The sequence below is a fragment of the Bufo gargarizans genome, chromosome 1 (genome assembly GCF_014858855.1).
Source record: "Bufo gargarizans isolate SCDJY-AF-19 chromosome 1, ASM1485885v1, whole genome shotgun sequence".
NCBI lineage: Eukaryota > Metazoa > Chordata > Amphibia > Anura > Bufonidae > Bufo > Bufo gargarizans.
In genome coordinates, this window is record NC_058080.1 from 506,998,479 (window position 1) to 507,142,657 (window position 144,179).

General features: G+C 43.3%; 2 protein-coding genes across 2 annotated transcripts; one reads left to right on the forward strand and one right to left on the reverse strand.

The window, feature by feature from the left end:
- The first annotated feature begins 38,350 nt into the window (after positions 1–38,350).
- On the forward strand, positions 38,351–87,163 carry P2RX2 (purinergic receptor P2X 2). The gene is made up of 12 exons (XM_044281327.1): positions 38,351–38,493; positions 38,625–38,775; positions 40,364–40,435; positions 54,757–54,832; positions 57,062–57,158; positions 59,665–59,745; positions 74,365–74,497; positions 76,027–76,154; positions 81,391–81,481; positions 82,640–82,705; positions 85,691–85,768; positions 86,972–87,163. The coding sequence occupies exons 1-12, from the start codon at positions 38,351–38,353 to the stop codon at positions 87,161–87,163; spliced, it is 1,308 nt and encodes a 435-aa protein (XP_044137262.1).
- Positions 87,164–95,865: 8,702 nt separating this feature from the next.
- On the reverse strand, positions 95,866–112,301 carry LOC122928475 (telomerase protein component 1-like). Its single transcript, XM_044281340.1, has 15 exons — positions 111,945–112,301; positions 109,087–109,260; positions 108,782–108,966; positions 106,572–106,896; positions 103,791–103,909; positions 103,372–103,612; positions 103,190–103,298; positions 102,305–102,441; positions 100,463–100,666; positions 98,793–99,005; positions 98,121–98,321; positions 97,472–97,693; positions 97,272–97,367; positions 96,339–96,427; positions 95,866–96,260 (listed from the first exon to the last, which is right to left on the reverse strand). Exons 1-15 carry the CDS (start codon positions 112,005–112,007, stop codon positions 96,140–96,142), a joined length of 2,499 nt encoding a protein of 832 aa, XP_044137275.1. The 5' UTR covers positions 112,008–112,301; the 3' UTR covers positions 95,866–96,139.
- Positions 112,302–144,179: the final 31,878 nt, after the last annotated feature.

Consider the following 144,179-nt stretch of genomic DNA (forward strand, 5'->3'; position numbering starts at 1 on the left):
ATTCAGCAGTGCAAGACAAATAAATTATTTTAAAATCGTACAATGTGATTTCCTGATTTATTTATTTTTATTCTGTCCCCCAGAGTGGGAATGCACCTACAATGTGAATTTCAGACCCCTGCATGATTTCTAAGTGGAAGAACTTACAAAATTGCAGGCTGTTCAAATACTTCTGTTCCTCACTGTAAGTCCATCAAGTTCAACCAAGGGATAGGTGGGGACGAGAATCCCAAAAGGAAGTGAGACTCAGATTTCTACATGTTTTCATAAGCATTAATGTAATTTACTTTTAAGAATTCATCTAAATCTTTTTAAAACTGTCCACTCTTCCTGTTGTGACCACGTCCAGAGGAAGTCTATTCCACAGATTCACAGTTCTTACAGAAAATAGTGGGTGAAATCCATATGGACCCAGAGCCTTGTTCACATTTACCTTATTTAAAGGGAGTCTGTCACCTCCATATGGCCATATACAGTGCTTACATGGCTCTGTAGCACACACACCTATACAGGATTGTAACCTTTGTCTTTGTCTTTAGACTTGCACCAGCAGGAAAAACTGAGTTTAATTCATATGCAAATGAGCACTCGCAAGTGCCCAGGGGCGGCGTTCAGTGTGTAAGTGCCCAGGCTGCTCTGCCTTCTTTTCACTTTACTCCTCCCAAATGAGCACTCGCAAGTGCCCAGGGGCGGCGTTCAGTGTGTAAGTGCCCAGTCTCTGCCTTTGCCCGCCCTCCAAGTCTCTTGCCTCATCGATAGGTCTGGACTTGAGGGCGGGCAAAGGCAGAGGCTGGGGAGGAGTAAAGTGAAAAGAAGGCAGAGCAGCCTGGGCTCCTACACACTGAACGCCGCCCCTGGGCACTTGCGAGTGCTCATTTGCATATGAATTAAACTCAGTTTTTCCTGCTGGTGCAAGTCTAAAGAAAAAGACAAAGGTACCGTTACAATCCTGTATAGGTGTGCTGCAGAGCCATGTAAGCACTGTATACGGCCATATGGAGGTGACAGACTCCCTTTAACATAGCTTGGACCATATCTCAGCCAATTGAGTATATTACCTGATGTACTAACAGCCGCAGCACCATAGATATCAGCTCCTTTCTCTTCTTTTGTATATACAGAGCTAAAAAAAACATTTAGTAACTCTGCCTTTTCCTTATCTTCAGTTACTAAACCCCCATTACCATTATTTAGGGGTCCTACCTGCTCAGACCTTGTTTTTTTTTTTAGCATTTATATATTTAAAGAATTTTTGGGAATTTGTTTTGCTCTCTTTTGCCACCTGCTGTTCATTTTGTATTTTTGCTAATTTTATCTCCTTTTTACAGATTTTATTCAGCCCTTTGTAAACTTCAAACACTACAGCTGACCCCTCAGATTTGTATTTTCTCAATGCCCTTTTTTGTCATTTATTACCCTTTTTACAGTAGCTGTAAGCCATGGGGGGGGGGGGGGGGGGGTAATTTTAGCCGTTCATACTTGTTACCTAAACGAAAACATTTTTGAGTGCAATTACTCAATGTGGATTTAAAGCTCTCTCATTTATCCTCAATATTATTATGTTACAGTAGCTGCTCCTGGTCTGTGCCCTGAAATGATGCCCTCAACCCAGGGAAATTAGCCTTTTTAAAATTCACCAACCATGCGACGTTTCGACTCCTAAGAGTCTTTCTCAAGACTCTTAAGAGTTGAAACGTTGCACGGTTGTTGAATAAAGCTCTGCATATTGCTAAGACAGTACCGCGGTCTTCTCTCATCTCATAATCTCTTGGAACTCGACAGGCTAGGGTTCAACACTGTGGGCAATGCCACGGATTGGATCTACTATATTATATACTATAATAATTAGTTAGTGGTGCTGTCTCTTTGCAGTTGAGCCAGAACCATGACCCCAGTCAATGTCTGGGAAGTTAAAATGTCTCATTATGACCACTGTACCAGCCTGTGCAGCCCACTCTATTTGGTTATACAGTTAAGCGTCTATCTCCTCTGTGATGTTAGGGGGTTTATAGATTACACCAAGTATTATGTTTTCAGTGTTTATATCCCTTTTAAATTCCACCCATAATGTTTTAACATCCTAACCATCCGCACCCTTAATTACCTCTTTCACACTTGTTTTTAGATCACTCCTCACATACAGGCACACGCCACTACCTTTTCTATTGACCCTGTCTTTCCTAAATAGTGTAAAACCCTCAATATTATCAGCCCAGTCATGCGAAGAGTCCAACCATGTCTCAGCCACCCCAACTTCATCTAGGTGTTCTTCTAGTACAATAGCCTCCAGCTCCCCAATTTTGCTAGCTAGATTTCTGGCATTTGTGAAAATACATTTTAAATTACTATTACCTGTAAAGTGAATATCTGGGATTTCTTGATTACCTTGGTTGATGTTTGTATGTAACAGGTTACAAATATATTATATTATATTATATTATATTATATATATATATATATATATATACATATACAGTATATATATATAGTGAGGCAGTGACACAGTGACAGACCTCATAGCTGCTAGGGGAGATTTATGGCAGGAGTTTCCATGTCTTTCCCATCAGTCATCACGGCTGAGGCAGCACCAGGTGACACAATCAGTCTGGGATATAAGAGCCCAGCCTAGCCCAGACTGTCAGTCAAGGAGAGAGTCTTTGTGAAACAGAGTCCTGCTGTAGGCTCTGTACGAGGTAGGTCTCAGCTGGGTTGGCTGAGGGGCCACGGGGCTAAGTGCTAGCCGAGACGTTGGGGGACGCTGTGACGCCTGGGAACAAGGGTCACGAGACCAGAGACGGGAGGACTACTGGGCCACACTCCCCCAAAAGGTGTTGAAGGATCACCTGGACTGATTGGCTGGAAAAGCCGCATGTGATGACCGTGTGTGAACAGTGCTTTGGGTGAGTCAGGGATATGACTGTGTTTAGGTAGAGCCCAGACGGGCAAGGTGTTTATTTATTATTGTTTTGTTGTTCTATTTATGCTGGGGTGCCACAATAGATGCATTGTTTGGACCTTGAACCTTGTGTCCTGAAGATAACTGTGAGAATGACCCCCAAAACAAGAGCTAATCCCTCACAATTGGTGGAAAATGCGGGCACCATCAAGGGCAGGCGTCCGTGCTGAGAAGTAAAAAAGTAACGCAGTTGCTAGAGGCAACGACAACTCAGGAGCCTCTTTGTTCGTTGGAGCAAGTGCTGCTGGTGATAAGCTTGACTTTTTTTTTCTGTGGTGCAAACTGTGCGGCAATTTAAAGGGCCAGTAGCCCTACAGAGTTCCTATTTTACCTGCGACTGTGCACAGAGTCCTAAAGGGTGCGGCTGGAGTGACCATCTAGGAAAAGTCGGGACTCCAGGCCATGCTGTTTCCGGTGGCAACGGTTGCAGTAAGGAGTCTACCAGTGTTTGGGATACCAGGAACCAAGAGAAGGCTGAGGATCTTGGTAGAGATGTCCTGGGAATATCGTCGTCTCCCGAGACTACTGAATCCACGACGTCAGGCAGGAAGACTGTTGATAATTTTGTGGCAGTTCTAGTGACAGTGATCCGGCCGCAGTGGAAACCGGCTGTGCTGGGGAGTGATAAATCACTGAGGCGAGAAACTGTCTCGGAAGTGTGTGATATTGGGAAAAACGCAGTGTCTGAATAGGCGGGTAAGGAACCTGCAGGGGAGAAGGTCTCTGGGTCGCACAAAGAGCCTGTGATGAAGGCTAGATTTGGGCTGGTAAAAGTCAGTGATCCCATGCTAGCCCAGGTAAGATGTAGCATGATAGCCGTCCCAGAGACTGATAGAATTTTACATTTTCGGGACAATAGTGCGGATACTACGGACTATCAGGTGGTTCCCACTGAGGGGAGACTCCAATGAGAACTGGGTCTTGTGAACTTGATGTTGCAAATACGCTACTACGTGAGGGAATGTTGGTTAGAGGTTTTGTATAATGGAGATACTTCTGCAGAGAGTGACAAAACTCCTGCAGAATTGGTACCTGTCACTTTAAATGACAATGTGAAGGAGCTCCACATTGAAGACAAGGGTGCAGATAAGATGCAAAGTGAGTGTCAAGTTACTCGAACAGCATAATGACAATGTGGATTTTTGTAAAAGATGTGAGCATGAGATGCCTTTTCCATTTCAGGTCCTGGACAGGGGAGAAGCGCCCCCTGGTGGAAAACATAAATGATGCAGAAGTGCAGAAAAAAGTTGTGAACACAGAGTGGAGCAATCCTACTCTGATGAACGTGCAAGAAAGGATGGCAGTCCTAGAGGGTGTACCACACATACCAGAGGCGGATATGCGGATATACTGTGTTCTAGGGTCAATAAGCTAATGTGGCAGGTGGGGAATAGCTCATCGGTGCCCCTAGAGGTCAGGGTTAATAATGACCCCGAGCGGTATAGGTGAAGTGTGTGCTGTGACCATTAGCAACTCCGAGAGGGAAGCTACCATGTCGAGGTCTTGCGAAATTTAGGTGGTTACTGGTAGCGACCAGACAAGGGTTGCACCTGACATGACGTGAGTTAAGTGGGGAGACTGCACCCTAGTGTCTGAGACCCATACCCAGGCCGTGGTAGATGAGCTGCCATGTCGGCACAGCTGCAATCAGGAAGATGATTCCTCCCTCTCTGCACAGTCCCTAAATATGATAAAGAAAAGACAGAGGGGTCAAGGGAGGAGACCCCGAAAGAAATGAGTGAGCTGAAGGGTCTACGGACTGATATCCAGGTGAAGAGCAAAGGCTCCAAAGAAATGCAGAAAACTGCGCTGCCGACCGAGGCAGAGAAGACGGAAGATCTTTCTGTTGAACCCTTTGATGGATGCAGAGGCCAAGAGACTCATGGCAGTAGGTGCCAGGACCTGGTCCCGAAAGACGTCCCCTCCGCCTGCAAGGCCATCCAAGTAGCCAGCAGCCTGCTGAGGAAGGTATACGAGAAGATGGATGACCAATATGCAGATCCTGTCTACTACGGTGGGCTGGCTCTCCTGAATTCTTCCCGAAAGGAGAACAGTGTCCTAAGTGAGCCTCTAGAGAAAATGCCATAAGTCGACAAGTCTGGTAAAGACCCCAGTGTCCCCGGTACCTCCTACCGCGATGAAAAAGAGGAAAAGGACTTAAGAGGGCAAGTAGATGATGCCGGGTCCAAGAAAACCGAGGCTGAAGAATTTAAGGCCGATGTGTCGGAGGACGTGAAGTCCTCAGGTGCTCCACTGACCGAAGGAGCGGCTACCGAAGTGAAAAAAAAACACTAAAGAAGCAGAGGTCTCTGAAACCACTGCTGGAAAGAAGGAAGAAGTAAATCGAAGGCACGTAAAAGAAGCGAGCAGTGGTAAGCCTGCTCTGCTGAAGGAGCCCCGCAAAGCAAAGGAGAAAGGGTTGGGACACGACCATGACTGGGAACAGTTCGGTCAAGAGTTGCAGCAGTCCAAGAAAGGACATGAGGAGCATGTGAAGAAGCCAGAAAATCATCTTCTGAGAGAAGTTCCAGAGACCGAATGCCAAATCTGGAGAGGAACAAAAGAAAGATAAGAGAAAGACCACGGGTGTGAAAGCATATCATCCTCGCTCGTGAAAGAGAGTACCTGCTCATGAGATGGGCAAGAAAATCCCGTAGGTCTTATCTACTCTGGAAAAAATTAATGTTTGTGACAAACCAAGCGCTGTTGTCCTGGGTCTGGCAGAATAAGGGGAAGACTGTAGGCCAGGTCAATGCCCGCTCACAAGCATCTGGATTTGATGCTAGTGTTCACCCCTACGGGCTTGAACAAATGAGGGGGGGGGGGTATGTGAGGCAGTGACAGGCCTTATAGCTGCTAGGGGAGATTTATGGCAGGAGTTTCCATGTCTTCCCCGTCAGTCATCAAGTCTGAGGCAGCACCAGGTGACACAAGCAGTCTGGGATAAGAGCCCAGCCCAGACAGTCAGTCAAGAAGAGAGAGTCTTTGTGAAACAGAGTCCTGCTGTAACTTCCCAGACATTGACTATATGACTGTGTTTATGTAGAGCCCAGACGGGCAAGGTGTTTATTTATTATTGTTTTGTTCTATTTTTGCTGGGGTGCCACAATAAAGGCATTGTTTGGACCTTGAACCTGGTAATCTGAAGATAACTGTGAGAATGACCAACGAAACAAGAGCTAATCCCTCACAAGATATATATATATATATATATATATATATATATATATTATAAATATTGTGACAAAGTGAAAGGTCTGGTGTGGAGAGGAAGGTATTTTCCTCCCATTATGTGCTGCTGAACTGATTGACACCCAGGTGAGGTCAAGCACCAGACCGGATCTCATAGGCCGGCCCGGGCTTTGCTTACACCTAACTGCCTTAAAAGGCCCGATGGATGGCAGTAGGTTGTGTGAGGCATGTGGCTGGATGTTGGATTGCGGCCTGTCTGGGATGACAGGTCGGCAAACTCCTGGACTTGTCCCTCTTCTGCGGTACCCGCCGCATGGTGTGAATTAAACACCAGGACTGGACTATCTTAAGCGGTACCCACGGCACGGTGTAAATTGAGCACAAGGACTTAAAACCTAAGGTGACTTTTGTTTTTGTTAAACTGCCTTGTGTGAATAAATACTGAACTTGTGTTTAAGAACTGTTTTGTGCTTCTGTACTGCATCCACTTACCCTGCCTACCAGAGCGAATCTCCACAATATAAACTGTATATAAAGCTAGGTGACATGAAATTAAAGTTCTTGAGTGTATTCTTTCTAGCACTGTGGGTCCTGCTTTTGCCTACATTACGTGGCAGTGGTGGCATGCCATGTTAATGTGTCATTTAACACTGCTGCAGATAACTGGCCACTATGTTCTGATTGTTACAGACAGTGGATGTGCATCCACTGTGCCAACCAACCAGTTTGACTTTGAGATAGTCCTAACGGTGTAATCCTGGTGGTCCCCTGGTTTTCTCCCTTTAATTCCTATACAGGGATATGCAGTGGAGCTACCAGATGGCTACCTCTTGGAATAGTTCTAGTGTGGCTGGCTGCTGACCCATGTGAATCAGAGACTCCGGTGAGTGGCACTGAGGAAACAGGCAATACTCGAAGACAATAACAAGCCGAGGTCAGGGCACGCAGAGTTCATGTGAATCTATAAAACAATCTAAAGGTCAGGCAGGCGGAACAGGATCAGTACAGTGAATAGGCACAGGTCAGGTCCGCCTGCAGAGGATCAGGAAACAGGCAGCATTTGGTAGAGAGGCAGACAAATGAACTATAGATTTTTCACAGGCTCTAGCATGCTATAGAGACCTTATAGAGATTCCTACCATGATCTGTAGAGACCAATTGCTCAGGCAAGGAAGTGAGGTCAGCAACACAGCTATATAGCAGAAGCTGATTAGCACTTGGGAACAGCCTCCAAGCAGATAGCAGAGCAAGAGGAAGATAAGCCTTGCAGTACAGCAACATCGGAGATATACATGAATGATGGCCCAAATTTACAAACAGGAAGCTGGTGCCTGTAGGCAACAGACCTCCTGATGCCTGATCCTTTACAAATAAGACAAATCTGATTGAGCTGCATGGGCACAATAGTCAAGAAAAACATGCTAGGATCTATAGTAAGGGTCTATTGTGATCATTACCATTTGGAAGAATACTGGAACATTACATGCATCAGTAGCTGTCACATATAGGGTTGTCTTGAGGTTATACAGTAACTTGAAAATGTATTCATACCCCTTGAACTTTTCCACATTTTTCACATTACACCCACAAACTTAAATGTATTTTATTGGGATTTTATGTGATAGACCGACACAAAGTAGCAAGTATGTGTGAAGTGAAAAAAAAAAATGATACATGGTTTTCAAAATTTTTAATAAATAAAAATCTGAAAAGTGTGGCATCAATACTGAGTCAATACTTTATAGGACCACCTTTTGCTGCAAGTCTATTGAGTTATGTCTTTACCAGCTTTACACATGTAGAAGCTGATATTTTTGCCCATTCTTCTTTGCAAAATAGCTCAAGCTCAGTCAGATTGTATTGAGAACATTCTTGCTACAGATTCTCAATTGGATTTACAGTCAGGTCCATAAATATTGGGACATCGACACAGTTCTAACATTTTTGGCTCTATACACCACCACAATGGATTTGGAATGAATTGAACAAGATGTGCTTTAACTGCAGACTGTCAGCTTTAATTTGAGGGTATTTACATCCAAATCAGGTGAACGGTGAAGGAATTACAACAGTTTGCATATGTGCCTCCCACTTGTTAAGGAACCAAAAGTAATGGGACAGAATAATAATCATAAATCAAACTTTCATTTTTTAATACTTGGTTGCAAATCCTTTGCTGTCAATTACAGTCTGAAGTCTGGAATGCATAGATATCACCAGATGCTGGGTTTCATCCCTAGTGATGCTCTGCCAGGCCTCTACTGCAACTGTCTTCAGTTCAGGGGCGGACTGGGCCGGGGGGCAGGGGGGCAATTGCCCCCCGGGCCTCTCTGTTGCCTCACTGTCCCGGCCGGCCAGGCCGGAATCAGACTGTCACTAAGCGCACTGCCTCCGCCGCCGCTGTTACTAATTTACCTGCGGCTCCGGACTGCGGAGGGAGAAAGGGAGGTGTGCTGCCGGCAGCCTATCAGAGAGGCCGCCGGACCGGCGCAGGCGGCGCGATGACATCATCGCGCTGCCTGACTAAGCCGCTGCGCTGCCGTAAAGACATCAGCAGCACTGGAGGCGGGACGGGGGTGATTCAGTGAAGGTGCTCGAGGAGGTAAGTATAAGTCTAACTGACTCTATTTATTAATTTTTCTGTCACTGATAGGGCCCCTATCTGGCTACTGGCACATTATGGGGGGGTTCCTATCTGGCTACTGACACATTATAGGGGGGGTTCCTATCTGGCTACTGGCACATTATAGGGGGGGTTCCTATCTGGCTACTGGATCATTATAGGGGGGGTTCCTATCTGGCTACTGGCACATTATAGGGGGGGTTCCTATCTGGCTACTGGCACATTATAGGGGGGGTTCCTATCTGGCTACTGGCACATTATAGGGGGGGGGGGGGTTCCTATCTGGCTACTGGCACATTATAGGGGGGGTTCCTATCTGGCTACTGGCACATTATAGGGGGGGCCTATCTGGCTACTGGCACTTTATAGGGGTGCCCTATCTGGCTACTGGCACATTATAGGGGGGGGGGCTATGGCTACTGGCACATTATAGGGGGGCCTATGGCTACTGGCACATTATAGGGGGGCACTATCTGGCTACTGGCACATTATAGGGGGCCTATGGCTACTGGCACATTATAGGGGGGCACTATCTGACTACTGGCACATTATAGTGCTGGGCCTATGGCTACTGGCACATTATATGGGGGGCTATGGCTACTGGCACATTATAGGGGGGCCTATGGCTACTGGCACATTAAATGGGGGGCTATGGCTACTGGCACATTAAATGGGGGGCTATGGCTACTGGCACATTATAGGGGGGGCCTATGGCTACTGGCACATTATGGGGGGCCTATGGCTACTGGCACATTATAGGGGGGCACTATCTGGCTACTGGCACATTATATGGGGGCTATGGCTACTGGCACATTATATGGGGGGCCTATGGCTACTGGCACATTATATGGGGGGCCTATGGCTACTGGCACATTATATGGGGGGCCTATGGCTACTGGCACATTATAGGGGGGCCTATAGCTACTGGCACATTATAGGGGGGCTATTGGCTACTGGCACATTATAGGGGGCACTATGGGGACATTAGCTCAATTGGGGACATTACAAGGGGGCATTTTTTGCACTATTATAAGGAGAATTATTTCTACTGGGGGGGGCATTATGGTGGGCTTTATTACTCCCCCATGGTCTGAGCCCCCTAGTAGCAGCACCAGCCTCTCCCTGCTCTGCTATCCCTCTGCCTCTTCTCCAAATCCTTATTATGAAATTTTTCTCATTAGGATAAAACACATCAGCTCCGCCGAACCCCCGGCCAAAGTGTGGAGGTGTCTGAGATCCCCAAGGGTCAAGCCAAGTAATTGTAAGTTTTCATATGAAATATGTTTTTTATACACATGTAGCCTACACTGTGCCCCACAATATACAGTTTCTTCTGCAAAAGTCATCAAGTGTCATGGCGGGGGGGACACAGAGCAGCGCCCAGCGGGGAGGAGAGAATACACGGATGCAACACTGTATCAGCCAGAAAATGACACTTTCGGCATTATACCAAAAATTCAATTTTCGGCTGATATGTTTCGGCGACCGATATATCGGAGCATTCCTAGTTTATTTTGTTTTCCTGTGTTGGAATTTACATGGCTGACGAAAGTGGCAAGGGGGGGGGGGGGGGGGTCAGGAGGAGGCAGGGGAAATGGGAAAGCAGGAGGGGGGCTCAGTGGGCCTCTGGGTGTTACTTGCCCCCTGGGCCAAAAGTTGCCAGTCAGCCCCTGCTTCAGTTCCTGCTTGTTCTTGTGGCATTTTACCTTCAGTTTTGTCTTCAGCAAGTGAAATGCATGCTCAATCGGATTCAGGTCAGGTGATTGACTTGGCCATTGCATAACATGCCACTTCTTTCCCTTAAAAAACTCTTTGGTTGCTTTTGCAGTATGCTTTGGGTCATTGTCCATCTGCACTGTGAAGCGCCGTCCAATGAGATCTGAAGCATTTGGCTGAATATGAGCAGATAATATTGCCTGACACACTTCAGAATTCATCCTGCTGCTTTTGTCAGCAGTCACATCATCAATAAATACAAGAGAACTAGTTCCATTGGCAGCCATACATGCCCACGCCATGACACTACCACCACTATGCTTCACTAATCAGGTGGTATGCTTAGAATCATGAGCAGTTCCTTTCCTTCTCCATACTCTTCTCTTCCTATCACTCTGGTACAAGTTGATCTTGGTCTCATCTGTCCATAAGATGTTGTTCCAGAACTGTGAAGGCTTTTTTAGATGTCGTTTGGCAAACTCTAATCTGGCCTTCCTGTTTTTGAGGCTCACCAATGGTTTACATCTTGTGGTGAACCCTCTGTATTCACTCTGGTGAAGTCTTCTCTTGATTGTTGACTTTGACACACATACACCTACCTCCTGGAGAGTGTTCTTGATCTGGCCAACTGTTGTGAAGGGTGTTTTCTTCACCAGGGAAAGAATTCTTTGGTCATCCACCACAGTTGTTTTTCATGGTCTTCTGGGTCTTTTGGTGTTGCTGAGCTCACCGGTGCGTTCCTTCTTTTTAAGAATGTTCCAAACAGTTGTTTTGGCCACGCCTAATGTTTTTGCTATCTCTCTGATGGGTTCTCTTGTTTTTTCAGCCTAATTATGGCTTGCTTTCTGATAGTGACAGCTCTTTGGATCCCATCTTGAGAGTTGACAGCAACAGATTCCAAATGCAAATTGCACACTTGAAATTAACTCTGGACCTTTTATCTGCGCATTGTAATTGGGATAATGAGGGAATAACACACACCCGGCCATGGAACAGCTGAGAAGTCAATTGTCCCATTACTTTTGGTTCCTTAACAAGTGGGAGGCACATATGCAAATTGTTGTAATTCCTACACCGTTCGCCTGATTTGGATGTAAATACCCTCAAATTAAAGCTGATGGTCTGCAGTTAAAGCACATCTTGTTTGTTTCATTTCAAATCTATTGTGGTGGTGTATAGAGCCAAAAATGTTGCAATTGTGTCGATGTCCCAATATTTATGGACCAAACTGTAGGTCTTTAACACATGAATATGCTTTGATGTAAATCGAATCCACGAATCCCTCGAATTTTGCAGGATTCCTGGGATTCATAGACTTGAATCCCAACATAATTTACGAAATCGAATCTGACGAATCCCGCCACGACGTCACGTCCCCCACCCAAGACGCGTGCTATTTCCCTACCTGTGAACTGTGTTGACAAATACTTTGTTAAAAAAGTAAGGACTTGGGGCGTGGCTAGGCTAATGAGCGTGATGGCCGCTTGAGAGAAGAGCTCCTGCACCCAAGCGACTGAAATCTTGCCTGCCCGTCTCAATTTGTATCCGAGCAGTACCATACTGCACCCACAGATGCCTAATCCTTCCTCCAACACAATAGGGAAGACCAAAAAGCAACTACTGAAGCTACAGGATGGCAACTTGAAAAGCTACTTCGACAGGGGAAGATCCAAAGATGACGCTGATATCACAGATAAGGCCCTGCTAGTATCCCCTATTAGCTCCATGTCGCCTGCTCGCTCACCGTCTCCACCGGACGTATCTGCCAGCACTAACCTGCTGAATATGTCGCCTACGTCGCTTCCACCGACACCAGAGGAGGCCAGAGCTCCGGTGCATACTCCTCCTGGGATCCAAAATGGCGCCCGACCTCCTGCGCAGCGGGACCATCTACTTGGAAGCTCTCATCCTCAGATGACTACATCAGATGCCAGAGGCCAACCGAAGCTTTGTGAGTACTCATATACTTCTCACATTACAACGCCCTTGGACCCCTTCCAATTGATTCCTACCTCTGACAAACCTGTTACTGAGGACTCTCTCAAAGCCATGTTACTAGCTTTAAAATCCTCCCTGCAGGCGGACATTGCGGGACTGATTAACCCTCTCTCTGCCAGACTGCAGACAACTGCACCATGTGCATCCAAAATGCGATTAGAGATGCCTACATCATGCTATGCCCCCCCAACTAAATTGCCCCCCCAAGTGAGCCGCCGCCGGGCAGAGGGAGATGAGCGCTTTCATTGTGCTCATCTCCATTGCAATCTGCCTGTGCCAGCGGAGGTGTCCCTTCCCCTTCCTCTGATAGGCTGCAGGCACTAGGCCGGCAGCCTATCAGAGGCCGGCGCAGGCGGTGCGATTACGTCATCGCGCCGCCTGAGCCTTACAGCGTGGGACACAGGCCGGAAGAGGCCTGCATCGCATCGCTGACACTGAGGTAAGTATAATTTTTTTTTTTTTTTTTTTTTTTTTTTTACAATAGTGTTACTGGCACATTAGGGGGGGGGGCTTATTACAATACTGGCACATGATGGGGGGGACTTAATACTGGCACATGATGATGGGGGGGACTTAATACTGGCACATGATGATGGGGGGACTTAATACTGGCACATGATGATGGGGGGGACTTAATACTGGCGCATGATGATGGGGGGACTTAATACTGGCACATGGTGATGGGGGACTTAATACTGGCACATGATGGGGGGGACTTAATACTGGCACATGATGGGGGGGACTTAATATTGGCACATGATGGGGGGGCTTAATACTGGCACATGATGGGGGGCTTAATACTGGCACATGATGGGGGGCTTAATACTGGCACATGATGGGGGGCTTAATACTGGCACATGATGGGGGGCTTAATACTGGCACATGATGGGGGGCTTAATACTGGCACATGATGGGGGGCTTAATACTGGCACATGATGGGGGGGCTTAATACTGGCACATAATGGGGGGGCTTATTACTGGCACATAATGGGGGGTTTATTACTGGCACGTAATGGGGGGCTTATTACTGGCATGTAATGGGGGGCTTATTACTAGCACGTAATGGGGGCTTATTACTGGCACGTAATGGGGGGCTTGTTACTAGCACGTAATGGGGGGCTTATTACTGGCACGTGATGGGGACTTATTACTGGCACGTGATGGGGGCTTATTACTGGCACGTGATGGGGGGCTTATTACTGGCACGTGATGGGGGCTTATTACTGGCACGTGATGGGGGCTTATTACTGGCACGTGATGGGGGGCTTATTACTGGCACGTGATGGGGGGCTTATTACTGGCACGTGATGGGGGGCTTATTACTGGCACGTGATGGGGGGCTTATTTCTGGCACGTGATGGGGGGCTTATTTCTGGCACGTGATGGGGGAGCGCTCATCCCCCTCTGCCCGGCGGCTTATTACTGGCACGTGATGGGGGGCTTATTACTGGCACGTGATGGGGGCTCTTGTTACTGGCACGTGATAGGGGCTTATTACTGGCACATTGGGGGGCTCTTGTTACTGGCACATGATGGGGGGCTCTTGTTACTGGCAGTGGCATGTGATGGGGGCTTATTACTGGCACATTGGGGGGCTCTTGTTACTGGCACGTGATGGGGGGCTCTTGTTACTGGCAGTGGCACGTTATTGAGGGCACTTATTACTGGCACATTATTGGTGGGCACTATAGGGGCATCTACTGAGGCCAAAAAGAAGGGGTGTTTTATATGGGGGGCTCTGTACAGTAGCATTTTATACTGGGACACATTATGGTGGGTACTATGGAGAAGGGGAGAGAGGAGTACTATGGAGTCATCTACGGGGGGCACTAAGAAGGGGTATTTTATACTTGCAAATTATGGGGGACACTGAGGGCATCTACTGGGGCACGATATATGGGGCATTTTATACTGGTACATTATGGGGGGCACTAGCAGGAAGGGGGGAGAGGAGCACTATGGAGGCATTTACTAGGGGCACTATATAGGGGTATTTTATACTGGCACATTATGGGGAACGTTAGCTCAACTGGGGGCATAAGGGAGTATGTTTTGCACATTATAAGGAGAATTATTTCTACTGGGGGGCATTATGGTGGGGTTTATTAATCCCCCACGGTATGACCCCCTAGTAGCAGCACCAGCCTCTCCCTGCTCTGCTATCCCTCTGCCCCTTCTCCAAATCCTTATTATGAAATCTTTCTCATTAGGATAAAACACAACATCAGCTCCGCCGAGTCCCCGGCCAAAGTATTGAAGTGGTGCCCGAGATCCCCAAGGGCCAAGCCAAGTAATTGTAAGTGTTCATGTGAAATATGTTTATGTTATATATGTACACACCTGTGAGAGGCGGGGAGGGAGATCTGTGGATGACACTGTTATAGGGAGGGAGATCTGTGGATGACACTGTTATGGAGGGGGAAATGGGGATGACACTGTCATGGGGTAGATCTGTGAATTACACATATAGCATAAGATGCTATATACGGTATGTGGCATCCACAGATCCCCCCATAGCAGTGTCATCCACAGATCCCCCTCTCTATAAAAGTGTAATCCACAGACAGCTGTACTTTTCTTCCCTGTTGTGGTTTTAGGCATTGGGTAAAGTATTGCAGCATTTCTAAGCGTACTTGTGTAAATGTATCGTTGTTATAGCTACCCCCCCCCCTACTTTTGTCCTGGCCCCCAGTGTGCCCCCCCAAAATTTGAAAGCTAGAGACGCCACTGCCCACAATGATATGGCTGATGAGCTGGAAGCCATTAAGCTAAAGATGGCGGACCTGGAGGATCACTCCAGGCGAAATAAAGCGAAATTTAGGGGTATTCCTGAAGACGTTGCTCCCCAGGAACTGCAAGCATACCTAAAAGGGCTAATGAGAGCGCTTCTACCGCAGATCCCAGCCCCTGATATGATTATTGATAGGGCCCACAGGATCCCTAAACCTCCACACATAGGCCCTAATATCCCGCGTGACACCCTTACGCGCATTCATTTGTTCCACACCAAGGAGGCACTCATAGCTGCGGCAAGAAAGAGATCCCACTCCCAGCTCTCTATCAAAAAGTTAAGCTTTTTACTGATCTATCTATGGTCACCCTCCGCCAACGCAGAGCATTGCTGCCAATCACAACAACCCTTCGTGATCAAGATGTCCCCTATAAGTGGGGTTACCCCTTGAAGATTCTCATCCGCAGAAACGGACAGACCCACGCCATCAAAACGCTTGAGGAAGGGAAACAACTCCTCCAACTATGGCAGATCCCACTGTCGCCAGGAAACACGGAAGTTAATCCCACCTCAATGGCTCCTTCAACCCCATTCACATCAAGGGACTGACGCCCTGGAATTGTCTCCTATGGATGATACTCCAAAAATCATAACCCCCACAGTTGCGTTATACTGCTTATTCCTACCTGTGTTGGGACTCTCTACTGTGTCTCATTTGGGCATTTTGATAATACCTTACTCAAATTTGGTGCAGGCCCTCTGATACCAACTACTTACCTTCCCTGGTCCTTCTAGCCCTAGCACTGAACTTTCGCCCTACCAGAATTTAGACGGTCATTACCGTCCTGTTTATTGCCTACCAGGTTTTAGACGGTTGTTTCCGTCTCATTTGTTGCCATTACTTATCTTTTCCCTTTCTCTTCCGTCCCCCCTCTTTCCTTCCCTTTCCCACCCACCCCATAGCCTTAACTGTACGCAGTGTCATCACCTTGATATAGTACATCAGTATTGTCTTCTTATTGTTTCTCTAAAGTCTAGATAGCTACCTTCCATTCAACATCATGGGTCTTAAGATCATGTCCCTCAATATTAAAAGTCTCAACTCAGAAAAGGTTTTACATGTGGAAAGAAGCATTAACCACCAATGTTGATGTTTTGTGTATACAGGAAACTCACTTACTACAAGCAGACGCTAATAGAGTGCATCACCGTTTATTCCTCAATATCTTTCATTCACATTTTAACAGGAAAAAGAGAGGTACCCTAATTGCTGTCAAGAACACTGTTGCCTACACCCCCAATAAGACCAAAATTGACCCAAATGGTTGCTACATTATCCTAGTATCCTCCATCAATAAGATTACATACACGCTAGTTAACCTTTATGCACCCAACTCACACCAGCTAGCTTTCCTACATAAGCTTATGCGCAATGTGAACAAACTCAAACAAGGGAAAGTGATCCTCTGCGGTGACTTCAATACCGTCTTACAACCCTCTCTAGATTCTACGTCCCTCACACGAAGAACTGATACAGGGGTTGCCACTTTCTTGCACTCTGAAGGTCTTACAGACTTGTGGAGAGCCCAGCATAGCCTGAAAAAGGACTTTACCTTTTTCTCCTCAGCGCATGTATCGTACTCACGTATAGACATGTTTATAATTGACCATTGCTCCCTACTCCATACCCTCTCCACTGACATTGGCCTCATTAAATGGTCAGATCACGCCCCGATTACCATTACCCTTGAAGAGCAATTTTAATCGCAAAGAGCTCCAGTTGGAGGAATAATACATTTCTTTTTAATAATCCGAAACATATAGCGGAACTTTCAACACACTTAAAAGAGTACTTTCACTTTAATGACGGATCAGTCTCAAACAAATTTGTTCCGTGGCAAGCTCATAAAGCGTACATAAGAGGCTCTTTGATCAAGCTGAGTGTTACAGTAAAGAAACTTAGAGAGCGAGACATTACAGAAACTTTAGAGCAAATAGCTGGCTTAGAGAACATAAACAAAACCACTCCCACACCCCAGTGCTCCAACGAACTCAGATAAGCACGAAACAAACTTAGTAGCTTACTGCTCCAAAATTACCACAAATCTCTCCTCAGACTTAAATCTATATATTACTCCCAGGGAAACAAGGCGGGTCGACTCCCGGCGCAACAACTTAAAACTCAACAATCCAAGTCCAAAATACCACATTTATTGCACTCTACGACTAAGGCAAAATTAATAGATCCCCAAAACATCGCTAACCAATTTAAATTGTATTATCAAGCACTTTATAACCTAAAAGACAGCACCCCACTACCAGAAAATTACTCTACCCTGGTTGAAGAATTCCTCTCACATGCATCCCTCCCTACCCATTCGCAACTACAATCTCTTAATGTCCCATTCTCAATCTCAGAAATCATTAAGATAATTGCATTGCTCCCTTTGGGAAAATCCCCAGGACCCGATGGGCTCTCTAATGAATATTTCCACCAATTCCAACCCATTCTTACACCTTACATGCTAGACATGTTCAATGGGGTACAAGAGGGACATCCCTTTCCCCCAGACATGCTGGAAGCACTAATAGTCACTATTCCAAAACCCGGCAAAACACCAGACACACCCCAGAATTTTCGGCCTATTTCATTGCTCAACTCTGATATTAAAATGTTTGCTAAAATTATTGCTAATAGGTTATCCCCATTACTCCCTTCTCTGATCCACCCTGACCAAACGGGTTTTGTGGCTGGGCGGCAAGCATCCGATAACAACAGACGGATTGTAGACCTGTTTAACTATGTTGAATTGCAGAACCTCCCAATGCTTGCGATCACATTGGATGCAGAAAAAGCATTTGATCGCTTGCATTGGGATTATGCATTCTCCATCCTTCGCCAAATGGGCTTCTCGGGACAAATATTACGGGCTATTCGCAGCCTCTATTCCTTTCCCTCAGCGAAAGTCTGGGTTAACAGAGAAGTTTCAGATCCATTTGGTATAACTAAGGGATCTAGACAGGGGTGCCCCCTGTCACCTTTATTATTTATCCTTGCACTAGAACCTCTAGCACAAATGATCAGGGACTCAACCTCTATCTCCGGGTAGAAGTGGGGAAAAAATCCCATAAAATCATACTCTACGCAGATGATATCATCCTCACATTAACTGACCCTATCAACTCACTTGACAACGCCCTCAGGGTGATTTCCCATTACGGATCCCTTTCATACTATAAGATTAACAACACTAAATCTCAATCTCTTCCCATTAACATCCCTTCAGCAGAATTAACCTCACTAAAATCCTTCCATAATCTAGATTGGCAATCATCTGAACTTTCGCCTTGCTCCCTATTATATACTAGGAACTATGACCCCCTACTTACCACCATGTTAAACGACTTCAAAAGCTTTTCAATGAAAGCAGTATCATGGGTGGGTAGAGTGGCATCCTTTCAAATGATGACCCTTCCCAAGCTCATTTATATATTTCGGGCCCTCCCAATCCCGGGCCCTGTTACATTTTTCAAGAAAGCTCAGGCTATTCTAGGTGGGTACATCTGGGGACCATCCAAACCCAGAGTAGCTCGGGCATTAATGTCCAAGAAAAAACATGCCGGTGGACTAGGCCTCCCTAATATCAAGGACTATTTCACAGCGATAGACCTTTCATTTGCTCGGGAATGGTGGTCCTCAGATGACATGAAAGCCTGGCTCCAGATTGAATTACACGTCATAAAACACGCTACTCTAAAAGACTACTTAATCCATTTGTTATGGAACCCGACCCTGCCAAAAAACAACCTACTAACGATAACACATGTTAGCAACCTCTGGTCTAAAATCCATAAAGCACATAAAGCAAAGTGACTCGAACTCATCCCTCCTTCAACACGTCACTATACGCACATTAGAACTAAATATCCCTGATATTAACATAACAGTGTGGCGAGGAAAAGGGATCATTACCATATCCCAAATTATACCAGATGGCTCACTTCTTCCCTTTGATTCACTCCAACGCTCATTCACATTGCCACACGGAATTCTACATATTCACCTGAGAATTCGCCATTTTCTTACAAAAATTACGCAATCTCCGCCTCCAATAAACTCAGACATTATGAGACTGTTCCAGTTTCCAGCCCTTTTTAAAAGACACACCACAAGATATGTATACGACATATTAGGAGATAAAGCCACTTTCACTAAATCCTTACCCATCAAAAAAATGGGAACTGGAGTTGGGAAAGTCCTTTCTTGATGAAACCTGGGCCTTAGCTATTAGATTCCTAGTCTCTAACTTTAAATGCGTCACTCATTATGAAGCGGGGCTGAAAACCCTACTACACTGGTATTTCACTCCACAAAGACTACACACAATCTACCCTTCATCCTCCCCTTATTGCTGGAGAGGTTGCGGTAACATGGGCTCCTTGCTCCACATCTTATGGTCATGCCCCATACTCGCTCCTTACTGGCAAAGTGTCTTTGACTTACTATCTGGTCTAACAGCTCAACTTATGGAACCACTCCCAGAACTAGCTCTACTGTTCTTAGGTATACATAACATAGTCCCCCCATACAGAAACATAGTAGGACATATTAGATAGCGCTAAGTTGATAATCACTCGCCACTGGAACTGGCTCCACCGACCATCTCAGAAGTTATACAAGAGGTTAATGCATCATGTAGATATGAACACTCACTACTGTCCACGATTATCGTTCGATATATTTGAGAACCTTTTCGGATTTGGATTCGAAAAAATTGGATTCGTCCCACCTCTAACCTCTAATGAAAACCATTCCATTGTAGCCCTGGCTGTATGTTTAGGGCTGTTGTCCTGCTGGAAGGTGATCCTCCGCCCCAGTATCAAGTCTTCTGCAGCCTCTACCAGGTTTTCTTCGAGGATTGCCCTGTATTTAGCTCCATCCATCTTCCCATAAACTCTGGCCAGCTTCACTGTCCCTGCTAAAGAAAAGCATCCCCACAGCATGATGCTGCCACCACCATGTTTAACTGTGGGGATGGTGTGTTCAGGATGAGGGGCAGTGTTAGTTTTCCACCACACATAGCGTTTTGCATTTAGCCCAAAAGTTCATCTTTGGTCTCATCTGACCAGAGCACCTTCTTCCACATATTTGCTGTGTCCCCTACATGGCTTGTGGCCACTGGCGGATCCAGGGGGGGGGCAACGGGGCAATTGTAGAAGCGCTCATCTCCATAGTCATGTGTATCGCCGTCCTCAGGACAGCGATACAGATGGCTGTGCTGCGGCAGGGCAGGGAAGGGAGAGGCGTGTCCCTTCCCTGTTCTTCTGATAGGCTGCCGGCACTAGGTCGGCAGCCTATCAGAGGCCGGCGCAGGTGGCGTGATGATGTCATCGCGCCGCCTGAGCCGTACAGCGCGGTACACAGACAGATGAGTGCTGCATCGCATCGCTGACATGGAGGTAAGTATAAGTGTTTTTTTTTTAAATATATATATGTACAATACTTTTACTGGCACATGATGGGGGGCGCCTATTACTGGCACATGATTGGGGCGCCTATTACTGGCACATGATTGGGGGGGCTCTTATTACTGGCACATGATTGGGGGGCTCTTGTTAATTGCACATGATGGGGGGGCTCTTATTACTGGCACAAGATGGGGGGCTCTTATTACTGGCACATGATGGGGCGGCTCTTATTACTAGCACATGATGGGGGCTTTTATTACTGGCACATTATGGGGGGCTCTTATTACTGGCACATGATAGGGGGGCTGTTATTACTGGCACATGATTGCGGGGACTCTTATTACTGGCACATGATTGGGGGGGCTCTTATTACTGGCACATGAAGGGGGGCTCTTATTATTGGCACATGATTGGTGGGGCTCTTTTTTACTGGCACATGATGGGGGGCTGTTATTACTGGCACATGATGTGGGGGCTCTTATTACTGGCACATGATGGGGGGCTCTTGTTACTGGCACATGATGAGGGGCTCTTATTACTGGCACATAATGGGGGGGCTTTTATTACTGGCACATGATTGGGAGGGGAGCTCTTGTTATTGGCACATGATGGGGGGGCTTTTATTACTGGCACATGATTGGGAGGGGAGCTCTTGTTACTGGCACATGATGGGGGGCTCTTATTACTGGCACATGATGAGGGTGCTCTTGTTACTGGCACATGATTGGGGGCATCTATGGGGGCCCATTTTACTGGCACATGATTGGGGGCACTTATTACTGGCACATTATTGGTGGGCACTATAGGGACATCTACTAAGGCCACAAAGAAGGGGTATTTTATATGGGGGCTCTGTACAGTAGCATTTTATACTGGGATACATTATGGTGGGTACTATGGGGAAGGGGGGAGAGGAGTACTATGGGGTCATCTACGGGGGGCACTAAGAAGGGGTATTTTATACTTGCAAATTATGGGGGACACTGAGGGCATCTATTGGGGCACTATATATGGGGCATTTTATCCTGGTACATTATGGGGGCACTAGGAGGAAGGGGGAGAGGAGCACTATGGGGGAATTTACTGGGGGGCGCTATATAGGGGGATTTTATACTGGCACATTATGGGGGCACTATGGGGACATTAGCTCAACTGGGGGCTTTACAGGAGAATTACATTATAAGAATAATTATTTCTACTGGGGAGGGCATCATAGTAGGCTTTATTACTCCCCCGTGGTATGAGCCCCATAGTAGCAGCACCAGCCTGCTCTGCTATCCCTCTGCCCCTTCTCAAAATCCTTATTATGAAATCTTTCTGCTCCAACATCAGCTCCACCGAGCCCCCCAGCCAAACTATTGAAGTGGTGTCCGAGATCCCCAAGGACCAAGCCAAGTAATTGTAAGTTTTCATGTAAAATATGTTTATGTTATACACATATAGCATACACTGTGCCACACAATATACAGTATAACTCTACACTGTGTAGTCTGTTCTATAAGCACCATTGTTTTGTGGCGGCAGACAGAAAATAATCTGAAAGTGCCCCTCCTGAGACCAGGCTCTGGATCCACCACTGCTTGTGGCAAACTGCAAACAGGACTTCTTATGGCTTGCATTCAAAAATGTCTTTCTTCTTGTCACTCTTCCTTAAAGGCCAGATTTGTAAAAGTGCACGGCTAATAGTAGTCTTGTGGCTAGATCCTCCCACTTGAGCTATGCATCTCTGCAGCTCCTCCAGAGTGACCATGGGCTTATTGGCTGCTTCTCTAATTAGTGACTTCCTTGCCTAGGCTGTCAGTTTTTGGTGGACAGTCATGTCTTGGTAGGTTTGCAGTTGTGCCATACTCCTTCCATTTTAAGATGATGGATTGAACAGTGCTCTATGAGATTTTCAGAGCGTGTAATATTATTTTTTATAACCTAATCCTGCTTTACAATTCTCCACAACTTTATCCCTGACCTGTCTGGTGTGTTCCTTGGTTTTCATGATGCTGTTTGATCACTAATGTTCACTAACAAATCTCTGAGGCCTTCACAGAACAGTTGTAGTTACACTGAGAATAAATTACACAGTGGTGTACTCTATTTACTTATTAGGTAACTTCTGAAGGAAATTGGTCACACTGGATTTTATTTAGGGGTATCAGAGTACAGGGGGCTGAATACAAATACACACCCCACTTTTCAGATTTTTATTTCTAATTTTTTTTATAAACCATGTATTATTTTCTTTTCATGTCACACATACTTGCTACTTTGTGTTGGTCTATCACATAAAATCCCAATAAAATACATTTAATTTTATGGGTATAATATGAAAAATGATAATTACTTACCGATAATTTGATTTTCTGTAGTTCATGACAGCACCAGGAGAGTGGGTTCGCCTCCCAGGACAGGAAACCCACAGATATAAAAAAATAAGACGGAGCCTCTCTCTCATTTAGTAGTTTCCAGAGATGAGAGACCACCTTTCATTGATCCATATCTTCCACTGGTTCAACCAGTCCTTCCTCTTGTTCATAAGTTTAACACCTTTTCCTATTTCCCTTTCTTCTTTTATTTTTTGGGCACACCCAGTGAAATTTAAACTAAAGTCCATCACCAAGATCACAGTTAAAGGAGAAGAAGAGGCAATTAGAAGGGTGCTGTCAAGGACTCTGGAAAATCAAATTACCGGTAAGTAATTATCATTTTTCCCTGCATCCTATGACAGCACCATGAGATTTCCTGGAGAAGTAAAATTAGGGAGGGACCACAGCCTGAAGGAACTTACGTCCAAAAGAAAGGTCAGACTCCACAGAAAAATCTAATCTATAGTGTCTATATTGTCTATAGAATGTCACAGCAGATGTCCAAGTGGTCGCCTTGCATATGTCTTGGATGGAAGATTATGCACTTTCTGCCCATAAGTTGGAAAGAATAAGCTGTCCACCTCAAAGGAATGGGTTTCTGCATGAAAAGATAAGCTAGAGAAATAGCCTGTTTAGTCCATCTGGCTAAAGTCCCTTTGCTCTGACTTCTCCTTCCTTGTTCTGAAATGAAAACAGTACAAACAATGAAGAATATTTTCTCTAGTACTTAGTAGCCTCAAGATACACTAAAATATATCTTCTAACATCTAAACAGTGAAATTCTGCCTCCTTCTGATTTTTCAGGGCAGCAAAGAAGAAAGAAGGAAGGGAGGATTTATTGAGCTCTATGGAAATCAGAAACCACTTTCAGGAGAAAGGCCAGATCAGACCTCAAGGAAATTCTATCCTCCTGAATAGTAGTATTGGGGGGACTAATGGACTGCACCCAAAGCTCCTCTATTTTCCTTGCTGAGGTAATAGCTATCAAAAAGATACACTTAAATTTCAGCATCTTTATTCAGAGGAAATCTAGAGGTTCAATCAGAACCTGTAAATACACTTTAAGGTCCCAAGGAGGGGTTTTAGGAATTCTGAAAGGTAACCCCCTGGATACAGACTTGCAGAATCTAATGATCCAAGGATGATATGCTAACCTGGAATCAAACAAAACACTTTGATGCCGCAATCTGTACTTTTAGAGCGTTCAATGCCAATCCCTTATCTACCCCCTTCTGGAGGAAGTCCAAAACTTTTGGGAGGTCAAGCCTATAATGTCTCTGTAGGATAGTGGTAATTGTGTCAACTGTGTCTCATACCTGGGTACAGCTGGACTCCTGGATCCTGGCTCACTTGCAATAAATTTAAGTGTAGTGATAGTAGGAGTAATAGAGGAATTTAGCAGAGTAAATGATGTCCAGACCTTTAGATGAAGTTCAAACATTTCTTTACTAAAGATAACTTTCATCCAAGCAGTATACAGCTTTGGTCTCTGGCCCCAGCAAATTTTAGCAATGATTGGCAGGAAACGAATGCTTTTGCTTTAAACTTGGAGATGCAGGATAAGTCGTCTACTTTGTAGCTCTGTAATTGTGATAGGAATTAATCTTCTGCACTTTTCTGTAACTTCTGCTGTATGGGGACAGACTAGCTTAGGAGGAATGGCTTCTCCTAGGTCTCTGGACTTAACTCTCAGATGATTTCTCAGGGGATGCTTTCTTCCTGGAAGTCTGGAGGTTGTCTGTAGTTTTCTGCTTCTTCATCTAGCTGAGGCTGAAGGAGCTCAGACTGGGAATCTGATCAAGTCTCAGCCGAGACAAGATCCTTGCTGTCTTCCCTATGCAGGGGAACTCTTCACACACACACCCTACCCCTAGCAGGGGGTGGGCTACACTAACTTTAACTTCCTTCTCCACCCATGCTGCAGGATGTGGGAACAGCCCACTTCTCTCACAGAGGGGAAGCTAAACTGGAATAATCCATTCCAGCCTAGATATACTAAACTAGGACTAGAACCTGGCCAATGCGTTGCTGCCACCTGCTGGTGAACCTGGAAAATTACAAAAACAATGGAATTTAACATGGTTTTAGATGCAGATTTGTGAAGACATAATATAAATTACATAAGATGACAATATACAGGCTCTTAGAAGATAGTAGTGGGGTAGAGGCGTGTATTAACACAACTCTGGGGTGTTAAATTCCCTCTTACTTTGAGTTAAGCCACCCTCGGCTTATGTTTAGGGTGAGAGGATTGAGCTCTGGGGTACCCAAATTAATACAAAGTGCTGCATGAAATACACATAAAGACATACAAATACAAACACATAACGGCTTCCCTAAGGTTCAGGCTCCTATGCAAGGGAGGTGGTTGCCACAGTAAAAATTGCTGACAAACTCTCCTTTAAACAGGCTCAGGAGACCAGGAAGGTCGTTAGTCGGAACACGGATGTGTTCTCGGACCTCCCTGGATGCACTTTCTCAATCCAGCATGACATTGTCACTGAGCCTCGGGCAAAAGTCCGGTTAAAGCCATACCGGGTACCCGAGGCTTAGCAACAAGCCATCTCGGAGGAAGTGCAGCTCATGCTGCGGCTAGATGTCATCGAGGAGTATAAAATTGAGTGGGCCAGTCCTATACTCTTAATACCCAAGCCGGACGGAACGTTAAGGTTTTGTAATGATTTTTGTAAGCTAAACGAAATATCTAAATTCGATGCATATCCCATTCCTCGGGTGGATGAGCTTATTGAAAGGTTAGGCCAAGCCCGGTATTTTTGTGTTTTGGACCTCACCAAAGGGTACTGGCAAGTACCCTTGATGGAGGCTGCCAAAGAGAAAACTGCCTTCATTACACCAGAGGGGCTGTACCAATATAAGGTGTTACCCTTCGGTCTGCATGACGCCCCTGCCACTTTTCAACATCTAATGGACATTGTGCTTGGTCCAAATCGGCGATACGCCTTGGCTTATTTGGATGATATTGTCATTCACAGCACCGTTTGGGAAAGTCACCTGCCCAAAGTACAGGCCGTAGTGGACGCCCTTCGAAAGGCTGGTCTAACAGCTAACCCCAAAAAATGGGCGATAGGGTTAGAGAAGACTAAATACCTAGGGTATGTCATTGGGCGCGGAGTCATAAAACCCCAAGTAAACAAAATAGAGGCGATAAGGAATTGGCCCCGACCTGTCACCTCTTGGCAAGTAATTCCTGGGAATGGTGGGCTATTATATGAGGTTCTTTCCCCATTTTGCCACTTTAGCAGCTTTATTGACAGGGCTCTTGAAGGGACAGAAGTCCATTGTGGTCCACTGGAATGACCAGGCGGAAAAGGCTTTCTCCGTTTTGAAGTCGGCCCTGGGTGGGTTCCCGGTTTTGGTGACGCCTGACTTCAAAAGGGAGTTTATAGTACAGACCGATGCCTCCGAAGTAGGCTTTGGTGTTGTACTGTCTCGGGAAGTCAACGGGGAGGAGCATCCCGTTGTCTTCCTCAGCCGTAAGCTCACTCCAGCCGAGACCCAGTACAATATAGTGGAGAGAGAGTGCCTGGCCATCAAGTGGGCACTCGAGTCTCTGCGCTATTATCTGTTGGGGAGAAAGTTCCGTCTGGTGACCGACCACTCCCCTCTCAAGTGGATGAGAGGAATGCTCGGGTCACCAGGTGGTTCTTGTCTTTACAAAACGTAAAGTTTTTCATGGAACATAGGGCAAGCAGGTTACAGGGAAACGCGGATGCCCTGTCCCACGTACACTATCTGGCAAGTGTTCACCCCCTCAGGGTTGAACAAAGGGGGGAGGTATGTAGGAAGACGCAAGGGTCCGTCATTGACGGAAGGTATGTGTCACCGAGATTCCTGGCCTCGGTGAGGTAAGAGCCTGTAATTTTAAGTGACAGTGGCAGTTAGTGCTATTTGTTAGTATGGCTGTAGAACTGATTTGGGCCGGGCTCTTATTGGGAGCAGCCAAAGTGCAGGGTGGGTGGCTTCTCCCCACTCTCCAGGCCGGTTTTTGGCTGGGATATAAAAACCCAGCCAGCAGTCTCAGCTGAGTGGATTATCCTCCACTTCACAGTGGAGACGCTGTGGTTTTGGGAGCTCTCTGTGCTGACGTCTGAAGGCCGTGTGTCAGGCAAGCAAGCCGCTTAAAAACAGCCTGCAAGTGGACTTTATGAGGCTGAGCATTCAGCCGGTTGTGAACTGACACCCATGATACCAGGTGAATGTTATTTTATTTTTTCTGTGTGTGAACAAGCACCAAGCCTAAAAAGGGACTGTTGTGTTATATTATGAGTGTGAATAAACACTGAAGATTGATTTAAAACCTGTTCCATTGCCTCTATATTGCATCCGCTAACCTGCCTACCAGAGCAAATCCCCACAAAAGTTATACAGTCAGGTCCAAAAATATTGGGACATCGACACAATTCTAACATTTATGGCTCTATACACCACCACAATGGATTTGAAATGAAACAAACAAGATGTGCTTTAACTGCAGACTGTCAGCTTTAATTTGAGGGTATTTACATTCAAATCAGGCGAACGGTGTAGGAATTACAACAGTTTGCATATGTGCCTCCAGGGCTGGCCTTAGGTTTTCAGGCGCCCTGTGCGAGCTAATCCCCCTAGTTCACCTAAACATACACAAAGAGGAAAACAATCTTTGTAACAAATAGTTTTTGCCGGCCTGCTGTAAGAGACCGACTGCGAGCTGTGTCCAGTGGCGGATCCAGAGCCATAAACATATTTCACATGAAAACTTACAATTACTTGGCTTGGCCCTTGGGGATCTCGGACACCACTTCAACACTTGGCTGGGGGGCTCAGTGGAGCTGATGTTGTGTTTTATCCTAATGAGAAAGATTTCATAATAAGGATTTGGAGGGGCAGAGGGATAGCAGAGCAGGGAGAGGCTGGTGCTGCTACTGGGGGGTCATACTATGGGGGAGTAATAAAGCCCACCATCATGCCCCCCAGTAGAAATAATTATTCTTATAATGTAGCAGTGCAAAAAATACCCCCTTGTAATGCCCCCAGTTGAGCTAATGTTCCCATAGTGCCCCCATAATGTGCCAGTATATAATACCCCTATACAGTGCCTCCATAGTGCTCCTCTCCCCCTTCCTTCTAGTGCCCCCCATAATGTACCAGTGTAAAATTCCCCAGTAGATGCCCTCAGTGTCCCCCTTAATTTGCAAGTATAAAATACCCCTTCTTAGTGCGCCCATAGATGACCCCATAGTACTCCTCTCCCCCCTTTCCCATAGTGCCCACCATAATGTGTCCCAGTATAAAATTCTACTGTACAGAGCCCCCATATAAAATACCCCTTCTTTGTAGCGTCAGTAGATGCCACTATAGTGCCCCCAATAATGTGCCAGTAACAAGAGCAACCCCTCTAATCATGTGCCAGTAATAATGGCCCCCCCATCATGTGCCAGTAATAAGAGCCCCCCCATCATGTGCCAGTAATAACAGCCCCCCCATCATGTGCCAGTAATAACAGCCCCCCTAATGTGCCAGTAATAACAGCCCTCCATCATGTGCCATACATGCCCATGCCATGACACTACCACCACAATGCTTCACTAATTAGGTGGTATGCTTAGGATCGTGAGCAGTTCCTTTCCTTCTCCATACTCTTCTCTTCCCATCACTCTGGTACAAGTTAATATTGGTCTCATCTGTCCATAGGATGTTGTTCCAGAACTGTGAAGGCTTTTTTAGAGGTCGTTTGGCAAACTCTAATCTGGCCTTCCTGTTTTTGAGGCTCACCAATGGTTTACACCTTGTGGTGAACCCTCTGTATTCACTCTGGTGAAGTCTTCTCTTGATTGTTGACTTTGACACACATACACCTACCTCCTGGAGAGTGTTCTTGATCTGGCCAACTGTTGTGGAGGGTGTTTTCTTCACCAGGGAAATAATTATTCGGTCATCCACTATTCTGTCTCAGCATCGGTTGTACCTGCGACAAGCTTCTTGTAGACCCAGTCTGTAAGGATGTGTGCGGCAGGTTGAATGATCACTTTAACAGATAGCTTACTCAATGAATAAAGACTCCAGAGGTGATTTTCAATGCTTCTTTATGCTTCAAGGTAGCAAGGATATGAACATAGAGGCTTTTTCATAGGTACATTTCTAATGAAGTTACTCAGCTCCCTCACTCTGCAGTCTCTTCACAACAACTATACAAAATGGAGTTACAGCAGGAAATTGAGGGTGGGAACAACCAACTAGCCAGAAACAGCAGGGGTGTAAGGATCATACCAAATAATATAGTAAAATAACATGTAATAACAACTGCTAGACAGTAAAAGCTGCGTGGCAGCACATCGACCACAGTTGTTTTCCGTGGTCTTCCGGGTCTTTTGGTGTTGCTGAGCTCACCGGTGCTTTCCTTCTTTTTAACCCCTTCCCGACCTATGACGTGTATACTCGTCATAAAACACTGCTAGTTAGTGCTCCATGACGAGTATATTCGTCATGGCATTAAACTGTCACCATGTCTGCAGACATGGTGACAGCGCTGAGTGCCGGCTGTTACACACAGCCAGGCACCCAGTGTCAATGCCGAGGGGGGTCCTGTGACCCCCCCCCTATCGGCGATTGCTTCAAACCGCAGGTCAATTCAGACCTGCGGTTTTTAGCGCTTTATGCCGTTTCTGATCCCTGCGGTCCCTGACCGCAGGGATCAGAAACTTTAAAATTGCCAAAATCAAGTTTTTTTACCCCCCCCTGCACCCCTGAATAGTATTATGTGGGCGGGTGGTGCAGGGGGAGGGTTGCGGGCGGTGCGGGCCGTGCGGGAGGCGGGCGGTGCGGCAGGCGGGATCGCGATCCCCCGCCCGCCTCCCCTTCAATAATCGTTGGTGTACAGTGGGTATACCAGGGTGCCAGCACATTGCTGGCACCCTGGTATAAACGGCTGACATCGTTGATGCGATGTCAGCCGTTTAACCCTTTCCATACAGCGGTCCGTACGGACCGCTGTATGGAAAAGGTTAACAGTAAGAGAGAGCTCCCTCCCTCTCCGATCGGGGGGCTGCTGTGCCTTTGCAGCCCCCGATGGGAGAGGGAGAGAGCCCCCAGAGAGCCCCCCGCCAGCCCCGTCCTCACCCTTCCCCGTCTGCGCAGTTGTGACAGACGGGGAAGGTTCCCATGGCAACAGGATGCCTTCTCAGGCATCCTGCTGTCCATGGTACTGAACAGATCTATGCTGAAAGCATAGGTCTGTTCAGGCAAACTGTAAGTAAAATACAGTGCAGTACTGTATAGTATATTGTACTGTACTGTATTATACAGACATCAGACCCACTGGATCTTCAAGAACCAAGTGGGTCTGGGTCAAAAAAAATGTTAAAAAAAGTGAAAAAAGTAAAAGATAAAAAAAAAACATTTATCACTGAATAAAAATAAAATAAATAAAAAACGCTACACATATTAGGTATCGCCGCGTCCGTAACGACCTGATCTATAAAACAATCATGTTAATTTCCCCGCACGGTGAACGCCATAAAAATAAAAAAATAAAAACTATGAGGAAATAGAAATTTTGCCCACCTTACTTCCCAAAAAAGATAATAAAAGTGATCAAAAAAGTCACATGTACGCCAAAATAGTGCCAATCCAACCGTCACCTCATCCCGCAAAAAATGAGCCCCTACATGAGACAATCGCCTAAAAACTGAAAAAACTATGGCTCTCAGACTATGGAGACACTAAAACATGATTTTTTTTTGTTTCAAAAATGATATTATTGTGTAAAACCTAGATAAATTAAAAAAAGGTAGACATATTAGGTATTGCCACGTCCGTAAGAACCTGCTCTATAAAAATACCACATGACCTAACCCCTCAGGTGAACACTGTAAAAAAAATTAAATAAAAACGGTGTCAAAAAAACCATTTTTTTGTTACCTTACATCACAAAAAGTGAAATAGCAAGCGATCAAAAAGTCATATGCACCCCAAAATAGTACCAATCTAACCGTCATCTCATCCCGCAAAAATGATACCCAACCTGAGACAATCGACTAAAAACTGAAAAAACTATGGCTCTCAGACTATGGAGACACTAAAACATGATTTCTTTTTGTTTCAAAAATGATATTATTGTGTAAAACCTAGATAAATTAAAAAAAGGTAGACATATTAGGTATTGCCACGTCCGTAAGAACCTGCTCTATAAAAATACCACATGACCTAACCCCTCAGGTGAACACTGTAAAAAAAATTAAATAAAAACGGTGTCAAAAAAGCCATTTTTTTGTTACCTTACATCACAAAAAGTGTAATAGCAAGCGATCAAAAAGTCATATGCACCCCAAAATAGTACCAATCTAACCGTCATCTCATCCCGCAAAAATGATACCCAACCTGAGACAATCGACTAAAAACTGAAAAAACTATGGCTCTCAGACTATGGAGACACTAAAACATGATTTCTTTTTGTTTCAAAAATGATATTATTGTGTAAAACCTAGATAAATTAAAAAAAGGTAGACATATTAGGTATTGCCACGTCCGTAAGAACCTGCTCTATAAAAATACCACATGACCTAACCCCTCAGGTGAACACTGTAAAAAAAATTAAATAAAAACGGTGTCAAAAAAGCCATTTTTTTGTTACCTTACATCACAAAAAGTGTAATAGCAAGCGATCGAAAAGTCATATGCACCCCAAAATAGTACCAATCTAACCGTCATCTCATCCCGCAAAAATGATACCCAACCTGAGACAATCGACTAAAAACTGAAAAAACTATGGCTCTCAGACTATAGAGACACTAAAACATGATTTTTTTTGTTTCAAAAATGATTTTATTGTGTAAAACCTAGATAAATTAAAAAAGGTAGACATATTAGGTATTGCCACGTCCGTAGGAACTTGCTCTATAACAATAGCACATAATCGTACCTGTCAGATGAACGTTGCAAATAATAAAAAATAAAAACAGTGCCAAAACACCTATTTTTTGGGAAATTTTCCATTTTAATCAATTTTTTCCCGTAACAAAGCAAGGGTTAACAGCCAAATAAAACTCAATATTTATTGGCCTGATTCTGTAGTTTATATAAATGCCCCATATGTGGTCGTAAACTGCTGTATGGCCACACGGCAGGGCACAGAAGGAAAGGAATGCCATATGGTTTTTGGAAGGCAGTTTTTGCTGGACTGGAATTTTTGACACCATGTCCCATTTGAAGCCCCCTGATGCACCCCTAGAGTAGAAACTCCAAAAAGTGACCCCATTTTGGAAACTACACCCCTCAAGATATTCAAAACTGATTTTACAAACTGTGTTAACCCTTTAAGTGTTCCACAAGAGTTAGTGGCAAATGGAGATGAAATTTCAGAATTTCTATTTTTTGTTACTTTGCCTCACAAAAAGTGTAATATAGAGCAACCAAAAATCATATATACCCTAAAATAGTACCAACAAAACTGCCACCTTATCCCATAGTTTCCAAAATGGGGTCACTCTTTTGGAGTTTCTAACCTAGGGGTGCATCAGGGGGGCTTCAAATGGGACATAGTGCCCAAAAAAACTGTCTAGCAAAATCTGCCTTCCAAAAACCATATGGCATCCCTTTCCTTCTGCGCCCTGCAGTGTGCCCATACAGCGGTTTGCGACCACATATGGGGTGTTTCTGTAAACTACAGAATCAGGGCCATAAATAATGAGTTTTGTTTGGCTGTTAAACTTTGCTTTGTAACTGGAAAAAAAAAAGTAAAATGGAAAATTTGCCCAAAAATTGAAATTCTGAAATTTCATCTCTATTTGCCAATAACTCTTGTGGAACACCTAAAGGGTTAACAACGTTTGTAAAATCAGTTTTGAATACCTTGAGGGGTGTAGTTTCTTAGATAGGGTCACTTTTATGTAGTTTCTACTCTAGGGGTGCATCAGGGGGCTTCAAATGGGACATGGTGTCAAAAAAACTGTCCAGCAAAATCTGGCTTCCAAAAACCATACGGCGCACCTTTCACTCTACGCCCCGCTGTGTGGCCGTACAGTAGTTTACGGCCACATATGGGGTGTTTCTGTAAACGGCAGAGTCAGGGCAATAAAGATGCAGTCTTGTTTGGCTGTTAACCCTTGCTTTGTTAGTGGAAAAAATGGGTTAAAATGGAAAATTAGGCAAAAAAATGAAATTCTCAAATTTTATCTCTATTTGCCAATAACTCTTGTGCAACACCTAAAGGGTTAACGAAGTTTGTAAAATCAGTTTTGAATACCTTGAGGGGTGTAGTTTCTTAGATGGGGTCACTTTTATAGAGTTTCTACTCTAGGGGTGCATCAGGGGGCTTCAAATGGGACATGGTGTCAAAAAAACTGTCCAGCAAAATCTGGCTTCCAAAAACCATACGGCGCACCTTTCACTCTACGCCCCGCTGTGTGGCCGTACAGTAGTTTACGGCCACATATGGGGTGTTTCTGTAAACGGCAGAGTCAGAGCAAAAAAGATACAGTCTTGTTTGGCTGTTAACCCTTGCTTTGTTAGTGGAAAAAATGGGTTAAAATGGAAAATTAGGCAAAAAAATGAAATTCTCAAATTTTATCTCTATTTGCCAATAACTCTTGTGCAACACCTAAAGGGTTAACCAAGTTTGTAAAATCAGTTTTGAATACCTTGAGGGGTGTAGTTTATAGAATGGGGTCATTTTTGGGTGGTTTCAATTATGTAAGCCTCACAAAGTGACTTCAGAGCTGTAGTGGTCCCTAAAAATTGGGTTTTGGAAATTTTCCGAAAAATGCTTCTAAACTTCTAAGCCTTGTAACGTCCCCAAAAAATAAAATGTAATTCCCAAAATGATCCAAACATGAAGTAGACATATGGGGAATGTAAAGTCATCACAATTTTTAGGGGTATTACTATGTATTACAGAAGTAGAGAAACTGAAACTTTGAAATTTGCTAATTTTTCCAAATTTTGGGTAAATTTGGTATTTTTTTGTGCAAAAAAAAATTTTTTTTTGACTTAATTTTACCAGTGTCATGAAGTACAATATGGGACGAAAAAACAATCTCAGAACGGCCTGGATAAGTAAAAGTGTTTTAAAGTTATTCACACATAAACTGACACTGGTCAGATTTGCAAAAAATAGCCTGGTCCTTAAGGTAAAAAATGGCTTGGTCCTGAAAGGGTTAAGAATGTTCCAAACAGTTGTTTTGGCCACGCCTAATGTTTTTGCTATCTCTCTGATTGGTTTGTTTTGTTCTTTCAGCCTAATGATGGCTTGCTTCACTGATAGTGACAGCTCTTTGGATCTCATCTTGAGAGTTGACAGCAACAGATTCCAAATGCAAATAGCACACTTGAAATGAACTCTGGACCTTTTATCTGCTCATTGTAATTTAATTGGGATAATGAGGGAATAACACACACCTGGCCATGGAACAGCTGAGAAGCCAATTGTCCCATTACTTTTGGTCTCTTAACAAGTGGGAGGCACATATGCAAACTGTAATTCCTACACCGTTCACCTGATTGTGATGTAAATACCCTGAAATTAAAGCTGACAATCTGCAGTTAAAGCACATCTTGTTCATTACATTTCAAATCCATTGTGGTGGTGTATAGAGCCAAAAATGTAGAATTGTGTCGCTGTCCCAATATTTATGGACCTGACTGTATCCAACTCTGGCACGCCTTGAATGGCGTCCCTGAGGAGGTTTTTAAGTAGGGAGCTGAGTTCATCTGTGCCCACCGATTCAGGCACCTCTCTGAGGCGTACATTGTTGCGCCGATTGCGTTCTTCCATATTATGCAGGTTTGCTGATAGTTTCCCTACCTCCTCCTGTAGGGCTTTATTGGCGTCTATTTAGTGAGTTGTAGGAAGCAGTCAGTTCCACCATCTTGCCTTCTAGGTGGGACATGCGTTTCCCAAGTTGTGAAATTTATCTTTGCACTTCCCTGAGTATGCTGTGGATATCCTCTTTAAAGATGTGCGCAGCGACTCCAGCATGCTTCTCAGTATATCTTCTGTGAGCATGTGAGGGGCTCCAGATGTCTGTATTGCCTTTGCAGCAGTGCCCCTGGTGGAGGAAGCAGGTGAGGTCGAGCAAGATGGCGATGGCGTCAGTTTTGGGCTCCCGCTCTGTGACACAGATTTGTGAAAGAACTCAATGACTTGGCGCTTTCTTACTTGCCCCATCAGTGGACCTTTGTTGGGTACAATGTCCTTTATGAAATAAGGGTGCTAGGGTAGCCGAGGTTAGCCGTTTTTCGGTGCTGTAGACAGAGCTCACAAACTAGGCAGCGGCGCCATCAGCGTGCAGACCATAATTCCCTATTTTAATGGGTAAGGAGCTTTTAGGACTCAAACATATGTTTCCTGAGTTATCTATCACTCTTCTAACCAGCTTGAAAATTGAGTCACATTGTGGTTTAGCCACAGATTTTTTTTTATAACATACAATGAAGTTACATTTTAAAGTTTACTCTATTCAGGTGGTTAATCTCTACAGTCCTTGAAATGTAAACTCAGTACACCTTTTAGTTAACCGAGAGTCCTGATTGGCAGCTTTCTGTGAACACACATTGATACAGGGAGAGTCATCAATCATATTGTGTGGGCAGGGTAATCAGGACTCTCACTGTCACTCCTAGGAGTCTTGTTAGCATTTACTCTGCTTTTTACTCAAACATCCTGCTCCAAATCATATAAATCTATATTTGACAGAGCTCAGCTTCTCACCCTCTGTCCTATCTGCTGTCAGTAGCAGAAATCACCTGACAGGTTCCCTTTATTCCTTACATTCCTTAAATGGGACGGATCGTTCCCATACACTTGTATAGGAGCGATCCGTACTATTGAAATGAATGGGACGGTTAGGTGTAATTACACCTGTTCACCGCTGCAGATGCAACAGCGAGAAATTAAACAGTGAAGAAGAGGCAGCGCTGGCACGGTGCGCGCCTTCTCTTCAAACAGCTGATCGGCGGGGGTGCCGGGTGTCGGGTGTCGGACCCTAGCCGATCTGATATTGATGACCTATCCTAAGGATAGGTCATCAATAAATATAACTTGGACAACCCCTTTAAAATGTACATACTCTGGCCAGTGATATAGGAAACCAGTTAACCTATCAGTTGTTTTTGGAGTGTGTGAAGATACCCGAAAACCATAAGGGAACCCATGCTTACAAAGGGAGGACACAGTGGCGTGCTTAGGGTGTTTGGCACCAGGGATGGGTCCTTTCTCTGCTCCCCCCCTCTCCCCAATACTATAAAAATAATTGTCCCCATGTGTACTCTTCATTGCAATAATGCCCATTGTGCCACCTTAATAGTAGTAATGCCCACTGTGCTAGTAATGCCCTCTGTGGCCCCTCCATAGTAGAAATCCCCATTGTGCCCCCTTCACAGTAATAATGCCCACTGTGCCCCCTTCAACATAATAATGCCCTCTGTGCCCCCTTCATTGTAGTAATGCCCCCTGGCTCTGTGCCCCCTCCATAGTAGAAATGCCAATTGTGACCCCTTCACATTAGTAATGCCCTCTGTGCCCCCTCCATAGTAATAAAGTCCTCTGTGCCCCCTCCATAGTAATAAAGCCCTCTTCACCTCCTCTGTATTTAAAAAAATAAAATAAAAAACACAGCAACTACTCACCTCGTCCCGTTCCTGAAGCTCACAGTCCTCTCTCCCCTAAAGACGCAGATCACTCTGCAGCACTGTGTGGGTGGAGCTTATGCAGATTTCTGGGTTTCAGGCTCCGCCCACACATGCCGGCAGCTCGATCTGTGCCTGCAGGAGGAGCAGGGAGAAGTCTTCCTGTTTCACCATTCTGTACGTCGCTGGCCTGAAGGAGGGGAGGAGCGCTGGGAGCTGAGCTGTAAGTGATAGGACCGCAGCTCCCAGCGCTCCAGCAATGAGCGCTTCCATCTGTATTGATGGAAGCGCTCATTGTTTCTGGCACCTCCCTGAGAGCTGGAACCTGGGGCGGACCGCCCCCCCCCCCCCCCCTTCCCCCTTATTACGCCACTGGGAGGACATACAAACACCATGCACCATGGATTTGAACTTAGGACCCCAGTTTTGCAAGGCAACAGTGCTAATCACTGAGCCTCCATTTGATGTGAGAAAAAGGATTATGAGCGCTCATAAAAGTATTTTGACATTGTCATAAAATTAGCAACTCATTTTTCATTGCTGCTCAGCAAAATGTCAGGGAGATGTGGGTTTAAAGCAAACTTGTCACGGCCAAAATGCAGTGTAAACTTCTTGCTGCATGTTATAGAGCAGGAGCTGAGCAGATTGATATGTAGTTTTATGGGAAAATATTCATCAGACTTTGTAATTTATTCATTCAAATCTCTGTTCTCTTTGTGTTGAGGAGTCCAGTGGGTGATCCTAATCAGTGATTGATAGTTATCCCTGTACACACATTCAAACAAAAAAAGGCTGTGGCCCCACAGCAAAGTTTTGTATGGGCCACCCCCCCCCCCCCCACACCTACCTCCAAATTTTCGATATTGAGCTGTTGACATCATATTAGTCTCCATGATCTAATTAAAAATCTACTATTTTTAACCTCACCTGTTCTTTTAATTTTGGATAAAAATCGTTTTATATGCAAATTAGCTTCCTAACGTGCCCAAGGGGCTGTCCCTCTGGCCATATGTGCCAAGCAGCGCTCATTATTGCCAAGCCCGGCCGTTGCTCCGTTCCGTGGCCCCGCAAAAAAAACTAGAACATGTACTATTCTTGTCCGTTTTGCAGACAAGAATAGGCATTTCTACAATGGGCCGCCCGTTCTGTTCCGCAAATTGCGGAAGGCACACGTGCGGCTTCCGTTTTTTGCGGATCCGCGGTTTGTGGACCACAAAAAACGAAACGGTCGTGTGCATGAGGCCTTATACTGATCCTTTCACCATAAAACTATATATCAATCTGCTCAGCATCTCCAGTTGTCTGAATATTGCGCTTTTAAATGTGACAGGCTAACTTTAGAGACCATTTTAAAGAGTAAAAAACGAGTTTTCTCATGAATAAAGCTGTCTAGAAAGACAATGTATTCTCCAACTGTACCACTAGAGGGCACCAGTGTATTAAATGTACTGATCAGATTGATTCCTGTGCCCCCTCTGTTCTGTGACAACCCTCCCCTAACTCTACTACATCAGCATTAATTACTTTACACGGAGAAGCAAGAGGATGATGCAGAAACGCCTGCCCTGCGGACCTGGATGCTGTATTTTCTGTTTTCCACTGTAGTTTCAAGATTCTGGCATTAGAGCTACAAAACAGGAGTATTGGGACCACGTGCCACTTTGTGCCCGTGGACAGGACATTGGCTGATGACTGGCTGCCGAATCCGCTCCCTGACATGGTTCGGGCAACTATGGGAGTACGAGACCCCCAAAGTGATTGTGGTCAAGAATTGTCATCTTGGAACCATATACAGACTACTGCAGCTTTTGATCATTGTGTACTTTGCTTGGTGAGTGCTGACCCAAAAGAGGCTTGGAGGACATAAACTGCTGAAAGGAAAATGTGTCCAGCACATATCCTAATATCTATATGTGTCACAACATTTCTATAGTATCAGTATCTTTTCTACTTTATTGACAGGTATGTGTTTGTGATACAAAAAGGATATCAGGCTCGAGAGACTGGTCCAGAAAGCGCAGTCATCACTAAAGTCAAAGGGGTCTCTATGTCCAAAGCTCCCAGAGGAACTAAGAAAATCTGGGATGTTGCTGAGTACGTGAAGCCTCCAGAGGTAAGCTGTGATGGTAGTTTAGGGTAGTAATGAGAAACTTAAAGAAAATTCTAAAATCCAGCTTCCCATATAAAAGATGATTTTTATTTACTTGCGGTAAAATGTAATGAGAAACTGTATAGGTTAAGATGTTACACTCATTAAGAACAAGTTTAACATGTCCGCCATGGTAATATATTTCATGTTGTGTGGACAAAAAGAAGAATATTTAATTGTAAAGAGATGAGACATGAAATAGTATAACACAAGTGAGTACTGAACGGTTGCTGAATGCAGGCTTCTGATATTATCAATTTAGCGGATGCCAGTGAGAAAGGACTTATATGAACAGATGAATAACAGATGAAATCAGAATTGCTGAAGACTTAGGGATGAATAATGTAAATGCAAAATGTTTAGATGGGCTAAACTTTGTTAAATTTTTAAATTGACTGGAAATATGAGAATAGGTCTTATCCAGGGTATTTCTGCAAGTAAGAGACGTAGATGTCAATGAAATAATTATTGCGTTACAGTTCTGGTGAAGGAAAGTAAAATGGCCATGACAATTGTGGCCAAAGGTGGGGTGATGAGCAGTTGTTGGGTGAAGGAAATGTCACAGTAGTGGGTGGCATAGGGAGTTGTCCTCTCCAGGTAATGATATGAGATGGTGGAAGGTGTGGAGGGGAAAATAAGTGGCTGTAAGGAATTTGTGGTTGTTAAGTGAACGAGAAAGAAGGGGTTAGTGAAGTTAAAATACAGTGACCCACATTTACTAATGTAATTCCACCTAGAATGTGGAGTAAAATGCCCCAAAATTTGGCATGTTTCTGGCACATAATATTGGATCAAGTTTTAAAAACATTATGAAGCTACTGTGGCAAAAGAGGGGGGGATTTATAATTTGTAGTTTTTTGGGTGGCAGTCTTAAGTCTGTCTTTGCTTTGTGAGTTTACTCCAAATTTATGAAATGGCACACAATAATATATTTGTCGCAAATGCGATGTGGTGTATGCCTATGTCTGTAAAAGTATTCTAGAGGTTGCCTGGCGTGGAGATTGCGCAACATAAATGATGTTGCGCAATCTTAAATCCTGAACTACTTTTCACTCCACTTCTAAAAGTGGCGAGGCTCACTAAATGTCGCATGTGGGAATCACTTATGAATTCTCTATGCCACAAAACTAACAGATTTGATAAATGAGCCCCAGAGTTCTGTCACAAACTAAGCCGACTCTTTAGGGGTACAAAGTTAGACAAGTGTCCAGCCATGCACCAAATTTATCATCCAGCCTGACCCCACTGTGATAAATTTGGCGCATCTTTAGTCTGCGTTTTAAACACATCAACATTTTGGGCAGGAGTAGTAAATCTGACCCATTCTTAGGCTCTCCAGCAATTAATGCCTAACGGTTGTCAATTAAGTTGGAAAAATGGAGAAAAATGTGTAACTGTGGTTGAAGGAAGGAAATTAAGACTACCGTTAAGTGTATTGTGTTGCAAAATTAATGCTCAAGAAAGGATGAGTAGTACACGGTTCAATCACAGAGCTAAGAAAATCACATGTTTCAAATAATAAAAACGTATTAATCACTTTCTTCTCCATCAGGGTGGTAGCATTTTTACGATCATAACCAGGACTGAAAGCACCAAACTCCAGACCCTGGGAACCTGTCCTGAGGTGAGAGCTCAGTTTACTTTGTGGATCCTTGTATTTTCTTTCTAGCTCACAAATGGCTGGTAATGCACAGTAGCACAGTACCTTCTATACAGCTGATAAAAGTGAGGGATGAGAGACCATGAGAGATCATGTAGGGTGGGCAGCAAATATATTCCACTGGTTAGAAGAGGTGTCCCACCTAGTTGATATTTAAACTGCCTACAGAAGATCCGTCCGAGCCTGGCAGGTTTTAGTTTGGTGATATGGCATTTACTATGCTGTTAAAAAATAAATAAAGTTTCTATGGCAAGTTAAGGAAGGCATTTCATTCCATTTTATGACATATCATTAATGATACACCATATACTTGGTGTGTGTTGCTTGGTATGAAGGAATGTCCACATACATATATTTCATGCTTACTAAAGCAATACTATTTTATAGCTTTGCATTTTACCAGTGACCTTTATTATATTGCCTGTGTCTTACACCTGAAAGATCTTTTCATCAAGTGTACATCAATATACCGTACAATATTTGTGACAAAAAAGTGTCTGTTGTGTGACACTCTTTGGAATATGATGAACATCTCAAAAAACATATAATTTACAAACATAGAAGATAATCATGTTTTAATGACTACATTGAATAATTAAAGAAATCCTGTAAATGTGCCTTAAAGACAGTCACTTTTTTAGGAAAGTTTCATGTCTGTTATCTAAGAACTAAGGTCACGTTCACAATGGTAAGATGCCACAGCCTCAGCTATGCATTCCATCATCTACAAATCTTAATGTCAAATAGCTGGAACAGTTGAAGAGTAGCTGGCAATTCTGGTAATTTTTACATTGCTTCCTGAGAGTAAGGTGTATGCATCTGGTGCATAGAATGCATTAGTTATACCATGCTACAGCAGCACATGCAAGTATCATTGAGGTCTTCACAGCCTGTGAAATTCAAACTTTCCAGCTCAAAGCAGAGTTCAAGCTTTACAAGGACAACTTTTGTGGGCCTATTCTGACTAGGAGGACCATCTTGTTTGATTTTCCAATTAAGAGAGTTGGCAGTCCAAAGAATACAATGCGCAGATTTACCTATTATGCTTTTAAAATCAGCAGTACTGATTAATACTATTAATAGAGCAACAATTTGTAGAAATCTTTTATTATTATACAGTGATGAGAAAAATAAAGTAGGCCTTCTTTGAATTCTATGGTTTTACATTTGAGGAAGTATTGAGAAAACATCTAGTCCTAAAACTCAGTAAATGCAACCTTAGATGAAGAACACAACAGATTCCACTGTATCATTAATTACTTAACATAAATTATGCCAAAATGGAAAAGCCAAAAACGAAGTACACCCCATAAATCAATAGCTTGTAGAACCACCTGTAGCAGCCAAGCATGTGAGCGGACGCACTGAGGAGAGCTCCCGCACAACAACCTTATAATATCCTCGGCATCCTGCCCTATTTCAGCCTTCTGACAAACTAAGACCTACCAGAGCGCCTCAGTTTGATCTCCGGTACCAGTATAACCAGCAAAAACAAAGAGGGAGCTCGGGGGAGAGAGAGCCCAGGGAGGAGAGCTTCGCTAGGCCTGTGCAGCCGCCCAGGAAGCATAGAGCAGAAAAAGCAGCTGAGGTAGCATCCAAACTGATGCGTTTTGCTAGGACAGCTAGCCAAGAACCCGGAGGTGAGGCTGCTACTGAGTATTGAGAGGTAGCAGCCCCGTAGAGGACTGGCAGTTACAACATGCAGACCCCAAGACCAAAATGGCCACTGATGCGGCAACCTCAAGCTCTCAACAGCCCACAAAACAACTAGGGGAAAGAGATAAGCGGACTCAGGATCATGTGACACAGGAGATCAGTACTGTTGCCTGCCGACCCCACTTTGAAAGATGTCTTTGCAGCGGTGAACCAGTGTAATACTGCCATCTCCTCTCTGAGTAACCTTATGGGGGGCCTTAAGCAAGATGTCAGTATAATTAGACAAGGCCCACAAAAAGTCTCTGAGCGCCTGACTGAAGTGGAAGGGAGAGTGAGCACTCTGAGGGACTGTGTACCTCCCATGAAAAGAGACATGAAAAGGTTATAACTAACATCGCCATGATTGAGGCGAAATAATATTAGACTGATTGGAGTACCTGAGAAGGTGGAAGGTTGTGACCCTAGTTTATTTTTGGAAAACTGCCTGCTGGTAACTTTTGGAAAGGAGTCGCTCACTCCCCTGTTTGCAGTGGAACGTGCTAACCGAGTACCCACGAGACAGCTACCTCCAGGCAGCCCCCGTGACCTGTCCTGATTCAGAATCTACATTATAGAGACCAGAACATTATTCTACGTAAAGCACGTGAAAAGGGCCAGATTGCTGTTGACGGCAAAAACATTTCCAGATTTTTTAGCAGAGGTCCATCACAGAAGGGCCCAGTATATGGATGTTAAAAAACGCCTACGAGCCCTACAAGTGCCCTATTCCATGTTTTATCCAGCAAGGCTCCGAGTGGGAGCTAAGGGCTCCACACATTTCTTTGACTCACCAGCAGAGGCAGTGTCTTGGCTAGACACTAATGAGGCCCAGCTACGGCAGGAGGCACAGTGAAGAATGACCCCCGACTGGGATGTCTGGAAAAGGATATCACCTGGAGAGTCAAGTAAAGAGGACTCAAGCCTGATTATGTTTCTGGTTTTGTTTAAGACGTAGATGTTATCTATATTTCATGTTCAGTGATGGGATGGCTACTGAATGTTTTGTAAAGTGCGGGGAGAAGTGAGGAAGCGAGTGATATTTTTCTAACAGGAAGCTGGACCATATTTTAGGTCTTATATAGTGATGAGCGGGAGGTGCCATATTCGATTTCGCGATATTTCGCGAATATTCGTATTATATTCGTCTAAATCGAATATTCGTAATTATTTCATTTATCGCGAATAATATGCGATTTAAATAATCGTGTATTGCGATTTTAACTTAAGGCTAGTACTTTCCTATTGGTTTGAAATCTAGAATTAGCGAAGATGACGAATGTATTCGTCATATTCCTCAAAACGAAGATAACGAAGTATTCTCCATCTTCGTTTTTAGCTACCTATTCATCAACTTCGCTAATTCTAGCAATCAAATAGGAAAGTTGACTATAGAGACAGCAACGTTTAATTCGCTATGCGATTATATTACTTAGCTTTTTTTTAAAAAAAAATTGAATAGTTAAATACTTGATTATTATAATGATTCTGTTTACAAAAAAAGCTAAATAAATAGAATATTTATAATACCTGATAATTATTATAATTATTCAATTTATAAAAAAGCAAAGTAATATAATCGCATAGCGAATTAAACTTAGCTGTCTCTATAGTAAACTTTCCTATATGATTGCTAGAATTAGCGAAGTTGATGAATAGGTAGCTAAAACGAAGATGGAGAATACTTCGTTATCTTCGTTTTGTGGAATATGACGAATACATTCGTCATATTCGCTAATTCTACCAAGCCAACCATAGTAAACCAGGTCCAAGTTGAAATCGCAATTCGATTATTATAACTTGAATTAATCGAATTGCGATTTCAACGTAATTCTCAAATCCGACAGTACATTCTAGTATATGGAGACGTTCCCATGGTGATGGGGACGCTCCATGAGCACGGAAGTCTGCAGAAGCGGCATTGGGCACTGACTGGAGCAGCCAGGAAGCCAGGAATCCAAAGGACAGGTAAGAACAACTTTAGGGAAGTGGGAAATAAATAAATATAACAATAAAAAAAAACAACGAATATTCGATTTCGCGAATATATAGAACTATATTCTAAATATTCGCGAAATCTCAAAGTTATGATATTCGAGAAAAAAATTAGCAATTCGAATATTTGCGCTCAACACTAGTCTTATATAAGCTCACGTTGCCCATGGTTACATAGTAACATAGTTTATAAGGCCGAAAAAAGACATCTGTCCATCCGGTTCGGTCTGTTATCCTGCAAGTTGATCCAGAGGAAGGGAAAAATAACAACTGTGAGGTAAAAGTGAATTTTCCCCACTTAAGGGTACTTTCACACTTGCAGCAGAGGATTCCGGCAGGCAGTTCCGTCGCCGGAACTGCCTACCGGATCCGGCAATCCGGACGCAAACGGATGGCATTTGTCAGAAATTTGTGAAATACCGGATCCGACTCTCCGGTGTCATCTGGAAAAATGGATCCGGTATTAACTTTTTTTGCATTTTTAAAGGTCTGCGCATGCGGCATTCTGGCAAGTGTCCAGTACCGGAATTTTTGGCCAGAGAGAGAACTGCAGCATGCTGCGGTATTTTCTCCATCCAAAAAACCGTAGGGGGGACTGAACTGATGCATCCTGAACGGAATGCTCTCCATTCAGAATGCATTAGGATAAAACTGATCAGTGACGGAACTCAATACCGGAAAAAAAAAGGCTAGTGTGAAAGTACCCTTAGGGGAAAAAAATTCCTTCCCGACTCCAATCAAGCAATAAGAATAATTCCCTGGATCAACAATCCACCTCTAGTAGCTATAGCCTGTAATAATATTATTACTAGGGTTGAGCGAACCCGTGGAAGTTCGGGTTCGCTGGGTTCGGCCGAACTTCAGGTCAAAGTTCGGGTTCGGGACCCGAACTTGACCCCGAACCCGGACCCCATTTAAGTCAATAGGGACCCGAACTTCACTTTATTATTTTCCATTATAACATGGTTATAGCATTCTTAAAACAGAATGCTAAATAAAAGGTCTATCGAGGGGTTAAAAAAAAAAACTCACCCCATCCACTTGATCGCGCATCGGTATCTTTCTTTTCTTCAGGACCTGCAAAAGTGACGTCACCACAGGTCCTCCTTAATGGTTATAATGGAAAATAATAAAATCACCCGAATGCCGAACCCGAACTTCAGTAAAAAAGTCCGGGTTGCAGTTTGGGTTCGCTCAACTCAAATTATTACACTCCATAAATACATCCAGCCCTCTTGGACGCTTTTAGTGAACTCACCATCATCATCTCCTCAGGCAGAGAGTTCCATAGTCTCACTGCTCTTACCGTAAAGAATCCTCTTCTATGTTTGTGTACAAACCTTCTTTCCTCCAGACGCAGAGGATGTCCCCTTGTCACAATCACAGTCCTGGGGATAAATAGATGATGGGAGAGATCTCTTTTCATTACCCCGATATATTTATACATAGTTATTAGATCTCCCCTCAGTAGTCTTTTTTCTAAGGTGAATAACCCTAATTTTCATAATCTTTCAGGGTACTGTAGTCCCCCATTTCAGTAATTACTTTAGTTGCCCTCCTCTGAACCCTCTCCAGCTCTGCTATGTCTGCCTTGTTCACAGGAGACCAGAACTGTACACAGTAGTCCATGGGTGGTCTGACTAGTGATTTGTAAAGTGGCAGGACTATGTTCTCATCACGGGCATCTATGCCCCTTTTGATGCAACCCATTATCTTATTGGCCTTGGCAGCAGCTGCCTGACACTGGTTTCTACAGCTTAGTTTGCTGTTTACTAAAAGTCCTTTTCCATGTCAGTGTTAGGGCTCGTTTACATGACCGTGTGAAGCCCGTGCCAGTGCTGTGGACCGCAAATTGCGATCCGCAATGCACTGGCACCGTCCATGGGGCAGGCGCATGGGAATCGTAGACCCCATCACTTGAATGGGTCCGCGATCCTTCCGTTACGCAAAAAGATAGAGCAAGTTCTATCTTTTTGCGGTGCGGAAGCACAGAACGGAACCATAGAAAGCACTCCATAGTGCTTCCGTAGTGTTCCGCATCTCCAGATTTGCGGACCCATTGAAATAAATGGGTCCGCATCCGTGATGCGTAATGGCCGCGGAACGGTGCCAGTGTATTGCAGGTCCGCAATACAGCAATGGGCAGAACATGTTCATGTGAACAAGCCCTTACCTAGTGTTTTACCATTTAGTATGTTCTGGTGACTTGCAATATTCCTTCCCATGTGCATAACCTTACATTTGTCAGTGTTAAACCTCATCTGCCACTTATCTGCCCAAACTCCAATCTATCCAGATCCATCTGTAGTAGTATACTGTCCTCTTCCGTGTTAAGTACTTTACACAGTTTAGTGTCATCTGCAAAAAATTATATTTTACTGTGCAAGCCTTCTACAAGATCATTAATAAATATACTGAAGAGAATAGGGCCCAATACTGACCCCTGAGGTAGCCCACTAGTGACAGTGACCCAATCTGAGTGTGTACCATTAATGGGAGAGGTCCTTGGGTACAGGAGACAGGAGACACTTCGGTCATGCCGTGCGGGAATAGGGTGCATTCACTGTGGAGCCGTGTAGATGGAGCACTGGAAAGAATCCTATATAGCCCTAACAAGGTGAAGGGGCTATTATGCCTCTACCTATCTACACGGAGCACTCGCCTTAGAAAAGGCGACCCCGTCCGGTAGCCTGTCCCTATGGTGGGCCTGGCCCTAAAACTACAGAAGTTGTGCCAGTGGTTAGAGTATAAACTGCTTCCAATGGTCCCCCGACGTGGCACGTTTCTGTCCGTAACTCTTCAGGGAGAGACTGCAGGAAGGTAAGATATGGAGCCGCAGGTAAATATCCTGGGGCTGAGTACACACTGGGAGGGAAACAAGCCAGAGGGCTTGTCCTCTGCTATCCTGGGGTGGGATGCAGAGATGCACAGGAGGGGTAGTCCTTAGCAAGACGGTCCGGGGGACACTGTGGTCCCTAGCAAATGAAACCCTTCTGGTTAGGGGTGACAGAGCAATAAACCAGCCGCTATTGCTCTGTCACCCCTAACCAGAAGGGTTTCATTTGCTAGGGACCACAGTGTCCCCCGGACCGTCTTGCTCAGGACTACCCCTCCTGTGCATCTCTGCATCCCACCCCAGGATAGCAGAGGACAAGCCCTCTGGCTTGTTTCCCTCCCAGTGTGTACTCAGCCCCAGGATATTTACCTGCGGCTCCATATCTTACCTTCCTTCAGTCTCTCCCTGAAGAGTTACGGACAGAAATGTGCCACGTCGGGGGACCATTGGAAGCAGTTTATACTCTAACCAGATCATGACTAAGAACAACCTTGTTCGAAACGCGTAGATCGTGGGGAGAAGTGGGTGCAGTGTCACTGTCGCTGGATGTATTTATATTGTGGTGACAAAATAAAGACCGGGATTTTTCACTACGTCCTTCTGGTGCCGGAGCCTTTTTCTACTTGTGTATCTACCTTGGACTGGCTTGGGTCCGCCCCGTGCACCGTCACACAGGATCGAGAGGTGAGCTGGCTACAAACCCTTTTTCTGTATACTCTAACCACTGGCACAACTTCTGTAGTTTTAGGGCCAGGCCCACCATAGGGACAGGCTACCGGACGGGGTCGCCTTTTCTAAGGCGAGTGCTCCGTGTAGATAGGTAGAGGCATAATAGCCCCTTCACCTTGTTAGGGCTATATAGGATTCTTTCCAGTGCTCCATCTACACGGCTCCACAGTGAATGCACCCTATTCCCGCACGGCATGACCGAAGTGTCTCCTGTCTCCTGTACTCAAGGACCTCTCCCACTACCTACAAAGGGTCTGGTAAGACTGTTCACGTCTCCCCAGACGGAACAGATTCTCTGTTTATACCAGCCTGGTACCATTATTTGGTCGCCTATATGTGTGTATGTTAAAATACATGTAGTGAGTTCTATTAGTCTGTTATCAGTGATCCTATTAAAAGTTATATTTTAAATTAGTATACTCCCCCCTCTTGCTTTAGGGGCCCATTGTCTACCTGTAAATTGGAGTGTCTTCATAGCCTGAATTGCCTCAGTGCTCTGGCCATTCTTGTGTGTACCATTAATAACCACCCTTTGTTTTCTATTACTGAGCCAGTTACTTACCCACTGTGAGGGATTAGCTCGCTTTCGGGGGTCACACTCACAGATATCTTTGCCGGACACCAAGTTTAAGGTCCTAACACTGTGCTTCATTGCAGCACATCCGCGTAAACATAAACAATTATACAAAATAAACACCTCACCCGTCTGGGCTCTACCTAAACAGAATAATATACCTGAGTCACCTACATAACGCAGTTCACACTTGGAATCAGATGCGGCTTTCTCAGCAAATCGCTCAGCAGCCTCCAGGCTGTAGCAAAACAGAATGTCTAGGGAACTAGGGCCCAGAAGTCCGCCTGACTCTGGCCGTGCAACCCTCTCACTGCAGGCGTTGCGTGGTCCCCCAAACTCCAGGCTATTCAAAGCCTTGTGGCCCCTCAGTCCTCCTGACTGTGACCACACACAGAGCCTACAGCAGAACTCTGCTTAACAAAACACTCTCCCCTGACTGACTCTTATCCCAGACTGATTGTGGCACCTGGTGCTGACTCAGACCTGATGATTGCCGTGGAAGACATGGAAACTCCCGCTATAAATCTCCCCTAGCAGCCATGAGGCCTGTCACTGCCTTACACCACATACAGACATTTTCTCCCAGTCCAAGCATTCTCATTTTATGTACTAACCTTTCATGCGGTACAGTGTCAAATGCTTTGGAGAAGTCCAGATATTCGACATCCATTGATTCGCCGCTGTCAAGTCTAGAACTTACCTCCTCATAGAAACTGATTAAATTAGTTTGACATGACCAATCCTTCATGAAGCCATGAAAATATGGCATTATTTACTTATTTTCATTGAGGTACTCCAAGATAGCATCTCTTTGAAAACCTTTATACAGTTTACCCCCGACAGATGCTAAACTTACTGGCCTATAGTTTCCAAGCTCTGTTTTTGGACCCTTTTTGAATATTGGCACCACATTTGCTATGCACCAATCCTGTGGAACACTCCCTGTCAGTATAGAGTCCTTAAATATCAGAAATAAGGATATGACATTACTTAATTCTCTTAGGATACGGGGGTGTATGCCATCTGGTCCTGGCGATTTATCTGTTTTAATCTTTTTAAGACGCCACTGTACTTCTTTCCGGGTCAGACGGGGCACTTTTAATGGTGATGTTTTTTTTTTTACATATTCTATTTTTTTCCTTATAGTTTTTCCGTGCTTCCTCGCTACCCTCCTGTTTTAGTGAATTAAATGCTGTCTTTGTCATTTATTGCTTTCTTTACAGTTCTATTCATCCACATTAGTTTTTTCTTGTTCCTTAACCTTTTATCCCCATAAGGTATGTACCTCTCAATTAGATTTTAGGATGCTTTTAAAAATATCCCATTTTGTGGCTGTATTTTTATTTTTGAGGATTTTGTCCCAGTTAGTTAGGCTTTTGGCCTCTCTTAGTTGGCTAAATTTAGCTTTTTTGAAGTTTGGTATTTTTGTTCCTCCCTGAAGAAACACTCTTTTGAATGACAATTGGAAGGTTATTACTTCATGGTCACTATTTCCCAGTTGTCCCCCGGCCTGGACATCTGTGATTCTGTCAGGTCTATTGGTTAATACTAAGTCCAGTATGGCTGTCCCTCTAGTCGGGTCCTGAACCAGTTGGGAAAGGTAATTATCTTTGGTTATTGGTTGCTGGGTATATTCTAGTTAAGTAGCCCTGATCCCCGTGTTACAGTAGGGAATGTGTTTTTTTTAATTATATTTTGTTTGCAAGTTTAGGGGAATGGCACCATAAATGCACCACTCTTTCTTTTTGTTATATTGGGGTATACCTCTGCTATATGTCAGAGCTGGGAAATGGTATATGGAGCTGGTAGTCTGTTATCCGGGGTCCGCAGATCTTATTTCTAGGTTTTGATGATGGGGGTTAATGTGTTAGCCTAGAACGTGAGGGGCCTTGGTGACGCATCCAAAAGATATGCTGTGTTTAATTTGCTGCGGCAATTCGAACTTGCCATTATTTGCTTGTCAGAAACACATCTGACGAGGGAATCTGTAGGCGCATTAAATCGCTCCTGGATGGGCCATGCGTACCATTCCACGTATTCTACACATGCCAGGGGGGTTAGTGTGCTTATACATAAGCAGATCCCTTTTCAGTGTTCTAAGGTCAGTATAGACCCTTATGGTCGGTATATATGTGTAAACTGCACTATATTTTAAACAGCGCTTATCATGGTAGCATTGTATATTCCTCCTCCATATACGGGTGAGGTATTGAAGCATGTACTAATCTTTATGGCTGCGTCACCGAGCGCCCCCACAATTATTGTTGGAGATTTCAACATGGTGCTTGACCATAACATAGATACATTCTGTGAGGCTGCTACTTCTGAGGAGGTATTGTTGTCAAGTATGGCGAAAGTTCTCATGGAAACAGCCCTGTGTGACATCGGGAGGGTTCGTAATCCTAATGTGAGACAATTCTCCTGCTATTCTAGTTCCTATAACACATTGTCCGTACAGTTCAGTATATGCCCAGAAGTATTTCTGATCATTCCCTTATCAGGGTCGAGCTAAGCTTGGACCCTAAATCAGTGAGAGGCTTGTGGAAGTTAGACCCTTTCTGGCTAACACTACTTCACGACTCCGGGGGTATACTGACAGAGAGGCAGGAATTTTTATGTCATTTAATATTGGATCTGCATCGCGGACACTAGTTTGGGATACCTTTAAAGCTTATGTTAGGGGGATATTTATCAAACATATTCAATGCCGCAAGTCTAAAAGTAGGGAACTATTGCAGGTGCTACAGTCCAGAGTCATTGACACTAAATGCAAATATGTAGAAAGCCCACAGAAGTGAACCGATATTTAGTGACTACTATAAGCAACTGTATTCCTCTAGGCTACAGCGTAGACAAGGAGAGATTCAGAGTTTTCTTGCCTCTGTTCAGCTGTCAGTACTGACGGCAGAGCAGAGAGCATGTCTTGAAGAACCTCTAAGCTTAGAAGAACTAGAAGAGGCTGTGAAGGAGCTCTCGATTGAGAAGGCTCCTGGGGCGGATGGCCTACCAGGGGAATTCCTAAAGAAATATAAGGACTCCTTACTACCCCAACTTTTGGCAGTCTTTGAAGAGGCGGAATCAGGGGCGTAGCTATAGGCTCATGGGCCCTGGTGTGAGAGTTCAGTTTGGGCCCCCCTACTCTTAATACTGTTTCCTAACACCACCAGACCCCTGCACGCCCACCATGCCAATGGCAGAACTAAAATCTCACAGAGAAAATGCATTTTAATCCAATAAGAGCATAATAATATTATTATTATTATTATTATTATTATTATTAAGGATGCCATCTATAAGTAGTAAAGTATTTTATTTTTTATTGAAAATAATAAATCTGAATGAGATAATAAAATGTAGTGGCCCAGTTACGCACAATGGCAGACCTAGGAGCAGGAAAAATGTGACTGGAGTGGTTGGGAGCAGGTAAGTATGTATTCTTAGCCTAGTAAAATGTCATTATTACTGGAGAACCCCTTTAAGTTCCTATACCTCACAGGAGATGCAATTTCATAAGTCTGTAATAGTAATAATTTTACCGCGAATAAAGAAAATTCCGTAAAATAAAAGGTAATGTCAAATATACTAACCTGGAAATCCGTATAGTACGTGAGATAATATAGCATAAATGTGAGCACAGACAGCCACTCAGATATCACCACAGACATATAACAGATCTACATAAGAGAAGTAGAAGACGTTACTGGGTATTTGTCGGCACGCCATTCTCTGCCCAGTATAAAACTGAAATGTAGCGTCAAGAGAGTCGCATGCAATACGTTCAGTCTTCCATCATTTACGTAAACGCATGAACTTCATCTCAGGTTAATTTGCATATGTATCAAATCGGGTTTTTTACACAATAAAAGCACACAGAGCTATGGGGACTGGGTATTGCGGATGTGCTAGCGGCCATCTAGCAACCCATTTCCCCAACTCTATACACAAAATCCCGGTGACAGGTTCCCTTTAAATGCTTTGAACAATTGAAGGCAGAGTTTGGCCTTCTGAATTCTCTCTTCTACCAGTGTTTCCAACTTCGGCATGCCCTAGCAGCACAGTGTAAGACAGCTGATCTTACCATACATACTTCTATGGTGGCGGAGCAGATTAAAAGTGGGGGTGCGACTAAGGGGGTAATAAAAAAATAAAAATAAACTATTGCTTTATCAGAAACATTTTCCATTGTTAGTATGAAAGAAGTGGTCTCGGGATATGGGTTAATTAACAGATACACACTGGTCGGAGGTGCTATCTATGGGACCTTCATTGTCCCTGTGCGAGGCACACAGACTTTCACAACTCTATTTGATACATAGGGTCTATAGGGCACCCCTGTTCCTTCAGAGATTGGGTATACATGACACGTCTAATTACCCTAAATGTTGTATCCCTGACGCACACCTCCTTCATATGTTCTGGGAATGTACCTATCTAGGCCCTTTCTGGCGAGCAATATTGGATGTTATTTTTGAGGTATATAGAATTAGACTCCCTGCTGAACCTTTAACATGTATATTGGCACTAATGCAAAATGATTCCACAGAGGGACCCAACATTAGAATAAGTAGATTTTTATATCAAGCCTGGAAACTAATAGCCAAATACTGGATCAGCGCCAATGTACCAACCAAAGATGAGTTCATTGCACGCATGAATGTGGTAATTGGGTTAGAGAGGGAAGTGTATTACAATAGAGGCACCGTTAAAAAGTGTGACTGTATTTGGGGACCATGGATGACAACACCGTGACTGCCCTCCAGGCGCCTATTATCACTTCAGTTGGGAAGAGGTATTACTCAGTAAAGACAGGGTGGGTTGGTTTCGTTTTGTTGGACCTTTAGGATCTGCATGTGATAGAAATGCATGATTATAGGTCAGGAAGAGAGAGAGTTATGGTCTAAGTGCGTTATGGTGCAGTTCAGGGGAGGGGGGGTTTGGTTAGGAAAATGGGTATGTTCTGTTTATGACTGTGGATGTACCCAATTTGGGTCTCTGTATATTTTTGCACATGGATCCGTGTCATCTTTGTTTCTGTATAAATGCTAAAGAAAATCAATAAAAAATTATTTGATTGAAGGTTAAAAAAAGAACCACCTGTAGCAATAACTTGAAGTAATTGTTTTCTGTGTGACTTTATCAGTCTCTCACATCGTTCTGGAAGAATTTTTTCCCACTGTTCTTTACAACGTTGCTTCAGTTCATTGAGATTTGTGGGCATACGTTTGTGCACAGCTCTCTTAAGGTCCTGTAACAGCAGTTGAGGTCTGGACTTTGACTGGGACACTGAAACACCTTGATTCTATATTTTTTTTTAGCCATTCCGTGGTAGAATTGCTGGTGTGCTTTAAATAATTTCTTGTTGAATGACCCAGTTTTGCCAAAACTTTAGCTGTTGGATAGATGGCCTCACATTTGACTTTAAAACACTTTTATAAACAGAGGAGTTCATAGTCCAAAGGTCCTGTGGCTGTAAAACAATCCCAAATCATCCCCTCTTCACCACTGTACTAGAACAGTAGGCATGAGGTGTTTGTGGAGATATGCTGTGTCTGACTTTTGCCACACGTGACGCTGTGCGTTATGGCCAGACATTTCCACTTTGGTCTCGTCTAGGCAAATAACTTTTTCCAGAAGTCTTGTGGTTGGTTCAGATGCAACTTTGCAAACATGAGCTGTGCTGCCATATTCTTTCTAGAAAGAAGAGGCTTTCTCCTGGCAGTCCTTCCAAACAAGCCATACTTGGTCAGTCTTTTTCTAATTGACCATTTAATTTGCTAACTGAGGCCTGTAGAGTCTTGAATGTAACTTCTGGATGTTTTGCAATTTCTCTAATCATTTCACAGTCTGACCTTGGGGTGAATTTGCTAAGGCATCCACTTTTGGGAAGATTGTCAATTGTCTTGTTTTCCACTTGTGAATATTCTTTCTCACTGTAGAATGATGGACTTCAAATAGTGTGGAAATGGCCTTATAATGGCCCATTCCATTAATCTCTGTGAAAATCGCAAAGTGCTGTAGTCAGTTGTCACCAGAACTCACGTACAGATGAGTGGAGCATCGGTGCACATGCCTGACCTGCTGCTCTGTTCCTTTCGAGTGGCCCCCAAAGGGCAAGAGGTCCTCATTCTTGTGATCTGTGGGGATCCCAAAAGGTAGGACACCTACTGATATAGTTATTACTTATCCTGTGGATAGAGGTAAACTTCTTGCTATCAGAATACCCCTTTAATTTTTCACACATGGCTTTTCCATTTTGGCATAGTTTTTGTTAAATGACTAATGACAAATTGTAATTTGTCATATACTGTTGTTCATCTGAGGTTGTATTCACATAATTTTAAGACCTTCTTAGGACCAGATGCTTTATATTATGTCCTGATACGTAAAACCATAGAATTTAGAGAGGTGTATTATTTTTCTCATGGCTGTATATACATATTTTTCTTTTTTCTTTTCCAGAGTAAGAGTGTAATTGACGCTCTCTGTGTTACAACTGAAGACTGTAAACATGGAGAGATGCATGTTCTTGGTCATGGTAAGTAACTTAATAATGTACTGCAATATTTAGCTTACTAGGGATCTGTCATCAACATCAGTTTTAAACTGCCCACAATGCCAGGTATTCTTCCCCTTTTTAAAATTTTACCTTTATGTGCAATCCAGTGAAAAATTCTCTTATGCAATATGCTTATTAGGCTACTTTCACACTTCCAATGTTGTTTTACGGTATTGAGATCCGGCAGAGGATCTCAATATCGGTAAAAACGTTTCTGTTTAGTCCTCATGCATTCTGAATGGAAAGAGATTCCTTCAGGATGCATCAGGATGTCTTCCGTTCCAACAGCATTCCGTTTTTGTGACTGGACACAAAACCGCTGCAAGCTGCGGTTTTGTGTCCGGTCATAAAAACGGAAAAAAACGGATCCAGCACTGAAAACAATGTAAGTCAATGGTGACAGATCCATTTGTATAGGAGCCTAAAAAAACGGATCCATCACCCATTGACTTTCAATGTATTTAGTGACTGATCTGTTTTTTTCTGTTTTGATTTTACACAACCGTATCCTAATGGTACAGATGCATCCTGATATATAAAAACAAAACGGATCAGTTTAATTCCGGTATTGAGATCCTATTAACAACTCAAGTGTGAAAGTAGCCTTAGCTGGTCACCAAGGGAGAGCCTGAGCCACTCAGTGCACCATAGCTCCAGCCCTTTCCTATCCCAGCCTCCCTTAGCTGCTTGACTGACACTGCTTCAGCAGCCGCATGGCACTTGGACTTATCTATCAAGCAGCAGAGGGAGGTGCTGAGAGGGAAAAGGGCTGGAGCTATGGTGCACTGAGCAGTCCAAACTTGGTGCACGTAACATCTAATTAGCATACTGCACAATGGATTGCAGCAGTGATCTTGATACATAAAGGTATGATAATAAAATGAGAAGGAAGCCCTGCCTGCTATTGTGGCCAATTTAAAACTCCATTTAACCCATAAACAATTGCAGTAGATCTTGCTACAAAGATTGTCAGCCTGATCCACTTGAAGTGATCATGTTGGCTCTCTGTCACAAAAAATGCTAAACACAGGTCTTAGAGTGAGCTGCATAGTCAGCAAGAACCCAAATGCAGGAAGCTTCCTTTCTGCGTTCATGTCATGGAGGCCTATGACATTGGAATTACATCACAGGCCTCCAACCGTCAGATGGAGGAGTGGTCCATGCTGGGAGGACATGATCTGCATTCCTCTGTATACGCAAATCATATCATCCCAGCTTGTTCCAGCCCCCCTCCCATCAAATAAAAATCTAACACTAAATAATCTCAGCCTCAACCCACCCACACCAACAAGGACCATCCACCATGTCAGGAGCCCATATAATAAGGCTTTATTCACACTGCTAGAATGTGAAAACCAGAGCCAAAACACATCATCCATGTTCTGTTGGTAGTTTTCATGGACCCATAGACGTCAATGTTCAGGATTGGTCTGCAGCACAGGACAAAGTGGTGCATGTCTCTCTTGTTTTCCACCGACCCATGGTCCTCAGAAAGCCACTGATGTTTAAATAGACCCATGATCCATGTGCTGTCTGTGGAGAACAGTCAGTGCACATCTGAGTAAGACCTGATGCATCCATTTCTTGAAATATATTCAATATCAAATGCACACAAGTTATTATTATCTGTGATTAGTTTTTGCCTCCTTAGCCCCACATCTCTTCTTATATTTTCAAGAAAAATGTCTTAATATATGGGTAGTTTTACAGATCACACATACCACCTGAAGGCAGAAGTCACGCTACAAAAATTGAGAACCTTTCTTCTTGAGTGTTATAGCAGTGATGTCAGTTGGGCAAAGTTCATGAATTTGGTATCACAGAAGGGAGCAAAGTTTATTTAGTGGCATTTGTTTGATTAAATGAATGGCAGTAATTTACAAAAAGATAACAAAGGAATTTACATCTTTACTGTTATCCCTGTGTAAATGCATGGAGAGGTACTGGTTTTACTTTGGTATCACATTAAAGTGGTAAAGAAGAAAAAACATTTTTGTCCCAAATATATTTTTTAAAAGATATATCAATATTCACCATTAAAATGTAGCATTGCGTTACCGTTGGCTGTGCAAGAATTGTGCAAATATTTTTTAAAACTATATAAATATTCACCATTAAAAACCTATGTGGCCTCACTCAAAAACTGTGATTAACAACCTGTGAACGTGGAAACTGAACTTATTGGTAACTTCTCCTGTGCTTCCGTAGGGGTGCAAACTGGGCGCTGTGTCAGTGCTACTCATGGATCACTTAAAACTTGTGAGATCCATGCATGGTGTCCGCTGGAAGATGAGACCGTCACCAGGTTAGTAACAGATGTTAGGAGGGCAGTACTTGTTTTCAGTTGTACTGTTTAGTAGACAAGGCAGGCTTGGTATTGCATACATACTGTAATACTAAGGATTGGAACTAAAATAGGCAATTTCCTAATATTGTAATATACAATGTACCAGAATTGCTTTCTATAATAACTGGGGCAGTCCAGTTTTTGAAATTTCCTGTGGTTGCCCTCTAGATCTGAAAATAGACATGCTTTTTACTTTTTGCATTCAGGGGTTCTGGAGCACCACACGGTGCTGTTATTTTTGGCTGATGATTTTAAATCTGCTTCAAAAGGGGAATGTTACTTCTTTGAAGTGGATTTTAGCTATGTTCACCACATAAGGCTAAAATATCTAAAACGTGGGCTCCAATAGGAACCAAACATGCTGCTCACAGAAGCAGATCATCCTACTGATGATTTTTGCCATGTGAACATGGCCTGACAGGGAGAGAGGTGCTGCACGAAGGACATGCCCCTGAGCAAGGACATTCTCCTGAGCTGCCTTGAAAATTCTTGAAATTCATCTAGTAGAGCAATTGGAGCAATGAATGAGGAGGATCCTTGGATCCATGTGAGGTACAGGGCTGGTTATAGCTATGTTAGAAAGCCACTGCCATGTACTATTTGATGTCTGATTTTCATTTTTTACATTTGTCATGGGATAACCCCTTTAAGCGGGTACAGCATATTCAACTAGTTCAAGATCCAGAAACCTATTAACTAAGAACTGGTATCTGCCAAAGAGACTACAAGAAGGCATCTCTGTTTGATGAGAAAGTTACCACCCTGGCATCACTGCCTCAGCTTAATAAACTCCTATATCTGTGACCACAAAATCTTTAATGTAATAGGCACAATCTGTGGTCATTGGCAGTGACAGTTGTATTTCCTATAATACCTGATAACAGTACTGCTTATTTATTAGGTGGTCTTTAGCTATGCATGACCTTGTCTGGTCTGAGGGCCAAACTGTTATATTGAACCTCTCCCAAGGTGGAGGCACTATCATCTGAGACATTCATGGCATCAAAAATCTATGCTATACATGTCTGATAAGTGCAGGTTCCACTTCCAGAACGCCTACCACTTGAGAGAATGAAGGTCTTCTTCTGCTTTCAGCATTCCAGGTAGGAGGAGACCCTACATGCATGTGACCGTCTCCATGATAGATGACGGGTGTTGTGGTAACAGGCTAGTATTTCACAACACCCATAAACTACAGTGGAGAGAACTCCATGCAAAGATGGACACCTCTCTGATGCATATACCACTTACAATAAGGGGTCAAAGAACCCAATTCTCCTGATATATGGGCAAACCAGAGATGGCTACAAAGTACACCATTAGAATTTGTCTGTCCCTGCTCCAGAGTTGTGTGCCACTCCTTTAGTTCTGACATCAAAACTACATGCAACTATGCAATTTTGTGAGTAGATAGTTGGCAGGTTGGTGTCTGCACAGAATGGCATCACAGGCTGCAGGTTGTGTACCTCTGCTGTTGACGATAGTTCTGTTCAGGTAACTGAAACTATGAGGAGAGCTCTAAATATCAGCTGATTTTTTTTGTGTGTCATGTTAGATTCTCCTATATTAGCATTGTGTTGGGAAATTGCCGTTCCATAGTATATTTTTAAATAAGTCTTCCAGGAATTATTTAAAATGGCCACCAGCAACCTGTCCTAGGAGGTGAGCAGGACTGGTTTCTTCCACTTGCCGAGCTGCCTAAAGGGTGAGGGGGCATGGCCTCAGTACACACTACACTGCTCTGCAATAGATGGTAATGATGCGATCCTGCCTATGATATTCCATCATGGCTGAGCAGCCTGACAGGAACAATCATCCATATCTAGTATATAGAAGTGCCAGAGCGTAGTTTGTAGTGAGGCCCCTGCACTGCAAGTGGAGGCAACCAGTCCTGCTCACATTCTAGGACAGGTTGGTGGCAGCCATTTTAAATAATTTGTGAAGACCCCTTTTATTAACTGGTCTCCATACAAACCCAGTGTTGCCATCATCCATATTATCCCTCCATTACGACTATAAAATTATATTGTTTTATTAAATGAATGCTACAAATAGAGTCCCACCTTGGGAGAAAATACATTAGCAAACTAAATTTATGACACCACAAGGGCCAAGAATAGATGGATCCAGAAGCTATTGTACATTTTACAGCCCACTAGCTCTATTTCTTCCTTGTAAGGAACCCCACCATTTTTGTAATCTTTCCTCCACATCTTCTGAATCTCCACCATTGGGAATTAGTAGATGAGCCTTGAAATAAATTGCACATTACCAAGAAATGCAATCCTGAATTTCCCCTGAGAAGAGGTCAGAAATATCATTAATATCCTAGAAACCTACCATTATCCTCAGAGGGGTTTTACTTGTTATTTCTCCGTTGCATTTTCTCTCTTCTTCCAATTTCACAATACCATAATAAAATCTTCTTTATCTTCGTTTCTCACCATTGTCTCTTTGGTTCTAGTGAGTCATTGCATGACTTTGTCCCGAGCTTCACCATCCTCATCAAGAACAACATCCACTTCCCTCAGTTTGGATTCTCCAAGTAAGATTATTAAATCGATAGCTCTGTCTCACCTCCTCCTGTACAAGAACCTTGTCCAAAAAGCATGTACAAATGGAGTCTAGACTACTTAGTTTGCTTAGTAAGGCGATTCCAATGCCTTTAATGTATTTAAAATAATTTTGTGGCTGAGCACAATGCATTTAGTGTTTACTTAGCGTTAAATCACTTTAGATGAGGTGTTGCTGGTCACTGCCAAAATTAGTCATGCATTATAAACAGTAACACATTACAAAGCAGAGGTGCTATAATAAATGGGGGATATTTCTAAAGATGTGTAAGGTATCTGTGGATCGCTACAACTAGACAATATGGAACAGGTGCTCTAGGTCTATGTGGCCCACCCAGCCACAGAAAGATATTCAGAAAGTAAAAAGAAAGACCTGGCACTCTAAATATGCAGCCAAAATCGAGATAAGATATTAAAATATTAGATTGTTTTATTTAAAATATATTTAAAAATAGAAATAAACACAGCAGCATATAGAATAAATAAATGGCAGCACTAGACTATACAATATAATAACAGTGAATGGCAGCAGTGAAAAATCAGCAATAATATTGATATAATAAAATGGTGTCAATGGTAAAATTCAACCATAGAGGATTCACAATCTATAGATGGATTAAAACATGAAATGTTCCTCTTATACCGCAATAGAAGGTGCAAAGTGCATTCAAATGGCAGCGATAATTAATATCCAGCAGACTTCAGACTATGTTCAAGTCTTCGCATGTAAAGTCATTATTCCGCGTTTATCCAGAATGGATAACTTTAGCTAATCACAATCCACAGTTGCTACTGACTTGCTATAACAGCGTGCGCATAAATCGCCAGTCTTTCAAATGACACAAGAGAGGCCAGAAGATACAATGCGGTAACTTCTCAAGGTGGCGTCCCACCCAGGTACAGTTACTATGTATCCTTGTTACCTTGGTCTGGTCGATGTGTGCATGTGGGCTTGATGGTTCGTAGTATAATGGATATCAGCTGTGCTTGTCCAAGCTACGTTCCCACGGCTGGTTTGTGCGCTTAATGAAAGTATATATCGTCAGAGCTTTTTGTCTTTCTTCCGGAGGCTTTAATTCATGTCCAGGGGAGATGCTTTACCAGCATGCCGGTGCAAGGTATGACCCATACGTGTTTCGAGGATATAGCAGTGACCCCTTCCTCAGTGGATAACCTTGCAGTATTACCCCTCTTCCTTATATACTCTAATCCAGGTGAGTATCAAAAGCCGATCCGGAATCCGACAGTCCCAGGGATACATGCTGTGGCGAAACCAACCTCGCCACTGGGTTTTGGAGAGGACTGTTTAAAAGCCTCTTGCCTCAGGATTATGGCCCATAGTAACTTTAAAGGAGAAGACAGACCGGCCGCACAGCTTAAATCTGTCTGTGGAATTGTATTTTATGTTATTATGCGTTCGGTTAAATTGTATGTTATGTGAGGGTACCCAGATAGCTAATATTATTGTATTCGTGTATTCTGAGTGCCATTCACCTAATGATATGCACTCAGACTTGAGCTATCTGGGGATATGTTAAATGTCTGTGTTTGCTGTGGGGGTGTGCCATTGTGTGTTTAAATGGCGATTCCTGTCCTGTTGTCTCCACATGTGTATTGGCGACTTCCCTTTGTCCTGAGAGATAATTGGATTGCCTTCGGTTGTCTCCGGGACAGAGAGGAGGAAACCAGGATGCATTGTGGGGATATGTTGTATCTGTCCTGTGTCCCAGTCTCCCTTCTGGTCCTCTGGGGGCGTGAACGATTGGTTGCTGTATTTACATTGTATGTGTTGTAAATTACTGATTGGTTGTATTTCAAAACCCTGTGGGCAGACCTGTATTTGCAACAACTGTAATAAAAACCAGGCTGGGTGTGCCAGCACGTCAGAGCACTGCTTGATCCTCAACACGGAGCCTTGTCTCTTTATTGGGGGGGATTCCCTGTATGCTGTTGGAGACTGATTGCCAGGAGTGTAAGCTGACTGAATGCTTTTCCTGTTCGTCTGCTGGCAGCTATTCGCGAGGTTCCAGTTTGGAGTGCTATTTTGTATCCAGTTCGGGAGGTTGGTGTTCTGCCTGCAGTAGCTGTGCCTGTCTCTCAGAAAGGGGCATATCGCCTAAACGGATTTTAACCCCTTGTCTGCTGAAACGGTCCGTTACATTGGTGGCAAGCAGCGGGATCGTTCCTACAGCCAGAAGGACAGCTACAGGAGACACAATTTCTGTGGATTCTACAATTTAAGGGCAACGCATGTCCCAGTACAGCGACCCTAAAAGTAACAGGATGGAACCAGCAGTGTTATACGAGGAGGAGGACCTGGATGGCCGGGATGCATTAAGGAAAGGCATCTGGTACCAGGCCCTGGATAATGTACAATACCAGCGGGGTGAGAGTCTCCCCAGTGAAGAGCAGCAGTTGCAGAAGCAAGTGGCCCTGCGGATGCCCTTCCTGGGAGAGCAGCCCCTGGAAGAATGGGTGAAGGAACTAGAGCACCGGGTATGGCAGGAGCTATGGCTGGAGGATGCCTACCAGGCGCTCTGGTGGTATATGGCACAGTTTATACCCTGGACAGCTGAGCATGACAAGCCAGAGGGAGAGGAGTTTGATAGTCCTGGCTTGTTATGGGAGTCCTTTGCAGAGCCTGACTTCGGGAGCCCTGCACAGTCCAGACTTCAGGACATTTTCTATGAGAGGGAGGCTAGGCATGAGTGGGATGACCCCCATGAGGTAGAGCAAGACCTGGCTCACCTAGCAACCCTGGAGTGGGAACTGGAGCAGGACTACCGAGATCTCTTCCACTCCATTGGGAAGGCTCAGCAGGACAGTAAGGTGACAGACCCAGATCCAGACCCATTCAGCTGGGCAGATATTGTAGAGCGTTACTGGGAAGGACCCCAGGTGGCCGGTAGAGATGGGACCGAGGTCTCTCCACCGGTCCTGCAGGGAATTGGGAGCCCAGTCTCCATTCCCCAGCAGCAGGCTGAGTTACAGGGGGCAGAGACGGTCGGTCCTGTCCCCCAGCAGCAGATTGAGTTGTTGGGAATTGGGAGCCCAGTCTCCATTCCACAGCAACAGAAGGATTTGTTGGGAACTGGGAGCCTAGTCTCCATTCCCCAGCGGCAGCTTAACACACCAGGGGGAGACAGTAAGCCCAACAACTGTGCAGATGGGACCGTGGTCTCTGCACTCACAGCACAGGGGGTAGGGACAGTCGGTCCTGTTCCCCAGCAACAGGGCTGTTTAGCCAAAGAGGAGACAGTTGGTCTCCCCCTCAAACAACCAGATCTCAAGCCATCTCCGCAGGGATACCAGGAGGAGGAGGTAAGCGAGCCCTCCCCTTCCCAGCTACTTCCCAACCGAGTTCTGGGGGCAGGGGATGAGCCTGCAATACCCACTGATCCCTTCCCAGCGGAAGAGCTGGCATCAGGGCAGAGAGCCGCTAGCCTCTGCTCCACCGACCCCCTTGTTACAGGACTGGCTTGTACCCCCCTCACGCCAGCAGAAGAGCTGGCATCAGGGCAGAGCCCAGTCGGCCTCTGCCCTCCCCTATCCTCTTGTCCAGAGACTGACTTCCCACAGGCATCCCCAGTGGAAGAGCTGGCATCTGGGCAGAGCGCAGTCGGACTCTGCCCACCAAGTACCTACAGCTCCAAGCTGGAGAACCACAAAGCAAGGAGTAGCAGATGCCCACTCAACAGCTGGGGACATACAGAACAGAGCCAGGCCCTAAGATTCAACAGGTCCAGTATTGGGTTGTGGGTGGGCTGCCAGACTATCTCAGGTACCGACCGGCGTGAGGTCAGGTATCTGGTTAGTCTTCCCTGGGGGGGATGTGTGGCGAAACCAACCTCGCCACTGGATTTTGGAGAGGGCTGTTTAAAAGCCTCTTGCCTCAGGATTATGGCCCATAGTAACTTTAAAGGAGAAGACAGACCGGCCGCACAGCTTAAATCTGTCTGTGGAATTGTATTTTATGTTATTATGCGTTCGGTTAAATTGTATGTTATGTGAGGGTACCCAGATAGCTAATATTATTGTATTTGTGTATTCTGAGTGCCATTCACCTAATGATATGCACTCAGACTTGAGCTATCTGGGGATATGTTAAATGTCTGTGTTTGCTGTGGGTGTGTGCCATTGTGTGTTTAAATGGTAATTCCTGTCCTGTTGTCTCCACATGTGTATTGGCGACTTCCCTTTGTCCTGAGAGATAATTGGATTGCCTTCGGTTGTCTCTGGGACAGAGAGGAGGAAACCAGGATGTATTGTGGGGATATGTTGTATCTGTCCTGTGTCGCAGTCTCCCTTCTGGTCCTCTGGGGGCGTGAACGATTGGTTGCTGTATTTACATTGTATGTGTTGTAAATTACTGATTGGTTGTATTTCAAAACCCTGTGGGCGGACCTGTATTTGCAACAACTGTAATAAAAACCAGCCTGGGTGTGCCAGCACGTCAGAGCACTGCTTGACCCTCAACACGGAGCCTTGTCTCGTTATTGGGGGGATTCCCTGTATGCTGTTGGAGACTGATTGCCAGGAGTGTAAGCTGACTGTACGCTTTTCCTGTTCGTCTGCCGGCAGCTATTCGCGAGGTTCCAGTTTGGAGTGCTATTTTGTATCCAGTTCGGGAGGTTGGTGTTCTGCAGTAGCTGTGCTTGTCTCTCAGAAAGGGGCATATCGCCTAAACGGATTTTAACCCCATGTCTGCTGAAACGGTCCGTTACACATGCAAAACCCGGATTTGCCATATTGCGGTTTTTATGCGTTAATTATGCGGTTTTTCTTCTGACATTGCCTTTTTTACGCCATGACTGCTTAAACATGTTATAAAACATAATAGCTATAAAAATAGATTTAAAATGTCAAATTACTATAAAAATACATAAAAAACATTATTTATTCCTCATAACAGCCATGGAAAATCGGTTTAATGGTTTACTCAATATGTAGCTTTTGTGGGGGTCATTAACACATATGGGGAACGTTTTTACATATCTCCCACTGTGCCAAGGACCAATACCTTCACAAAAATCCAAATAATTCCCAATCCGCATTCAACCCATTAGGTACCAATGAACCAAAATCAAATATCAATTTAGACTCCAATCTCGACATCTTCTTTATCAAATCACCCCCTCCAGTCTGGTTCCACTTTAGCAAGTGCCATATAGGTTAGACCAGTGGGGTCTTTATTATGACACATTTTAAAGTGTCTGGACACAGTGTGATTTTCATACCCCTTCCGTATGTTGGCCACATGTTCAAAGATCCTTGTTTTTAGGAGTCTCTTAGTGCAGCCAACATATTGTTTTTTACAGGGGCATGTCAATAAATAGATGACACTCTTACTGTTGCATGTTAAAAAGGTGCTTATTTTGTATGAGTAGCCATTACTATTCGAGATAGCCTTTGCCGTTTTTTTAGGAAATTTTTTTATCTTACAGTTAGGACAGGAGTTACATCGATAAAAACCCTCAAAGCAGAGCCAATGTTTTTCTTTCGATTGGTTTAACTTTTTTATTGTGGGGGCTATCTTTAAACCCAGATTGTCCGCGCGTGTATATACTATTTTAGGTTTTATAGATAGCATAGGTTCTATAACTTTGTCTTTTAATAAGAAGGGCCAATGTTTTGTAATGCTCTCCTCAACTTTTTTATATTGAATATTGAAGGGTAGCACAATCTGCACCTCTTTGTGTAATATCTGGTCCTTTTGGGGTTCTATAATCTTGTCCGCAAAAAATTCCCTTCGGTCAAGATTTTTAACTTTGTTAAAGGCTCCTTCAATACAGTCATTCGGGTAATTTTTATCTATGAACTGCTGTTTTAGGGTTTCGCCCTCCTTAACAAATGTATCATTATTCGTGCAATTTCTCTTAAGGCGTCTGAATTGACTTATTGGAACATTTAGCAGCCACCTAGGGAGGTGGCAGCTAGAATGTAGTATAAAATTATTCTTGGCTGTTGGTTTGTGGTACGTGCTGCAGATCAGTTTATCCATATTAATGTCAATCTTTAAATCTAAAAATTCAATATGAGTTTTGCTGATATTAGATGTAAAATGGAGGTTCAAGTTGTTGCAATTGATCTCAGCTAGAAATAAATTCAATGCTAGATCTGACCCCCTCCAAATAAAAACAATATCATCTATATACCGTTTCCAGAGCACCAGATCCGCCCCCAGTTTTGGCAGGATAACTTCATCCTCCCAATCCGACATAAATAAATATGTGTAACTGGGGGCGAATCTCGTGCCCATCGCGGTACTGGACTTCTGTAAAAAGAATTCTGTATTAAACACAAAATAGTTGTGCTTAAGAATAAAATTCACTGCCTCCAGTATAAAATCTATCTGTATAGATTTGAACCTGCCACTTTTATGCATTTGGGATGACAATGCCTGTAGTCCTTGCTCGTGTCTAATGGATGTATACAATGATTGAACATCCAACGTACCAATTGTACAATCATGGTCAACTGTGAGATTTTCTAAAATTTTAATCGTTTGTGTAGTATCTTTTTAGATACAAATGTAGTATCTTTGTAGACACAAAATGTTATTTAAAAGATACTACACAAATAATTAAAATTTTAGAAAATCTCACAGTTGACCATGATTGTACAATTGGTACGTTGGATGTTCAATCATTGTATACATCCATTAGACACGAGCAAGGACTACAGGCATTGTCATCCCAAATGCATAAAAGTGTATTGTAACAACTTGAACCTCCATTTTACATCTAATATCAGCAAAACTCATATTGAATTTTTAGATTTAAAGATTGACATTAATATGGATAAACTGATCTGCAGCACGTACCACAAACCAACAGCCAAGAATAATTTTTATACTACATTCTTGCTGCCACCTCCCTAGGTGGCTGCTAAATGTTCCAATAAGTCAATTCAGACGCCTTAAGAGAAATTGCACGAATAATGATACTGTCACGTACCGGCAGGACAGGTAGTGGATCCTCTGGACCAGAGAGGCCATGGCGCGGGTTGTACTAAAGGACCGGTTCTAAGCAGTTACTGGTCTTCACCAGAGCCCGCCGCAAAGCGGGATGGATGTGCTGCGGCGGTAACTACCAGGTCGTGTCCCCTAGTAACAACTCAACCTCTCTGGCAGCTGATAAGGCGTGGTACACAGGGAGAAGGCAAGAGCGTAGTCGGCCGTAGCAGAGGTCAGGGCAGGCGGCAAAGGTTCAAAGGCGAGTAGACGGTAGCAACGGGTTCGGCAACAGGCAAGGCAAACTAACACAGTAGGGAACGCTTTCTCTGAGGCACAAGGCACAAAGATCCGGCAGAAAGCTGTGGGAGGAGAAGGTATAAATGGGCAGTGCACAGGTGCAGCCTAATTAAGTCAGCACTGCCTCTCACAAACCTTAACCCTTAATAACCCCTTTGGACCAGGCACCAATCACTGGTGCACTGGCCCTTTGAATCTAAGAGTCCCGGCGCGCGCGCCCTAGAGAGCGAGGACGCACACACCGAGACGCTGGAGTGCTGCCTGGGGGCATACGCTGTGAGCTCTCCGAGGCCAGCAGGGGACCCGGAGCGCTCAGCGTAACAGATACATTTGTTAAGGAGGCCGAAACCCTAAAACAGCAGTTCATAGATAAAAATTACCCGAATGACTGTATTGAAGGAGCCTTTAACAAAGTTAAAAATCTTGACCGCAGGGAATTTTTTGCGGACAAGATTATAGAACCCCAAAAGGACCAGATATTACACAAAGAGGTGCAGATTGTGCTCTCCTTCAATATTCAATCTAAAAAAGTTGAGGAGAGCATTACAAAACATTGGCCCTTCTTATTAAAAGACAAAGTTATAGAACCTATGCTATCTATAAAACCTAAAATAGTATATACACGCGCGGACAATCTGGGTTTAAAGATAGCCCCCACAATAAAAAAGTTAAACCAATCGAAAGAAAAACATTGGCTCTGCTTTGAGGGTTTTTATCGATGTAACTCCTGTCCTAACTGTAAGATAACAAATTTTCCTAAAAAAACGTCATCTCGAATAGTAAAGCCCCTGTAAAAAACAATATGTTGGCTGCACTAAGAGACGCCTAAAAACAAGGATCTCTGAACATGTGGCCAACATACGGAAGGGGTATGAAAATCACACTGTGTCCAGACACTTTAAAATGTGTCATAATAAAGACCCCACTGGTCTGACCTATATGGCACTTGCTAAAGTGGAACCAGACTGGAGGGGGGGGGGGTGATTTGATAAAGAAGATGTCGAGATTGGAGTCTAAATTGATATTTGAATTTGGATCATTGGTACCTAATGGGTTGAATGCGGATTGGGAATTATTTGGATTTTTGTGAAGGTATTGGTCCTTGGCACAGTGGGAGATATGTATAAACGTTCCCCATATGTGTTAATGACCCCTACAAAAGATACATATTGAGTAAACCATTAAACCAATTTTCCATGGCTGTTATGAGGAATAAATAATGTTTTTATGTATTTTTATAGTAATTTGACATTTTAAATCTATTTTTATAGCTATTATGTTTTATAACATGTTTAAGCAGTCATGGCGTAAAAAAGGCAATGTCAGAAGAAAAAACGCATAATTAACGCATAAAAACCGCAATATGGCAAATCCGGGTTTTGCATGTATCCCTGGGACTGTCGGATTCCGGTTCGGCTTTCGATACTCACCTGGATTAGAGTATATAAGGAAGAGGGGTAATAAATACTGCAAGGTTATCCACTGAGGAAGGGGTCACTGCTATATCCCCGAAACGTGTATGGGTCATACCTTGCACCGGCATGCTGGTAAAGAATCTCCCCTGGACATGAATTAAAGCCTCCGGAAGAAAGACAAAAAGCTCTGACGATATATACTTTCATTAAGCGCACAAACCAGCCGTGGGAACGTAGCTTGGACAAGCACAGCTGATATCCATTATACTACGAACCATCAAGCCCACATGCACACATCGACCAGACCAAGGTAACAAGGATACATAGTAACTGTACCTGGGTGGGACGCCACCTTGAGAAGTTACCGTATTGTACCTTCTGGCCTCTCTTGTGTCATTTGAAAGACTGGCGATTTATGCCCACGCTGTTATAGCAAGTCAGTAGCAACTGTGGATTGTGATTAGCTAAAGTTATCCATTCTGGATAAACGTGGAATAATGACTTTACATGCGAAGACTTGAACATAGTCTGAAGTCTGCTGGATATTAATTATCGCTGCCATTTGAATGCACTTTGCACCTTCCATTGCGGTATAAGAGGAACATTTCATGTTTTAATCCATCTATAGATTGTGAATCCTCTATGGTTGAATTTTACCATTGACACCATTTTATTATATCAATATTATTGCAGATTTTTCACTGCTGCCATTCACTGTTATTATATTGTATAGTCTAGTGCTGCCATTTATTTATTCTATATGCTGCTGTGTTTATTTCTATTTTTTAAATATATTTAAAATAAAACAATCTAATATTTTAATATCTTATCTCGATTTTGGCTGCATATTTAGAGTGCCAGGTCTTTCTTTTTACTTTCTGAATATTTCTAAAGATATTTGTATTTGTCATCTTGCCTATATACCATGCTGGAATCCAGGATGACTTGAAATTGTCATTTTAGATTAAAAAAAATAATCCTTTGGTGACAATATTTGTATGATTTGACTGTGACAATTTTAGAAGACTGTACTGTGTACTGGTGAACATGGGCAGCACTGCGGTACACACATATTTCGGCTGCTGCGTAATGAATAATTAGGGAATCTGAAGGGCTCCATAGTGAATAATTCCAATAGGCCATTGACTATAATACTTAGCTATAGTAAAGATCCTGACTGTATAAAGAAATAGAAAGGACCTCAGGCGTCAGAGCCAACGTGGTGGAAAAGTGGCCTTGTTGACCATGGGACCAAAGGCTTATCTGTATTGTGCACTTGTAGACTCTGGTTGGCTGCTATGAGCAAGAAGGCCATTTTTCCTTAGAGAAAGTGTTGGTACATTATGAGGGTCATTTGTCAAGTTGAAAAACACCTAAATTAGGCGTATTTCAAGCACAAATTGCGTCAAAACGGTTAGTTGCGCCGCAATTTGCGACTTCTCCCCACTCACACCAGGTCTAAAAAAGTGGGCGTCGAGCGGGCGGAGTAAGGGTCGGGCCAACATGCCTGTCTCATTTACCCTTTTTTTATGCCGGTTTCAGACGTAGAAAAAAAAGGTCTAAATGTGAGACAGCTAGGAAGCGGTCTTTCATTTACACTGGCAGTGGATGTGCCTAAGTTATGAAGAGGCCTGTGCCTCTTCATAACTTTGGCAATCCACTGCCAGCGATGGGGCTTAATTAAGACTGACATCTAAAAACGCCAGTCTTAATAAATGTGCCCCTATGTCCATTAGATTTACTTGTACATCCACAATAAAGAGGACCTGTAACTCCTGGCATGATTGTTAAGTAACTACTTGTATTCCCCATGCAATAACAATTCTGGAGCATCTATTCTTAGGACTGTCGTGCCATTCCTTCATTATTCCCGATAGATTTTTATGATCCATCTGGTTGTTACTAGTTTGGGTTGTGTTCCTGTCTGACACTGTAAAAAAAAATATTTCCCGAACTCGGGTTCGGTTCTAAGTGGTACCTTGGAACTGAACCCAAGTTCGGGAAATGGTTTTCACGAAGTAAAAACTTAGGCTCATTGGAGCCATTACATTCTAATACTGTACGGAGCGCTTGCTCCGTTCAATATTGAAACAAAGTTTTATGCGAATCGACTCTTTCTCTACAGTGAAGCATGGTGGTGGCAATATCATGCTGTGAGAGTGTTTTCAGTGGCTGGGACAGAGAGACTAGTCAGAGCTGAGGCAAAGCTGAATGGAACAAAGTACAGAGATATTCTTAATGAAAATCTGATACAGAGTTCTCTGGCCCTCAGACTGGGCTGGAGGTTCAACTTCCAACAAGGCAATGGTCCTAAGCACACAGACAAGACGCAGGAATGGCTTAGTGACAACTCTGTAAATGTTCTTGAGAGGCCCAGCCAGAACCCTGACTTGACCCCAATTGAACATTTCTGGAGAGAACTGAAAATGGCTCATTTACCAACGGTCTCTATCCAACCTGAGAGAGCTTGAAAGGATCTGCAGAGAAGAATACCAGACAATCCCCAAATCCAGGTGTGGAAACCGTGTGGCATCATATCCAAGAAGACTGGAGGATGTAATTAGAGATAAGATATTTTGAAATTCATTCACGCTTCATTTACTGGTATAAGGTGAATTGCGTTTTTTGGAATCCGTTACCACAGACCATAATGCAATTCTATGATGGAATGCATAACGGAATGCCTTTAGAGGCATTCCGTTATTCATTCCGTCATAATATAAGTCTATGGGCTCCAAAACGGATCCGTACTGTTTCCATTATGCAGGGGAGTTCTCTTAAAGGGAATCTGTCACCTGCTTTTACCATTTTAAGCTGGCACCATCGCTATGTTGACTAAAGTACCTTATTTCCAGCAGTCTTCTTTTTACTTTATTTCGTTTTGTAGTTTTGATATAAAAGCACTTTTTATGTTATTCTAATAAGGCTCCAAGGTGCCCAGAGGGGCGTTTTTTTCACTCTCCGGTGCCCAGTGACGCCCCCCCTGCAGTGCCCAAGAACGCCTCCTGATCATCAAATAACCTCCCACAGCCCGGCAAACGGTTCCGCCCCCTCCCCACGTCATAGTCTACCTTATAGAAATGCCCCGTCCTTCTTCCTGTCTGCGGCCAGAAAACTCGCGCAGGCGCAGTACCGCCTGCGGCCTGCACCTGCGCGATCATCAACGTCCTGAGGGCAACAGCGCTCAGGTTACATCACTGGGCTCGGCGCATGCCCAGTGAGACTTTTGAGGCTGTTGCCCTCAGGAGGTTGATGATCGCGCAGGCCGCAGGCGGTACTGCGCCTGCGCCAGTTTGCTAGCTGCAGACAGGAAGAAGGACGGGGCATTTCTATAAGGTAGACTATGACGTGGGGAGGGGGCAGAACTGTTTGCCGGGCTGTGGGAGGTTATTTGATGATCAGGAGGCGTTCTTGGGCACTGCAGGGGGGCGTCACTGGGCACCGGAGAGTAAAAAAAACGCCCCTCTGGGCACCTTGGAGCCTTATTAGTAATTGGTCTGAATACGTATGTCATACGTCAATGCAATATTTTAGTTTTTCCTTTAAAAAAAAAAAAGATGGGATTTTTTATTTTTATTTTTACTTTAGCACAAGGCAGCAACATAAGATTTGCACATATCCATGTGCACATGAATGTGAATAATAATTTTTGAAAGGTCAATAATTTCTAAGGATATTAAAGAATGAATACAAATAAATGCACACTAAAGGGATTATTTAAGTTTTTTTCTGGTAGATCCTGTTTAAAATGTCATTGGTTTTGCACGAACTTTAGTTTATCACAAAGGCAATTCAAGGAATGGCACGTGGTTTTGAAAAGATGGTTGTTGAACCGACAAAATATAAAAATACTAAAGGTGCCTTCACATGCGGCAGATTTTGTGGCAGAAAATTCTGCGACTGAAAGTCATTTACATTTACCTTAATGGGGCTTGTAGAAATCCATGTGCTTGCCCCCGATTTAAATCAATGGAACAGATTTTCAGTTGCAGAATTTTCTGCCACAAAATCTGCCGTGTGAAGTCACCCTAATAGAGTGAAATTAGGAGAAGTGTATAAAGGGATACAAATGAAAACAAAATGGTTAGGGAAACTTTCTGATTCTCACTTAAAACAAGAATATGAAATGTTTTCGTACTGGAGGAGGGTATGAATAAGTCTTGTATAAAAAAAAAAAAAAAATTGGGAGAAAACTTGCAAGTCTCCTGAGCATATGGTAAGATGTCATACAGTCCTGATCAAAAGTTTAAGACCACTTGAAAAATGGCAAAAAATCATAGTCCTAGCATGGCTAGATCTTAACAAGGTTCCAAGTAGAGCTTCATCATGCAACAAGAAGAAATGGGAGTGAGACAAAACATTTTTGAGCATTCAATTTAATGAAAACAACGAATAAACTGAAACAGGCTGTTTTTTAGCTGATCAAAAGTTTAGGACCACACCTTCAGAAAAAAACTAAACCCCCCCCCCACTCCCCCAAAACAGAAATCTAACTTCCAAATATGAACTCAGTAATGAGTAGCTCCGCCGTTATTGTTTATCACTTCAAAAATTCGTTTCGGCATGCTTGATGCAAGCGTTTCCATGAGGTGAGTGGGAACATTTCTCCAAGTGGTAAAGACGGCCGCACGAAGGCCATCTACTGTCTGGAACTGTTGTCCATTTTTGTAAACTTCCCTTGCCATCCACCCCCAAAGGTTCTCAATTGTATTTAGATCAGGGGAACACGCAGGATGGGCAAGAAGAGTGATGTTATTCTCTTGGAAGAAGTCCCTTGTCCTGCGGGCATTGTGTACTGTAGCGTTGTCCTGTTGAAAAACCTAGTCGTTACCACACAGACGAGGGCCCTCAGTAATGAGGAATGTTCTCTGCAACATCTGGACATAGCCAGCGGCCATTTGACGCCCCTGCACTTCCTGAAGCTCCATTGTTCCACTGAAGGAAAAAGTACCCCAGACCATTATGGCCCCCCACTCCACTGTGGCGTGTAGAAAGCATCTCAGGTGGGATCTGCATGTCATGCCAGTAACGTTGGAAACCATCAGGACCATCAAGGTAAAAAAATTCTCATCAGAGAATAAAACTTTCTTCCACCTTTGAATGTCCCATGTTTGGTGCTCTCTTGCAAAGTCCAAACGAGCAGTTCTGTGGCGTTTAAGGAAACGAGGTCTTTGAAGACGTTTTTTGTTTTTTAAGCCCTCGAGTTTTAAAAGCCATCTGATGGTTATGGGGCTGCAGTCAGCACCAGTAGGGGCCTTAATTTGGGTCGAGGATCGTCCAGTGTCTTGACGGACAGCCAATTGGATCCTCCGGCTTAGTGCTGATTAAATTTTTTGGGGTCTTCCACTTGACTCTTTTGTTCCATGACCCTCAGGATCATTTAAGAAATTCTAAATGACTGTCTTACTGCGTCCCACCTCAGCAGCGATGGCGCGCTGTGAGAGACCCTGCTTATGCAGTTCAACAACCCGATCACGTTCAAAAAGGGAGAGTTTTTTTTGCCTTTCCCATTACAACGTGTGACTACCTGACAGAAAATGACAATGATTCGACATCTTTGCACAGATTTGGCCTTTTAAAGGCATGTGGTCCTAAAATTTCGATCAGCTGAAAAACAGCCTGTTTCAGTTTCATCGTTATTTTCAATTAATTGAATGCTCAAAAAATGTTTTGTCTCACTCTTATTTCTTCTTGTTGCATGTTGAAGCTCTACTTGGAACCTTGTTAAGATCCAGCCATGCTAAATAGGATTTTTTGCCATTTTTCAAGTGGTCTTAAACTTTTGATCAGGACTGTATAAGAGAACATAGTTGTAACAGTATTTATTTTAGTAACTTCTTATAATGAAATATGCAAATAAATAAATGATCCGCATTTTGAGTATGATCACTCTCTGACCTTCAGATCCATTTTGTGTCTCCTAGGAGTAACATCGAGGGAGACAATGCCTTGAAGAACTGTACTTACCACCCTGTCCGCTCTCCCTCATGCCCAATTTTCACCATGGACTTTATTGTAAAAGAAGCTGGTGTTAACTTCACCAAAATTGCCTATAAGGTCAGCTTGTATTTCAGGAACGACACTCATGGAGAATGGATACAAATTAAATAAAAAAGAGCGGAAAACAATTGTCTTTCAGCTGGTTACAGTCTGGGGCCACAAGGGACAACGGATTGCGGAAATATATTTTTTTTGTTGCCTCATGGAGTTGGCACTTTCTTTACTCAAAGCAGTGTAGTTAAAAATGTAAATTGTCTGAGCTAAGAATCTGAATACATATGGCCACTTTTGCTGGTCGTGTCCTAATGTGTTGTGAATGGCCATGTGTAGTCAGATGTGGAGCTTTATAAATGTAAGATCAGTGGGAGTCAGACTGTAGGACCCCAATCAATCTCTAGAACGGGAGACTACTTCATCCGATTCTTCTTCTTGTGAGCAGCCATGGTGAGGAGGCAGATGTGGGAGTACACTGTGCTATTTGCTTATCTTTCATAGACTTGCATCCAGAGGGTTGCCCACATACTTGGCTATTCTTCCATACAACTCCTCCCCACCATGGCTGTCCACAGAAGAAAGAAAGATGGAGAGGGGTCCCAACAGCTGAATCTAACAATTATCAACAATCCTTTAGACAGCTGATAAATATGGGAGAGAAAACCCTGAAGTACACTGCACTGAAAATTCCTAAAAAGCAAAACGCTTCAGTTACGAAAATACTACTGGCTGCATCCATTCAGAACGGAACCGGTTGTATTAAATTGGAAATAAAGAATCCATTTAACCATTAAAACCATTTTAAGTCATTGGGTGCAGAAGAATTTTTTTTTCTATTAGAAAAAAACGGATATGGCACCATTGACTTACATGTTTTTGGTGCTGGATCCGGTTTCTTCAGTTTCCCATGTCGCACACAAAAACACTGCTTACAGCGGTTTTGCGTCCGGAATGGGAACGCAACAAATCGGAATAGAATGTATTCTGGTGCACTCCAGTCCGGTTTGTTCAGTGTTGACCCCATTGACAATGAATGGGGACAACACTAAAGCGTTGTGCTACGGTTTTGAAACCCTGTGTCGGATCTCAAAACCGGACAGCAAAACACAGATGTGAAACTAGCCTTAGTTGCCCATAGAAACCAATCTTATGCCTCCGTTAATCTTCCCCACCACCTTTAATTTTCCCCAAAGTGCTCAAAAAAGGCTCAATCTGGTTGGTTGCTATGGACAACTAAGCCAGTTTATCTTTACACCAGATTTGATAAATCTCCCCCATGACTAAATGGTCTGTGGAGGATAACTAGTATATTAGTATTATATATCAACCGGATATGTGTTACCAACATAAGCCCAACAATTTATTAGCCAAATGTATTCCAAAAAAGTGTCTTTTTGGGATACATATGGCCACTGGTTGACTATTCTATTCAGTGTAGGTTGATTCCATAGAAAAACAGATATTGTGTGCTATACTGTTACATACATTTCTAGGGCATAGACATGTACGCCAAACATAATGTGAACAAAGTCATATAACTTTTAGCTTACAAGCTCGAGATTGCTAAACAACTCCTTCTTTCATTTTTAAAGGGAGGAATCATTGGTGTGATCATTAACTGGAACTGTAATTTGGATTTACATCCCTCAAAGTGTCGTCCACATTATTCATTCCGACGCCTTGACCTGCAGAACAATATTTCCGCTGGTTATAACTACAGGTTAGCGCTCGATTGTGTTACTGTGACAAGTATGTGGAGAGAAAGCACAGTGGGGCAGATTTAATAATCCTGTCTAATAGTAAAACAGGGTAAAAACAGACAGTCCTAACCCCTTCCACATATATGCATTTTGGGCCTTAACCACCCCAGCCCCCCTAGCTTAAACCCCTTAATGACCAGACCACTTTTTACAATTCTGCACTACACTTATTTCACGGTTTATTGCTCGGTCATACAACTTACCACCCAAATAAGATTTTACCTCCTTTTCTTCTCACTAATAGAGCTTTCATTTGGTGGTATTTCATTGCTGCTGACATTTTTCCTTTTTTTGATATTAATCAAAAATGACCAAAATTTTTGCAAAAAAATGAATTTTTTTACTTTCTGTTGTAAAATTTTTCTAATAAAACTACATTTCTATATACATTTTTCTCTAAATTTATTGTTCTACATATCTTTGATTTAAAAAAATGCAATAAGTGTATATTTATTGATTTGGGTAAAAGTTATAGCGTTTACAAACTATGGTGCAAAAAAATTTATTTACGCACTTTGACTTTCTGAGCACCTGTCATGTTTCCTGAGGTTCTACAATGCCCAGACAGTAGAAACACCCCACAAATGACCCCATTTCGGAAAGTGGACACCCTAAGGTATTCGCTGATGGGCATAGTGAGTTCATGGAAGTTTTTTTTTTTTGTCACAAGTCTCATATTCCACTAACTTGTGACAAAAAATAAAATTTTACATGTAGTGATTGTGCAGTGATAAAAAAATAAATAAAAATTTTGTCACTGCGGCGGGGCGGACGTAGGTGAACGCACGTGTGGGCGACCGATCAGGCCTGATCGTGCAAACACTGCGTTTTGGGTGGAGGGCGAGCTAAGGTGACACTAATACTATTATAGATCTGACTGTGATCAGTTCTGATCACTTAGGCCCACACGGGCGAGTATTCCGCACTGAATCCTGACCCATTCATTTCTATGGGGCTGTGCCCATGAGCTGTGGTTTTCACGTATCACTTGTGCATTGCGTGAAAATCGCAGAATGCTCTATATTCTGCGTTTTTTAAGCAACGCAGGCCCCATTGAAGTGAATGGGGCCGTGTGAAAATCACAAGCATCCGCAAGCAAGTGCGGATGCTGTTCGATTTTCACACATGGTTGCTAGGTGACGATCGGGCTGGGGACCCGATCTGTATTATTTTCCCTTATAACATGGTTATAATGGAAAATAATAGCATTCTGAATACAGAATGCAAAGTAAAATAGTGATGGAGGGGTTAAAAAGAAAAAAAATTAACTCACCGAGTCCACTTGATCGCGTAGTTGCGGATCTCTGTCTTCTTCTGTAATGTTGAGCTTCCGGCTAAGGACCTGTGGTGATGTCACATCACATGATCAAATCACATGGTCCCTCACCATGGTGATGAACCATGTGATTGGACCATAGTGACGTCACCACAGGTCTTTTGCCAGGTCCTGAAGATAGAACAGAGACTGACAGTTATGGAGCAGGTAAGTTAACTTTTTTTTTTTAACCCCTCCATCCCTAATTTACTTTGCATTCTGTATTAAGAATGCTATTATTTTCCCTTATAACCATGCTATAAGGGAAAATAATAAAATCTACACAACACCTAACCCAAACCTGAACTTCAGTGATGAAGTCCGGGTTTGGGTCTGGGTACCAAACATGGCGATTTTTCTCACGCGGGTGCAAAACGCATTGCACTCGCGCAGAAAAATCACGCATTTTACCGCAACGCACCCGCATCTTATCGGGCCCTCACACGCCACGCTCGTGTGAAAGAGGCCTTACAGATACTATAAAGTACCAATGCTGATTAGCGATACGCTAATCAGCGAATCAGTGACTGCGGTGCGGTGGGCTGGGCGCTAACTGAAGCCAACTACCTACCAAAGGGGCCTAAACTAACCTAAACCTAACAGTCAATACTGGTGAAAAAAAAAAAAGTGACAGTTTACACTGATCACTTTTTTCCCTTTCACTAGTGATTGACAGGGGTGATCAAGGGGTTAATTGGGGGTGATGGGGGTGATCTGGGGCTAAATATGTAGTGCTTGGTGTACTCACTGTGATCTGTACTCTCTGTTGGGACCAGCCAACGAAAAGGACCCAGCAGAGAGCACAGAAGCCATTTAACACATTATATTTATAAATATAATGTGTTATATGGCTGGTGGTTCGTTATTTTAAAAGTCACCAACCTGCCAGCGCTGGTCATTGGCTGGCAGGCTGGTGACCAACTCCTTGTGCGCCTTTTGCCGACCCGCACTGCACATGTGCGAGCCGCATATACGCGTTAGGCGGTCGGGAGGTGGTAGGGGCTGTGTCACTTCAGCAAGTATAATTTATCATGCAGACAAAGTTAGTAGAAGCCACTTACTATGGATTGTTATTATCCATATTGCTTCCTTTGCTGGCTGGATTCATTTTTCTATCATATTATACACTGCTTGTTTCCATGGTTACTACCACCCTGCAATCCATCAACAGTGGCCGTGCTTGCACACTATAGGAAAAAGTGGCAGTCTCTCTGGTGGCCTGGACCATGGGAGTGGCGTGGTGCTCGGGCTCAGACATGTCCTCCACAGTAGGCTATGTTGGCTAATCTCTAAATTTTAGTATGAGGGTTTAGTAAGACCACAGAGTGCACCTGTCCTTGCAAATGTTATTATATTGTTATACCAGGACCATGGAAGTTCACATAGGCTGGTGCTTTTTTTCTTTAATGTGCAACCAAACAAGCAGTGTATAATGTGATGGAAAAATTAATCCAGCCAGAAAAGGAACCAATATGGATAATAACAATACATTAGTAAGTTGTATGAGAGCTTGATTTTTGCAGGGCGACTTATACTTTTCATTGGCATCATTTTGGGGTACATAACACTTTTTGATAGCTTTTTATTTAGTTTTTTTTCTTTGCAGCAAATAAACCAAAAAACAACAATCCTGGCATAGTTCTTTGTTTACAGCATTCGCCATACGGGATAAATTACATGATATTTGTATAGTATAGGACGTTACTGATGCGGCAATACCAAATATGTGGAGGGGATTTTATTTTTTTCACTGAAAACCTTTTTTTTTTTACTTGAAAATGTTTTTATTTAATAAAACTTTTTAAAGATTTTTTTTTACCATTTACTAGTTTCACAGGGAGACTGAACCAGGTGATCTTTTCCTCACTTCTATAATGCATTATATAGCTTTTGCAATACAGTGTATTATACTGTCAGTGCTATACTGAGAGATACCATCAGGGTTCACCAGAGAGGCATAGCTGGATAGGAAACACTGCAGACAGGCCTGGGGCCTTCGTTAGGTCCCAGGCTACCATGAACAGACATCAGCTCCCCACGATCTAATTTGCGGGGTGCCAATGTGAGACAGAGTGAACTCCCTCCCTCTAAACCACTTGGATGTTGCGCCCCCAACTGACAGGACAACCATTGACATCCCTTGTTGCAGGGGTTAATGTTGTATGTTACAGCATCATTCACAGCACTCAGATGCATGGCATCTGGACATAGGAACTTCAACTGCCACTTATAAATGGTGCTAAAGAGATAAGAAGGGGCCACTATGGTGTTTAAAGTCATTGAGCAGTCCCCAAGTGGATAATGAAGAAATGTTGCAGTGACCCAATGGGGTCACTTTGACAACAAATTACAACTTTAACTCTTGACAAGCAGTTTATTTAGCAGTGACCCAGAGAATCTTCATCCCTGAGGCTGAAAACTGTCGGACATTAACTTAACTGAGGGAAAACCCCTGAGGGAAAGAAAACGGACATTCACAGAGGCCTTGCCTGGAAATACAGTAATGTACTGCACATTTATTTATTGCTTGTGGTTGGGGAAAGGCTATCTTGCTTTGGCGCCCAACACACTGACCATCTGGATCTAAGATCTGCACCCCACAGCCTAAGAATTGCAGAAAGAGTTAATAAGAATGGAATTGTATACCTGTGGTTATTTGGAAAATCTCAAAGCGCACTTAGAGGGAGACTTAGGGAGGATTATTACCATCATTGCTGCTGCCTATACACAGCTCTTGGAAAGAGCCTACACTGAAATATACTTTGAATCTGTGCCTATTGCTGCTATATGTACTACAAATCCCATCATCTATTCAATAAAGAGAGACTATTTATTGCAGGCTTGGTAATTGTATCCACCATCATCTGCCATCCCCCCTACTTACATCTGCCTTCCTGCCTTGCACTCATCCACCCAAAATCAATGGCACCCCACCTAACACCAGGCAGGAGACCAAAAAGGTCCAGGGTGTGCCCTAAGGGCATGGGCGGACTGGGAACTTAAAGTGGCATTGGAAAAAAAACTTAAAATTGGCCCCATGTTGTAGGCAGGTCCAAATTGTCAGAAGGCAGGGCAACAAAAGTAGGCAGGACAACATAGGTAGGTATGGTCTGCAATACTGTAGTGCACAGTATTCAACTTTACAACCGTCTTAAGGATGGTGATACAGTTGAAATCAGGAGGGTACATCCGGCTGCTGGCCAGGTGCATAAGTGGCTGATGTTCTTAGAATTAATTCTTAGAGCATCAGATTGTTAAGTACCCAGCCAGTGGCCGTGAGGAGGGCCCGGGCATCAGCCCACAGGGAAATTTCCCTGCAGGGTCTATGGCCAGTGAACCCCTGCCCAAGGAAAGAAAAGGTGCATCCCCCATTCACTGCATGGACTTAACTTAGGGAGCATTGGAGTAAGGACAGCCACTGTGAACCACCATCAATCCTATGTCAATGCCACAGCTACCACTCCGCTCCTCCTGGTTCCCCCCTGGGAGTTTCTGCAGTGTCACCACTCCTGACCTGTCTTTTTTAGTACTGTACATACTAGTATTCTCCATCAAACCACAAATACTATAGAGCATCATTTCTTAGAACTTTGCATTTAGTTATTCCTCCTAAAAATGTATAAATAAATTGAGAACTGGGACTTCAAAGGCACGTGTCACACAGAATGACACTGGTAACACTGATTGAACAATGTCAGACTGTGAAGGGTCCTAGTTGTCAATTCATTCATACATTTCCAGGAGGAATAACAGAGAAATGACAAAATCAGAATGTTTGTTTTATATAAATTACAATCATAATACATAAAAGTGAGTGAATTGTTTTCTACTTCACATCAATTTTTCTTTCAATCCTCACTTTCCTGGCATTCTATTCTCAGGTTTGCCAAGTATTACAATAAGAATGGTAGAGAGGCCCGCACGCTCATAAAAGTTTATGGGATCCGTATTGATGTCATTGTGCATGGACAGGTAATTTTACTTCCATTTTTCTATGTCTGTTCAGAGTCCAGCCTCCATCAGATACCCAACTTATTAGAGGACAGAGTAAAAGAAAAAAAAAAGAAAAAATCTGGTCAAACACAGAAATGGTGCCCACAGTGGTCATGTGGGCAAACCTGGGACCAAATTATACAGAATATGCAATGGATATGCAATTAAACAGTTGTCCCCTCTAAGTCATGGCCTATTCTCAGCTGTTCGGCAGTAGCTCCAGCGCTGGAAGTAGACCATTCCATCTGCTTTGTAGTGGACTAAGCTCATCACTGAAGTGCTGCCCCATTGACTATCCCATTGGCATATGCTTTAATGGAGTATTCCAGTTGTCAATAGTTATCCCCCTATCTACAGGACGGGGCATAACTATTAAATTGTTGGGAGTCATACTGCCAGGACCCCCATCATCTTTAGAACCCCTTGGCGCCCCCGGGAATGAACAGACCGGCAGGTCAAGCGCCCCTGTAATGTGCATGCTCGACCTGTCACTCCGTTCATTTTGGGGGGCTACGAGGGGTATGTGATACCCGTTCTAATGATTTAATAGTTTTTCGCTATGATTTGGATAGGGCATAACTTTTAACAACTTGAATACCCATTTTAACTCCAGCTCTAGACTTTGTCACACACTTATGACTTATTTGTGAAATAATCCTTTACCTCAATGGACAGATCTAATATAGCACTACAACCAGGCTTGGACTGGCCCACAGGGATACAGGGGAATCCCCCGGTGGGCCCCTGAGCAAGGTGGGCCCCTAGTCTCCCACCCCCTGCACAAGTGACACATAACACATTAGATTTACTGCACTACAAGCATATATTCAATCTACAGCCCCTCAACCAGCCTGTTCTCATATGTATAAAAAATCTTGTTTATTATATTTGAATGTATCCGTACGGTGGGCCCTAGGCACCCCAGTCGGACACTGACTACAACCACTACATATATAAATGAACGAATAACAAACGTAACCCACTAAATTAGCTGTTAATCTGTACAACCCAACTCTCAGGACTAACTTTTATGGCATGAAGACAGACGATGTATGGCACTCTCTTACGTTTAATGTCATTGACTATTTACTTTTTGTAATGAGAACTCAAAGAATAAAAGGTTTTCTCATCACACAGGCTGGAAAGTTTAGTCTTATCCCAACCATCATTAACTTGGCCACAGCCTTGACTTCAATTGGTGTTGTAAGTATCCATACATTTTTTTTTCAGTCATATGCATTTATAAAATATTACTGAATACGTATTGCTGATTTGCCAAGTGGTAAGAAAGCGGTCTCACTGGAAGAGGCTCCTGAGCAGTCAATGTTTGACTTGTCAACAAGCATTGGAACAAGACATAACCTCACAGTACGCCACTGCCTTCTCTCAACGACATGTGGTCTAGGCACAGCTCAGCCGCGTTGAAGTGAATGCCAAGCACAGCCACTACACAATGTACGGCACTGGGCTTGGTGAGCACAGAGAAGATCGCGGGTTCCCACGTGTCGGACCCCCACCAGTCAGATACCGATGACCTATCCAAGGGATACTTCATCAGTATTAAAGTCTTGGAAAACCCATTTAATATGTGCTGTTAGGGATCAATTTAGTGATTCACACTTTACTTTATTTATGAATCACTTTACAATCCCAACAATTACTATCCATTTTGTTCCTTGCATGGTTACTGGTAGAGAAAAACATTGCCTCCTCTTACTGCTCGGACTGAGACACTGAGGACTATGAAACTGGAAGGGCTGTATTACACCAACAGATTATCTGACAAATTTTTAAAGGCCGTTTACACAAATAGATCTTTTGTTTTACACACCAACATCTGTCTGATTGGAAAGATATTGGTCAGATAATCTGTTGGTGCAATACAGCCCCAACTTCAATATGATTTAGCCTAAAGCTGGCCATGTACATTACGATCGCCCACAGTACAAAAAAGTCCTCCTTTAACATGCCTGAAAAAACTGGCAGATCAGGGGTATGGTTTAAAACACATAGTTAAAAAAATGTGTTAAAAGCAGGGGTCAAGTCCTGGGAAAAAAAGGTGTGGGAACTCACCCAAGATCCACTGCAAACCCCCCCCCCCCCCCCACAAAAAAAAAAAATATATATATATATATTTCGCTGAAAATTCAGTGCAACATTTATTGTAAAGTGCCAGTTTACACAAACAACTGCAAAATTAATATGAAATAAACTAATATATATAGGGACCCGCACCTATCAGACAATGGGGGCATATCCTAGCGATATGCCCCCATTGTCTGAGATGGGAAAACCCCTTTAAAATACAATACATGTGAATGGGCTTTTGAAAGCTCCGTGTAGCGGGGAAAAAAAAAACACAGAAAATCTAGCATGCTGTAATTTGTGTCGCTGCGGACTGAGCCAAATGTACACATTGTGATCAAAACAAAACAAAAACTCCCCTTATATATAATTTACTTACAGTTCTGAAGACTCAGGGGTGCTGGCTGGCTTGGTCAAGCAGAAGGAGTGTTGGACTGTGAGGCCTTTTTTCTCCAAGCTGCTCCGGATCAGTGCTCTGGGCAGCTGGGCTCCGGGCTGGAAGTGGGCACAATAAGAAAAAAATATTTTTCATTACACCTCAGGTCAGACCACCAATCAGACCCCCAATGTTAATCAGACCTCAGCTAACAGCCCCAATAAGATCCCCAATGTTAATAAGACCTCAGATCACACCTCAGCTCAGACCCCAATATTAATGACCCCCAATCAGACCTCAGATAAGAGCCCCGATGCCTCTCATCAGCCCCCCAGTGCCTCTCATCAGCCAGTAATAACAGCCCCCCCAATCATGTGCCAGTAATAACAGCCCCCCCAATCATGTGCCAGTAATACCAGACCCCCCAATCATGTGCCAGTAATACCAGACCTCCCCCAATCATGTGCCAGTAATACCAGACCCCCCCAATCATGTGCCAGTAATACCAAACCCCCCCCTAATCATGTGCCAGTAATACCAGACCCCCCCAATCATGTGCCAGTAATACCAGACCCCCCAATCATGTGCCAGTAATACCAGACCCCCCCAATCATGTGCCAGTAATACCAGACCCCCCCAATCATGTGCCAGTAATACCAGACCCCCCCAATCATGTGCCAGTAATACCAGACCCCCCAATCATGTGCCAGTAATACCAGACCCCCGCAATCATGTGCCAGTAAAACCAGACCCCCCAATCATGTGCCAGTAATACCAGACCCCCCAAATTCCCCAATCATGTGCTAGTATAATACCAAACCCCCCAATCACGTGCCAGTATAATACCAGACCCCCCAATCATGTGCCAGTAATACCAGACCCCCCCCAATCATGTGCCAGTAATACCAGACCCCCCCAAATTCCCCAATCATGTGCCAGTATAATACCAGACCCCCCAATCACGTGCCAGTAATACCAGACTCCCCCAATCATGTGCCAGTAATGCCAGACCCCCCCAATCATGTGCCAGTAATGCCAAACCCCCCCAATCATGTGCCAGTAATACCAGACCCCCCAAATTCCGCCAATCATGTGCCAGTATAATACCAGACCCCCCAATCATGTGCCAGTAATACCAGACCCCCCCAATAATGTGCCAGTAATACCAGACCCCCCCAATCATGTGCCAATAATACCAGACCCCCCAAATTCCCCAATCATGTGCCAGTATAAAACCAGACCCCCCAATCATGTGCCAGTAATACCAGACCCCTCCCAATCATGTGCCAGTAATACCAGACCCCTCCCAATCATGTGTTAGTAATACCAGCCCCCCCAATCATGTGCCAGTAATACCAGACCCCCCCAATAATTCCGTTCCACGCCCCGCAAAAAGATAGAGCGTGTTGTATTCTTGCCCGCAGACAAGAATAGGCATTTTTATCATACTGCTGGCTGTGCGGAACCCCCAAGGCCGATGCCCGTGTTTTGCAGATGTGCAATTTGTGGACCACAAAATACTTACGGTCGTGTGAATGGACCCTAGTCCTGAGAGATGATTCTTTTTATTTATGTGCAATTAAGGTTTTTGATGTAGCATGTAGTGGTATTATTCTTTTTGGACAAAAACAAAAAGTAAGCATTGCTTCTAGGGGAGAATACCTCCATACATATAGCATCCCATTGACTTATAATATGGCCTTGTGTGTGCTTCTTTGTCCCTTTAGGGTTCTGTTTTCTGTGACTGGATACTACTGACCTTCATGAACAAAAACCACATATACAGTATGAGAAAATATGATAAGGTAAAGATATTACATCTGTACACTGGCTTATAAAACCTTCCAGCTTTATAAACCTGACATGTCAGAGAAATCATAGAGATAACTCAGAAATGGCATTCCCATTTTTTATCACACTGTTTGGTGAAATTTAAGGTGGATTTACACCTTGCAATAATCAGGCAGATTATCGGGAGCGAATGGTCCTACGAACGCTTGTTCCTGACAATCTGCTTGTGTAAAAGTGATGCTGATCAGCCAATGAACGAGCAAAACGGTGATCCTGTTGTTTCTGCAGGCACCTAAATTATTGTTTCTGGGCAGCAGATTGTGCTGTCTAAGGAGCTATCTCCTGCCCAGAAACAAGGCAGCGCTATGAGAATGCGCAATTGCAATAGATCCCTCATTCTCATACTGTGGAGGAGATCGCTGTATGTAAACACAGCTTTCTCCTCCACTGAGCGAGCAGTCGCTTCCTTCCCGATAATCTGCTGCTCATTGCACAGTGTAAATGTACCTTTAGGTCCTCTACTACTGATTTGTTAGGCAAATGTAGGCAAAATCATATCTAACAGGCCCACCAAGACAGATAAGGGCCAAATAATGGGTCAAGCCAATGAGTCAGTATCCGTTTAGATATTCAGATTGGACAAGACACAACTCCTTAACTCTTCAGCATCAGTGGACAGTATGCAAATTAACTCATACCAGTCAAACCAGAGACATTCATCTGTCTTCTGGCTTGGCTGATAAGAGTTTACTTGCATACTTGTTTTCTCATGAAGCATGTGGCTCCTCAATAACAGTACCACTCCCTGAATCACTACACAGCAATATTATCTTTCCATTTTGTAAAGGATCTGTATTATTTTTTCTATAAATAAGCTGATTTAAATATTTTATGTGTTTGTAATTTCCAACAAGGTACATGCAACTAGAAATTATTGGTCAATAAAATTACACTCCTCTAGAAGTTTATACTCCAGAACCCCCTTTTGCTGGTAAATTTACTGGACTATAGGCGAAGTAAAAACACCAGACCAGTAGGGTTTGATAGTTGGTATCAAGTTCCCTAATTCCGATACCAGTAGTCCCCAGTCCCATTAACTCAATAAATAATGGACTACTCTGTAAATATGTTATCACATATATATTGAAACTTTTTGGGATGTCAATATTTTAATCATATGTTTTCTAACTGTAGCTTTTATGGTTAATCTTTTCAAGGTTTGGAAATTGGAGGAGACAAATACTGCAACAGTTACCACGGTTTGCTCACCCGCTACCTCTGAATCCCTCTGCACCAATCATGATCCTCCATACAAAGACAGTAGTCCTTCGTCTGACAATGTCACACATAAGGAGGGGCAGCAAGACCATTCATGGAGTGAAGGAATAGAGCCTCCGCCAGGAAGCTGACATTTCATAGAGAGGTTCAAGCTCTCTCTAAAAGCCTTGTAATTTCATGGGACTCAAGAACATATACTATTAGTCATGGGAAAAATTACTGGCTCTGTCCATCTTATAAGTGTTTGGGTTAAATGACTAACAGGCTCTCAGCCTCACAGGAACTGAAAAGAAGTCAAGAAATCGAAGAATAGACCCTCAACATTGGACCACCAGCGCAAACTGATGTCACCCTCTTTAAACAATCCACAACCCCGCAGGTCTCTGTTTACTACTATGAGGCTGAACATGTGTTGTCTACCTACGTGCCCGATGCATCCAATCGATGGGCTCAGCTATCTCCTGCCATACATACAGGCAAGACTGCTGAGATAACTCCTTTAACTCTTTATCATACTTACTCTAACTTAATAACTCATGATTTATTTATGCATATATCTGAAATGGTATTTCCATTTCCACCTCTTTTGTGTATTTTCTGGTTAAAACTCCCTGACTATCATTGTCTGGGGATTTGTTAGCAGGGAAGTGATACGTAACGATTTTTCACAGTGGATAACAAGATATAACAGAAATTATAAAGATCAGGACCTGTGGTCTCCACTTTACCTCCATTACTTTGTAATTCACTTACTGCTCAACTCCTCCTTTCATCTCATTTTACATGAGAAATGGAAGCTTTGTATATTATCAGGAGATCGAGTAAGTGCTGAGAACTGTCTGTAAATCAATTATCAACTTGCTTGTGGTATTGAAGTGCCTATAATGAACTTCTAAGCATAAGTAACAACTTCAAGATGAAGCCTAGCTGTGCTCATTTCTAGAAAGAAGAATGTACCCCAATTATTCACAGAGCCCTAGTAGGATATATGCAAGAATCACTGTTTTTTAATTAAAAATAGCATCATGTTAAAAAGATGCTTCCCTCCACATATAGTACACATGATAATTGGGTTAAAAATTTAAGAGGTTGTTTGGGAATGTTATCAACATGGCCTCCAACAATCTATCCAAGAATGTAGCTAGTTTGCCTCCACTGCTACAACTGCTTAAGGGGATGAGGTGTCACTATACTGTGCTGTGGCATTGCAGTCGCATCACACTGATGAGATGTGCTGTCAGGCTGCTCAGCCTGACAGCAGATCTCACAAAAGATTGCTCTGGTACTACCTATTGTAGAACAGGAATTCTGCTTAAAGGGCTTCTGTCACCCCACTAAAGTAATTATTTTTTTTTGGGCTGGTGAAATTAGTTATATTGCGATATATCACAATATAATTGTGTCACTTACTTTGATCCAGCAGTTTCTTCCAAAAACGAAGTTTTATCATATGTAAATTCGGTCTCTAACAGCAAGTAGGGCGGCTACTTGCTGCTAGCTGCTGCAGAAATCCGCCCTCTCGTCGTGTTGATTGACAGGGCCAGCCGGGATCTCCTCCTCCGGCCAGCCCTGTCGGCATTTCAAAAATCGCGCGCCTCTGTGGATTCGGCGCAGGCGCTCTGAGATGAGGAGGCTCGTCTCCTCAGCACTCCCTCAGTGCGCCTGCGCCGATGACATCACCGAAATAGAAGACGTCATCGGCGCAGGCGCACTGAGGGAGTGCTGAGGAGACGAGCCTCCTCATCTCAGAGCGCCTGCGCCGAATCCACAGAGGCGCGCGATTTTTGAAATGCCGACAGGGCTGGCCGGAGGAGGAGATCCCGGCTGGCCCTGTCAATCAACACGATGAGAGGGCGGATTTCTGCAGCAGCTAGCAGCAAGTAGCCGCCCTACTTGCTGTTAGAGACCGAATTTACATATGATAAAACTTTGTTTTTTGAAGAAACTGCTGGATCAAAGTAAGTGACAGAATTATATTGTGATATATCGCAATATAACTAATTTCACTAGCCCAAAAAAAAAATATCACTTTAGTGGGGTGACAGAAGCCCTTTAACAGTAGATAGTAGAGGCTCAGCCATGACAGAGGATCACATCATTACTATCTATTGTAACTTCCAATAGGTAGTACTGGTGTGATTGTACATGAGATCTGCTGTCAGGCTGATAGCACATCTTATCATTGTGAAGTGACTGCAGTGTCGGAGTACAGTACAGCAATGCCCTGCCCTCTTATTCTCCTCAAGCAGCTGTTGAAGTGGAGGCAACCTGTCCTAGTCACATTCTAGGACTGGCTGTTGAAGGCCATATTTATAACATTCTGTGAGAATCCCTTTAAATGTCTCCTCCGCCACCTGTTAGAGCGGACAAAGAGCATATAAAAAAAGAAATGCTCTAAAGGATGATGTCTAAAGACAGCAGTTTCCTACGTGTATGGCCAGGTTCACTCAGGGCAGTTTTAGTGCGGTTTATGATTATTATGTTTTCAGACTAGGTATGAATGCAAAAATAAAAGACTAGTACTGCATCAAAACTGTATTGTGTGAACACAGCCTTGGGGTATATCCCAAATACATTTTGGTTATTTGCTTTTAGTTATGTAAAGAACCTGTACATGTTGTGTTGTAGTGGATAACGTTATAGTCATGTTACTGTCATCTTTTGCTATTGCTTGTGTAATATATATATATATATATATATATATATATATATTATACTTACCTGTGTTTATGTTGCAGTTTGTCTCTAAATTTGCTTATCATACTTATAACTGTTATTTAAAAGATAATTTGACCATCTTTTCGTCAAGATACCTAGATTCATGTTTCTCAGTGTTTCTAAGTCAAGGCCTTCTACTCAAGTAAATCACAGCAAAGTACCTCATGATTATGATCATCTTTTGTATCTCTATTAAAAGCTCAGGAGTAGGTGAGCCCGCTGTTGAGACATGTCATGTACCTCCTGGAGAATAGATGTGAAAGGTTCAGAACCTAGCATAGATGACCCATGTGTGTTTAGCACTAAATATACCTTAGTAACTTAGTATTGGTTTTTGGGCTATTATAAGACTGTGGCAATCGAAAGACTAATTTTTACTGGCATTTTAGATAAAAATTGAACTTTATTTGTGGTTCCGCAATCCTAATTCTTAGTAGGGAAGGGTGATCAAGCCCTGTACACAAAGCCTTAGCTATCTATATTTTTCATTGTCAACTCTATTTCCTGATCATGAAAAGCCCATTAAAAATGAATGGGTAATTCATCTTTTAAGAGGGAACATTTATAGAAAGCTAAGCTCTAGCATTGTGTTAGTTTAGTGGCCTAAAATCTAGTGACAGTTTCCTTTAATGTTATTGCTGAACAATCCTTATATATAGCGGATAATTCCGAAAAAGTGGCAACTCCGAAAACATGTACAAGCTTCTTCAGCTTCAAAAATATGAAGGATGCAGCAATTTGTGTTTTGCCTTCTTACAGACAATGAAAAAAGCTCCCTATACTTATGGATTTCCAGCACCTATAGGTAGAGGCAACAGCAGCTAGGAGCTGTTAGTATCTATATCAGAAGCAGGCCACAACTCGCTATGTAAAGGAGTTATATAGACACTACAACAACAAAATGGTAGGATATTTTTAATGAAGACTACTTAGAAAGCAAATTTACAAGAAAGAAATCAGTGCAAAGGGTTACAAAACCTTTGACATTAGCTCTCTTTAATGATGCTAGCTTGTATATTGTATATCACCAAAAAAGTGGGCAGGGTGTGGGCAGGAGGAGGTGGGTCCAAGCTTTGCGGCCTGACTTATTTAACAATATATGCACAAGAAAACTGGAGCACATTTAATCAGAATTTATTTTCCAGATCCTGGCTGAAGAAGAATAAAATTCCCCCATTTTAGTACACTGTAAGTGACACCTTCAACAACCTGAAAATCAAACCATATAATAAAGGCACATAACCTCCAAAACTATTTTTTTTAAAGTCTCAGTCTTTATTATAAATCATTATATGCAGAACAAAAACTTTAATTACATGACAAGGGGTATTAGGCAAAGACCTCCAGATACCAAAGGGCAGAAGCTTAGGTCTACAGTATATATTGCAGCAGGATGTTATTCCACATGTATGGGTCCATATTCAATCCTCATGCAGGGGCAGACTTGGAACTTAAAGTGGCCCTTGTAAAAACCTAAGTGGCCCTATGTTGTAGGTGGATCCAAACTGACAGAAGCTAGGAAAGCACAAGTAGACAGGGCCAATAGAAGTAGGCAGGTTCAGCAATACTGTACTGCAGAACAAAATATCTCTGCAACAGAACCAAATGCCACAGTACAGCACAAAATACTGCTGCCCGCTCCACAGTATGAAGCTCTATCATGATACTGAAGGCGCTGGCCAGGTGCATAAATTACCTGATACTCTTATATTAATTAATGCAGAGAGGATCAGATCTTTATCTACCTGGTGGCCATGAGGAGGCCTTGGGTGGCTCTTTGGGCATTAGCCCACTGGGAAGTATCTATATAGGGTCTATGGCCAGTCCGCCCCTTGTCCCTTGTCCCACGCCCCCCACTAATCACTTGTTCTGCAGTAGTTCCATTATGGCAGCACTGCTCCCATTAAAGTGAATAGATGGAGTGTAGTTTCAGAACGAGCTACTCAGAAACAACTGATAGGTGGAGATGCGGGGTGTTTCAAAGAACAGTCCATCAATAGTAAAATCCTGGCATACCCTTTTAAGGTGACCACCCAAAGCCACAATAAGCCAACCAATACAGTTGGATGTAAAAACAGAGATAGAGCATTACAGTATCCAACCTATTCACCATAAATAGATACACTCTTCGAAAGTCTAGGCTTCCAGGCCTCTGGGCAAACCAATATACAAACAAGAAGCAGCACTCCAAAAAGTCAAGTGAAATGATTGCTTTATTCAAAAGGCTTGCAAAGAAAACAAACATTTGACTTAACTTTTTGAAGTTCTGCTTTCCTTTGGATGTTGGATGTAGAGACATATGTACTATAGAGCCAGCCCATACAATAGGACCCTGATTTTCGATATGCTCAAATTTCATGCCGGCAGGATGAACCAAGAGGACCTGCTCTCCACATGTATCACAGCATTAATCAACAAGGGAGGGGAAACTTTTCTGCCATTCTTTCCATTGAATTATCCTCAGGGTGAACAAGGATAAACAGTTGTGGTAGTGCATGCCAGTAACATGAGAGGGCTCCATTTCTGAGGGCTCCAGATGTAAGTGGAGATGTCATTGTTACAAAGCTATATCTTGTAATCTCTCTTACTCATAAATGAGTCATCATAGTCATGACCTATTATTTTACTGTTCATTTTAAGTTTTCCTTTTCCTTCCTAATTTCATTTAACTAGTCAGTTTCCACATTTTCCTAGTGCTGTGCTTGATTTCTTTCTGATCGCTATAATCGCTTTTATTTGATTATACTCCTGTTACATAGACACAATGTTGCATCCAATATTAGGAGAGATCACTGAGCACCAGAGATTGTTCTGCATGTGATGGAGCAGGGAAGACAAATGAGAAAGAGATAAGAGAAGACAGATTATTCTCCGTAAAAGAAAGAAAGAAACCCAATTGACTTAAAATGGGATCTGTCTTGTTCTGCCGAGGTGTCTGTGGTTTTGATGGGATAAACAGTGTTAGTGCTAGTTTTCTCATAAAAAAAAAAAAAATATATATATAAAAGGGAAAAAAGGGCCACAATACTATTAGAAAAACACACTTTCTGGAGCTCTGCAGCATCGTCGTTAATAATTATCCAGGGGTAGCTGCTTGTCCATATGTACGGCTGTTCTTGGCATATCAGTTCTGCCACACTTCTTTGATTTACTGGAAAACGTCTTTAATAGACAATTTACTACGAGCACCTCACTGAGATTTTATTGGTCACTAGCCTATATCGATATGTTGAGATACTAAGACTCGATTCAGATTATGTGATCCTCCAGCAACCAATTGCCATTTATTTCCCAAGACATTGGGAGTCATGTACTAATGTTGTACACCAGTTTTTTTGACAAAGAAAAGCCATATTGAGACAAAATTTGCACCTCTTTGGCTTTTTTCCAACATCCTCGCCACATTTCAAATAAAGTAGGTAGGAGGCGTCAAGGCATGGGTGGGAGCTTTGCTACCGGACTCATCTAACAATATATGCACCAGAAAACCGGTACATGATACACCAGAAATCTACTCCAGCTGCTGGCTGGTGCAGATTTCTGTTCTGGTACATGAAAAAGCAGAAGATGCAACAAATTTATTAAGAGGTGTGCGCCTTTTAAGAAATTGGTCGGATCTTCTTACAGTGTAGCTTTTACTAAGACCGGCACGTGTAACATTGCATTAGGTTCCTACTGCAATCTAAAAACTGCTGCTGTTCTGGAACAATTCACCAGTGATCTGACATCTTCATATAATATGTCCTACTGATCAATTTAAACTGATCACAGCAGTGACCTTTACCTAGTTAAAGGTGTTGTCTCACTTCAGCAAATGGCATTTATCATGTATAGTAATGTCCCGAACTATTCGCCTGCGAACATAGCTTGTTCGCGTTCGCCGCGGTGGACGAACATATGCGATGTTCGGTCCGCCCCCTATACATCATCATTGAGCAAACATTGACCCTGTACCTCACAGTCAGCAGACACATTCCAGCCAATCAGCAGCAGACCCTCCCTCCCAGACCCTCCCACCTCCTGGACAGCATCCATTTTAGATTCATTCGGAAGCTGCATTCTCAGTGAGAGGAGGGACAGTGCTGCTGCTGCTGCTGATTCACTATGGAAAGCGTTAGCTAGGGCATTGTTCTGTGTCCACAGACTCATCTGCTGTAAGGACAGCGTCCTGACAGCACCCCCAAAAAGCCCTTTTTAGGGCTGGTACATCAGTCTGCTTTTTTATTTATTTTTTATATATATATATATATATATATATACATTGCAGTTGCCTGCCCGTGTGTGAGAGGCTACAGGCTCAGTCATAGACAGCACGTGCACACCATTGATACAGGGTGTGACAGAAAATACCCCGCAGATAAAAATAATTCAATTTATATTATTTCTCTGTGATATAATCGCATTTGCAATAAATGGACCCCAGATTGGGGACGTAACAGGGATTAAACTGATGAGAAGAGAGAACTACAGAAAATCCCACTCATATCGGGTGTGACAGTAAATTGCACGGCGCAGACACAGTGACCGTGGATTCAAACAAAGGGGAGGGAGCCAGCGTTTTTTTAACCATCTCCCCGTTCGAAAAATCAATTCAATAAGTGGACCCCAGATTGGGGACATAACAGGGATTAAACTGATGAGAATAGTACTACAGAAAATAGCATTCATATCGGGTGTGACAGTAAATTGCACGGCGCAGACACAGTGACCGTGGCGTGGATTCTAACAAAGGGGAGGGAGCCAGCGTTTTCTTAAGCATTTCCCCGTTCGAAAAATCTATTCAATTCACCTTTCGGGGACCCTTGGTGTTGTACGTGGCTGGGTGGAGGAAGAAATCTTCAATGACATCAATAGGACATGGCTAGCTTGGTATCCAACCTTGTGCAAATGGGAAGTTTGCGGTTGGGCAAATGGACTGTTTGCGGTTGTTTGCGGTGCATTAAAAGGGGAGTTTGGTCTGTCAATGTCTGTGAAGTGGGGGTAACCCTTACACTACCTGATCGATACAACATCATGCCTGATCGTATACACACACTGGATGTTTTAAACCACGTTGTTCAAAAAAATTTAGGATTGTTAGGTGATTTATGCCCTTTATGGATTAAAATCCATTAAAATCCAACTGTGCGTCAACTATGTAATTTTCCATGGGAGTTTTGCCATGGATCCCCCTCCGGCATGCCACAGTCCAGGTGTTAGTCCCCTTGAAACAACTTTTCCATCACTACTGTGGCTAGAAAGAGTCCCTGTGGGTTTTAAAGTTCGCCTGCCTATTGAAGTCAATGGCGGGTCACCTGTTTGCGAACATTTGCAAAAATTCGCGTTCGCGAACTGAAAATTTTATGTTCGCGACATCTCTAATCATGTACACACAATTAATACAAGGCACTTACTAATGTATCGTGATTGTCCATATTGTCTCCTTTGCTGGCTTGATTCATTTTTCCATCACATTATACACTGCTCGTTTCCATGGTTACAGACCACCCTGCAATCCAGCAGCAGTGGTCGTGCTTGCACACTATAGGAAAAGGTGCCGGCCTCTCTGATGGCTAGGACTGCGAGAATGCACATAGACTGGTGCCTTTTCTTTAGTGTGCAAGAACGGCCACTGCTGATGGATTGCAGGGTGGTTATATCCATGGAAAGGAGAAGCGTATAATGTGATGGAAAAATTAATCAAGCCAGCAAAGGAGACAATTATCTACATCAGGGATGCCCAACCTGCGGCCTTCAGCTGTTGCAAAACTACAACTCCCAGCATGCCTGAACAGCCTACAGCTATCAGCCTACAGCAGGGCATGGTGGGAGTTGTAGTTTTAAAACAGCTAGAGGGTCGAAGTTTGTATTTACAGTATATTGACTGACAGGGTAGAAATGACATTTCTCAGAGAATAGTGTTTGAAATTCAAAATAAAACAATACCCCCTAAAATAGACACATGATCAATTTAAATTTATGTCGATGGTATGATCTCGGCTGGTTAGAAGATAATATACTTTGAGCTATTAATAGCATGATGACATCATATTCTGTTAACAGAAAATGAAATGAGATCCAGCAAATTTGGTGATATCCTGGAAATACTGTACACGGGATTAGATAATTTAGTTATTATTGATATTCATCTATCTATCCACTACTGATGTGCTCCTGATGCAGACTACAGACTGCCAGTGTTCATTTACCGAAAGGCATTTAAATTCAAGAGTATTAATACTGTATTTATTTTTTTAATTACTATAAAGATCAGTTAAAGAGCAATCTAAATATGTGCATCCCAACTGGGAAATGATAATGGACATGGGACCTGAATGTTGTTTGAGAAACAGAGCAGAAGAGCCTACATGATACATAGATAGATAGATATGAGACAGATAGAGAGAAATTTAAATTTTTAAGGCTATACATGTTTCATGGAAGCCACACATGTGACACAGAAGAACGGGAGATGGCGGTGGATGCCCTAGAATACGTGATTTGCAGATTAGACATTCAGTTGTGCCGATCCTGGAAAAATAGAAGACAGGTAAGAATTTTAGATGAATGGGGAAAAAAAAAAGTTAATGCTGGCCTCTAATTAGGTACCTGTGATGTTGATGACACAAGAAAGCCTCTTTCCCCATGATGGCGACATGCACTCCACACAGGACGCAGCTCTGCTTATTCAGAAACAGCTGTTAGTGAAATAGAAGGAGATTTATGTAATATACACAGAGCAGAAACTGACAAACATACAGATAGAACTTCTTGGTATTTAAAGGCTACTGGACTTGAACAATTCTGTGGATTTGGTTTGTCCTTCAAAACCTTCTTGTTTCTTAAGCTGGCAACACAAACTGAAATGACGGATCAGGGACATAGGTAAAAAATAAAAAGATGATAAAAAATGTCTATAAATAATCAATTACTCTAATACAATAATGATCTTCTAAGGTAACTTGATATACAAAATTGCTCAAAATTTGCTATTTCATCAGACTTTCATCTTAGGTTTATAAGCAGCTTTAATTTTTGAAGCTAAACCATGGTGCAGTGATTTACAGTGTTTTGAGCGGTTTCAGAAGTATTTCAGTATACTTATTTTATATAATACTATGGTTCGGAATCAACTTAAAAAAAATTAACCTTAGGGTACATTCACACGACTGTATGTGTTTTGTGGTCCGCAAATTGCAGATTCACAAAACACGGAGACCCCCCATTTGCATTCTGCACTTTGTGGAACCGTGTGGCCAGCCCTATGATAGAACTGCCTCCTCTTGTCCGCAATTGTGGACAAGACTAGGACATGTTCTATATTTTTTGTGGGGTCGCAGTACATATGCGGACAGCACACGGTGACCTAATTGGATGGATATGAAAAAAATAGATTGTTAAAGATGGATAGATGATACATTTGAGTGATAACATTTTAGTGGATTTCAAACGTAAATCCCAGGATCAACAATAAGGAGGAAAAGAAAGATAGAAATCTAATTAAAAAATTACCAACATCTAGAAACTATATATTGTAGTCACCTGACCAAATGCTCCAGTTCTCATTGAACACATGCCGCAGAACATAGCTTGAGACCTGGGGAAGCCATCCCTGCATACGTAAGTGCAACGTAGATCCTACAAAACACAGCCAGAAGAATAAGCAACTAACCCATACCACTAGCTATAGATCTGGCCATCAAATAACGCAATCAAGATTGTCACTGCCTTCAGGTACTTACCTTTAGGTACTGTGCCCTAGTGTGAGCCTGTATAGAGCGAGCACGGGGATCCTTTCTCAGAAAGTTAACCAAGCGACTGTTCATCGTGGCTTCCTGAAGGAGTCTTGGCAGCTGGTTCACCACTGTGACATGGTCCGTGCACTTGTAGTCATAGTAATCAGCCAGGCTGACTAAATATATATGGTGACAGTTGTCAGGACTGAGCAAACATTGATCCACTGCCTTAAATCGGGGGGAAAAATGTATTACAAAGCAGAAGCAAGTAGGAAGTAGCAGTTAGACAAACACACATATGCCCCTGTTTTTTCATATTAAAGGAGGATCAATCAGTTGTATGGTCAAGTAGATGCTTGGTGAAAAGGAATATGGTAAGCAAAAGTCCACAACAATGGCAACGGTATCTGGTCGAAATTTTAGAAAGAATATCATAAAATATGCAGTCATATAGAGTCCAGGATGAGTGGCCCCATTGAGAGGACACTATAATGCCTGACAGAGCACAGATTGTTACATGACTTGTACCTCTTAACGTTTATGTCCAAAATCGTAATAATGGAAGAGGCTGATTTATTAACTGAATTGAGCATGGAGCATACAATTTCATGCTCCAAAATATCTTGTACTAAACTTCACACATAGCCATGGTTACCTTTGCTACACTGCCATGAAAGAAACTAAGTGTGTCTTTCCCTCTGTGGTCCCGGCCTACGCGAAGAAGAAAGCCCAAAGTTCTGCGAAGTGAGGCCCAATACATGGTGGGTATTTCTGAGACACCTTCTAGAGAAGACATGGCTCCTTGCAAGTCTTGCTCAGCTGCACCCTCTTGACAGCAATGCAGCAGACAAAGTAGCTAAAAAAAAGTTTTTACTAGTTTTAGAACAATAGAAAACATTTAAAAATGATTCTTTACATCAACATTTTCTTAATATTTTTGAGGGATTGTTTATTACTGCAGTCTAGTGAATTTTGATATGCATCTTACTATGGCAGTTCTGGGAGCCTTCAAAAAGCCCCAGGCTGCCATAGTAACTTATTGGCACCCACGGGGTGAAATCGGGAGCCCTCTCCCTCTGTCTAACGTCTCAGATGCTGCATTCGCTATTGCACATTACATCTGAAGGGTTATGTAACTGGGATTAGAGTTATCTCCGATCCTGGTCATTACTGGTGAGTTTCAGCTGTATGACGAATGGAGTAGTCTCAGCCCATAAGCCTGCTCCATACATCCCTTACATGTAAATGATATTCAGTTACATCATTGTGTGTTAAAGAGTTAAGAAACAGGTATACAATATGTACTGTACTACTATGAATATGTCACCTTTTTCACCCGGGTACTGTAGTCTTCCTGCACCAGTCTTTGTATGATACTTTCTAGCAAACCTTGCAGTGTGTCAGGTAATTCTATAATTTTTTTGGTGAGCATCTCAAATATTCCATAGACACGGAGTTCCTCGCAGGCAAGCGATATCCACAAAGGGTTTGTGGAGAATGATTTTTGTAGAAGTTCCTGAAGCTGCTCTGTGCTTAATATCTGTATGAGGCAGAAAGAAGACAGACTAAGACACAGTAAGCAAACACAAATGATCAGAAAGAAAAAGCGATCTGCAATAAAAATATGTGAGCAACAACCTCTGCCGCAACAGATATAATGGATCCATTATGATCCAGATAGTAAAAGATCATATAGGATCCATTTCACTTATAGTGGGTTTTTCAAGTTTCCTTCAGGTGTCCCTCCTTTTTCACTGAATAGAATAACACATTGCCATCAACTGGCAATGGAAACTTGGTGGCAAAGAACAATAGAAGCAGTGAACAAAGTTTCCTTCTACATCTTTCCTGTCTTGACAATTTTATTCTATACTAAACATCTACTGTTGGTCACATATCTTTCTACTACACACAAGGGACACCTCAGTAATAGAGATGAGCGAACTTCTGTTTTAAGTTCGGCGTCTAAAGTTCGGGAGCGGGTTAGCGGAGAATCCCGATATGGATCCGGATATGGATTCCGACTTCCGTTGTCGTCCATGGTAGCGGAATCAATAATCGGCCATTATTGATTCCGCTACCACGGACCACAACGGAAGTCGGAATCCATATCCAGATCCATATCGGGATTCTCCGCTAACCCGCTCTTTAGACGCCGAACTTAAAACAGATGTTCGCTCATCTCTACTCAGTAATTGTAAGCTGGCCTTGGCTTCCACATTGGCCTTGGCTTCTTGTTCCTGTTGGTATATTCTTGAAATAATAATGTATATCTGGATGTCTAAATGCCATAAATATTAAAGGGGTTGTCTGACTTTGGAGGCAGCAACCCCCGGGGTCCTGCCCTATTCGTCTGAACATAAAACAACTCCACTCACCTGTTCATGATCATGCTGCTGCTCCATTCCCAGCCCAGACAGAACCAGGAGGTGGCTTGATCCCATGATCATTCACAGGCCTCAGTTACATTGGCTTGAACGTATTGTGATCTAGTGGTCAAGCTGCTGTACCCTTTTGAGGCCTGTGATTGGCTGCAGCGGTCACGGTACCCAGCCACTTTCTGGTTCTGCAGTGACCAAAAGTAGCCAGGAACATGGCTGTTGCAGGACCACAGGCAAAGGAGGACCCCAGAGACTGTCAGTTCCAAGACTGGAAACCCCTTCAATAAATACTTGTTATGTCTAATGGTCACTGGAAATAATACCATCAGGTCTGTGGAGTCTATAAGCCAAACTTCTGACTCCGACTTCTCTATTTTTCCACACTAGAACTAAAACTGACTGACCCCACATCCCTGCTAGTCATTACTAATTATAATTATTTTTTTTAGATACATTTTTTTAATATAATTTACTATATAAAAACTTTATATTTTTTATTTTGAAGTCAGAGTTAGAGTTAATATATTTCTACAGACTCCAAATCCACATTGTTGATAACATTGCTGGTTTTTCCTACCTCACCTCCACTGACTATTTATTACACCAATGTTGTCACCTTGCTATAGCGAGACAGGTATAAGACCACCAGGCGCTGTGCTGCCTCCGGAGACAGAAGATCCAGATTTAGACAGGTAGATGATGACATGGTGCAGAGTGCAGAGGTTGGGGTACAGCTGATCACACACTTATAGGAAGGAGGAAGAAATCCTTCAGTGCTCAGCCAAGAAGACAGGTCGGTGACATCAGAGGGAAATGAAAGCTACAAAAAGGAACATTGAAATTTATACATTTGTACATAACTGGGTTCAACAACAGAAATAGAAGCTCTGCATAATGCTGGTGTAATCTCAATGGTCTACAGACTAAGCAGTCTTAAAAGGTGGAGCCGTAAATGGTTGATAGTTAAAAAAACAAATGAGGGGACGCTTATTAAAAGGGTTATCCAACACTAAACTTGGACTCATGGTGGGGTTCATACTCACCTGGGGTCTCTGCTGCTGGATTCTGGCTGCATCACACAATGGCCACCTCAGCAGGTTCTGGGTCTCTGGGAATCAACATCCTGTTGATGGGAGTCACGTGACCTGTTACCCGTGTCACATGCCGCACAGGCAATGATTGACTGCAGAGGTCATGTGATGCCTGTCATCAGGAACTGCCAAGGAGGCTGTGGAGCGATGCAGCCAGAATCCAGCAACAGGGAACAGGTAAGTATGAACACCACCATGGATCCAACCACTCTGAAGAAGTCTGTTTAGTCTTGGATAACCCCTTTAAGACTGGTACTTCATACTCTGGTCTTAATCTCTGCCTTGCATTTTGTATGCCTGTTTTAATCTCAGCCCTACTGGTGTGAGATGTGCACAACTATTAAAGGGGTTCTCCGCTAATTATTTAACCGTTTCAGCCCCGGAGGGTTTTTCGTTTTTGCATTTTTGTTTTTTACTTCCACTTCCTGGGGTGCTGGAAAAAAATGCAATTCCGCAACAGTTTTATGAGTTTAGTTTTTACAGTGTCTCCTATATGGTAAAACTGATGTGTTACTTTAATTCTCCAGGTCATTACGATTACGGCAAAAGCACATATGTATAGTTTTTCTCGCATTATAATACTGAAAAAAATAAAAACGTTGAATTATTTTTTCTTATCATCGCCATATTCTGACCCCTATAACTATTTTGTAGTGTACGGAGCTGTGTAGGGGCTGATTTTTTTGCGGGCGATCTGTACTTTTCATTGATACCATTATGGGGTTTGTACGGCTTTTTGATCACTTTTTATTAAAACATTTTGTGGGAGGTGAAGCAGACATTTTGACATTTTTTTGCGTTTCGTCGTATAGCGTTTTTGCTAATTTCGGCAGGGTTCAGCAAAAACGCTTCCGTTACTGATAATACAACCGTCTGCAACCGTTATGAACGGATCCGGTTGTATTATCTTTAACATAGCCAAGACGGATCCGTCATGAACTCTATTTAAAGTCAATGGGGGACAGATCAGTTTTCTATTGTGTCAGAGAAAATGGATCCGTCCCCATTGACTTGCATTGCGGGTCATGACGGACCATCTTGGTCCCCATCCCAGGACGGAAAGCGAACTGCAGGAGAATACATTTTGGAGCATCCTGTTCTGTTCAGTTACCTTTTGTTCCCTTTGACAATGAATGGGGACAAAATGGAAGCCTTTTTTTCTGGTGTTGAGACCCTATGACAGATCTCAATACGGGAAAATATTAACACCAGTGTGAAAGTAGCCTAAGCAAGTAAAATAAATAAAAAACAAAGGAGTTAAAAAACTTAAAATTGAATCTCAAACCCCAGTGCGACTTAAACATATCACAGAACATACAGAATTAGCATGGTGTACAGTATAGGTGGGAGCAATTAAACCATTTCACCTGATTTATGGCATCAATAAATATGTATGTGGCCATGCTAGGGAGTTTGGCAGATGTTTGCAGGACATGCTGCAGGATGTCTTTTATCTCTTCATTTCTCCAACAATTCCTGAGCTTCATGAGAACATCTTCTTGCTCTGAAAAAGGGGAAAACAGCCTGATGCTGCACTACTAAGGGTCTAAAGACAATGTCCTGATTTTACCTCCTGTCAGGCACTTTAATTTAATGTAGTCTTGTCATATAGAAATCAAAACTAGCTGCAAATACTGATGTACAGGGTCATTCAAAAAGGATGCTGCAAATGTAAAGGTCTGTGGTTAAAGCAAACACATTCTGCTCTTGAAAGGAAAGAAAGCTGTGCTGTGATTGCTATGCACAACAAAGTCAGTTTTCATAAATAAAGGGCCAGATTTAAGATGGCAACACTGCAGCAAGAAAAGGCATTCTGCATGTTGGAATTTGCAAGAACGGGGACTGTTGTGACAATACAGCTAAATTTTCTGAATAAATTTGGTAAATGTGCTCTCGGTTATAAATACTGAGGGTAATATTTTGCACCATTCTTTTTTAATCATCACGTATTTTGGTGATCTGAAACTTGAATTTACCCAAAACAGACATACTATAAACATAGTGCATCCTCAGGCTTTAACTTCAAGGAATCATAGCTAATCACAAGATAGGTACTGGAGATCAATGGAGAAAACTTTTTAGGGTGGCAGAACACAAACTACTGTACACAGTCCCTGCACATAAGACCTCAGGACCAGAGTCAAAATATCATTCTGATTAGACACTGTTAATGGTGTTGGCAAAATGTATCTGATTTGCTTCTGTTTTCTGATGTGAATAAAGACATGTTCCTAAGCATATATAAAACCTACCTGGTCCATTTGGAAGGAGGTAGCAGCAAAGACGCATCACTATATTGGAAAGTTGAACGGATGAAGGACCGCAGCCAACAAAATGGTAAAAGACCCTGCTGTGAGGAAGCTGAATATGAATGTTTTAGGAAAGCTGCTTATAAATCTGTATGCAAAAAAATAATAATCTTTAAAATTTTCACCTGATGTACTTTAGATATGCAAGCAGCCAATAAAGATGACTTGCCTCTTCCAGGCTCTGAAACAATCTGGTACATAGGGATCCTCCATTCAGCATCAACGTCTTTATTTTCCAACATGGCGGAATCATCTTGTTCCATTTTTAGGAACTCTAAGATCCTCTGCATCTCAAGATCTCGTCCAAGAAATAGCTGCTGTTTTTGATGGAGAAAGATGTGATGTTGAGCTAATTCTGCCTCCTGCCTATGGAAACATACAGACATTATGAAAAGTACTGCAAGTCAAATACAAGAGCTTTAAGATTTTCTCCCTTCTGCTTTTGCTGGGATGTTGTAAACTGCTATCAGGAAAGTGGAGTTATACATTTCTAGTAGGACTAAGCTGTTACCCGAAAATCTCAGGCACATATCAAGCATCTTACCAGGAAATCTGAACCTCCTTTGATGTACTTTCTGAACGGTCTGGGAATGTTAGAAGAATTCTTTTTTTAAGAAACTCTAGAATCCATGAGGAGAATTCAGAGGAAATCCCCAATTTCACCTAGAAGCATAAAATAAACTGTATAACTATACTTTAAGTTCACATTGCTTATTCAACACACACTAATAAACTAATCAAAAAATAACACTAATAAAAAAAACTATTTCCACCACTGAGTGGAAGAACAAATACACAACCAACAGTACTCATGCCAGTAACCCAGACACCCAGCTCTAAAAGTTATTCTACCAAAAAAACTACTTTGTGCATAAAACTTTCTCTCTTTGATTTACCCAATTATTATTTTTTTTAAAGCAGGTTCGGACTGCTCCACCAGTGTACCAGAGGAACCTCCAGTGGGCCCAAGATATGACACAATAATGGACCCCTAATAAAACGGGCCGCTATATGCAGTCTGTTTAGTTGTAGTTTTATATGTAATGTTATTATTATTTTTGTGCATTGCCATCTAATCCAGCAGGGGAGGTAATGGTTGGCAGAAACATGGCTAACCACCCTGTTCTTAGATAGATTTTAAATGTTCTTAATCTATGTGAGGCCAGATTTTGTAACTCCAGAGATACTTAATAAAATTGATAATTATTTAAACATACTTAGTGGTGGAGTTATGATTTATGATTGTTTTGATCTATATATCTAAGGTTTGGTTCTAATAATAGTGATATTGGGTCATTGATATAGTGAATATAAGGGAAATATTTATTGGTTGTTTATAACCACCCTGTTCGTCCCCTTTTGGTAGGAGTGGCTGGTCCAACTACCTATCAGGAGGGGGAAGTCCAGAGGCTAGGCAGAGAGGGGATGAGAGAGGTCCTGTTCTGATAGTGGGGATGTTGCAAAGTAGCTTGTAGAGCACCAACTCGCATGAACAATATCTTTTCCCCTGAGAAGGGAGTTCAGGAATCAGACCCCCGTCTCCTGCAAGAACAGCAGCTAAAGACAGCCTCAAGTGAAGACTTGAGATCTCCCACAGCAGAGTAAACTGCTACGTCAGGATCTACAGACACTGCTGCAAGGTGAGGGACAACAACTCAGACACCGTCACCTACCTAATAACCACTAGGCCATTATCACCTAAGTGCAGAGTAGCAGCCATCCAACCAACCAGCCACTATACCTTATTGCCAGGTGGCACAAGCTACGTTTTGCACTAAGTAAAGAGAGGCTATTAAACTTTTCCTTCTGGCCTGATTCTACCTTCAGTCTACCTTTTCACTGTAATTAACCCCAGGGAGCGAAGGCCTGAGGTAAGACATTGACACAATAACACTACATATCAGGGCCACTATCACTCCCATCTTCTACACTGGCTCCTACAGGGGCTTACTGCAGACCCAATAGGAAAAGGACCCCACACCATCCTATCAAGAAACCAATGCTTACTAATATTTACTTACTTTTCTTACACAGGGGCCTTTTGCAGACTACAGTATGTTGGCCTATGAATCAGATATCCTAGTAAACCTTATTGAAGTTCTGCTTGTGCAGTGATAATAATTACTTAAAAGTAGGCATGCACATGTCCCGTATACAACAAGAAATGCCCTTATATGGCTATGTCGAAAGTAAAAAAAATATGGTTTTCAGAATGTGGTTATGAAAAACACAAAAAAAAAATGCTACATCCTTAAAGGGCTTCTGTCAGCCCACTAAACCGTTTTTTTTTTTTGGGTTAATAATAATCCCTACACTGGAGCTCCCTATACATAAGCTAAATATTCATTTTTGTTCAGTAGATTTTGTTAAAAAGCAATTTTTATAATATGTAAATTACCTTGCTACCAGCAAGTAGGGCAGCTACTTGCTGGTAGCAGCCGCATCCTCCTCTCATAATGACGCCCCCTCCGCTGTGTGAGTGACAGGGCCAGGGAACGGGATCGTTCTCTGCTGGCCCTGTTTGAATTCAAAATATCGCGCCTGCGCCGTACCTGTCTTTAATCGGCGCAGGCGCACTGAGAGGCGGCCGCTCTCTCGGCCGCTCCATCCTCAATGCGCCTGCGCCGGGTGTAGATGTGACGTCATCGGCGCAGGCGCATTGAGGATGGAGTGCCCGAGAGAGCGGCCGCCTCTCAGTGCGCCTGCGCCGATTAAAGACAGGTATGGCGCAGGCGCGATATTTTGAATTCAAACAGGGCCAGCAGAGAACGATCCCGTTCCCTGGCCCTGTCACTCACACAGCGGAGGGGGCGTCATTATGAGAGGAGGATGCGGCTGCTACCAGCAAGTAGCCGCCCTACTTGCTGGTAGCAAGGTAATTTACATATTATAAAAATTGCTTTTTAACATAATCTACTGAACAAAAATGAATATTTAGCTTATGTATAGGGAGCTCGCAGTGTAGGGATTATTATTAACCAAAAAAAAAAAAAAAAAACGGTTTAGTGGGCTGACAGAAGCCCTTTAAGCCCGAACTAGGTTGTGTCCTTAACAGGTCAATGCACGCAGAATAGCAGTGTACGTGAAGCATAACTATCAAATCTGTGTTGGAAGGCCATCTACAACTGAACTATGATGTAGAATCAAACTATGATGTCAATCTATGCCACAAAATAGACAAATTTTGACTTCATTTTATTTTAATAAAAACATTTAATGCATCTATCTACTTCCAAACAGTGGCAACCTTATCTGAGAATACTAATGACTAAACAACTTGCAGAACCTATTGCATAATGAAAGAATTAACAATGCATTTGCTTACTTTCCCTTGTCCAGTAGTGGGGTCAGTGGCAAGTATCTGGCACCCATAGTGCAGAATCTGTTTCGCAGGAAAGCGGCAACACAATTGTTCCTGGAGTGACAGCATAAATGAAGCCTTATGATCTTTGTCTTGATATTTTGGAAGATCCTCCTGGGACAATTGGAGCAGAAAAGATGGATCTCGAAGGCAAAATGCAGCATTGGGATTATAGTTTCTATAAGCTCCATGCAATATTTCAGTTCCCGTGACAGACATGCCATCAATCCAGTGATAGAGGTCAACAATTTCTTGAGGTACCTCAGCTGCATCTGGTATCCAGCCAGCACTAGATAATATTTAGAAGATATTTTTAGACCTAAAGGGAATGTATCACCTAGATTTGTATTACCAACTAAAAATCAATGGAAATTATCCTCTTTTTCTCATTAGGCATTTTATTTTTTATTTTTTAACATATCTATGGGGAAACCATCTTGCCTGAGCTGTAGATTACAACAATGTTTAGAGATATACTTTACAGCATCCATATGGACTACAGGTACAACAGACTGGAGGGGGCTCATTGACTTCTATGGGAGAGTGTTCTAGACATGCTCTGTGACCTGTGCAGAGGTCATTGTACAGGGAGGTAGTACTGTATATAAGCTGCAACAATTACCTATTGTGAACGGAGAATCTTGTGTTATTGATATATACAGTGCCCTGAGATAGATTACACTCCCTTGTTCTTATGTTCTGCTTTGCTGAATTACAACCTGGAGTAAAAATGAATTTTTTGTTATGGACCTGGCAAAATAGATAAAATTTTACAGTGTACTGAAAAAAAGTTTAAAAATATAAAATTAAAAAATTAAAAGTTGTGACTGCATTTGTATTCCTTGGACTAACAGGCTACATACAGCAGCCCAAATAATTCCCCACTAACTGCAGATTATTCAAATATAAAGGCAATCTGTCATCAGCGACCTCCCTATCCAGCTGTTTGCATAGGTACATAGATTCTTGATTAAAAACCCTTTTTTTATCTGAGCCTTTGCTCCCGAGTTATGATTAGGCCTTTGGTGCAATGAGAGCGTCACCATTGCTTGTGGTACACCCAAGCTCTGCTCCTTTCTGTGGCCAGCCTCTCCATCACAGTTTTGCCACTGCCTGGCCCTATCAATCAAAGCAACGAGGGAGCGGAATACCCATAGGCGGACTGGCCATAGACCTTACAGAGAAATTATCTGGTGGGCCGATGCTCTCAGTGGTAATGAATTTGTTAATGCTGTGAGAATCAGGTACTCCTGTTACCTGGCCAACGACTGCACATGCCCTTCAGAATTCAACTGCTGTGGCCGCATCTCACCTTCTGAATCCCATGCTTCATATCATAATCAGAGACAACTGGAGGAGGACAGAAAATGGCATTTATTGATTTCCACCACCGAGGCACAGCTTTTGGGGAAGTAAAGTATATTGTGATGGACTTTGGTATTTGGTTCTGCTCAGACAGTATTTTGCACTATGGTATTGCTGACCCTGCCTATTTGTGCTGCCTCCCTTCTACCATTTTAAACCAGTCTGGGACCACTTTTAGGCTTTTTATTTTTTTTCCAGAGCCACTTTAAGTTCCAAGTCCGTCCCTCGGAATACCATATGAAATTCCAAAAATCCATTTTATTTCCTGGTTGTAGTGCAACAAACAGCAAAAAGAAGTATCAGTATATTATTAGGAATAGTAGCCAGTGTGAAAACTGCAGAGTTTTAGGGTTTTTCATTTTATTTTAATATAGATAGTAACATGGATAACATCACCAAAAATTCTTCAAAATGTGTTTAGCATAAAATCTTGAAGTAATTTTCTGAGGAAACATTTCTTTTCAAGGAGTATTCTAGGGGAATCACTTTTATTAAAAACAGGATCAGAGAGAATTAAAATAAACCATCATTAGTCACCTAATTGATTCATTGCTGCTCTGGTCCCCACTCCTCTCTACTTCCTGTTCTCAGATGTGATGGACAGCTTTTGGTTTGGACTGCCTGCCCACTATTCTCTGGCTTAAGCTGGTCACCACTGAAGCTGAGAAGGCAATCCAAGCCATATTCTGCACCTCAAGCCCAAAACCAGGAGGTGAAGAGAAGCGGGAACCCAGAGCCGTGGGCGAACAGCAGCAGAGGGGAATCGTTTAGGTGAATAATAGACCTGGAGTAAGTAAAGAGTTATTTACCGTTCACCTAGAAGTACCACCATAAAAGGTGTTCCAAAGGTGTCCTGGTGACATCGATCTAGTTCACCAAGACAAGTGGTGAAGATCTTGCCTGAAGGCGTGTCCTTAGGGATCCCCCATCTTAAATCACACTCAACCAAGCACATACTGCGGGCTTCACACCACTCTCTGAGTTCTGGAAACACCTGGAATGTTGTGATGAAACCTGAGAACTACATCTACAAAGGGTGATCTGAATATTTTTGCATTACACTTTATGAAATATCAGCCATTAATTCTGACAGCGATACTATTCAATTACTTACCTGCTTCACAAGCACTTCTCTCTCTGAATGGAAATCATCAAATGTGGATGACACAAACACTCTTATGGTAATCCATCCAAAAGGCACATACTGTCTAGAGAGATTATGCAGCCTTTCAACAGGAGGCAGGATATTGATCCGATTCCACATCTGGGATAAATCCACAGGCGAGTTCTGACAATATACAGAAGAATCAGACATTGTAGGATTCATGGGATATGTGATAAATATCTGAAAGGTAGAACCAACCTGAAGGTGGAGTGACCAAAAGCCACCACATCCAGCTGAAGAACGAATGTATGAGTGGCAGCACCTAGCTAAAAGGTAGCCAACCTAAGTGGCGCAATACTATGCTTTCAGAAAAATCTTACCTCCCTTGTAAATACCAATGTCTGTGCATGCAAGATTAAGGTTTGCATCATTGGCTTTTTTCCTCGTAAACCCCTCACAATTTCCTAGTGTCTTCTACTGTATTTCTCCTTTGCACCCGTTTGCTATCATTCATTATCACTTGCTTGTTGGAATATGTACTTCTAGTGGATTATAGTGGCGGTTTTCATTAATGTTTATTTCTATGTACTTCTACATTGCCTGACCAGTATCATAGTTATATGGGTCGTCGCGGAAAACCCCCAAACTGCAGTCCTGTTCCAGTGCCACTGCCTTCTTCTGGTTCCAGCCAGACAGGAAGTGGCTTAGTACCATGACCTCTGCAGCCAATCATTGGCCTCAGAGGTCACAAATATTTGAACGGCACATCACTAGCATGTCAAAAACCGTAACGTGCTGATCAAGCACAGGGCAGTGATACTAAAACAGCGGGACGGCAGACAGATTACTGTTTGTTTATTGATGGCGCACACCTTCCAACCTCTGGGGTTGTCTGCTACTAGGTTGGATTATCCCTTTAAGTAGAAAGATGAACTAATTAGGTCAGCCTGTGCCCATAGAAAGATCAAAAACTAATAACGCTAATACATTTTATTTGGTATTCATTAATAGTAAAATAGATCTATTGGGGTCATTGAAAATACCAGGATTGTTAATCACTCTGAGCCCCACAATGCACAAAGGCAATAACAGATGCTACTAAATGTTACAAAATGCCCCCTTTTCTGACATCACTAAGGCTGAGTTCACACCAGCGTTCAGCCTTTCCGTTCTCCTGCTCCGTTAAAGGACGGATTCGGCACATAACTGAGCCGAACGGAGCCCACGGAACCCGGAGACAGCAGTTGTGCATGCAGGACTTTGGTCTCCGCTTCAAAAAATCTTCCTCTGAGCGGAAACCTAACGGACCCCATTATAGTCTATAGGGCCAGTAGGCTCCGTTCGGCTCCGTTATGTGGCCAATCCGTCCTTTCCGTTCCCCTGCTCCTATAACGTAGCAGGAGAACAGAAAGGCTGAACGCTGATGTGAACGAAGCCTTAGAACGATTGGCTGAAGCTGCACCTCTTGTACATATTACTAGTAAGGCCATTTAACACATGCTGACTTTGCTGCGGAATGAACACAGTGAAAACATTGTGCCATGTGTGAACATACCATAATACCAAGAGGTAACAGGGAATCTGTCACCAGTTTTTTGCTGCCGTATCTGAGGGCATGAGCTGGTGACAACTGGCATTACTATTTCCTATGTCAATGGGGTGTGTTATTACACAGCCTTATATTGTTTAAGGATGTATCCCCGCTAATAATACCTAGTTTTCAATTTATTGATACATTTCTAGGAGGAATAATAGAGGAACAACAGAATACAGTGTTTTGACAAAAGATGCTTCAGAACTATTTTATGGAAAATATACGTATATACTAAAACATACATGTCAGGAAGGATGACAGGTCATCAGACAACAATAAATATGTATATTAAAGGAGTTAACCTGGAATTAATACTGGTTACCTATCCTCAGGATAGGTCATCAATATCAGATCTGCAGGGGTCCGACACCCAGGACCAATCAGCTGTTGGGAGAGCCCGGGTGCTCAGTGAGTACAGCGGCCTCTTCTTGGTCTATGTGACTTCACTGTACATTGGTTAAATGGCCTACTGGCAGCTCAGCCCCATTCAAGTCAATGAGGCTAAGCTGCAACGGCGCTGTGTCGGTAAGCGACTGGGAGGCCACTGTGATCACCAGTGAGCTCCAGTGAGTACCGCAGCTTCCCAAAACAGCTGATGGGTGGAGGTGACGGGACTCAGATGCCTACCAATGTGATATTAATTACCTATCCTGAGAATAGGTCATCAATATTATATCCCGGAAAACTCCTTGTGCCCCCCATGGCCGTATTGCGGCCTGCATACAGCAAGCCGGCAATACACGGGCACCGGCCGTGTGCATTTCGCATCACGGATCACGGACCCATTCACTTCAATGGGTCCGCAATCACAGAGATGCGGAATGGAGGAACGGATCGGAACCCCACGGAAGCACTACGGAGTGCTTCCGTGGTGTTTCTGGCCGTGCCTCCGCACCGCAAAAAAGTAGTGCATGCACTACTTTTTTGCGGTGCGGACCGTTGGATGCAGATCGTGGACCCCATTCAAGTGAATGGGTCCGCGAACCGCATGCGGCTCCCCAACGGTTTTTGCCCGTGCATTGCAGACCAAATTTGCTGTCCACAGCACGGGCATGGAGTCCTTACTTTTGTGGGCATGAGCCCTTAAGCTATGATAGTTACAAAATGTAATGTATAGAAAGATGTATCACTAACTCAATGAGGTATGAACCTTTCTCTTTTATTCAGCTGGTTACAACGGAGTCTGTTTATGGGAAATAAAACCAATTTATCCAGCATCTGCAATAATGGTGGACCCACCCCACAAATGAACGTGCTGTGACGTTTATTTTACCTTGACACCTTCATGTTCATCGTCTTTCTTCTTCCTCCTTACTGTGCTCATCAGAACCCCCATAGTAAAGCTGGGACGTCAGGTCAGGGTGGAAACAGTATCTGCTGCATACTCTACACCAGGAGACAACTCATGTCAACAGTCTTAGAATGTGCTGGTAACGTGACACCAGGCGTCGGGTGCAGTGTACACTGTATGTCACCAAGGAACTGCTCATACATTACCTGTTTTACAATGTCCCAAGGTACATAAGTGAGTCTTTAAAGAAACACTACGCCCAAAATCCAGCCCATGTATATATGCTGTGCAGTCATATTCATCCTCTCCCCAGCAATTGCATGCTGGGGAGAGACTGCGACAATCTTCTCTCAATGTGTAGGGCTGTCTTTTTTAGGTGCCCTGTGGTCTCTAGCAGCAACACATCGTAAGAGAAACCTTTAAAGGGGTATTCTAATCTGGGATATTGCTACGATGTACCATCAATGTCATATAGGGCTCAATGAGATTTGTGTATGCCCCCTGCCCAGAGCATTACTCTGCCTTCGCGGGCTTGTCTTGCTCCCTTAGTCACTCTGGTGCCCTCCCTTCCCCTTGCTCAGTTTTACACTTGCTAATTTGTCTTACTTCCAATACATTAATTTCAAGAACTTACCGTACTGTTCACTCGATGCCTGATACATAGTAACATAGTACATAAGGCCAAAAAAAGACACCTGTCCATCCAGTTCGACCTGTCATCCTGCAAGTTGAACCAGAGGAAGGCAAAAAAAAAAACAACTGTGAGGTAGAAGCCAATTTTCCTCACTTTTTTGGGGGAAAAAATTCCTTCCCAACTCCAATCAGAATAACTCTCTGGATCAACGATCTCTCTCTAGTAGCTATAGCCTGTAATATTATTACGCTCCAGAAATACATCCAGGCCCCTCTTGAATTCCTTTATTGTACTCACCATCACCACCTCCTCAGGCAGAGAGTTCCATAGTCTCACTGCTCTTACCGTAAAGAATCCTCTTCTATGTTTGTGTACAAACCTTCTTTCCTCCAGATGCAGAGGATGTCCCCTCGTCACAGTCACAGTCACAGTCCTGGGGATAAATAGATGATGGGATAGATCTTTGTACTGACCCCTGAAATATTTATACATAGTCATTAAATCTCCCCTCAATCGTCTTTTTTCTAAAGTGAATAACCCTAATTTTGATAATCTTTCAGGGTACTGTAATTCCCTCATTCCCAGAATTACTTTAGTTGCCCTCCTCTGGACGCTCTCCTGCTCTGCTATGTCTGACTTGTTCACAGGAACCCAGAACTGTACACAATACTCCATCTGTGGTCTGACCAGTGATTTGTAAAGTGGTAGGACTATGTTCTTATCACGGGCATCTATGCCCCTTTTGATGCAACCAATTATCTTATTAGCCTTGGCAGCTGCTGCCTGACACTGGTTTCTACAGCTCAGTATGCTGTTCACTAAAATTCCTAGGTCCTTTTCCATATCACTGTTACCCAGTGCTTTACCATTTAGTATGTACAAGTGACTTGCATTATTCCTTCCCATATGCATAATCTTACATTTGTCAGTGTTAAACCTCATCTGCCACTTATCTGCCCAAGCCTCCAATCTATCCAGATCCATCTGTAGTAGTATACTGTTCTCTTCCGTGTCAATCACTTTACACAGTTTAGTGTCATCTGCAAAAAAAAATATTTTACTGTGCAAGCCTTCTACAAGATCATTAATAAATATACTGAAGATGATAGGGCCCAATTCTGACCCCAGTTGTACCCCACTAGTGACAGTGACCAAATCTGAGTATGTACCGTTAATAACCACCCTTTGTTTTCTATCACTGAGCCAGTTACTTACCCACTTACAGACGTTTTCTCCCAGTCCGAGCATTCTCATTATATATACAAACCTTTCATGTGGTTCAGTGTCAAATGCTTTGGAGAAGTCCATATATACGACATCCATTGATTCGCCGCTGTCAAGTCTAGAACTTACCTCCTCATAAAAACTGAATAAACTAGTTTGACATGACCGATCCCTCATGAAGCCATGCTGATATGGCGTTATTGTTATTCGCTGTACTTCTTCCCGGGTCAGACTGGGCTCTTTCAATGGGGAATTTACTTTTACATTCTGCATGTCATCTGACAGTTTATTTTCCTCAGTGATTACAGTGGAGAATAAATATTTACTAGCTTTGCTTTCTCCTCATCTCTCTCTGCAACTCCCCCCTCATTACTCTGTAAAGGGCCGACAACTTCAGATTTATACTTTTTACCATTTATATAATTGAAGAACATTTTAGGGTTAGTTTTTCTCTCTTTGGCAATTAAACAACTTGCACATTTGTTGTTCTGTCAGGTTTATTGGTTAGTACTAAGGCTACTTTCACACTATGCTGTTCACCATGTCGGATCCGTCCTGCGGCTATTTTGCCGTGCCGCCGGACCGCCGCTCCGTCCCCATTGACTATAATGGGGATGGGGGCGGAGCTCTGGCGCAGCACGGCGGTGCATGGCAAAAGCCGCCGGACTAAAAAGCCTGACATGCAGTAATTTTAGTCCGGCGGCCTTTCGCCGTGCACCGCCGTCCTGCGCCAGAGCTCCGCCCCCGTCCCCATTATAGTCAATGGGGACGGAGCGGCGGCACGGCAAAATAGCCGCAGGACGGATCCGACATGGTGAACAGCATGTCGGATCCGTCCTGCCACAAGTGTGAAAGTAGCCTAAGTCCAATATGGCTGTCCCTCTAGTCGGGTCCTGAACCAGTTGGGAGAGGTAATTGTCTTTGGTTATTGCCAAGAACCTGTTTCCTTTATGAGATAAACAAGTTTCAGTTTCCCAGTCTATATCTGGGTAGTTGAAGTCCCCATAATAACGACCTTATTATGATTTTCCGCCTCGTCTATCTCGTTTAATAGTAGATTTTCTGTGGACTCTGGTATATTAGGTGGCTTATAAAAAACCCTCCTATTAATAGTTTATTATTGTTTTTGCCTCCATGTATTTCTACCCACAGTGACTCCACATGTTCATGTCCCTCACTTATATCTTCACGGAGTGTGGGCTTTAGACCGGACTTTACATAAAGGCAGGCCCCTCCCCCTCTCCGGTTCTGGCGATCCTTTCTAAACAGACTGTAACCTTGTACATTAACTGCCCAGTCATAGCTATCATCCAGCCATGTCTCAGTTATTCCCACTATGTCATAGTCCTCCTCACACATCACTAATTCCAGTTCACCAGTTTTATTAGTCAGGCTTCTGGCATTAGTATACATACATTTCAGAGGTTTATGTATATTTTTTACCCTACACCTTTCCTTCTGAATTGTTCTAGTCCCTCCATCCATTTCTCCCCCAGTCCCATTACCTTACCCCCGGTCTCTATCTGCACTATCTTCCCATCCTATAACATAATTACCCTCTCCCAGTCCCTAGTTTAAACACTCCTCCAACCTTCTAGCCATCTTCTCCCCCAACACAGCTGCCCCTTCCCCATTGAGGTGCAGCCCGTCCCTACGATAGAGCCTGTAGACAAGAGAGAAGTCGGCCCAGTTCTCCAGGAACCCAAACCCCTCCTTCCTACACCAGTTCTTGAGCCACTTGTTAATGTCTCTAATCTCCCACTGCCTTTCTTGTGTGGCTCGTGGTACAGGTAGTATTTTCGGAAAATACTACCTTTGAGGTCTTTGCCCTAAGCTTTTGACCTAAATCCCTAAAAAAAAATTTAAGGACTCTCCACCTACCCCTAACTTTGTCATTGGTTCCGATATGGACCATGACTGCTGGATCTGAATTATGCAGAATGGGTGCGGACCCATTCATTTTCAATGGGGCCGGAAAAAATCTTCGGTCCGCAGCTACGCTCAAAAATAGGGCATGTCCTATTCTTGTCCGCAGCTGCAGACAAGAATAGGAATCATCTATATAGTGCTGGCCATGCGCGGTGTCAGTGTTTTGCAGTCCGCAATTTGCGGAACTCAAAACACTACGGACGTCTGAATGGAACCCAAGTCTGACGGACGCCTGGGGAATGATACCTACTAGAACGCATTCCCTAGTTTGGTGTGGATTAACTTTAGAGGCCTGCACAGAGCCCTGACCTTAACCCCTTAGCGCAGAACGCCGTACATGTACGGCGGGGGATGCATTGCCAGAATGCATTCCGCCTTACATGTACGGCAGGATGATCGGGCGGGCACCGGAGCGGTGCGCACCCGATCACTGCAGGGGTCCGGCAGTCCCTGGTAGCCGGGCCCCTGCTGTATCCGCCGGCATCGCTGTTTACAGCGATGCCGGCGGATTAACCCTTTCTATGCCGCGGTCCGCGCGGACCGCGACATAGAAGTTGTTTGCGGCAGGTGAGTGATCGCATCGAGTCCCCGCGCTGCTGTGGCGGGGACCCGATGCGTGACAAGGCAGCCCGATGCCGTGCAGAGGCTGCCCAACGCCCTGCTCGGCATCGGGAACTGCCTTCTACGGGAGCCGAGGAGATCCAGCCTCAGGCCCCTGTGGGACCTGTTCATCCGGGACGACGGAGGCTCCCTATTGGCTGCTGGTGGAGCGCACGATACCTTCTTTGTGACGTGCGCTCCATCCAGCTACTTCCGGTCGCGTCCCCAGTGGTTGAGGTTGGAACGCACAGCCATTTTACCATTTGGCATGCGTTCCAGCTGCTATCCCGGGCGGTGCGTCCTACAGGGTGTACATCCTACCTAACGGGGGGACATCTTATTTACCATCTATCTCCATCATGTGCTGGTGGCGGCTCTCTACTGGCCGCTGGGGGAACGCACGGTAATTCCTAGTGCGTCACTTCCGGTGACGCACTTCCGGTGACGTCCCCATTGGTCTAAGTTGGAACGCACAGCCATGTTACCATATGGCGTGCGTTCCATTAGTATCCCGGACGGCCGGGATGCCTCATTTTTCAGTAGATGTGCATATTTTGAGACAATACCCACAGCATATTAAAGCCTGGCTGCAATCGATCTATACCTAATCTCTACTTCTAGTTTAAATTATTAGTTTGGATACCTTAGAGTGGCTCCCCCTCTCTGGAGTACCACATGATCATTACTACTAACACTGATTGGTCCCTCATAATTGGGACTAACCCCACATGGCTATATAGTTTCAGTGGGAACTCCATACACATTGGAGCTACATCACATCTTGCCCCCTGGAGGCCTCACACCACAACAGGTGCATCTGGACCTGCTGACTTGGAGTTGTGCCAGCTAAGTATATTCGTCACTGGTATGTAAGTCTGGGTATATACACATAGACATATACGGACTTCCTCTATTGTCAGTTTTTTGACCCTTGGGTCTTTTGATGTGTGGCCTTCAGATTTAAGATCCGTTTTCGGCTGATATCTGTCAGACGACTGTTGAACATTTTATATGTTTGATGGACACTGTTTTTGTCCCCTGAAGAACCCCTTTAATGAGAGGAGGGGGGGAAACGCGTCGGGACACGTGACTATCTAAACGATATCTTTTCTTATACACTAATACCCGGATATCCATATGGGATAGTGTATAAAGGGCAATTTAAGGATAGACAGTACAGGTACGGGGACGGAGTGTGCCTACCATCAAGACACATCTCCGGGCTGAGGATAAGTTTTTAAAGGGATATTGTAGGGATTGAGTGGGCCATGGCACGGGTTGCCCTGGCGCGTTCCCCCCCTTTCTTCCTCTCATACTAACCTACCTGTCCGATCTTGCTCGTTCATGTGGTTATTGTTTTGTACGTATTTTTTTGTATATTTTTTTTTTTTGTGTGTTGCGGTACAAGGTGTCCCTCATTCAGGGAATTTTAATTGACCTAAATAAATGTTAAATTTTAGGTAGTCGTAATTCAGTGATATTGATTTAATAATTCTACGACTACCCCTTTCATCTATAAATAGAGCTTTACTATTTTGATTGTCCTCATGGCTAGTTTTCTATCCGGTACATTGTATACAGAGGATCTTGTTAAAGAAGCAAGGGATATTTTCTCTGATAAGGAGTTGCCGGGTCTTTCCAATTCACTAACATGTAAACTCACATTTACTGACCTGTATGAGGAATACAAAAATAACATAAAATCATGGTGGGAGATTAAGTCCATCGAAAGTTACCTTGAATATCGAATTGTCCCTCAAGGATTACGAATAAGGATCACACCAGCAGAGAGGGTACGATCACCAGGTTTACTTACCCTTTGGGAGCAGGAACTGACCAATAGCTCGTTAAGATTAATGAATATACTCTTAGCAGAGGAACGATTATATTTTGAGAGATCCTCAGAGAAACTTAAAGGCTTTGTTGATTTGGCTATTTCCTATAATACGGACCCTGACTTCAATAGAAGGGAGGCTTCCCTGCAGACAGCGGTGGAAAGATTTCAGGGGTTAATCAAAGAAAGGAAACATAGACAATTCAACAAGGACCTAAAAGAATTCAAGGAGAACAGGGCTTACTTATTTACTGGGGGATCCCAACCCCCCTCCGAGACGGACGTGTCTTCATCTGAGCAGGAGTTCTCTGACTCAGAACCCCCACAAAATAGGGTTAACAACAATTATAGAGGAGGTCATAAAAGAGGTGGAAGAGGTGGAAGAGGCCGCTATAACAACAAAAAATGGGCAAAATCGGACAACAGAGGGGGGAAAGGTGGCGATTATTCGGCACCCTCTCAGTCCTCTTCTTCCTCTGCTACATCTATCCCATCTCTTACATCGCAGGGGAATTTTTTAGCCAGGGGGGGGGCCTTACGATCTTCGCAATCGCGTATAGGGAAGATAACCAGTAAGGCCGCTGTTGATGAATTACAAATTATTAACCTCTCCTCACGGACTCTCAGTACTATTGAAGAAAATATTCTGAAAAGAGGCCTGTCCTTCGTCCCCACTACCAGATTTGATCCATTTGTGTGGACCAAGGACTTACATTTATTCTCAAGGAAACTCAAATGGCATAAGTTCATGAAAAATAACAATAAAGCTACATGTGAACAATTGGGCCTACAGGAGAGTGACTATGCTGATTTCAAAATCCTCTGTGATCTGATGGAGGAAGGTACACGGATACCTGGTCAAGGTCCATTTACTGATCTGCGACCTAAAAGCAAAAAATCTGCACCTCCTATGAATTACGATCACATAGAAATTTTTCTACAAATGGCCATAGAGGAGATTGAAAGACTGCCCACGAACTCACCTCATTATCATAATCTTTCTGGCCCTGAGATGGAGGCCCTTCGCGGGCTTGAAAAAGACACTACCATAATAATCAAGCCGGCGGATAAGGGGGGAAACCTAGTGATTATGGGTCACGTAGAATATAAACATATGTGTGAACACCTATTGAATGATCGCAGTTGTTACCGAATTTTGCCCTCGGATCCCACAGACATTTTCCTGAATGAATTGGAAAATATCTTGAAGGATGGCCTCTTCAAAAAGGTAATCTCTGATGTAGAATACCGTTTTCTGTTGCCGAGCACACCTCAGATTGCCACATTTTATGGTTTACCAAAAATCCACAAGGGAACCTCCCCACTAAAGGGACGCCCGATTGTATCTGGGGTGGGCTCGGTAACACAAAATAGCGGGATTTATATTGACCGTGTACTCAAGGGTTTTGTATCCGCTCTCCCTTCGTACACCCGTGATTCAATGGATTTTCTACGAAAGATTGAATCTATTAGTATTGAAACATCATGCTCGTTGGCAAGCATAGACGTAGAATCCTTATATAGTTGTATTCCTCATGATAGGGGTCTGATGGCGGTGTCCGACTTCCTGAAAACCAGAGCTGTCTCACATAGACCCCATAATACCTTTGTTCTGACGCTTTTGGAATTCGTTCTCACGCATCATTTCTTTCTTTTCGATACACGTTTCTTCCACCAGCTCAGGGGGACTGCGATGGGGAGTTCATGTGCCCCGTCGTATGCTAATCTCTTCCTGGGCTGGTGGGAGGACAAAGTGGTTTTCCCAGATTCACAGACATGGTGGGCAGAGAAGATCACATTATGGACAAGATACATCGATGATGTGTTTATAATATGGAATGGTAATGAGGAGGAATTCATGCTCTTTGTAAAAGCACTTAATACCAACGACCTTGGACTGGCATTCACATCTGAATTCCACCATGAATCCCTCACCTTTTTGGACATTAGAATTACCAAAAACGGTGACAAACTGGTTACCACCACTTTTAGAAAAGAAACTGCAACGAATAGCCTCCTTCACTGGGAGAGCTATCACCCCATGAACCTGAAAAAAGGCATTCCACGAGGACAGTACTTACGCATGAAAAGAAATTGCTCTAGTCATGATAGTTTCTACCAAGAATCAAGAAAACTACAAGAACGCTTTAAAACGAGGGGTTACCCACAGAACGTACTCCGGGGAGCTTTCCAGAGTGCGGTTTCTAGGGATCGCGAGACATTATTAGTACCAAGGGAATCAAGCAAGAATGATAATGACATTATGAGGATCATCTCTACCTATGATACTAGGAATAGGGAGATCCGCAATATCATCACCAAATATTGGCCCATCTTGTTGATGGACCCTGGTGTCGCTGACGTGCTCCCCGCACGTCCAAGCATTACATTCAGGCGGGGTCGGAGTCTCCGGGACCGCCTGGTACACAGCCACTACATAAGACCTACCCCTGAGGGTACGTGGCTGGACCGTAAACCCTTGGGAACATTTCGTTGCGGAGCCTGTATGGCATGTGGCTACATCAATAATACAAAAATTTATGTTTGTTCGGCAACTGGCACGAACTATGTCATCAGAGATTTCTCGAATTGTAGGAGCAAAGGAGTGATCTATCTGGCGCAATGTACATGCCCTCTGGACTACGTGGGAAAAACTTTCAGAGAATTCCGTAGACGCATCCTGGAACATATTAATGATATTAGAAAGCGTAAAGAAACTCCTGTGGCTAATCATATCTGGGAATGCCATAATGGGGATCCTAAGTCTATTAAATTTGCAGCCCTGGAGATCGTGAGACCATCGCCTAGAAAAGGGGACTGGGACCGCAAAATCCTACAGAAGGAAGCCGAATGGATTCATCGGTTGCGATCCCAGTCCCCTGGGGGTTTGAACGAAAAACTTGCGTTTGCATGTTTTCTGTAGACTGGCATGTGTAGAATCTAGAGAGACACTATTGGAAATACCCAGCATACTCCTATGCACTTGATCCTAATATAAAGGATAGAATTATCATCGACACGCAAAGTGTCACTTTTGTGTTTATCTTAGGGGTGACATGTATCACTTACCCATTTTTTATCGTACGCTATATTTGGCTTGTGCCATAACATAACATTAATTGAAACTACACCGTTATTTATTATCATGTGGTAGTTCCCTAAAAAGATCAAATTAAGGTGGACAATAAGTGTAGTATAATGATTGGTGTCGAATTATAACTATTGATGCCCTCCACGCCTTGTGATAGATAGGGTTAATAATCCCCTATAAAAATGGTTTGGCCTTATAATTATAATTATATCTATCTATGGTGCGGGGGGCCTCTAATTAGGTTTTCTCGATTGCAACCTATATTAAACACTCTGGTTTTGTGTTGTTTTTTTCATATAGCATAGTGGTCTACTGTGCCCCTGTGGGACCTGTTCATCCGGGACGACGGAGGCTCCCTATTGGCTGCTGGTGGAGCGCACGATACCTTCTTTGTGACGTGCGCTCCATCCAGCTACTTCCGGTCGCGTCCCCAGTGGTTGAGGTTGGAACGCACAGCCATTTTACCATTTGGCATGCGTTCCAGCTGCTATCCCGGGCGGTGCGTCCTACAGGGTGTACATCCTACCTAACGGGGGGACATCTTATTTACCATCTATCTCCATCATGTGCTGGTGGCGGCTCTCTACTGGCCGCTGGGGGAACGCACGGTAATTCCTAGTGCGTCACTTCCGGTGACGCACTTCCGGTGACGTCCCCATTGGTCTAAGTTGGAACGCACAGCCATGTTACCATATGGCGTGCGTTCCATTAGTATCCCGGACGGCCGGGATGCCTCATTTTTCAGTAGATGTGCATATTTTGAGACAATACCCACAGCATATTAAAGCCTGGCTGCAATCGATCTATACCTAATCTCTACTTCTAGTTTAAATTATTAGTTTGGATACCTTAGAGTGGCTCCCCCTCTCTGGAGTACCACATGATCATTACTACTAACACTGATTGGTCCCTCATAATTGGGACTAACCCCACATGGCTATATAGTTTCAGTGGGAACTCCATACACATTGGAGCTACATCACATCTTGCCCCCTGGAGGCCTCACACCACAACAGGTGCATCTGGACCTGCTGACTTGGAGTTGTGCCAGCTAAGTATATTCGTCACTGGTATGTAAGTCTGGGTATATACACATAGACATATACGGACTTCCTCTATTGTCAGTTTTTTGACCCTTGGGTCTTTTGATGTGTGGCCTTCAGATTTAAGATCCGTTTTCGGCTGATATCTGTCAGACGACTGTTGAACATTTTATATGTTTGATGGACACTGTTTTTGTCCCCTGAAGAACCCCTTTAATGAGAGGAGGGGGGGAAACGCGTCGGGACACGTGACTATCTAAACGATATCTTTTCTTATACACTAATACCCGGATATCCATATGGGATAGTGTATAAAGGGCAATTTAAGGATAGACAGTACAGGTACGGGGACGGAGTGTGCCTACCATCAAGACACATCTCCGGGCTGAGGATAAGTTTTTAAAGGGATATTGTAGGGATTGAGTGGGCCATGGCACGGGTTGCCCTGGCGCGTTCCCCCCCTTTCTTCCTCTCATACTAACCTACCTGTCCGATCTTGCTCGTTCGTGTGGTTATTGTTTTGTACGTATTTTTTTGTATATTTTTTTTTTTGTGTGTTGCGGTACAAGGTGTCCCTCATTCAGGGAATTTTAATTGACCTAAATAAATGTTAAATTTTAGGTAGTCGTAATTCAGTGATATTAGTGTATGACTCAGTGTCATACACTAACAGGCAATGCATTACAATACAGATGTATTGTAATGCATTGCAGAGGGGATCAGAGTGGGATAGAAATAAAGTTTTAAAAAAAAGTAAAAAAAAAAAGTGTTTGGAATAAAAAAAAAAGTTTCAAGTAAAAAAAAAAAAGCCCCATTCCCCTGATTTTCTAATAAAAAATTGAAAAAAAAAGAAAAAACACACATATTAGGTATCGCTGCGTCCGTAACGAACGGCTCTATAAATATATTACATGATCCACCCCATCCGATAGGCACCATAAAAAATAAAAAATAAAAACTGTGTATAAAAAAGCCATTTTTGTCAACTTACATCACTAAAAGTGCAACACCAAGCGATCAAAACGGCGTATGCCCCCCAAAATAGTACCAATATAACCGTCGCCTCATCCCACAGAAAATGAGCCCCTACATAGTACAATCGCCCAAAAACTGAAAAAACTATGGCTCTCAGACTATGAAGACACTAAAACATTATTATTTTTTTTCAAAAATGAAATCATTGTGTAAAACTTAAATAAATAAAAAAAAAATTTATATATTGGGTATTGACGCGTCCGTATTAACCTTCTCTATAAAAATATCACATGACCTAATCCCTCAGGTGAATACCGTAAAAATAAAAAACGGTGTAAAAAAAGCCATTTTTTGTCATCTTACATCACAAAAAGTGTAGTAGCAAGCGATCAAAAAGTCATACGCACCCCAAAATAGTGCCAATCAAACCGCCATCTCATCCCGCAAAAATCATACCCTACCCAAGATAATCGCCCAAAAACTGAAAAAACTATGGCTCTCAGACTATGGAGACACTAAAACATGATTTTTTTTGTTTCAAAAATGAAATCATTGTGTAAAACTGACATAACTAAAAAAAAAGTATATATATTAGGTATCACTGCGTCCGTAATAACCTGCTCTATAACAATATCACATGATCTAACCCCTCAGGTGAATACCGTAAAAAATAAAAAATAAAAACTGTGTAAAAAAAGCAATTTTTTGTCACCTTAGATCACAAAAAGTGTAATAGCAAGCGATCAAAAAGTCATACACACCCCAAAATAGTGCCAATCAAACCGTAATCTTATCCCGAAAAAAATGAGCCCCTACACAAGACAGTCGCCCAAAAAATAAATAAAACTATGGCTTTCAGAATGTGGAGACACTAAAGAATCATTTTTTTTTTCAAATGCTTTGTTATGTAAAACTGAAACAAACAACCAAAAAAAGTTGTCATATTTGGTATTGTCGCGTCCGTGACAACCTGCTCTATAAAAGTACCACATGATCTAACCTGTCAGATGAATGTTGTAAATAACAAAAAATAAAAATGGTGCCAACACAGCAATTTTTTGTTACTTTGCCTCACAAAAAGTGTAATATAGAGCAACCAAAAATCATATGTACCCTAAAATAGTACCAACAAAACTGCCACCCTATCCCGTAGTTTCTAAAATGGGGTCACTTTTTTGGAGTTTCTACTCTAGGGGTGCATCAGGGGGGCTTCAAATGTGTAAATAAACCAGTCCAGCAAAATCTGCCTTCTAAAAGCCACACGCCGCACCTTTCCCTCTACGCCCTACTGTGTGCCCGTACAGTAGTTTACGGCCACATATGGGGTGTTTCTGCAAACGACAGAATCTGGGCAATAAATATAGACTTTTGTTTGGCTGTTAACCCTTGCTTTGTTACTGGAAAAAATGGAGTAAATAAAAAATTTGGCAAAAAATTTAAATTCTCGAATTTCATCTCCATTTGCCAATAACTCTTGTGGAACACCTAAAGGGTTAACAAAGTTTGGAAAACCAGTTTTGAATACCTTGAGGGGTGTAGTTTCTTAGATGGGGTCACTTTTATGGAGTTTCTACTCTAGGGGGGCTTCAAATGGGACATGGTGTAAATAAACCAGTCCAGCAAAATCTGCCTTCTAAAAGCCACACGCCGCACCTTTCCCTCTACGCCCTACCGTGTGCCCGTACAGTAGTTTACAGCCACATATGGGGTGTTTCTGCAAACTACAGAATCTGGGCAATAAATATAGACTTTTGTTTGGCTGTTAACCCTTGCTTTGTTACTGGAAAAAATGGAGCAAATAATAAATTTGGCAAAAAATGTAAATTCTCGAATTTCATCTCCATTTGCCAATAACTCTTGTGGAACACCTAAAGGGTTAACAAAGTTTGTAAAACCAGTTTTGAATGCCTTGAGGGGTGTAGTTTCTTAGATGGGGTCACTTTTATGGAGTTTCTACTCTAGGGGTGCATCAGGGGGGCTTCAAATGGGACATGGTGTAAATAAATTAGTCCAGCAAAATCTGCTTTCCAAAAACCACACGGCACACCTTTCCTTCTACGCCCTACCGTGTGTCCGTACAGTAGTTTACGGCCACATGTGGGGTGTTTCTGCAAACTACAGAATCAGGGCAACCCATATTGAGTTTTGTTTGGCTGTTAACCCTTACTTTATTGCTGTAAAAAATGGGTTAAAATTGAAAATTTTCCAAAAAATAGAAATTTCTAAATTGTTTCTCCATCTGCCATTAACTCTTGTGGAACACCTACAGGGTTAACAAAGTTTGTAAACCCAGTTTTGAATACCTTGAGGGGTGTACTTTCTTAGATGGAGTCACTTTTTTGCAATTTCTATTCTAGGGGTGCAACAGGGGGCTTGAAATGGGACATGGTATAAACAAAACCAGTCCTGCAAAATCTGCCTTGCAAAACCCATATGGTGTTCCCCTCCTTCTATGTCCTCCCGTTCGGCCAAACAGTAGTTTACGACCACATATGGGGTATTTCTGCAAACTACAGAAGCAGGGCAACCCATTTTGAGTTTTGTTTGGCAGTTAACCCTTGTTTTTTTCCAGGAAAAAATTGATTATATTGGAAAATTTTCCCAAAAATCAAAATTCTTAAAATGTATGTCTTTTTGCCATGAAGTCTTGTGGAAGACCTAAAGGGTTAAAAAAGTTTGTAAAAACAGTTTTGAATACCTTGAGGGGTGTAGTTTCTAGAATGGGGTCATTTTTGGGAGGTTTCTATTATCTAAGCCTCACAGAGTGACTTCAAACCTGAACTGGTCCATAAAAAGTGGGATTTTGAAGATTTCTGAAAAATTTCAAAATTTGCTTCTAAACTTCTAACCCTTGTAACATCCCCAAAAAATTAAATATCATTCCCAAAATGCTATAAACATGAAGTAGACATATGGGGAATGTAAAGTCATCACAATTTTTGGGGGTATTACTATGTATTACAGAAGTAGAGAAACTGAAACTTTGATATTTGCTAATTTTTCCAAATTTTTGGTAAATTAGGTATTTTATTATGCAAAAAAATTAATTTTTTTGACTTTATTTTACCAGTGTCATGAAGTACAATATGTGACGAAAAAACATTCTCAGAATGGCCTGTATAAGTAATAGCGTTTTAAAGTTATCAGCACTTAAAATGACACTGGTCAGATTTGCAAAAAATGGCCTGGTCCTTAAGGTGAAAATGAGCCTGGTCCTTAAGGGGTTAAAGGGGTGGTCTCACTTCAGCAAACAGCATTTATTAAGTAGAGGAAGTGAATACCAGGCACTTACTAATGTATTGTGATTGTCCATATTGTCTCCTTTGCTGGCTGGATTCCTTTTTCCGTCACATTATACACTGCTTGTTTCCATGGTTACGACCACCATGCAATCCATCAGTGATGATCGTGCTTGCACACTATCAGAAAAAGCACCAGCCTATGTGCGCTACCTTTTTCCTATAATGTCCAGTTACAACCACCACTGATGGATTGCATGGTGGTCGTAATCATGGAAACAAACAGTATATAATGTGATGGAAAAATTAATCCAGCCAGCAAAGGAAGCAATATGGACAATAACAATATATTAGTAACTGCCTTGTATTAACTTCCTATAAATGATAAATAGTATTTGCTGAAGTGAGACAACCCCTTTAACCATTGAATTCCTTTAGAAAGAAATAGAACAGCGACTTAGACCCAACCCTTGTCAATCATTAGTGTCTGACCACATGAATGTCATTTTTAGCTGCACTGAATAGGTACAAAATCTCAGACACTCCAAAATCTTTTGAAAAGCCTTTACCCAAAAATGGATACTAACATAGCAGCAAAAGGTTGCCCAATGCCATAGGTGTAACTAGCAAGGTAGCATTGGGCCCAACAACTAAGGTAGTCTATTTCCACACAAACAGTAAGCTGCAATCAGTGATGACTGTGGTTGATAAAAGGTATGTGAAAACTTTTTGCATGCATTGACCCGTACGGTGCCATCACATGAGCATTGCGCAGCACTCACCAGAACATCACAGCCTCTTCAAACAGTTGATCGTCAGGAGTGCGAGGAGCCGGACCCATACCATCTGACATCAATATTTTACTCCAGGAAAACATCTTGAATTTACAATAAACTTAGTCACCCAAGAAAATAAAAATCAGGGGACTCGTCAAAAGGGGTCCATAATCATAATGGATGAATGGATGCCCAAAACCATACAGTGTAACACAATGAGACATTTATGAAAAATGTCACCTCCTCAGTAGGTGGATGTGCACATTACCATGCAGAATAAACCCAAGGGGGCATCATTAAAATGAAGTAAATATCTCATAATTGGAGCATTTTTTCACAGAAAGTAAATTAATAAAGTAACTAGTTTTTCATGCTGAATTATATTAAACGATTTAATGGTGGCACAACCTTTTTATGAAGAGCTCTAATGGATAACCTTTCATACCTCGTCATATCCACTCTTGTGGCAGTTTCTGATACAGCTTTTTCAACCAAAGCCATTAGCGGATCCATCAGGAAGGAAGAAGTACAACTCCCTCCTTTATATTGCTCATTCCCTTCAGACTCATTTAAGGCTTTGGCTCAAAATGCTGCCATGACAAGTGTGCGTGACTCCAACTTAAAGGTGCTTTCACACACATGTTTTCTGGCATTTTTCTTCACTTTTGAATTTGTTGTATATTTTCTTTTTGCTGTAAACATTCCAGCTCCAGATATTAGCTGAAGGTCTTTTCTTTGCTACTGGCTAGGTGGCATTTATGTTTCTTGCTTCTTTTCAAAACTCAGCATGCTGAAGCTTTTGGTATTTTTCAGGCAAAGAAGAAAAAGACAAAAACACAGAAATATAGTGGCAAATCTGGGGGAGCTGCTCAACCCCTAACACTGTAGCGTGTTTTTCATTGGGGGAGCAGCCCCACCGCATGTGGACCGCAGCAAACGACTATCCCCAGCAAAAAATATTTTGCATACGGTGGAGGATGTCGGCGCGGTCCACATGCACCACAAAGGCATCCTACACAAAACGGAGCATTGTGCGGATGAAAATATAATCATAAATCACAGAAAAAATGCACCACACGGATATGCCACTGACTATACTGGCTAGTCATAAATGCAGATATTAAAAGCTGAGACTTTTGCCAATATATTCCTGTCAGGAAGATATCGGAGCCCAACATGCACCACGTCACGGTTCTCAGCATGGCAAGGGGTCCTACCACTACGCTACCTATGGTGTGAACAAGGTCTGAGGGTGATGTAATCCAGCTCACAGCCAGGCTTCCACACAACCGCCTAGCAGGACAACTAGTGCAATGTGAACAAAGCCAGACTGTAAGCCACACCCATATCAGACTATGTAATGGAGGCTACCAGGTGCAAAGAGTGTTTGAATGCCAGGTGAAGGCACATACACTACATATAAAACAAGACAAAAACACAGAAATATAGTGGCAAATCTGGGGGAGCTGCTCAACCCCTAACACTGTAGCGTGTTTTTCATTGGGGGAGCAGCCCCACCGCATGTGGACCGCAGCAAACGACTATCCCCAGCAAAAAATATTTTGCATACGGTGGAGGATGTCGGCGCGGTCCACATGCACCACAAAGGCATCCTACACAAAACGGAGCATTGTGCGGATGAAAATATAATCATAAATCACAGAAAAAATGCACCACACGGATATGCCACTGACTATACTGGCTAGTCATAAATGCAGATATTAAAAGCTGAGACTTTTGCCAATATATTCCTGTCAGGAAGATATCGGAGCCCAACATGCACCACGTCACGGTTCTCAGCATGGCAAGGGGTCCTACCACTACGCTACCTATGGTGTGAACAAGGTCTGAGGGTGATGTAATCCAGCTCACAGCCAGGCTTCCACACAACCGCCTAGCAGGACAACTAGTGCAATGTGAACAAAGCCAGACTGTAAGCCACACCCATATCAGACTATGTAATGGAGGCTACCAGGTGCAAAGAGTGTTTGAATGCCAGGTGAAGGCACATACACTACATATAAAACAAGACAAAAACACAGAAATATAGTGGCAAATCTGGGGGAGCTGCTCAACCCCTAACACTGTAGCGTGTTTTTCATTGGGGGAGCAGCCCCACCGCATGTGGACCGCAGCAAACGACTATCCCCAGCAAAAAATATTTTGCATACGGTGGAGGATGTCGGCGCGGTCCACATGCACCACAAAGGCATCCTACACAAAACGGAGCATTGTGCGGATGAAAATATAATCATAAATCACAGAAAAAATGCACCACACGGATATGCCACTGACTATACTGGCTAGTCATAAATGCAGATATTAAAAGCTGAGACTTTTGCCAATATATTCCTGTCAGGAAGATATCGGAGCCCAACATGCACCACGTCACGGTTCTCAGCATGGCAAGGGGTCCTACCACTACGCTACCTATGGTGTGAACAAGGTCTGAGGGTGATGTAATCCAGCTCACAGCCAGGCTTCCACACAACCGCCTAGCAGGACAACTAGTGCAATGTGAACAAAGCCAGACTGTAAGCCACACCCATATCAGACTATGTAATGGAGGCTACCAGGTGCAAAGAGTGTTTGAATGCCAGGTGAAGGCACATACACTACATATAAAACAAGACAAAAACACAGAAATATAGTGGCAAATCTGGGGGAGCTGCTCAACCCCTAACACTGTAGCGTGTTTTTCATTGGGGGAGCAGCCCCACCGCATGTGGACCGCAGCAAACGACTATCCCCAGCAAAAAATATTTTGCATACGGTGGAGGATGTCGGCGCGGTCCACATGCACCACAAAGGCATCCTACACAAAACGGAGCATTGTGCGGATGAAAATATAATCATAAATCACAGAAAAAATGCACCACACGGATATGCCACTGACTATACTGGCTAGTCATAAATGCAGATATTAAAAGCTGAGACTTTTGCCAATATATTCCTGTCAGGAAGATATCGGAGCCCAACATGCACCACGTCACGGTTCTCAGCATGGCAAGGGGTCCTACCACTACGCTACCTATGGTGTGAACAAGGTCTGAGGGTGATGTAATCCAGCTCACAGCCAGGCTTCCACACATGCATGTTGGGCTCCGATATCTTCCTGACAGGAATATATTGGCAAAAGTCTCAGCTTTTAATATCTGCATTTATGACTAGCCAGTATAGTCAGTGGCATATCCGTGTGGTGCATTTTTTCTGTGATTTATGATTATATTTTCATCCACACAATGCTCCGTTTTGTGTAGGATGCCTTTGTGGTGCATGTGGACCGCGCCGACATCCTCCACCGTATGCAAAATATTTTTTGCTGGGGATAGTCGTTTGCTGCGGTCCACATGCGGTGGGGCTGCTCCCCCAATGAAAAACACGCTACAGTGTTAGGGGTTGAGCAGCTCCCCCAGATTTGCCACTATATTTCTGTGTTTTTGTCTTGTTTTATATGTAGTGTATGTGCCTTCACCTGGCATTCAAACACTCTTTGCACCTGGTAGCCTCCATTACATAGTCTGATATGGGTGTGGCTTACAGTCTGGCTTTGTTCACATTGCACTAGTTGTCCTGCTAGGCGGTTGTGTGGAAGCCTGGCTGTGAGCTGGATTACATCACCCTCAGACCTTGTTCACACCATAGGTAGCGTAGTGGTAGGACCCCTTGCCATGCTGAGAACCGTGACGTGGTGCATGTTGGGCTCCGATATCTTCCTGACAGGAATATATTGGCAAAAGTCTCAGCTTTTAATATCTGCATTTATGACTAGCCAGTATAGTCAGTGGCATATCCGTGTGGTGCATTTTTTCTGTGATTTATGATTATATTTTCATCCGCACAATGCTCCGTTTTGTGTAGGATGCCTTTGTGGTGCATGTGGACCGCGCCGACATCCTCCACCGTATGCAAAATATTTTTTGCTGGGGATAGTCGTTTGCTGCGGTCCACATGCGGTGGGGCTGCTCCCCCAATGAAAAACACGCTACAGTGTTAGGGGTTGAGCAGCTCCCCCAGATTTGCCACTATATTTCTGTGTTTTTGTCTTGTTTTATATGTAGTGTATGTGCCTTCACCTGGCATTCAAACACTCTTTGCACCTGGTAGCCTCCATTACATAGTCTGATATGGGTGTGGCTTACAGTCTGGCTTTGTTCACATTGCACTAGTTGTCCTGCTAGGCGGTTGTGTGGAAGCCTGGCTGTGAGCTGGATTACATCACCCTCAGACCTTGTTCACACCATAGGTAGCGTAGTGGTAGGACCCCTTGCCATGCTGAGAACCGTGACGTGGTGCATGTTGGGCTCCGATATCTTCCTGACAGGAATATATTGGCAAAAGTCTCAGCTTTTAATATCTGCATTTATGACTAGCCAGTATAGTCAGTGGCATATCCGTGTGGTGCATTTTTTCTGTGATTTATGATTATATTTTCATCCGCACAATGCTCCGTTTTGTGTAGGATGCCTTTGTGGTGCATGTGGACCGCGCCGACATCCTCCACCGTATGCAAAATATTTTTTGCTGGGGATAGTCGTTTGCTGCGGTCCACATGCGGTGGGGCTGCTCCCCCAATGAAAAACACGCTACAGTGTTAGGGGTTGAGCAGCTCCCCCAGATTTGCCACTATATTTCTGTGTTTTTGTCTTGTTTTATATGTAGTGTATGTGCCTTCACCTGGCATTCAAACACTCTTTGCACCTGGTAGCCTCCATTACATAGTCTGATATGGGTGTGGCTTACAGTCTGGCTTTGTTCACATTGCACTAGTTGTCCTGCTAGGCGGTTGTGTGGAAGCCTGGCTGTGAGCTGGATTACATCACCCTCAGACCTTGTTCACACCATAGGTAGCGTAGTGGTAGGACCCCTTGCCATGCTGAGAACCGTGACGTGGTGCATGTTGGGCTCCGATATCTTCCTGACAGGAATATATTGGCAAAAGTCTCAGCTTTTAATATCTGCATTTATGACTAGCCAGTATAGTCAGTGGCATATCCGTGTGGTGCATTTTTTCTGTGATTTATGATTATATTTTCATCCGCACAATGCTCCGTTTTGTGTAGGATGCCTTTGTGGTGCATGTGGACCGCGCCGACATCCTCCACCGTATGCAAAATATTTTTTGCTGGGGATAGTCGTTTGCTGCGGTCCACATGCGGTGGGGCTGCTCCCCCAATGAAAAACACGCTACAGTGTTAGGGGTTGAGCAGCTCCCCCAGATTTGCCACTATATCTCTGTGTTTTTGTCTTGTTTTATATGTAGTGTATGTGCCTTCACCTGGCATTCAAACACTCTTTGCACCTGGTAGCCTCCATTACATAGTCTGATATGGGTGTGGCTTACAGTCTGGCTTTGTTCACATTGCACTAGTTGTCCTGCTAGGCGGTTGTGTGGAAGCCTGGCTGTGAGCTGGATTAAATCACCCTCAGACCTTGTTCACACCATAGGTAGCGTAGTGGTAGGACCCCTTGCCATGCTGAGAACCGTGACGTGGTGCATGTTGGGCTCCGATATCTTCCTGACAGGAATATATTGGCAAAAGTCTCAGCTTTTAATATCTGCATTTATGACTAGCCAGTATAGTCAGTGGCATATCCGTGTGGTGCATTTTTTCTGTGATTTATGATTATATTTTCATCCGCACAATGCTCCGTTTTGTGTAGGATGCCTTTGTGGTGCATGTGGACCGCGCCGACATCCTCCACCGTATGCAAAATATTTTTTGCTGGGGATAGTCGTTTGCTGCGGTCCACATGCGGTGGGGCTGCTCCCCCAATGAAAAACACGCTACAGTGTTAGGGGTTGAGCAGCTCCCCCAGATTTGCCACTATATTTCTGTGTTTTTGTCTTGTTTTATATGTAGTGTATGTGCCTTCACCTGGCATTCAAACACTCTTTGCACCTGGTAGCCTCCATTACATAGTCTGATATGGGTGTGGCTTACAGTCTGGCTTTGTTCACATTGCACTAGTTGTCCTGCTAGGCGGTTGTGTGGAAGCCTGGCTGTGAGCTGGATTACATCACCCTCAGACCTTGTTCACACCATAGGTAGCGTAGTGGTAGGACCCCTTGCCATGCTGAGAACCGTGACGTGGTGCATGTTGGGCTCCGATATCTTCCTGACAGGAATATATTGGCAAAAGTCTCAGCTTTTAATATCTGCATTTATGACTAGCCAGTATAGTCAGTGGCATATCCGTGTGGTGCATTTTTTCTGTGATTAAAGAAGAAAAAGAGCATGAAGTAAACAGTAGTAAAACAGTGCAATAAAAAACACAACCAAAAAACACAAAAGCCGGAGGTGGCTAAACCAAAAAATGTATAAATAACTAAATAAAACCAAACATAGACAGCCAGACATTACTCCTGCAGCAGTCTTGGACTACATTCACATGAAAAACGGATATGTTCCTGATTTTTTTTTTTTTTTCACAGCCTTCACACATCTTTTGAGAACAATGATGGTCTATGGCAGTGATAGGCAAACTGCGGCTCTCCAGCTGTTGTAAAACTACAAATCCCATCATGCCGTGCTGTAGGCAGACTGGGCATACTGGGAGTTGTAGTTTTACAACAGCTGGAGAACCGCAGTTTGCCCATCCCTGATCTATGGGGTTATTCACAGTCGTTTTTGCTTTTTTTTTTAGAAGCCAGTGAATAACAATAAAAAAAACTGTACATATTCTATTTTGTCCGTTTAACAGACCAACAGCCCCATGCAATTGAAGGGGACGTTTTTTAGAAAGGCATTAGTGGGGGAAGGAAAACAAAAACAAAAAACAAAAGCAGTTTTTTCACAGTGTGAATGTAACCTCAAAGCCTATGCTCACCTTTGGGGGAATTTTCTTATTATTATTGCATTGCACTCATTTTGAGCTAAAAAAAATATTAAATTAGTCTTTATTAAAAATGTTGAGCCCCTTTCTCTGTACAGACTTGATATTCTCTAGTGCATGCTCTGTGTTTTTACTGTATTTGCTCTGGCAGCATAGCTGACTGATGCTCATCTCTGACCAGGGGTCATTGAAAAGGGTATAGGCATAAACCCCTCTGTCCTGTGTGGGGGGCCTGGCTTGATCCTTGCTCCAGGGCCCTTACTTCTCTATGTACGCCACTGTCTCTGACCTTATAAACACTTGTTTTAGCTCTATTCTTCTCTTACTGATAAGAATGTGGCTTAAATAAATGTTTTTCTTTTTAAACATAGTTTTTATTGGTATACCATTTTCAGTTACAGAAAGCAATTCAGTAAATGACATTGACATGGTATTAATTTACATTGTTATAAATAATAACAAAGTAAAACGAGACAAAAAATACCTGTTGAACAACAAGAGGGGTAGATCACATCAGTTGAATGCGAAGTACAATCTACATCACGGCAGTTGTCATAATGTATTTCAGTGTTATACAGGTAGAGGTAAGTATATAGATCTTGTTCACGTATTCATTTGTTCAAAATAAGAACAAGAGTAAATATACACTAATAAACCGGTTTGTAGAAAATGGATGCAGTCCATAAGTCCCACCTAGAGCGATGTTTATAGAGGTAGTTAAAGGCCGAGGCGGACATCTTCTCATACCAGCATTGCTCGTTCACAGATTGGATGATGTTGGAAATGTGTAGGGGTACATTCTCTTTCCAGTAAGCTGCAATTTTTTTGTCTCACTGCTATACACATGTGAGAGATAATGGTAGTATGTAAAAAATAAAATCTATCGATACCCAACGAAAGGAGAGCTAAGGCTTGATCTGGATTAAGGGGATATTGACATAGTTTGGATAATATCAAGAACGTCTGGATCCAAATTCTATTTATAGGATTACAATCCCACCACATATGAAGATAGGTACCTTCCACTCTGCCACATCTCCCGCACATACTTGAAATGCCTGGAAATATTTGGGAGAGGCGACTCGGGGTAATATACCATCTATAGAAGATCTTTTGATGGGTCTCAAGGTGAGAGGTACACTTAGAAAATTTAGAAGTAGAAGAGAGAGCAGCCTGCCATTGGTCATCTGAAAAGATCTGGTTTAGATCTCTGTGCCAATAATTTTTTATAGTCACTGTCCCATCTCCCTCCCCCATCAACGGATTCCTATAACAGAAGGAAATGTGTGAGTTGGAGTTAGGGCCGCTTCACACGAGCGGATGCCGTGCGTGGCATCCGCTCCGTGAAAGAGTGCCAAGACCCGCTGCAGACTGCAGAGGCACGGAGCGGTAACATGACTGTTAATGCTCCGTGCCTCTCTGTGATCTCTTTACTACGAAATCACAGTGACAACTGTGATTTCGTAGTAAAGAGATCACAGAGAGGCACGGAGCATTAACAGTCATGTTACCGCTCCGTGCCTCTGCAGTCTGCAGCGGGTCTTGGCACTCTTTCACGGAGCGGATGCCACGCACGGCATCCGCTCGTGTGAAGCGGCCCTTAGGGTTTGTCAACCACAACGGTAATATAGAGAGTTGGGAAATATGAGGGGGGACAATGATCCTTGATTCAATCATGTGTCTCAATTTCAAGTATAAAAAGTAGTCCAGATTCGAGAAATCATTTTTTTGGGCTAAGGTAGAGAAATGAAACAACTCAGGATCTACAACATCTCTCAAACAGACGAGGCTGTTATCGGTCCAATTAAGTAAAGAAAGACCTGGACTCAAAAGTTCAAAAATAGTGATGGTTATATCTAATATGTCCATTGGGTTGAAAAGTCCATGAACCGACGGATCTAGCCACAATCATATCATGGATTTGTATGTGGAGGTTAGAATGGGAGATTTATTATATGTACGGCATACATATTAGGACATCGTCAGACATCATCCACAACTCCATCCTCCGTCAGGCAAAACTCAATCAGCCCTCAGACATCAGACAAAACTCCGTCCTCCGTCAGGCAAAACTCCATCAGACATAAGACAAAACTCCGTCCTACGTCACCCAAAACTCCATCAGACCTCAGACATCAGACAAAACTCCGTCCTCCATCAGGCAAAACTCCATCAGACCTCAGACATCAGACAAAACTCCGTCCTCCGTCACCCAAAACTCCATCAGACCTCAGACATCAGACAAAACTCTGTCCTCCATCAGGCAAAACTCCATCAGACCTCAGACATCAGACAAAACTCCGTCCTCCGTCAGGCAAAACTCCATCAGACCTCAGACATCAGACAAAACTCCGTCCTCCATCAGGCAAAACTCCATCAGACCTCAGACATCAGACAAAACTCCGTCCTCCGTCACCCAAAACTCCATCAGACCTCAGACATCAGACAAAACTCCGTCCTCCGTCAGGCAAAACTCCATCAGACCTCAGACATCAGCTAAAACTCTGTCCTCCCTCAGACATCAGCCAAAACTCCGTCCTCCCTAACTCAAAATACGCCCTACTACACACACTCTTCACCTGACGGAGCTGCTAGCTGCTGGAGAAGCAAAGGACCTGTGATGACGTCATGACCATGTGATGAGTCACGTGTGTGGGAGGGGTCAGATGTGCACAGCAGCTGGTAGAGTGTACAGAACAGTAGCCATCAAATAGAGCTCTGTACTAGAGATGTGTGTGTAACCTGCATGTAGCAGAGCTGTGTACTGTGTTACAGAGATGTATGTGTAACCTGCAGGTAGCAGAGCTGTGTCCTGTGTTACAGAGATGTATGTGTAACCTGCATGTAGCAGAGCTGTGTACTGTGTTACAGAGATGTATGTGTAACCTGCATGTAGCAGAGCTGTGTACTGTGTTACAGATCTGTATGTGTAACCTGCAGGTAGCAGATCTGTATGTGTAACCTGCAGGTAGCAGAGCTGTGTACTGTGTAGCAGATCTGTATGTGTAACCTGCAGGTAGCAGAGCTGTGTACTCTTGTTGCAGAGATGTATGTGTAACCTGCAGGTAGCAGAGCTGTGTACTGTGTTGCAGAGATGTATGTGTAACCTGCATGTAGCAGAGCTGTGTACTGTGTTACAGAGATGTATGTGTAACCTGCAGGTAGCAGATCTGTATGTGTAACCTGCAGGTAGCAGAGCTGTGTACTGTGTAGCAGATCTGTATGTGTAACCTGCAGGTAGCAGAGCTGTGTACTGTGTTGCAGAGATGTATGTGTAACCTGCAGGTAGCAGAGCTGTGTACTGTGTTGCAGAGATGTATGTGTAACCTGCATGTAGCAGAGCTGTGTACTGTGTTACAGAGATGTATGTGTAACCTGCATGTAGCAGAGCTGTGTACTGTGTTACAGAGATGTATGTGTAACCTGCAGGTAGCAGATCTGTATGTGTAACCTGCAGGTAGCAGAGCTGTGTACTGTGTAGCAGATCTGTATGTGTAACCTGCAGGTAGCAGAGCTGCGTACTGTGTTGCAGATCTGTATGTGTAACCTGCAGGTAGCAGAGCTGTGTACTGTGTAGCAGATCTGTATGTGTAACCTGCATGTAGCAGAGCTGTGTACTGTGTAGCAGATCTGTATGTGTAACCTGCAGGTAGCAGAGCTGTGTGCTGTGTAGCAGATCTGTATGTGTAACCTGCAGGTAGCAGAGCTGTGTACTGTGTTGCAGATCTGTATGTGTAACCTGCATGTAGCAGAGCTGTGTACTGTGTTACAGAGATGTATGTGTAACCTGCAGGTAGCAGATCTGTATGTGTAACCTGCAGGTAGCAGAGCTGTGTACTGTGTAGCAGAGCTGTATGTGTAACCTGCATGTAGCAGAGCTGTGTACTGTGTAGCAGTACTGTATGTGTAACCTGCATGTAGCAGTGCTGTGCACTGTGTAGCAGAGCTGTATGTGTAACCTGCATGTAGCAGTGCTGTATACTGTGTAGCAGAGCTGTATTTGTAACCTGAATGTAGCAGAGCTGTGTACTGTGTAGCAGAGCTGTATGTATAATCTGCATGTATCAGAGCTGTGTGCTGTGTAGCGGAGCTGTATGTGTAACCTGCATGTAGCAGGCTGTGTACTGTGTTACAGGGATGTATGTGCAACCTGCATGTAGCAGTGCTGTGTACTGTGTTACAGAGATGTGTGTGTAACCGCATGTAGCAGAGCTTTTTACTGTGTAACAGAGATGTGTGTGTAACCTGGGAACTATAAAAAAGTGTAAAATAAAACAAAAATTCAGATCACCCCCCTTTTCCCAAAATGAAAATAAAAGAACTAAAAAAATACACATCATGGGTGTCGCAATGTGTAAAAACACCCATTGTATAAAAATATATTCCCCATACGGCAAACGGCAAAACAGAAGAAAAAAAAGAGTCCAAATGTCCGATTCGCCGTTTTTGGTCGCTTCATTTGCTACAAAAATGTAAATAAAAAGTGATCAAAAAGTCTTAAACACCCCAGAATGGTATCATTAAAAAGTTTAGATTGCCCCGCAAAAAATGAGCCCCCATCCAGCTCTGTACACATAATTCCCAAAAAGTTATAGAGCTCAAAATATGACGACAAAAAAATAAATCTGATTCTGTAAATCTCCTGTCACTCCGAGTTACTCAGAATTGGTAGCCCTAATTAATAAATACATGCAGCATGAATGCATATATGCCGCTTCACACAGATCACAAGTGTTAGGCCTCTTGCACATGAACGTTGTTGGTCCATTCCGTGTATTGGGGACAGCAATTTGCAGTCCCCAATGCACGGGCAACGTGCGTGCAGCGGCCGGGACAGATCCAGACCCATTCAACTTGAATAGGTCCGTGAATATGTTCTACTTTTTTGCTGTGCGGAGGCATGGCCAGAAACACCACGGAAGCGCTCTGTAATGCTTCTGTGGGGATCCGATCCGTGTTTCTGTTCCGTTCAAGTGAATGGGTCGACATCACGGATGCGGGATGCACACGGCTGGTGCCCTGTGTATTGCGGAACTGCCGTATGTGGTCCACAATACGACCACAGGCACACAGCGACCATGTGCAAGAGGCCTTACAAAGATGGGATTTAAGGTGCACATCCTCTTGTGCTTCCCATATTCCACAGATTTATATCACACAGCTACTTACAGTTGTGCTGATAAGTTTACATACCCTTGCAGAATTTATGATTTCTTAAAGGGGTATTCTCATCTTCCCTTTTTCATACTTACCTTCCTTGAGCGTTCACTTCCTGTATTCTTCTCCCGGCCGGGCCGCGCTTGCGCAGAAGACTGAAGATTCTCTCCCGGCCGGGCCGCGCAATGTCCTGAACGCGCACAGCGCCGCGCATGTGCCATGGTGACTTATTCCTGGCCTGTATAGTACAGAGTCGGCGTGCGCATTCGCGGCTCTGTACTATACTGGCCAGGAAGAAGTCATCATGGCGCATGCGCGGCTGCATGCGCGTTCAGGACATTGCGCGGCCCAGCTGGGAGAGAATTTTCCGTCTTCTGCGCAAGCGTGGCCCGGCTGGATTCGACAGGAGAGGTGGCCGTGACCAGGGGAGACCAAAGACAACATCAGGTAAGAGGGGACTTATTTTCTAAAAAAGGATGGGAATTGGGTAATAAAATGTATTTAGAAAAATTATCACTGTCAAATCATTAACAGATTTACCAGTGATCATTAAGATGAGAATACCCCTTTAACCATTGTTCAGAGAATATGATTGATAACACGGACACTTTTCTCTCGCTCATGGTTAGTGGTCGGCTGAAGCCATTTATGTCAAACAACGGTGTTTACTCTTTATAAATCATAATCACAACACAAACTCCCCAAATGACCCTGGTCAGAAGTTTACACACCCCAGTTATTAATACCATGTATTGCCCCCTTTAACATCAATGACAGCTTGAAGTCTTTTGTGGTAGTTGTGGATGAGGCTCTTTATTTTCTCAGATGGTAAAACTGCCCATTCTTCCTGTTGAAAAAAAAAAAGCAATTCCACCACAGTTTTACGTGATTTTTATTTACGACATTCGATGTGCGATAAAACTGACTGGTTACTTTTATTCTACAGGTCAGATCGAATCCGGCAATACCTTATATGTATAGTTTTTCTTGCGTTTTAATAGTGATAAAAAATTTAAAATATCCAATTTTTTTTGTCGCCATATTTTGAGCCCCATAACTTTTTTGTAATTATGTGTACAGAGCTGGATGGGGGCTCATTTTTTGCGGGGCAATCTAAACTTTTTACTGATACCATTCTGGGGTGTTTAAGACTTTTTGATCACTTTTTATTTACATTTTTGTAGTAAATGAAGTGACCAAAAACGGCGAATCGGACATTTGGACTCTTTTTTTTTTTTTTTCTGTTTTGCTGTTTGCCGTATGGGGAATATATTTTTATACAATGGGCGTTTTTACACATTGCGAAACCCATGATGTGTCTTTTATTTTAATTTTGGGAAAAGGGGGGTGATCTGAATATTTATGTTTTTTTTTTTACACTTTTTTATAGTTCCCAGGTTACACACACATCTCTGTAACACAGTACACAGCTCTGCTACCTGCAGGTTGCACATACATCCCTGTAACACAGTACACAGCTCTGCTACATGCAGGTTACACATACAGCTCTGCTACACAGTACACATCTCTGCTACACAGTACACAGCACTGCTACCTGCAGGTTGCACATACATCCCTGTAACACAGTACACAGCTCTGCTACATGCAGGTTACACATACAGCTCTGCTACACAGTACACAGCACTGCTACATGCAGGTTACACGTACAGCTCTGCTACACAGTACACAGCACTGCTACCTGCAGGTTGCACATACATCCCTGTAACACATTACACAGCTCTGCTACATGCAGGTTACACATACAGCTCTGCTACACAGTTCACAGCTCTGCTACATGCAGGTTACACATACAGCTCTGCTACACAGTACACAGCTCTGCTACATGCAGGTTACACATACAGATCTGCTACACAGTACACAGCTCTGCTACCTGCTGTTACACACACTGCTCTATATACACAGTACACAGCTCTGCTACATGCAGGTTACACACACATCTCTGTAACACAGTACACATCTCTGCTACACAGTACACAGCACTGCTACCTGCAGGTTGCACATACATCCCTGTAACACAGTACACAGCTCTGCTACATGCAGGTTACACATACAGCTCTGCTACACAGTACACAGCACTGCTACATGCAGGTTACACGTACAGCTCTGCTACACAGTACACAGCACTGCTACCTGCAGGTTGCACATACATCCCTGTAACACATTACACAGCACTGCTGCATGCAGGTTACACATACAGCTCTGCTACACAGTTCACAGCTCTGCTACATGCAGGTTACACATACAGCTCTGCTACACAGTACACAGCTCTGCTACATGCAGGTTACACATACAGATCTGCTACACAGTACACAGCTCTGCTACCTGCTGTTACACACACTGCTCTATATACACAGTACACAGCTCTGCTACATGCAGGTTACACACACATCTCTGTAACACAGTACACATCTCTGCTACACAGTACTGCTACCTGCAGGTTGCACATACATCCCTGTAACACAGTACACAGCTCTGCTACATGCAGGTTACACATACAGCTCTGCTACACAGTACACAGCACTGCTACATGCAGGTTACACGTACAGCTCTGCTACACAGTACACAGCACTGCTACCTGCAGGTTGCACATACATCCCTGTAACACATTACACAGCTCTGCTACATGCAGGTTACACATACAGCTCTGCTACACAGTTCACAGCTCTGCTACATGCAGGTTACACATACAGCTCTGCTACACAGTACACAGCTCTGCTACATGCAGGTTACACATACAGATCTGCTACACAGTACACAGCTCTGCTACCTGCAGGTTACACATACATCTCTGCAACACAGTACACAGCTCTGCTACCTGCAGGTTACACATACAGATCTGCTACACAGTACACAGCTCTGCTACCTGCAGGTTACACATACATCTCTGTAACACAGTACACAGCTCTGCTACATGCAGGTTACACATACATCTCTGTAACACAGTACACAGCTCTGCTACATGCAGGTTACACACACATCTCTAGTACAGAGCTCTATTTGATGGCTACTGTTCTGTACACTCTACCAGCTGCTGTGCACATCTGACCCCTCCCACACACGTGACTCGTCACATGGTCATGACGTCATCACAGGTCCTTTGCTTCTCCAGCAGCTAGCAGCTCCGTCAGGTGAAGAGTGTGTGTAGTAGGGCGTATTTTGAGTTAGGGAGGATGGAGTTTTGGCTGATGTCTGAGGGAGGACAGAGTTTGAGCTGATGTCTGAGGTCTGATGGAGTTTTGCCTGACGGAGGACGGAGTTTTGTCTGATGTCTGAGGTCTGATGGAGTTTTGGGTGACGGAGGACGGAGTTTTGTCTGATGTCTGAGGTCTGATGGAGTTTTGGGTGACGGAGGACGGAGTTTTGTCTGATGTCTGAGGTCTGATGGAGTTTTGCCTGATGGAGGACGGAGTTTTGTCTGATGTCTGAGGTCTGATGGAGTTTTGGGTGACGGAGGACGGAGTTTTGTCTGATGTCTGAGGTCTGATGGAGTTTTGGGTGACGGAGGACGGAGTTTTGGGTGACGGAGGACGGAGTTTTGTCTGATGTCTGAGGGCTGATGGAGTTTTGTCTGACGGAGGACGGAGTTTTGTCTGATGTCTGATGGAGTTTTGCCTGACGGAGGACGAAGTTTTGTCTGATGTCTGAGGGCTGATGGAGTTTTGCCTGACGGAGGATGGAGTTGTGGATGATGTCTGACGATGTCCTAATATGTATGCCGTATATATGGTACAAAATTGAGATGTGCATACAAAAATGTGAAATGTCATGATTTTTCAGCATTCCTAGTTCGATTTGTTCCCATCTCTTAGAGATATCCCTTATCCAGAATAACATAGTAACATAGTTTATAAGGCCGAGAAAAGACATATGTCCATCCAGTTCAGCCTGTTAGGCTCCTTTCACACTTGCGCTCGTCGGTCCGCTCGTGAGCTCCGTTTGAAGGAGCTCACGAGCGGACCCGAACGCCTCCGTCCAGCCCTGATGCAGTCTGAATGGAGCGGATCCGCTCAGACTGCATCAGTCTGGCGGCGTTCAGCCTCCACTCCGCTCCGCACGGACAGGCGGACAGCTGAACTGCTGCTTGCAGCGTTCAGCTGTCCGCCTGGCCGTGCGGAGGCGAGCGGATCCGTTCAGACTTACAATGTAAGTCAATGGGAACGGATCCGCTTGAAGATGTCACCATATGGCTAAATCTTCAAGCGGATCCGTCCCCCATTGACTTTACATTGAAAGTCTGAACGGATCCGCTCAGGCTGCTTTCACACTTAGATTTTTTTCTAAGTTATTAATGCAGACGGATCCGTACTGAACGGAGCATCCGTCTGCATTAATATGATCGGATCCGTTCAGAACGGATCCGATCAAACGCTAGTGTGAAAGTAGCCTTATCCTGCAAGTTGATCCAGAGGAAGGAAGAAAAAATAACCTGGAAGGTAGAAGCCAATTTATCCCACTTAAGGGGAAAAAAATAATTCCTTCCTGACTCCAATGAGGCAATCATAACTCCCTGAATCAACGACCCCTCTCTAGTAGCTATAGCCTGTAATATTATTACACTCCAGAAATACATCCAGGCCCCTCTTGAATTCCTTTATTGTACTCATCATCACCACCTCCTCAGGCAGAGAGTTCCATAGTCTCACTGCTCTTACCGTAAAGAATCCTCTTCTATGTTTGTGTACAAACCTTCTTTCCTCCAGACGCAGAGGATGTCCCATCACAGTCCTGGGGATAAATAGATGATGGGAGAGATCTCTGTACTGACCCGTGATATATTTATGCATACACGAAACAAAAATCTAAACGCAACACTTTCGGTTTTGCTCCCATTTTGCATGAGCTGAACTCAAAGATCTG

Coding starts and splice junctions, on each gene's coding strand:
- P2RX2 (XM_044281327.1), top strand. CDS start 38,351: ATGACTGGCTGCCGAATCCGCTCCCTGACATGGTTCGGGCAACTATGG. Junction 38,776..40,363: donor AGTACGTGAAGCCTCCAGAG/GTAAGCTGTGAT, acceptor CTTCTCCATCAG/GGTGGTAGCATTTTTACGAT. Junction 59,746..74,364: donor CCTCAGTTTGGATTCTCCAA/GTAAGATTATTA, acceptor TGTGTCTCCTAG/GAGTAACATCGAGGGAGACA.
- LOC122928475 (XM_044281340.1), bottom strand. CDS start 112,007: ATGGGGGTTCTGATGAGCACAGTAAGGAGGAAGAAGAAAGACGATGAA. Junction 103,299..103,371: donor GCATATCTAAAGTACATCAG/GTGAAAATTTTA, acceptor ATTCATATTCAG/CTTCCTCACAGCAGGGTCTT. Junction 96,428..97,271: donor GAACTGGAGCATTTGGTCAG/GTGACTACAATA, acceptor TTTCACTAACAG/CTGTTTCTGAATAAGCAGAG.